Source organism: Carica papaya, chromosome 1 (genome assembly GCF_054855325.1).
Source record: "Carica papaya isolate Zhongbai chromosome 1, ASM5485532v1, whole genome shotgun sequence".
In the NCBI taxonomy this organism is placed as follows: Eukaryota; Viridiplantae; Streptophyta; class Magnoliopsida; order Brassicales; family Caricaceae; genus Carica; species Carica papaya.
The window spans coordinates 21,414,504-21,518,954 of record NC_142309.1 but is presented as its reverse complement, the minus strand read 5'-3'; the positions used below and the strand labels follow the sequence as shown (position 1 = coordinate 21,518,954).

The 104,451-nt window shown below is 36.9% G+C and overlaps 8 protein-coding genes, 1 long non-coding RNA gene and 1 pseudogene across 15 annotated transcripts; 7 read left to right on the top strand and 3 right to left on the bottom strand.

Moving 5' to 3' along the window:
• Nucleotides 1–19,277: 19,277 nt before the first annotated feature.
• On the top strand, nt 19,278–33,549 carry UGT80B1 (UDP-Glycosyltransferase superfamily protein). Of its 3 annotated transcripts, none has more exons than XM_088221461.1 (15): nt 19,278–19,632; nt 20,364–20,561; nt 21,978–22,126; nt 22,553–22,798; nt 23,622–23,733; nt 24,073–24,243; nt 25,286–25,349; nt 25,681–25,738; nt 25,868–26,045; nt 28,489–28,619; nt 29,852–29,954; nt 30,832–30,908; nt 31,153–31,200; nt 31,999–32,148; nt 33,107–33,549. In XM_088221461.1, the coding sequence occupies exons 2-15, from the start codon at nt 20,372–20,374 to the stop codon at nt 33,308–33,310; spliced, it is 1,881 nt and encodes a 626-aa protein (XP_088077587.1). In that variant the 5' UTR covers nt 19,278–19,632; nt 20,364–20,371; the 3' UTR covers nt 33,311–33,549. The 3 variants fall into 3 exon arrangements, with proteins under 3 accessions (XP_088077587.1, XP_088077586.1, XP_088077588.1); XM_088221460.1 differs by having other exon boundaries at nt 20,327–20,561; XM_088221462.1 differs by lacking the exon at nt 20,364–20,561 and having other exon boundaries at nt 19,279–19,632.
• Nucleotides 33,550–36,546: 2,997 nt separating this feature from the next.
• LOC110818847 (Sphingomyelin synthetase family protein) lies at nt 36,547–41,978 on the top strand. Of its 2 annotated transcripts, none has more exons than XM_022047844.2 (5): nt 36,547–36,945; nt 39,163–39,557; nt 39,771–39,964; nt 40,100–40,535; nt 40,993–41,978. In XM_022047844.2, exons 1-4 carry the CDS (start codon nt 36,650–36,652, stop codon nt 40,496–40,498), a joined length of 1,284 nt encoding a protein of 427 aa, XP_021903536.1. In that variant the 5' UTR covers nt 36,547–36,649; the 3' UTR covers nt 40,499–40,535; nt 40,993–41,978. The 2 variants fall into 2 exon arrangements, with proteins under 2 accessions (XP_021903536.1, XP_021903535.1); XM_022047843.2 differs by having other exon boundaries at nt 36,548–36,945; nt 41,029–41,978.
• On the bottom strand, nt 41,091–41,502 carry LOC148270440 (cytochrome P450 CYP736A12 pseudogene; annotated as a pseudogene).
• Nucleotides 41,979–41,983: 5 nt separating the features above from the next.
• LOC110818841 (cytochrome P450 CYP736A12-like) lies at nt 41,984–44,799 on the bottom strand. The gene is made up of 2 exons (XM_022047834.2): nt 44,056–44,799; nt 41,984–42,992 (listed from the first exon to the last, which is right to left on the bottom strand). The coding sequence occupies exons 1-2, from the start codon at nt 44,749–44,751 to the stop codon at nt 42,165–42,167; spliced, it is 1,524 nt and encodes a 507-aa protein (XP_021903526.2). The 5' UTR covers nt 44,752–44,799; the 3' UTR covers nt 41,984–42,164.
• A 596-nt stretch (nt 44,800–45,395) lies between these two features.
• On the top strand, nt 45,396–47,587 carry LOC110818881 (uncharacterized). Of its 2 annotated transcripts, XR_002540545.2 has the most exons (4): nt 45,396–45,891; nt 45,962–46,251; nt 46,347–46,386; nt 47,393–47,587. It is a non-coding gene; the product is annotated as an uncharacterized LOC110818881 (long non-coding RNA). The 2 variants fall into 2 exon arrangements; XR_002540543.2 differs by having other exon boundaries at nt 45,396–46,251.
• Nucleotides 47,588–50,386: 2,799 nt separating this feature from the next.
• On the bottom strand, nt 50,387–52,491 carry LOC110818806 (cytochrome P450 CYP736A12-like). Its single transcript, XM_022047798.2, has 2 exons — nt 51,710–52,491; nt 50,387–51,328 (listed from the first exon to the last, which is right to left on the bottom strand). Exons 1-2 carry the CDS (start codon nt 52,376–52,378, stop codon nt 50,486–50,488), a joined length of 1,512 nt encoding a protein of 503 aa, XP_021903490.1. The 5' UTR covers nt 52,379–52,491; the 3' UTR covers nt 50,387–50,485.
• Nucleotides 52,492–66,213: 13,722 nt separating this feature from the next.
• On the top strand, nt 66,214–72,613 carry LOC148270439 (uncharacterized). The gene is made up of 2 exons (XM_088221458.1): nt 66,214–67,073; nt 72,450–72,613. The coding sequence occupies exons 1-2, from the start codon at nt 66,389–66,391 to the stop codon at nt 72,503–72,505; spliced, it is 741 nt and encodes a 246-aa protein (XP_088077584.1). The 5' UTR covers nt 66,214–66,388; the 3' UTR covers nt 72,506–72,613.
• A 12,047-nt stretch (nt 72,614–84,660) lies between these two features.
• TY2 (thioredoxin Y2) lies at nt 84,661–86,900 on the top strand. 2 transcript variants are annotated; one of them, XM_022041395.2, is made up of 5 exons: nt 84,661–84,794; nt 84,881–85,094; nt 85,641–85,729; nt 86,124–86,301; nt 86,580–86,900. In XM_022041395.2, exons 2-5 carry the CDS (start codon nt 84,909–84,911, stop codon nt 86,643–86,645), a joined length of 519 nt encoding a protein of 172 aa, XP_021897087.1. In that variant the 5' UTR covers nt 84,661–84,794; nt 84,881–84,908; the 3' UTR covers nt 86,646–86,900. The 2 variants fall into 2 exon arrangements, with proteins under 2 accessions (XP_021897087.1, XP_021897097.1); XM_022041405.2 differs by having other exon boundaries at nt 84,740–85,094.
• Nucleotides 86,901–87,848: 948 nt separating this feature from the next.
• Nucleotides 87,849–92,796, top strand: LOC110814063 (SET domain-containing protein). 2 transcript variants are annotated; one of them, XM_022041382.2, is made up of 6 exons: nt 87,854–88,719; nt 88,808–88,847; nt 88,933–89,036; nt 90,504–90,602; nt 91,364–92,273; nt 92,574–92,793. In XM_022041382.2, the coding sequence occupies exons 1-6, from the start codon at nt 87,964–87,966 to the stop codon at nt 92,678–92,680; spliced, it is 2,016 nt and encodes a 671-aa protein (XP_021897074.1). In that variant the 5' UTR covers nt 87,854–87,963; the 3' UTR covers nt 92,681–92,793. The 2 variants fall into 2 exon arrangements, with proteins under 2 accessions (XP_088077583.1, XP_021897074.1); XM_088221457.1 differs by lacking the exon at nt 90,504–90,602 and having other exon boundaries at nt 87,849–88,719; nt 92,574–92,796.
• Nucleotides 92,797–93,699: 903 nt separating this feature from the next.
• Nucleotides 93,700–95,363, top strand: LOC148270438 (ribosome biogenesis NEP1-like protein). Its single transcript, XM_088222259.1, has 4 exons — nt 93,700–93,801; nt 93,887–93,972; nt 94,061–94,342; nt 94,878–95,363. Exons 1-4 carry the CDS (start codon nt 93,784–93,786, stop codon nt 94,930–94,932), a joined length of 441 nt encoding a protein of 146 aa, XP_088078385.1. The 5' UTR covers nt 93,700–93,783; the 3' UTR covers nt 94,933–95,363.
• Nucleotides 95,364–104,451: the final 9,088 nt, after the last annotated feature.

The window sequence follows — 104,451 nt, the reverse complement described above, 5'->3', positions numbered from 1 at the left end:
GCAACCCTGCCTAGACACATTGATGTGTGGAAACAATTTTGAAAAAAATGGGTAAAAATTTGGGTTCTGATGGTATTTTTAAAAGAAAAATCAGAAATCAGGGGTCAAAGTACAATTTGGAGAAGTTCTGCCACGTGGGAAGCCATGCGGGTGATCCGCGTGCCCGCGATCAAACAGTACAGGTCTGTTCCCGCGTGCACGGACTGCCTGGATGCATTTTATTTTGGAAATTAAGAGTGAATCGCAAGGTATGAGACGATCCAGAAAGCACGAAATCATGATCAACTTTGTATTCTTGAAGTATTTCCCATATAATCAGCTCTTTTTCCTGAATTTTACTCTTAGCAACTCCCATGTTCGAAGCAAGATGTTGTCTAATTAGACCACGAATTACAAATGTCTGGAAAAGCTCTATTGTTATTTCGCGAGGCAATCCACAATGATGTAATGAAAGTGAAGGCCCAACAACAATGACGGAACGCCCCGAATAATCGACCCGTTTGCCAAGCATAGTCTTACAAAATCTTGTATTTCTTAACCGATAAGGAGAAAAAAAAAATTAGGTCAAAAGAAAATGCCATTTTGGAGTTTTATCAACAATTTTATTGTGTAGGCGGAGATCCAATATTTTCTGAATCCTTATATAAGGAATTACAAAAAAAAATTCTTTCACCAAAGATGTGAATTAGGAAGGATTGGTTGACGAAATATGAACCAGAGACTGAATCTTAATATACCTCAGAACAATACATTTTTGTTACCACGAGATATATTGGCAGCTGCAGATCATTTGATTGGAATAAAATTTGGTCCAATCACCTATATTTTGGAGAAAAAAATGCCCCATTGGTAATAAACGGTTATCCATTAAGCGGGGGAAATCCTATTTTTTTTTTTTAATAAACAGAAAGATTATGCTTTTACTCTTGCAAGAACAGACTAACAGGGTCAGCTACCCAACTAATCTTCATAATTAAATACCGTTACTGTATAAAGATAAAGCCTTTGAAGCCTAGTTCCCATTTCCTTCGTGTAAGTGAAATTAGAAGAGTCGCCCAATCAACTCCTTTAAAGGAATTAGAAGTATAAAACTAGACTCACTCTCCACAATTGGATGAATAAAAAACAGGCTACACTTAGATCGATTTTTCCAAAAGAAAAGAGCCCTATTACCAGTCTTCTTTCTCTATTAGGTGCAACAAAGGAAGATCTAGGTGAGGTTGAGTGCTCGCTTTCTTCCATCGATCTCTGCTCTTTGGATTGATCACTTATCAAGGACAGCCCAAAATTTCCGCTGACTGTCCAGCAACAGAGCCATTAGATCTCGAGGCTCGGTGAAATAGACATGTCTGTGAAGATGCAGATTACCCACACCTAGACAGAAAGACCATATGAAGCTTCACTATTCCCTGGGATTGGCTTTGGGCTTTTCCTGTGCAGCTTAGGTGGAAGGCGAAGAAGGCCTCCTTCTGGGGGGGCTCGAGCCATCAGTGAGATACCACTATGGAAGAGCTAGAATTCTAACCTTGTGTCAGGACCAACGGGTCAAGGGACAGTCTCAGGTAGATAGTTTCTATGGGGCGTAGGCCTCCCAAACCACCAGTGAGATATACACGAAATACTTGCAGGATCATCATTAGGACCATCATACTTGCCGACCATCGATGAACTGATTGGATTAACCAACCAAAGTTAGCTTTAGTCATTATGTATTGAACAGAAGCAAAGGCCTCAGTAACGGTCGGACGATAGTAAAAAGTCATAGCAAATCCCGTAGCTACTTGTACTAAAAAACAAGTAAGCGTAATTCCTCCTAGACAATAAAATATGTTGACATGAGGAGGAACGTATTTACTAGTTATATCATCTGCAATCGCCTGAATCTCAAGACGTTCTTCGAACCAATCATAGACTTTATTGAGATAGGTAAACCAAGAGAACTCCCCCTCCAAGAACCGTATATGAGAATTTCATCTCGTACAGCTCAAACAAAAACACCCCAATACTGGTTGAAACGGATATGTAATAGAAAGTTCTAAACTTCTTAATTCTCTCATTCAATATTAGCTAAAGAATAAAAATCTGAAAGTTCTTTTTTTTTTGTGGTTAAATGCCAAAAAATCAAGTCGGCTCATTCATCTTTATCTTGTGTTGATCGTTACAGGCCTCTTGAATCTTTTATATTACCTATTTGAGTTCTTTTTTTGATTTGGTATTTGTATGTAATGTGGCTTTATTCTTGTTTTCTTTATTATTGATAGGAATTCTCTTGTTAAGATCCTACAAATCAATTGGAACTTCAGATTCATACTAGAACCACGATGATTTAATAAAACCTTCAATTCAAAGTATGCATTATATGAACAGAAAGTAAACGACCGGGATCATTCAATACGACGGTATGAACACGATACCAAGGCAAACCCATAGAAATTCCCCTTTATCAATGAAAAAGAGACAAGTGAATATTTGCGACAAGAAATGAATCCTAATTTTAGGGTGACTGACCCCTTCAATCCAGTCCATATAATGTCTTTTTTAGGAGCTCGAGGAAATGCATCTCAAGTGCACCAATTAGTAGGTATGAGAGGATTAATGTCGGATCCCCAAGGACAAATGATTGATTTATCCATTCAAAGCAATTTACGCGAAGGAGTCTCCTTAACAGAATATATCATTTCTTGCTACGGAGCCAGCAAAGGGGTTGTGGATACCGTTGTACGAACATCAGATGCTGGATATCTTATGCGTAGACTTGTTGAAGTAATTCAACATATTGTTGTACGTAGAACAGATTCTCCAAAATGCAATCGGACGGTTCAGATTAGATCGCGATGGACAATCTAGATTTGATCGCGACGAATGGTCCAGATTCACTCCCTATTTAATCACGATCGAACGGTTTAGATCAAACACGATGGACGGCCATATTAAAAGCGGATGGATATAAATAACTCTCATTAGCACCAAACCTTAACCCTAGCCGCCAGACCCCCTCGCCGGAGAAGACGACCTATCCGCCGGGGAGCAAACCGCCGCCATCCGCGGCTGCATTGGAACCCTTTTTGACCGCCAAAAAAGGTAAAAAAAATTTTTTTGCACGAAATTCAATTTTAAGCTCACCAATGAACAAATCGGAGCAAAAAGACCAGCCAATTGGCTGAAAAATACCGGTGAAGCCCGACAGCGCCACCGTAGGGAATTTCACAAAATGTCTCCAATGAGGCTATTTCCGATTCCCGTTCTATGTAATTTTTCTACCATTGTGATCACTCGTATCCTTCTCTACAGGTTAACCGGAGTAAAACACCCAACTGCAATATGAGCAGGAGGAGCCACCTAACTGGAGAGCTCCTCCGCTGGTGAGTTTCGGTTTTTTGTATTTTTTTTGCCAACTGAGCCCCTTTAACGTATTTTTTTGCAGAGTTCGATGCAAAATTAGCCGAAAACAGCCAACCCGCGGCGGTGCCGTTGCTAGAGCACGGCAGAGCTACCGTGCCGAAATTTTAAAATTGGTCGAGTAGGCCCTGTGACTGATTTTGGGTTTGTTTGAAATATTTGTAGGTACTATTAGTGCATTTCGATTCCCGAAAAAAAATTCAGGGAACCTAGGGACCGCCCGTAGGCGCAGTAAACAACTTAGTTTTTCGAGCGTCAATCGAGTAAGGATCCCTCATCCTATTTTCTATCATAGAATTGAAGTCTAAATCAATAATAATATGGTATTTGTGCAAATTAAATAAATGTGCATAATTAATTACAGATTGCTAGTGGAGCCCAGAACTAAAAATTATTCTCTGTTGATTTTTCTTAATTTATTTTACAGTCTAAAAGTATAATAGTATCTGGTTTATCAATTTTATGGTTTGAATGCATAAATTGCTGCCTTACGTGACTACTGTTTGATTGAGAAATTGAGATATGATTGCATTTCCTGATGCATGTTTGTTTTCTTATGTGATCATGGTTGATTTGAAAAATGGAGACTAAAGAAAAACAAAAAATTTGTGTAATTAAATAAACAGATGGAACGACAGCCTTACTAGATATCCTGAGAGATAGTGGACGGACTGGGTACATAGGGAACTCTATCATGAACGTTGTCTCATACCGGATGGGTATGAGACGACCCGCTTCACCCTCATACCGGACAGGGTATGGGGATGACCCGTAATTGAGATTGTTAAAAGAAAGTGGTCACGTGTAACGGGGACATCCCTATGAACCCCCATGGATACTAGTAGGCTGGTGAAAGGTGATAGTTATTGTTTGGTTATTTGACGATGTGTATAGATTTATGATATGTGCTATGTTGCTGATCTTATATGAAATTATGATCCGTATGATTGTCTGTACATGTTGTTTTCATAAATTCCAATGTGGTAAGTGAATGGTAAATGATTTTATGATTGATAAATAGATTTGCTAAATTTAGTGCTCCATTAGTTATTTTTGTTTTTATATCCACCTTTATTTCTGTGTTGGTGATATAATGTGATATCCTTACTGGGCTAGTGTAGCTCATTTCTTATTTAATAATTTCAGATCAAGAGAACCAGGTTTCAGAGCCTGATCCGCAAGAAGATCGCAAGTAGATGCTATATATTTTCTCTTTTCCGTGTATTTCCTTATTTATTGTGTTTCTTTCAAAAGGGTGAATTCTGTAATGTTGTTTAGTACTTTTAAGTTATTGTGTAACGAATGTAAATCTTAACCTTTTTATTTCGCTTCCGCACTTAAGTTATTATCTATTTCCTTTGGATTTCCGGGATCGTTACAGTTAGTATCAAAGCCACGTTCCTCGGACCAATTCCTTACACAATAATCCTTAGGGAACACCAAAATAATGAATTATCACTCAACCCTTCCTTGTGAAATACAAATACAGAGAGATGAGGAGAGAAAGACCTCTACTAAACCAAGCAGCCAGGATGGTTCGCTTAGGGAAGATGTTGACCGGATATTTGGGATATTGGAGAGAGTCATTGCTGCCCAGTAAGGTCGAGAGGAAAAGAGAGAGCTACCTGACCTTTCCTCGCTGCCATAGGTTGAGCCACCCCTGCAACGAAAGGATCCCGAGCCACCTCGGTATGACCTTGTTCCTCCACAGTATTACCCGGCACCACCCCAGTATGATCTGGTGCCCCAACCACAGTACCACTCGGTACTACCATAATACAATCCGGTGCCCCCGCCGTATCAGTAAGTACCACCGCAGAGCCATCTAGTCCATCCTCAGCATGGCCAAGTCCCTCTTCCGCGGGACCCAACTCCTCTCATGATGGACCCAGGTTACATAGAGAGGTATAAAATATTAAACTCGTCTATTTTTATAGGTGGATCCTCTTTTAAAGATGTCGATTACTAGTTAGTAGAGATAGAGAAGGCCTTCAAGACCATTGGGGTGACTCCCGAACAGAAAGTCACCCTTGCTACCTATATTCTAGTGGGAGAAGCAGACCGCTGGTGAGAACTCAAACAGACCACCCTGTCTGTTCCAATTACTTGAAAACAGTTCCTGACGACTTTTCGTGCAGAATACCTTCTAGAGCATCTCCGATATCTGAAGGAGATGGAGTTTGTACAGTTGGTCCAGAAGAACATGACTGTGTCGGAATATGCTCGCAAGTTTCTAAAGTTGGGCCGACATGCCCCTGAGATATTATTGGATGAAAGCAGGAAAGCTAGAAGGTTCGAGTGGGGTCTCCGTTCAGAGATCAGACAACATCCGTTTGTGTTGGAGCTCAGGACTTATTCGGCCGTTCTGGCCAAGGCACAGCTAGTGGAGAGAAGCTTTCGCACCTTCTCTCAGGCAGCAGAGAACCTCAAATCCTTAGCTCCACCCCGCAGACCAGCAACTACTGTGCTTGTTCAACAGAACAAGAGGTTTAGACCAGTGATCCAAGCTCCCCCTCAAGCTCCAGTGACAGAACGCGGTAAGATCTGTTAGTATTGTGGCAGGGATCATGGGGACCGACCCTACTATCGCCTTAACAACACCTGTCACATATGTGGTAGTGCCCAACATTATGCGAGGGAATGCCCAAAGAACCAGAATCAGGGCAGACCTCCTATCCAAGGCAGAGCTTACAATCTCACCCAGCAGGATGTAGAAGCTAACCCGGACGTGGTACACTATCTTTAACTATCTTACTCATGTTTTGATTGATACTGGTGCATCATATTTATTTATTTCACCTATTTTTGTATCAAAATTTAATGTATTACCTGATAAACTTGATTCTGTGTTGTTTGTGTCTACTGCTGGGAGTATGACACTATTGGAAGAAGCAGTATACAGAGCCTGTGTCATAGATATAACAGATAAGAAATTGAGTGTGGACTTAATAGAATTAGACACAAGGGACTTTGATGTAATTTTAGGAATGAACTGGCTAGTAGTGTATCATGCCACCATAGATTGTTTTAGCAAGAATGTTGTATTCAATCCTCCTAATGAGGAGCCATTTACAAATTAATAAAATCGTTTAGCATTTTTTCCCCTCATGGCAAATTTTCTTATTATCAAGTATTTTAACCCTGTTGTTTTCTCTAACTAGGTAAATCCAAGAAAGAGATTTGTATTCAAGGAATTCTGGTAGTCCAAGACTTTTCAGATGTGTTTACAGATGAATTACTCAGAATGCCAGTAGACAGAGAAGTCGAATTCACCATAGACCTTCAGTCAGGCACCCAGTCCATTTCAGTCGCTCCTTACCGTATGAGCTGTGTTGAGATGGAGAAACTGAGGAAACAAATCACTAAATTATAGGACAGTGAGTTTATCCGACATAGTGTGTCCCCTTGGGGCACTGTAATCACCTTTGCCAGAAAGAGAGATGGAACGTTGAGGTTATGTATTGATTACAGAGATCTGAATAGAGTCACAATCAAGAACAAGTATCCCCTCCCCAAATTGATGACCTTTTCGATCAGTTATAGGGGGCCCAAGTCTTCTCCAAAATATATCTGCGTTCAGGTTACCATTAGGTAAAAATAAAGATAGAAGACATCCCCAAAACAGCCTTTCGAACTAGGTACGGACATTATGAGTTCCTGATCATGCCATTTGGACTAACCAATGCTCCAGCCATCTTTATGGACTTGATGAACAGGGTTTTCAGACAATTCCTATATCAGTTTGTTATCGACGATATTTTAGTTCATTCAAAAAGTAGAGAGGAACACGCTTTGACTCAAGTTTTGCAGGTTCTCACAGAGAAGAAACTGTATGCAAAGCTGAGTGTGGATTATGGCTTGAGTAGACCACCTTCGTGGGACACATCATATCAAAGGATGGAGTGTCAGTAAATCCTGAAAAGGTTGAACCAGTGCTCGGATAGGAAAAATTGACATCAGTTAAGGAGATCCGTAGCTTTCTAGGGATGATGGGTTATTACTGCAGGTTTGTGGAAGGGTTTTCTAGTCTAGCTGCTCTCCTGACTCAGCTCACAAAGAAGAATGTTAAGTTTGAGTGGAACGAGAAATGTGAAAGAAGTTTTTCAGAGCTAAATAAGCGGCTGACTACTGCACCTGTGTTGACCTTACCAAGTGGACTGGGGGGATATACGGTTTATAGTGATGCCTCCTACCTAGGCCTGAGTTGTGTTTTTATACGGCATGAGAAGGTAATAGCCTATGGGTTCAGATAGTTGAAGAGTCATGAAAAAAACTATCCCACCCATGACTTAGAGCTTGCCACAATCATACACGCCTTAAAGACTTGGCACCATTATTTGTATGGAGAGACCTTTTAGATCTATACCAATCACAAGAGTTTGAAATATATATTCACTCAAAAGGATCTCAACATGCATCAGAGAAGGTGAATAGAATTTCTTAAGGACTATGATTGCGACATCTTGTATCACTCGGGTAAGGGAACCGTGGTAGCCGATGCACTCAGCAGAAAAAGTGCAAGTACATTAGCCCTTTTGATGGTTTCAGAATGTAGGCAAATTGGGACACACAACAAGTATGGCTTCAGGACTTGAAGAGAGTCACATGTTTGGGTCACCGACCGTTCAGCCTGAGTTAATCCAGAGAATAAGGGAAGCTCAGTCCACTGATTCCACCCTAGTAGCCCTCAAGAGAGATGCAGAACAGGGAGTTAGCTCAGAATTTCGAGTCTCCACCGATGGGTTGCTCAGATTCTACGACAGAGTGTGTGTTCCAGATGACAGTAAGTTAAAGAGGGACATTATGACAGAGGCCCATAGCTCAAAATTTTCTATGCATCCCGAAAGCACTAAAATGTACCAAAATATGCGATCCTGATTTTGGTGGAACGAGATGAAAAGAGATATAGCTGACTTTATTTCTAAGTGTTTGGTATGTCAGCATGTCAAGATAAAGCATAAACGCCCAAGTGGGCTACTTCAACCATTACCGATCCCAGAATAGAAGTGGGAACATATCACCATGGAGTTCGTGACAGGATTACCTAAGACACACTCAGGATATGATGCCATTTGGGTAATTGTTGGCCAGCTTATCAAGTCTTTCCACTTCTTGGCCATCAGGATGATCGATCCCTTGGACAAGTTAGTAAGAATTACTGAAACTCACTCAACGTATGCAATACCGAAACTATAACCATCTAAAATTAAACCTCTCCCTTCATGCTTTACTCCACTTTTTCTCTTTTTCTTTATTTCTTTTATCTTTCCAAATAACAATATCGAGTTCATATTAATTTTTGTTACATGCAAAACACACAAGCATGCAAGATGGATAAAGTCATAATTATCATAATTTAATAATTTTTCTAAAAATACTCCTTAATACATCGAAACAAATACTAAATTTCTTACCAAAATCTTGATATTTCCTCCTTCACCATTCTTCTTTTCTTTCCCTCCTTCTCTCTCTAAATCACTCACTCTATCTTTCTCTCTCTCTCTAAGTCTTGAAAAATGGAAGAATGGAAGTGTGGGAAAGAGTGGGAAGGGAAGACCTATTTATAAAAATTTAGAATCGTTGTATTCATTCCAAGTGGTGAAATCTAGTGAAGAGAGAAGAAAAAGATGCTCGACATGAAAAATGAGGAAAAAAGGCTTCCTCCACCGGTAACAGTGGCGCACTGCTAGAGGTGATGATAACGTATTGCTTGAGGTGGAAGTGGCCCGCCCAATTCGCTGCAAGCTAAGCTGCAGGTGCACAGGCCACATGCGTAAGGCATGGGAACGAAGCTGTGCCTTAGTATTACATTCCACCATCAGACCGATAGACAGTCAGAAAGGACAATCCGTACACTTGAGGATATGCTCCGAGCTTGTGTCATTGACTTCGAGAGCCATTAGGATGACCATCTACCTCTGATAGAGTTCGCTTACAACAGCAGCTATCAAAGGAGTATTGACATGGCTCCGTACGAGGTGTTATGTGGGCGTCCATGCAGATCATCGATTTGTTGGAAGGAAGTGGGTGATAAAAAATTGTTCGGTGCAGATCTGATAGAGGAGACTACATCCAAAATAGTTAAGATCAAGAAGAATATCCAGACGGCTCAGAGAAGATAGAAGAGTTATGCGAACACTCGGATGAGGAATTTGGAATTTAAAAAAGGTGATGTGGTATTCCTTAAGGTCACTCCTTTCAAGAAAATCAGCAAGTTCGGCAAGATGGGGAAACTGAACCCCCAATTATTGGGTCATTTGAAATCTTATACAGAATTGACACTGTCGCCTACAGATTAGCACCGTCTCCAGAACTTTTCAAGGTTCATAATGTGTTTCATGTGTCCATGCTATACAAGTACAACCTGGACCCCTCTTATGTCTTGGCCCACGAGCCTCTTCCACTCCAGGAGGATCTGTTCTACGAAAAAGTATCGGCCGACATTATGGATCAAAAGAGCAGATTACTTCGCAACCGAGAAATTCCCTTTATAAAGGTCATATAGCAGAACCACACACTGAGGGAGGCTACATGAGAGATAGAATAAGACTTTATAGTCCAATCTCCTAGCTGTTTGATTGAGAGTGAGAGACAAATTTGAGAGACCAAATTTTTTTTAGGGGAGAGAGTTGTAACACCCACAAAAAAATAAAAAATGAAAATTTGTGTGCAATTAAATAATTAATAAATATATTTTTTATTATTTTATTTTATTTTGTTGTATTTTATTTTATTTTATTTAGAGTAAAAATGAAGTAAAAATTGAATGAGGAAGAAATTGGAAACAATTTTGGGTAAAAGAGGTAAAAATTTGGGTTCTAGGGGTATTTTTGAAAGAAAAATCAGAAACCAGGGGTATAAGTACAATTTGGAGAAGTTCTGCCACGTGGGACGCCCGGTCAGCAGCCCCGACGAACTAGGACGTGCCATGTGGCAACGAGCGCTGACGCGGTGCCACGTGGGAAGCCACGCGGGTGATCTGTGTGCCCGCGATCGAATGACCCAGGTCCGTTCCCGCGCGCACGGAAGGCCTAGATCCACTGCCTCCCAAACATGATCGAACGGTCCAGATTAGATCGCCATGGACGGTTCAGATTGGATCGCGATGAATGGTCCAGATTTACTACCTATTTAATCGCGATCGGACGGTCCAGATCAAATACGATGGACAGCCCAGATTAAAAGCGGACAGACATAAATAACTCCTATTCGCACCAAACCCTAACCCTAGCCGCCAGACCCTCTCGCCGAAGAAGAATACCCAGCCGCTGGGGAGCAGATCGCTGCCACCCGCCGCCGCATCATAATCTTTTTCGACCGCCAAAAAAGGTAAAAGCTTCTCCTTTTGCACGAAATTTAATTTTAAGCTTACTTATGGCCAAATCAGAGTAAAAAGACCGACCAATTGGTTAAAAAATACCGGCAAAGCCCGATGGTGCTGCCGCTGAGAATTTCACAAAACGCCTCCGATGAGGCCCTTTTCGATTCCCATTTTGTGTAATTTTTCTATCATTGTAATCACCGTGTCCTTCTCTACAGGTTGACTGGAGCAAAACACCCAACTGCAACGTGAGATGGTGGAGCCGCCGCACCAGAGAGCCCCACCGTCGGTGAGTTTCAGTTTTTTTATATTTTTTGGGTCAACAGAGGCCCTTTAATGTATTTTCTTGCAGGGATCGATGCAAAATTGGCCAAAAAAAGCTGAAAACAGCCGACCCGAGGCAGACCACCGGAGCACGGTGGAGCCGCCGCCGCCGGAGCACAGCGGAGTCGCAGTGCCAGAATTCTGAAATTGGCCGAGTGGGCCATGCGACTAATTTTGGGTTTGTTTGGAACATTTGTAGGTACTATTAACGCGTTTCAATTCCTGAAAAAAAAAATTTAGGGAACCCAGGGACCGCCCACAGACGCAATAAATAGCTTAGTTTTTCGAGCATCAATCGAGTAATGATCTATAACCCTATTTCCTATCATAGAATTAAAGTCTAAATCAATAATAATATGGTATTTGTGTAAATTAAATAAATGTACATAATTAATTACGGATTGCTAATGGAGTTCGAACTAAAAATTATTCTCTGTTGATTTCTGTTGATTTATTTTACAGTCTAAAAGCATGATAGTATCTAGTTTATCAATTTTATGGTTTGAATGCATGAATTGCTGCCTTACGTGACTACTGTTTGATTGAGAAATTGAGATATGATTGCATTTCCTGATGCATGTTTATTTACTTATGTGATCATGGTTGATTTGAAAAATGGAGACTAAAGAAAAACAAAAAAGTTTTGTGATTAAATAAATAGATAGAACGGCAACCTTACTAGATATCCTTGGAGATGGTAGACGGACTTGATACATAGGAAACCCTACCGTGGACATTGTCTCATACCAGACGGGATATGAAGACTTGATAATTTGACACTCATACCAGACGGGGTATGGGGACGTCCCGCTTCACCCTCATACTGGACGGAAAAGTTGGAGAGGGAAGAAATGAGAAGACCGAGCGGGAGAAGGAAGAACGCGACAATGCAAGCTACGAAAGTGCAAAAAAATAGAGACCGGAGGTATGGTGACTTAAATATTGAATATAGGATGATGAAATATGAATTTGTTTATGTAAATACTGAAGGAAGATATAAACAGTTAAGGAAATAGAAATTTGGAAGTAGTGATTAATGAAATTAGAAAGCAGAGGGAGATCGCGGGTAGTGGAACAGTCAGTTGATGTTGTGAGTGAAGGGAGATGGAGGAAGTCGAAGGGGAGGAGACCGATAAGTACGGGGAGGTGTCGTCGGGACAGAGTAATAAACTAGAACAGGAAGTAGAGGAAATAAGAAATGGGAGAGTAAAGGCAAGGTTTCGGTTACAGTGAGATAAAGGAGAGAAAAGGAATCAGAGGAAGTGAGAAATGAGAGAGGGAAGATAAGGTGTCAGTTATGGTTAGAGGATTGGGGATGGTGTGTGAATAGGTGTAAGAGAATCTGTGGGAGGAGAGGTGGTGTGTTATGAGAGGTTGATGATGATAGAGAGAAGGGTGCAGGGAGCCGAGGGACACAAAGAGAAGAGCCAAGAGGGATAAAGAGTGGAACGGTTGGAAGGAGTGACAATAATAGGTGAAATACAGGGTGAGGTGAGTGGAGGGAAAAAGGGGATTGGGATGAAAGTTAGGGAGCAGTGAGTGTGTGCATGTAGGGGTTGCGTGTGTGAGTATTTGGTGTGGATATGTGTTTGTGTAGGTGCATTTGGTGTATATGTGTGTTTGTGTAGGTGTGTTTTTTGCGTATGTGTGTTTGTGTAGGTGTGTTTTGTGTGTACGTGTGTTTGTGTGGGTGTGTATTGGGGTCTATTATTTAAATATGCTTATAGATTAGAGAACTGCATGGTAAGGTTGATTGTTTGGTAATAACTGAGGTTGGAATGATAGGCATGTGGGTTAAATATGCGTGTGTGTGGGGCATATGGATTATGGACACAGTGTAGTGACAGTTGCGTTGGTTAGGGGAGAGGAACGCCAATACTAATTGTCGTCACTTATAAATGGTAAGTCGATCGCCGATAGTGGTGATGCTTGCGAGTTGTCAGATTGGTGTCGAGTGGAGTCGCCGATGTTGGTGACGAAAGAAAACAGTAATGTTGTGTGTGTGGGTGGCTAGTTAGGGGTAGAGTGGTGGAAAAATAAAGAGTGATCGCCGATACTAGTGACGTATGGGGGTTACAGTGTGGGTGAATGGTCAAATCAGGGCCGAGGGGAGGGTATCAGGGGGTGACCACACCTAAACGTGGTAGTACAATAGAGTTAGATGAGTAGTATTGGGGTTGGGGGTAAGAAGGAAGCATGACTAAGGTAATGGGAAAGGAAACATAGAAGAATAGGTTTGTGATTGGGTTTTCATACTATATTTGAAATTTAAATTTACTATACTAAGTTATATGTACTCATTCTCTATTACTTACAGATGAAGTAGAATTGGAGACGGGATCGGAGTTGCAGGTTTCCGAACTTAGCATATAGAAGAGATGGAGTAGGGTTTACTATTGGTAGGATGGGATCGTTATGTGTTTGTTAGGAGTGTAAACCATATGTAAAAATAAGGATTTAGGTAATTCGTAAGCTACTATGTTGATGTGCTTATAATTGAGAGTTTCTATAAGAACGGAGTAATTGGTTGCAATACTTTCTTTTAGGTATGTAATTGATTTAAAATGAGATAGGAGTGTTATGCATACTAATCTATTTGAGACAACACCGCCGAAAAAGAAAAAAAATGGGGCGTTACAGTTGGTATCAGAGCAATTTGATCCTTAAAACTCGAACCTGAAATAGAAGCATTTAAATGTTTGTATTAAAAAAAATGTGGGTAAGTTCAATCTACTCCTCATAACTTAGATTATAAATTAGATACTAAAGGGTTGGCATGGTATGTTAGGAAACAAGGTCGGGGAGAGGGCGTGCGTGTAGGGCGTGTTTGGTGGTGACATTCGGGTTGAGTGGCATAGTTGGTGTATATGGTTGTTGTGCCTGTGTGTGGCCAGAAGTAGGCCGGTGCATGTGTGTATGGCAGTGTATTGCCGATGTTGGTATGGCCAAGGGAAGGTCGGTGTGTGTGGCTAAGGGAAGGTCGTTGTGTGTCTGTGGCAGCATATTGTCGATGTTGGTGTGGCCAAAGGAAGGTCAGTATGTGCATTGCTGTGTATTACCAGTGTGTGTGGCTAAGAGAAGGTCGCTGTATGTGTATGCCAGCATATTGCCGATGTTGGTGTGGCCAAAGGAAGGTCGGTGTGTGTGCGTGGCAGTGTATTACCGGTGTTGGTGACCAACGGAAGGTCGTTGTGTGTGTATGGCAGTGTATTGTCATTGTTGGTGTGGCCAATGGAGGGTCAGTGTATGTGCATGGCTGTGTACTGTTGGTGAGTGCACGTGGTTGTGTATTGCTGATGTGTGTGGCTAAGGGAAGACCGGTGTGTGTGTGTGGTGGTGTACTGCCAGTATGGTATGGCCAAGTGAAGGCTGGTGTGTGCGTGGCTGTGTATAGATGGTGTGTGTGTGTGTGGGTAAGTGAAGGTCGGTAGGGGTGTGACAGGGTGTTACTGGAGGGTGTGTGGCTATATACTATCAGTCTGTGGGAGCGTACGCAGTTGAGTGAACCGATGGTAGGGTGACGGGAATTAAGGTCGTTGGGAGGGTGTGTGTGGTTGAACTAGTGTCGGATGAGTGTTTGATAGTTGGTGGCAGTGTAGTTATTAGAGATATGTGTGTGGGGGTAGTCTTGGGGATGAGTTAGATCTAGGGTAGGTGTATGGGTGGCCAAACAAAGGCAGTTATGTGTGCAAGAAAGGTATTAGGGTTTTAGGTTAGTCATACTATTATAGGAATGTCCCTTGTGGTATGAGAGTCTAGATGAAATGAGGTAGTAAGGGTTCTGTTAGTGTGTGGAAGAATGAAGAAGTCGACGTATGGAGTCAATAAGTGCAATAGGGGTCTAGTAAGTGTATGGAGGAGTGGGTGGGCAAGTGGGAATTTTGACAAGGGCATGGGTGAGTTGTAGATTTAATCAATGAGTAGTAGGGTGGGGTTACAGATAAGGGAAAGGGGCGAGAGGGATATTAGGATATAGGTGTGGATTTAACACCAGACTAGAGGTTCAAATGTATTGTCATACTTTATTTGAGTTTTAGAATTTATTTTACTGGGCTAGGGAGTGCTCGTTGTATATCAGTTATAAATGTAGTAAGACAGAAGGCGAAACCAAAATCCCAACCAGTGGGAACATGCCTAGGGGACGCGAATCAATAGTAAGATGGAGGTATGGTGGAATATACTGAATGTTTATTCATTTTATGTCTCTGTAGCAAATAGAAAATTTTCTAGTTCTTTGTCATTTGCTACCTCGACATGATCGAATTGTAAAACGAATTGTGAAAATTCTGTTGGATAAACTTAGTGATTGTAAATGCACAAAGAATGTTGGCTTTGGACGTAGTCATGAGTAGGGAGTTTAAGTATGACGTGTGGGTTAGGAAACACCTAGAGATGTTAGCCTTAGAAAAATTTGCATATAATAATAGTTACCATGCTAGTGTTGGCATAACCCCTTCCGAGGCTCTTTATGGTAGGCCATGTAAGTCATCGGATTACTGGGGTTTGGGGAAGTACGGTTGATCGAGCCAAAGTTAATGAAAAGAACTACCACAAAGGTGTCAGTGATATTGAAAAGTTTACAGACAACACAAAGTAAAGAATCGCGGGAGAGATTTGAATTTTGAAGTAGGGGATCGTGTGTTCCTCAAAGTGTCTCCTATGGGGCGTTCGTTAAGGATTGAGAAGAAGGGGAAGCTGAGTCCCTGTTTCATGGGGCCTTTTGAGATTCTTGAGGAGGTGGGTATGGTTGCGTATAAGACAACACTTTCTCCGCAGTAGGGTACGGTTCACGATGTAGTTTATATCTCTACCTACAAAAATATCAATCTGATCTGAAGCACGTTTTATTGTATGAGTCGTTGCCGCTAGAAAAAGATTTGCCTATGAAGAAGAACAGATTCGTGTCCTGGAACGACAAAAAAGGGAATTGAGAAATAGAATAATACTTATCGTGAAGGTACAGTGGCGACATCACATAAGTGAAAAAGCAACCTGAGAGTGAAGGGATGAGTTTAGGAACAACTAACCACAACTCTTTGAGGTAATATAGCGAAATTTGAGGAACCAAATTTCTTCTAAAAGGGGAGAATAATGTAATAAATGAGAAAGAGAGAGGTATGTGTGTGTGTGTGTGTGTGTATATATACATATATATAAAGAAACAAATAAATGAATAAAATAAAGGAGAGAGGGAATAGTGAAATAGAAAGTGTAGATTAGATTAGTGGAAAGGAAATGGACAGCTAGGATCCGTGCAGATGGGGAGAGGGGATAGATGGCCAGGATGCGTGGTAGATGGAGTATAAAAAAGGAAGGAAAAGAAGAAAAAAAGAAGGGAAAGGAAAATGAAAAAAAAGGAAAAAGGAAAGAAAAACAGAGGAAAAAAAGGGAGAACGGGAAAGGGAAGAAAGAAATTGGTAATAAAAGATTCGAGAGAGAGGGAAGTCGGAGAGGGAAGAAACAAGAAGAGCGAGCGGGAGAAGGAGAAAAACAACGGTGCAAGCTATGGAAGTGCGAAAAAATGGAGATCGGAGGTATGGTGACTTAAATATTAAATATAGGATGATGAAATATGAATTTGTTTATGTAAATACTGAAGGAAGATATAAACAGTAAAGAAAATGAAATTTAGAAGTAGTGATTGATGAAATCAGAAAACGGAGAGAGATCGTGGGTGGTGGAACAGTCGGTTGATGTTGTGAGTGAAGGGAGATGAAGGAAGCCGCATGGGAAGACCGATAGGTACAGAGAGGTGTCGTCGGGACAGAGTAATTAACTAGAATAGGAAGTAGAGGAAATGAGAAATGGGAGAGTGAAGGCAAGGTTTTGGTTACAATGAGAGGAATGAGAGAAAAGGAAGCAGAGGAAGTGAGAAATGAGAGAGGGAAGATAAGGTGTCGGTTATGGTTAGAGGATTGGGGACGGTGTGTGAATAGGTGTAAGAGAATCCGTCGAATGAGAGGCGGTGTGCTGTGAGAGGTTGATGATGATAGAGAGAAGGGTGCAGGGAGTCGAGGGACACAAAGAGATGAGTTGAGAGGGACATAGAGTGGAACGGTTGGAAGGAGTGACAGTGATAGGTGAAATGCAGGGTGAGGTGAATGGAAGAAAAAAAGGGATTGGGATGGAAGTTAGGGAGCAGTGAGCGTGTGCATGTAGGGATTGCGTGTGTGAGCATTTAGTGCGGATATGTGTTTGTGTAGGTGTGTTTGATGTGTATGTGTGTTTGTGTAGGTGTGTTTTGTGTGTATGTATAGGTGTGTTTTGTGTGTATGTGTGGGTGTGTATTGGGGTCTATTATTTAAATATGCTTATAGATTGGAGAACTGCATAGTAAGGTTGATTGTTTGGTAATAACTGACGTTGGAATGATAGGTGTGTGGGTTAAGTATGCGTGTATGTGGGGTATATGGATTATGGACGGGGTGTAGTGACAGTTGTGTTGGTTAAGGAGGAGGAACGCCGATACTAGTTATTGTCACTTAGAAATGGTAAGTCGATCGCCGATAGTGGTGATGCCTGCAAGTTGTTAGATTGGTGTCGAGTGGAGTCGCCGATGTTGGTGACGAAAGAAAACAATAATGTTGTGTGTGTGGGTGGCTAGTTAGGGGTAGAGCGGTGGAAAAGTAAAGAGTGGTCGCCGATACTAGTGACGGATGGGGGTTACAGTGTGGGTGAGTGGTCAAGTCAGGGCCGAGGGGAGGGTATCAGGGGGTGACCACACCTAGACGTGGTAGTACAATAGAGGTAGATGAGTAGTATTGGGGTCGGGGGTAGGAAAGACGCATGACTAAGGTAGCGGGAAAGGAAACATAGAAGAATAGGTTTGTGATTGGATATTTAAATTTACTATACTAAGTTATATGTACTCATTCTTTATTACTCATAGATGAAGTAGAACTGGATACGGGATCAGAGTTGCAGGTTTCCGAACCTAGCATATAGAGGAGATGAAACAAAGTTTACTACTTGTAGGACATGATCGTTATGTGTTTGTTAGGAGTGTAAACCATATATAAAAATAAGGTTTTAGGTAATTCGTAAACTATTATGTTGATGTGCTTGCAGTTGAGAGTTTTTATAAAAACGGAGTAATTAGTTGCAATACTTTCTTTTAGGTGTGTAATTGATTTAAAATGAGATACGAGTGTTCTGTATACTAATATATTTGAAACAACGCCGCCGAAAAAGAAAAAAAACGGAGCGTTACATATTTTATATTATGTTATTGTTACATTATTAATTATTAAACTAAGCCAGTTAATCATAAAATAAATGTAGTTATTTATTCAATTTTAAAAATTTTTTGGACTAACTTAAATCAAATAATACAAAAGTAAAATTTGATTATTTTTGAATATTGTGTATTTCTATCTTTTTGGTATTCAACAAAATGACACTGAAAATGGTTTTTAACAAATATATTTAGTACTAATATATTTGACATGGTAGTAACATGTTATGGTTGGTTTGCATATACGCTATCAATAAATATGTTTCTTAGAAAATTATTGTACTTACGTGAATATTAAGTAATTATCTTAAAATATTATAAATATGTCATGGGAAGTAATGGGATATATTATATTATATTATTTCCAACTAATATTATTATTTTAAAACAATCATATGGTTACTTTCAATAACCAAATATCATTATAATTATTTCTTTACTTTATGGAAAAGCTTTAAAGATGCATTTATTTATTAATAAAAAAAACAATAGAAATAAACCAATACAATCACATGCTTTGAGGAAGTAATCAAAACGTACACATTTTCCGTAGGAAATAGAAAAGGAAAATTAATATATTTTTGGTAATTACTATATATATATAAATTTTAAACTCATATCAAACATAGTTAAATGTATCTATGCAAATTATTATTTTTCTTAAAATTAAGTTAATTATATTATATTAATATAATTATAAATTAGAAGTTACAATTTAGTAAAAATATTAATTTAATTTATCAATGTATTATTAGTATTATAATGATTAAATTGAAATTTGTTATATAAAAACATGAATTAAAAATTTTTTATAATGAATAAAATTTTTAATTAAAATAATTATAATAGATTAAAAAAATAATATAACATTTTGATTATTAAAATGAAATTGAGATAAATCTTATTTTAAAAAATAAAAACAATGTTATATTTTTGGTAAGATATATTTATTTATTGATCAATTTAGAAAAGAACCTTTTTCCCCATTGCCATAATTTCAATTTATTAGCTCTCTCTCTCTCTCTCTCACAGTCAAAATAAGAACACACATTTCCATTTCATAGCATTGTCCTTCGCCTTTCCAGTTCCTATCTCGAGACTTCTTGCCAGAAACATATTTTGCAAACCCCAAGACGATGAAGTTTCTTACGCTCATTCACTGCTTCAACTCTCTTCCTCAAGTAGCAAGAACCCTCATGATCCAACCAGCTTCCACACAGTACTTATAATAACCTAGAACAGACCCATAAGCCATTTCTTCATCGAAATTAATTTTCAGTATTTGTTTGCACTAGTGGTATTTGATCGATGAAGTGGGGATAGTCGGATACACGTATTCTTGCTTAACTACGAGGTGAAAGGCGTTACATACAAATATATAAATATGAAATATCTTCGGTTCAATTGAATTCTTTACCTCTCGTGATAAACGTGAACCGTTTTCTATGTCTACTGCAATTTTTTAGTTTGAAGTTTGAATTAAACCCCCCCTTTTCTTGTTCACCTAATATTCTATCCTTAATGATTGACCGGTGGGTCTGTGTGTTTGGTTGGTGAATCATTACTTTAACATTTAAAGCTTTAATGTCTGTAATATCAAACCGTTTGGACGTTAACGTGTACCCCTCTTCATCTTTCTATGTTTCACTTCCGATTCCACTTGGATGTTGTGTGGTGAACTGAACAGTTCTGTAATTTTTTTTGAATTTTTGAATTTTGGGTGTCGTTTGCCTTTTCAGTTCTTAGCATTTGGGTAGAGCTTAATTTTTCTGAGACTTTGGGTGTCCACTAGTTTGATTGCGAGTCTAGATTTTTAGAGGCAGTTTTAAGAATTTGGAAAAAGCGGGTACTGGTTTGAGTCTTTGACCAAGAGTTTTGATACTTTCCAGGTCTTAGTTTTACTTACCGATTAAGTATTGAGTTATTTTTAGTAGTCAAGAGTTCCAATGTTGTGAAAGAAGGGTGCTTCGCTACTTCACTTTTTGGGGTCTGATTTGGCTGCATTGAAGAATTTGGATTTTGTCATTGAATATTTTTGAGATTTTTAGATTATGGGGAGTCATTGGATTGATCATCCATTGAAAGGGTCGGAAATGAATGGTGTTAGTAGCAGTCAGGAAGCACGCAGGAGCTTTGGGCGAGATCCTGGTATCTATCAGTCGAGGATAGTATCACGCTATTTTGGAGAGGCAGAGAATCAGACAGGAAGTTCCGTAGAGAAGTTATCTCTTTTGGGGATTTCTCGGTCCGAAGAGCTGGATGTTGGTTCTTCTGCTCCGAGAGGTTTGTTCTCCTAAACCTCACTGTGTTCTTTCTCTTGTTGCTAGTTGGTTGATGATTATGACATTGAGGTTTAGAAGGCCTTTGGATAGTAATTTTATGCGTAGATGTTGGCAATTTTCGTCATTGTTTAATTGAAGCTTCATAATAATTTATTTAATAAGCTATGGAGATCAAATTGGTAGTAATTAGGTAGCTGCTACACTTGATTGAAAAACTAGACATGAGCCTCGATAGGGTAAATATAATATTAACATTGGAAATAGAGGGAAATTGGGTTGAAGTGGCTTAACAGCAGATTTGTCAGATTGTTGCAGTAAGCATGATCATCCTTGGTGATTTGAATTTAGTTTTGTTCTGTATATCCTGGTACACTTTGCTTTTGTCTAATCTTGGATGCGTGGGGACAAAACCATACCTCCCCCTTGAGATTTTGCTTTGAGTAAAACCTTTGAGATATTAAGCTAGCCGACCATTATGGTTTCTTGCCTCTGGAGATGCATTAAAGATTAAAAGTTCGATTATGGAACAACAAAAAAAAATTGAGATTCAGATGCAGACCATGTTTGGCTCTGTTTCTTGGCTAGAAATGGCAGTGGATATAATGCGATTTTACTTTATCAATTTTCCATGTCCTCTCTGGAAATTTTAAATTTGTGAAACTGTAACAGCTACAGTGTGACATAAAATTCCATGTTGAATTAATCAATTGGAGATTTTTCTTTTGAGAAGTCATTCATATTTAAAAAATACAAATGATATGAGCCATCTTTGGTTCTGCTTTTACTTACTCTTGCCATTCATTGAAGAGGTCACTGTAGTTCAGAGTGCAAAGTTATCTGTTGAAGGAGAAAACCCTTAAGTATCTTGCCCCTATTTTTCTTTTATCACATAATTGATTCTTAAAATGAATTTTGTGAGTTGGTAATCAGATGAAAGGATGTTAATTTTTATTCTTCTTTCTATGTTCATACTTATTAATCTTCTTTTATCCCCTGTGCTAAGGACAAAAAAAAACCAAATAAAAGTCTTAAGCTAAAAAAAGTTACAAAATCATTTTCTGGTTGTATAACAATATAATTCTACTCTTTTAAAAAAAAAATATAATTTTACATTTCATTTATGTCTGAATGATGGTATGGGAACTGATTTTGGGTTGTCCATTGTGCTTATATTCTCCAATTAATAAAGAATGTGCTTCTGTTCACATCTCTTTTTGGATCACTACCGCGTGCAGATATTGTCCATCTGTCTGTCCATCTCTCTTTTATAAGTTCTCATGGAGAGAATCGAACTTGTTTTGTCTGATTTTTTTTCCTCTGGAGGTTGGGTAATGGATGAATGTTCTATTTATTGATCTATTTTTGGTTTTTGATTTTATCTGATATGTTTACTGGTGCCAAATTTTCTTCCTGGAAGGGTTGGATCACTGCAGCACCGCACCAATTGATGCTCACAGAAATCTGCTAATTGATGAGGAAGAGATTTCATTCCGTAGGTCTATGACGGACAGGAGAAAAGTACCGAGGCATGACCTAAAACTGGATAGATTGTCGGAGCGCGAGAAGGTAGTTGATAGAATCACATGCATGTGCTTCCAAGTTTTCGAATTCTTATCTTTTCCAGCAAATTTGGTGGCATTGGAAATACAAACATAAGTTAAAGCTTTTAGCAATCCACATGCCATATTCTTGTGCTGCAACTTCTGTATCTTAAATATTTTTTCCAATTTATTTTTGGTTCGAGCATAACATTGTTCTTCTATTATGCCACTCCAGTCCCTGGTTTTATACAAAAAGATGAAGAACGGTATACAAAGTTACTGATATCAACTTCACTTTTTAACAACTTCTGTAAATGTTGTTGATAAATTTCCTTTTTCTTATTAATTAACTTAAACATTAAAGCATGCTTTATGTTGCTCTGATTATATTTGTGGTTTGTGATTATTTCTTCATTTTATTTTTCATGACTCCTTTTATGTTGGTCTTCAGAAAAAACTGATTGTGGAGCTAGTCAAAATCCAAAATGATGGGACAGTGGAAGTTGATATTGCTAGAAGTTCACCTGTAGCTTCAGAGTTGTTAGAGCTTCATTCTTTTGAAGGGCCACCCATTGATATTGATGAGGCTATCTTTTCTGAATCCAAGAAATCAGTTCCAAGGTTGAAGATTGCAATGCTTATTGTAGGAACACGGGGAGATGTACAACCTTTCTTAGCTATTGCAAAGAGACTCCAGGCAAGTTTACTAGTGCTAGTATCATAAAGAGACTGACAAAAGAGGTTCCTTAAATTTAATATAAATGGCAGGTTGATCCTCTTTTATAAAAAGAAACAAAAACCAACAACATTTTTGCTGTTAGAACTTTAACACGAACAAAAAGCAATGTAGGTCTGAGCAACATGACAAACAATGTATTTTCCCTAAACTATCTTTATAGTTTACTTAATATTAATTAACTTCAGCATTAATCATTACCTTTGTCCCTTGGAAAGTAAAAAAGGAGTATATATTTAAATGAGGGGGCAAACTCTGTGGCTGCTAGATGCTACATTATATGATAGAAAATTATTTATTGTTAAAATACTTTAGCATCAAATTAATAGAGTTAAGTCTATGTTAGTAATTTATATAAAATACTTTAATGCTCCGTTTGAACATGGGACTAGAAAATCACTTTTATTAATTAAAGTACTTTTTTGTTAATCTCCCAATTATTGTGTCATGTTTATTTATTTAGTAGAAGAGTGAGCTTTGGTAATATTTGGATATATACATCACATACTTTAGTTCATACCATGCTTATGGAGAAATTGATTCACACTTGCATGTGTCTAGTTAGGGCGGTTTGCAAGGTCATAATGAATACATTTTTATAGGAATAGCAGAACCTGGGTAAATCCAATGTGTATGTCTCTATGTAGAGGGGTTTGGAGGATACCTCTCTGTTGGTTTATCATAACAAATACATTCTTATAGGAATGCCGAACCTGGTAAAAATTTCACTTTTGCAATTTTATCTTTTTACTTGATTTGCTGCAAAAATTGTTCTTGTTTGCAGGAATTTGGTCATCGTGTTAGGTTGGCAACTCATGCAAACTTCAAGTCTTTTGTGCGCTCGGCTGGTGTGGAGTTTTACCCTTTGGGTGGTGATCCCCGTGTTTTGGCAGGATGTAAGAGTTTCCTTATGCAACTCTATAGATTAGATAAACTTCAATGCACTTTAGTTGCCTATTTCTCATCACATATCTTTTTATATTATTGGTTAATGGTGGAGTTAGATTTACAATGGACTGCACACTTGTTAAAAAAAATCCAATTGTTAGTGTAATTAGAAAAAATTTAGAACCCAGATATTGTGACCCTTATAACTATGACTATGCAGTACTTAATCTTTTAATGGGACCCTTATAACTGTGAAAGCAGTGAAAGTGGTTGTTCTTAATCTTCTTTTTTCTCCTTTCAATATCAAATGTTTATACATCTTTTCTACATGAATGGTTTTAAATTAGATATGGCTAGAAATAAAGGTCTCATCCCATCAGGACCTGGAGAAATATCAACACAGAGGAAGCAACTGAGGGCAATTATTGAATCTCTTCTTCCAGCATGTACGGAGCCTGATATTGAAACCAATGCACCTTTTAGAGCTCAGGCAATCATTGCAAATCCTCCCGCTTATGGTAAGTCATACAGTTTAAATGTGTTTGGTTATTTTTGTTGATTTGTGGTTCATATTAAGAGAATTTATCATTCACAATTAGTTCCCATTAAAAAGATTCATTTGTCAGGCAACCCCCCATGCTGAATTATGTTTTTTCTGGCGTAATAGTTGATTACAGGTTTGCTGGGTTGAAGCCCTACAGTACTGCACCTAGGGCCTAAGTCAGTTTTTAATATAGGGACATTCTTTTAAAATTGGAAAAACCCTAGTAGTAAGACTTGGTTCTTCATATAGTTAAAAAATTTATTTCATAGGTGGCTTTGTTGAGTAGGCACATTGCTGAACCACGTTTATTTTTTTTCCTTTCTTTCTCTATCTCGTTACTTTAATCTCTATGTGCATGGGTGCTTTCACAATATCTCATGGTATCAAAAGTTTTTATTTTAATGTATTATGTAGCCTTTTCTCTGTCTTTTAGAATTAACTGTCATATTAATGTATGTCACTGCCCAGAGTGGCCTTTTTTGCTTGGGAGGGAGGCTGCTGGAGAGTGTATCTTAATCTTGAATAAGCTGATTAGGAGGGGAAGAATATTGGTAAATGGCTGCTACCCATGCAAGAGAGATGCGGAGTCATGTAACCATATCTTGTTGTGGTGGCCTTTTGCTTACCATGTGTGGACTGTAGCCTATGGTCTGTTGAGTATCAAGTGGGTGATGGCTGGTTCTGTGAGAGATGATTAGGGCATGGAATGGGAACTATTCAAGATAAGAGGTCTTCCAGTCTTATTCATTTGGCCACTTTTGGGTTATCTGAGAAAAAGGAAATGGGAGAGCTTATGAGGGGAGTAAGAGACTGAATCTAATTTTGATAACTCCAAAGACATTTGGTTCCAGACCTAGGCTTTTTGATTAAGGGTCATCCTCTTTATTCTTGGGGGCCTGATAGATATTTTCTTGACATGTAAATTTTCATAAGGGTTGCATGCTCTTGGTTCTTGTGAATAAATGATATTTTTCTTTAAAAAAAAAAATGCCATATTGATGTGTTTTAATGTGCAGGTCATGCACATGTTGCTGAAGCTCTTGGAGTGCCACTTCACATCTTTTTCACCATGCCCTGGACGTGAGTTGATTAGTCTTTTTTGGGGTTTTCATATTATTTTATTTATTTAAAAATTTTGAGGATTGAAACTGGTAGTTGAGATAAAATGATGTTGCTTTTAGAAGAATATGATATTATGTGGATATAATTTGTGCTAGCTTAATGAAACTTATGATATTGTCATGATTTCATTGAAAGTGTACGTTGCATATGAACTATTACATTTTCAAATAGACAAGAAATGCAATGCCATGACCTTTTGTCAAGCAGATGCAGATCCTGTTTTCTGCATTGGTGAATGTTGAGTAGAGTTTTATTAGAGCCCCTCCTTACTTCTATTTTCTATAGCCAGGCCCACATCTGAATTTCCTCATCCTTTGGCACGTGTTCCTCAAAGTGCTGGTTATTGGGTACGTGCTTCGTTTGTGTATCTTTGTCCCTATATATAAATATATATATTTATATATTTACTGTCTCTTGGAATTGCAATCGGAATGAATCTTTTGACTAATTTCAGTAAATATCCTTTTCTGATCCAGCTGTCGTATATAGTTGTGGATTTGCTGATATGGTGGGGCATAAGGGGGTATATCAATGACTTCAGGAAGAGGAAATTGAAACTTGCTCCTATTGCTTACTTTAGTACATACCATGGATCAATTTCTCATTTTCCAAATGGTTATATGTGGAGTCCCCATGTTGTGCCAAAACCAAAAGGTATGCACATTCCTTTAAAATTATTAATACATTACTATTATTGTTTCTCATATTAAGATATCTGCTTTGTTCAGAAAAGAGGTAGGACCAGGTTGTCATTATTTGTCGTTGCAGGGCATGTGAGATGATTTTTCTATTTTCTATTAATTTAAAAAATTTTAAATAACATTTTTAAAATTAATGTTTTTAGAATTTTTCTGTTTATTAATTAATTGTTTTTAAGAACATAATTTTTAAAAATTAGTTTAGTAAATTTTTTTGTTAATATTTTAAAATGTAGTGGTTCAGAGGTATTAAGGTCATTTACTTGCATATATTGTACTGTTTAAATCACAACTCAAGCTTACTGTTCTGAGTAACTTAATCTGCTTTTCCTTGTCCACTCAATTGTATCTTAGCCAATGAAACATAGGCTAGATGTTTCCTTTTCCTTTGGTTATTTCTGTCTTCGAATGTCTGTACTTGTAGGTGTGTTGAGAACATATTGTCTGCTGAATTGGTTCCATTGGCTTGCTCTAATTGGTTGATCAAGTAATTGTATCTTTCTATGTGAAATTACCCCTTATTACCTTTCTGGGTCTTAGGTTTGAAACCTTAACCTGCCAAAAATTGAAAAACATGATTGCTTGTGATGCTCAAGGTTCAGTCCTTGTACCTGTTTGTCTATGCTTGGAATGGTCCTTACGTGCATCAAAATTAGTAAGGATTCATATCTAAGAACTAAAACAGAAGCATGATGTCTTAGTAAGTCATTACCATGTGTTAAAAGTAGTCAAAACTGGTACTAGTGGAGTGATGTATGAAGAATACTGTTTCATCAGGTATCCAGCCAATGCAAAAATTTTACTGCAATGATAGACTTAAACTACAGAAGAACAGCGTCTAATCTGATGGTGGAAAATGGTAAATGTAAAAAAAGAGGCAAGAGAAAGGAAAAATGGTTTCTTTTTAAGAAGGGGATGCACAGCATGGAACTTAAGATATGGTTTGGGGACTTGGGGAACCATAATAACCATTTACAAGTGCTTGTGGATCTCTTATATGTATATATTACATGTTCACTGCAAGAAATTGATTTTTCTTGGCAATTAAATTTTCAAACTGAAATAAATTTTGTTTCAGAATTTGCCATGATTTTTATTTTCGATATATTTTGATTTTCACTAAATTGTGTGTATGATTGATTTTTTGCCAAAAAATATCTTTTTAAAAGAAACCATAAAAGTCATTGTAAAAATTATATATTTTGGAATAAATCACAAAATTCATCATAAGAAATATATTTTTCATAAAGAATCACAAAGTTCATTGTAAACAAATGTAAATCACAAAATTCCTTGTGAAAATATGAATTTTTCAGAACAGCTAGAAAAGTCATTGTAGAAGGCTTATACTTTTGCAAAGATATTAAATTTTGCTATAAAATATCATTTTTAAACTAATTAAATCGTTGCAACAGCTATTTTGCATCAAACAAATTGCAAGGTTACAAAAAAGTATATTTTCTATTTTTGCAACAAATTTAAATCATCATTATAACATTTAAGTAACAATAGACTTATTTTTTACAGTAAAAATTGGTGTTTTTTTACGAAAAATTAAGTTAGTGTAAAGAAAAATATAGTGACCACTGATTTTACTTTTTAATATTGTAACTTTTTTTAATATATTTGGCAATAGTTTTTAAATAAGAATAGATTCTAAATTTCTTATCAACTTAACATAAAGTAGAATTTGTCGCTCAACCTATAATTTTACATCTTACACTCAAATATAGAGCTCAAGCCTTGTCCTAATGTATATAGCACAAGATGAATATAAGTTAATGTTTAAACGAAAATTTGTTTATTGTTTCATTAATTTTGACATTATTGTTGTAAAATAGAATTAGTAATTATTTAAATTTTCTGAAAAATGCGTTATGTAATAAAAGATAACAATAAGATTATCATTGTAAAATAAAGTTGGCAACAATATAATTTTAGTGCGCTAAATGCATAGATGAAAAAAGTGTCATTGTCAAAAACAAAATTTTGCAATAAATGAAAAATCGTTGTATTGAATTTGTTGCAAGGATATGGACAGCAATGACAATTAGTGTTAAGAAACACATTTTTGCAACGAATTTTAGAGCTGTAAAATGCCAATTCTGTACTTGTAATTATTGTTGTTGTTGCTTTTATTATAGCAATTTTGCTTTCTGAGCAGAGTCATGGTTCACTGGCTAAACACTGGCAAAAAAATGTCAAAGACAGGTAAATGCAGTTTCTAGACTGGTTCTACTGTTGCTTCTTCGTTTGTCCTTGCCATAGTCTATTGAGAGACGTGTTGAAACTTTTTGCCTTCACCATTTATTTAATCTTTATTTTTTAAATATTTACGTAGCACCAGTCACAACTTTTACTTTTCTTCTTTATACTGACTGCAGTTCAATATTTTGCAGATTGGGGCCCGTTAGTTGACGTTGTTGGTTATTGTTTCTTAAATCTTGGGTCAAAGTATCAACCTCAAGAAGAGTTTATTCAGTGGATTAAGAAAGGACCACAACCTATATATATTGGTTTTGGAAGCATGGTATGCTGACCTAACTCAAACTGCATTGAATTAATTCACATGGTCAAATCAGACTCTCAGGTTAAGCATGCTGGCTGAAGTAAAGCTACATATGAACATTATAAAATTTTCTGTCAAATCATACCCTTTCATGTTATTATAGCTTTTGCTTCCTTGTATGCTTTATGAAAACCTTTAAGTCTCTGGATTTTTTTTCTCCTAAAAGAATTTATGAGTAAATTGAGTTAGATATATTATTAAGGTCAAATTAGTTTATCCTTTTGTCATTTGTGAAATTTTGCTCTGGTTGGGACTTGATTGATTAAATTTACCTATGATTCCTGTAACATTTTCGGCCAAGTGTAAGCACTCATTCATAGGATGAACTATGAGTCAATTATATAGTGTTCAAAAAGCTTCTTCTATACATGCAGAGACACACAGTGATACTAGACTTTTGATGACAGTTACCCGTGCATAATAATTTCTTGACATGTGACACCAACTATCAACTCAATTAATTTCTTTTAAGTATATAAACATTTCCTATCTACTTTAAGTTTTTGCAATAATTGATCACTAAACTTAATTAATTATTTTGTTTGGATATATTTGTTTTTAAAAAATTATTTTCTAGGAATATTTCAGATTTAATGAGCTCAAATTTTGACAGTTTCATTTATATTTAAACAACATTTAGCATGAGATAAGGACTTCATGAATATTTCGGATTTATGATTGTCTATGCTTAAGCCTGAAGAGCTTCTGATATGGACTTCATGTTTAAGCATATAAAATGCAAAGTTTAGAATAGATTTTGACATTTAGCCATGTTACTCCATATGTTTGATAGACATTTCAAAACTGTCCATGTTTGATGGAAAGCCTTTGTTCTGAAAAGTTAAGGAAAATGGACAATAAGGGTTGAATAACGGTCAGTTATAGTAGTATGGATACTATGATCTAGAGAGGGTACATATAAGATGAATTAATGATCTCAACTTTTCTGCACTGGTTACTTTATATATTTTCATCTGAAAATCTTCTTTCCTTTTTGCATGGGTTAACGCTTAAAGCTTTCTTCCATGAACAATGATAATTTGCTGTTCATAGCTCTCATATCCATGTTTAATGACACATTTTCTTTAGTTATGTTTTACATGTTTGATGATGAATCCTATTGTTAGCTAAGATTCTTCTTCCTGAATCTTTGGATAGCTTATAATTGTGAAGTACTATTTATTGTATTTTAGCCTCTTGATGATCCGAAGAAAACAACGGGTATTATATTGGAAGCATTGAAAGATACTGGGCAAAGGGGAATTGTTGGTCGAGGTTGGGGAGATCTAGGGAACCGTAAGTAAACTCATTTGCTTTACTGTTTCGGCTTTTTTCTTTTGATAGTAATTCTCTTGGCTTTCATGTCCTGTGATGTCTTCCAGATATCTTTAATTTTCAGTTTGATGCTCATTTTCTTATGCATTCATCCTTTTGTCAACTAAGGGCTGGTTGGACAGATTACTATTAACCATGGCTCTTATTCATTCACATGGCCTTTTTAAGAAGATTGTCATCTATATAGATGTGAATGGACCAGAACTTTTTGAATTATTGGAAGAAGATTTATCTTGTCATGTTTAGACTTTTATGTATAAGATGCGATTTAGACAAACATATCTGCAAAACCATCATCTGAAGAAGTGGTGACCACGTACAAATGAAATATGATCAAATTATTGGAAGAAAGTGAATTTGACAACATACCAACATGAAATCAGATGAGAGAATTGGACTTAAAAAACTTATTAACTTTCCTCAGTAAGATTATGGCTAGTTGCAGTGCCAGGATTAGAATCCCAAGTTTTGCAATCTAAAATACCATATAAACTCATATCATGACATGCCTCTACCTGGCTCTCCTGTCTCCCTCCTCAAAAAGTAGGAATAGAAAGGTCTAAAACCAATTCTTTGTGGTATACAATCTTTTTGAAGCTCCCTTTGGTACATTTTCATGATTTGCTTTCCCTAGAGTCTCTCTCTTCTCTCTCTTTCTTATCGTTTTTGTTGTTACATATATTTATCTTTATTTCACAGTTAAAATGCCTAGATGATTTGACAATTTAACATGTTTGCTTCATTTTGTGTTTCATTTTTAGAAAATTGCAGAACTACTGTTACAAATTAGTAAGAGATTTGTCTTGTTTTTCTTATAGTTGTGTTTCTTGTCTTACAGCAACTGAAGTTCCCGAGTATGCTTTCCTTTTGGAGGACTGCCCTCATGATTGGTTGTTTCCTCATTGTTCAGCTGTGGTGCGTTTGATTATATTCTTTCTAGCATCATCGTGGATGTAGTTAAACTAATGCTAGTATCTTTAGAATGTAAAATAATTGCTGGGACTGTTATACAATTTCCTAAATCTATTGTAAGAGTGAGATGAACGTAGAACATACAGATCTCTGTATGCCTGCAACCAGTATATTTGTTTCAGATACTGTTTGGTTATGTCCTCTAAAATATAATTTAAGTGGAAGTTATATTGCTGCAAACATGCAGGTTCATCATGGTGGCGCTGGAACGACAGCTGCTGGACTAAAAGCTGGGGTAATATTCTCTTTAGCTTCCATTTTTAATTCTGTGGATTACATGTTATAATATTATATGTGGCATTTCATTATGCTTGGGAAATGTCTTTTTCATTTAAAAGTTGTTGAAGCTTTTATAGAATTTCTTTTCGAAATAAAAAGAATGAATTACATTAACAGACACCAAGGGATGCTGATTTGTACCAAGATGTTAACAAAATCCCCAAAATCCTCCATAGAATAGAGAAAATGATCCAAAATAAAAAAGTTAAGGGTTTGGAACTATATGTTCCTAATTCTATCAAAATCCTCCGAATCATCAACCCCCTCAAAAGTTCTTTTATTTCTCTCGTCCCTTAGTACCCAGAAAATGGTGAGTGGAATAAAGTCCACAAATTTTCTATGTTGACTGATACTCTTCCACACGAAATTTCATCTCTGACCAAACCCGCCATTATCCAACCGATACCCAATAAACCATAGACCATCGGCCATAGCTTTTATGCTACTGGACACCATAAAAGAACATGACTACAAGTTTCTGTATCACCTTTACACAAGTAGCAATCATTCACCGTAGTCGTTCCCCTTCTCATCAATTTGTCAAAAGTCAAAATGCATTTCCTTCCGGCGTCCGACGCAAAGAAAGCCACTTTAGAAGGAGCTTTAACCTTCCAAATCTGTGAAAGTGGAAACTTTGTTAACTCTGAAATAGCATTATCTAGACTTCTAGTGGTTGTTAAAAATTCAATTGTTTCTTATAATCCTGTTCACCATTGACTGGTAGATTTGATTAACTTGAATTTATGAATGACAGTGTCCAACAACAATTGTGCCATTTTTTGGGGATCAGTTCTTCTGGGGCGATAGGATACATCAGAAAGGTCTGGGACCTGCACCTATTTCAATATCTCAGCTCAGCGTTGAGAACCTTTCAAATGCCATAAAATTTATGCTTCAACCAGAGGTAATTGTGACAAATAATGCAACCTTCATCTGTCATCTTTGTGGTAATTAAAGCATAATCATGCCCTAATCAGAGTGTTACTTGTTTCTGTGTGTATTGTTTTTTTTTAACACAAAAAGCATACTATTCAGCTTAACACATAGTACTAGTGATGTCCGACTTTTATAGAATTGTACTTGTACTAATCCAAGAATACATTGTATCTGAGAAAATTGCTTTTTGGGAGAAGAGTGTTTAATGTATTCTTCCATAAGGGTGTAACTATGATTCCATTTAGTTGCATTTTGGAGATGCACCCATATTTAGAATCAGGGAAAATTGGGGGGAGGAATGTTGGGTATGGAGAAGATGTCTGGTTGACTTTTGCTGAGGGGTGCAACCATGTGTCCTTGAAGTTGCATTCTGAGTATGTTTTAGAAACTTAAGTCCAGAAAATGAAGGGATGCGAAGGATGATTTAGGCTGGGGGAAAATTGTGTTCCCCAAGTTTTTTTGTCTTTAGTACGAAAAACTGTGATTTGAAGTATAATTGGAATTAAGTTTTAAGCTTTCACAGGTTAGAAGCTGAGTATGCAAAACCAGTTTTACTTAATAGGACATAAGAGAGTGCATACAATAACCTACTATATGGTTTTGGGTTTATGTTATTATTAAGCTAAGTACGAATCTTGGAGCACAAGGGCAAGCAGCATGTGGTATTGGGGATGGGTCTAAGTAGAGCATTCATCAGCATATTCAGTGCTCCTTAGTTTATGAGTGTCCAAAATGGTGAACCTGGAAAAGTAGATGATTTATCAGAGAAAGCATATTGTTTTGATGTTCTTTTCGTACTTGTTTGCCATTTATGGTAATTTTATACTTCTGCTTCCCACCTCCGTTAATCACGTGCTTTGCTTTATGTTCTGCAATAAAATAGTTAGCTAGGTTTTCCATCCTTGATGGAACTTTGGTCCTTGCAGGTTAAGTCTCGAGCTATGGAAATAGCAAAGTTGATAGAGAATGAAGATGGTGTTGCAGCTGCAGTTGATGCATTTCATAGGCATTTACCACCAGAGATACCAATCCCGGTGGCATCTTCTGATGAAGATGACCATATAAACCCCTTGCAGTGGTTTTTTCTTCAAATTGGAAAGCGATGCTGCCTTCCTTGTGGTGGTGTGTAAAGTTTTCGTTCATAAAAACTCTCTTTTTTTAAGTATCCTTTTATTCGAGATCTTTATATCAACCAATTCTTTCATTTCATTGATCTTTGTCTCTTTGAGTTTACAAATATGCATGCTAGCTAGAAATAGAGATCTCTTCCACAGAATGTATTACATGAGGACATGTTTTGTTTTTTGTGTGTTTAGTAAAGCAATAAATATTGAGCAGAAAACGCTAATGAGCTAAGTTTTGTCCTTAAGATCTGTAGATGTGCTTTTTTTTCACCTTATTTAAAGCTTTTACACTTCCCTTCAACTTAGCTTTTGGACTTGTGAAATATGTTACTGCATGGAAGAGAACACTAGTCTGTTCAGCATTTCTATAGATAAATAGCTTTTAGTTTGTTCAACATTTCTTAAGATTTTTATGGTACTAAAATTTTGAGGATCTTATTAGATGAATGCTAGGCTATGTTTGGAACAAATAGATTTTTGTTTGTGGAATTTGTTTACAACTGTATTTTTCTTTTTTGAACTAGTGGAAGTTGGAGGTTTCTAGAAAACAATGACAGAAATTTAAGTTTATAGACAATTTCAAGTAAAATTAAGATACTATATTTGAAATGAATTTAAAAGATAAGTCTCATTTGATTTTAATATTTCATAGTGAGAAGCTTTCTGACCTGCGAAACCTATTTAAATTCCCTGCTTTGAAGAAAACAAAAGATGATTAACCTGGTTTTCTGCCCCTGAATCTGCTCTTCAATATTTCACAGTTTAGCTGTCACTCAGGGGTATTGTCTTTTGCTTGAATCTGTATATGAGTTTAGGGGAATCACACTCTTAACTAGCTATTAATGTGAGAGAGTGCAAACTCATATAGATCTCACACCAAAGTCACGAGCCTTGGATGTGAGATCCAAGTTATTTTACCACATAACAGTGATATCAGAGCCAACTACCACTTTTCTGAGTTACAATCATGAGGTGCAGATGGCTATGTTATAATTGCAGTGTTCGCCGGAGATTAGTTGAGGAAAGCTAGTGCGAAGCCAGCTTCTGTGGGCGCTGGATGAATTATTATATGGTAAAATAACTTGGATCCTATATAGAAAGTGCACGATTTTGATATGAGGTTTACATGAGTTTGGACTCTTTGATCTTAATAAGTTGCTTTGAGGGTGTGGGTTATAGTACTTTTATTCTTTGTAATTGACATGAATTTTCATGGACTCTGTTGTTGGCAAGATCAAGCCTGTCATAGTCAAAATGTCAAAGATAAGCATGATTTCTATTGAGGTCTGAGTAGTTGAGTCGTCATTACAACTTGGTTTTTTTTAGTGATAGGCATATCTTCTAGTTAGCTTTCGGGTGGCGAGATATATTTATTTTTTAAAATGATCTAAGACAGGTGCCTTGTATCAACTGAATCTAGAAAAAAGTTTTCTTCATGTTATCTGAAAGAAATAAATTTAGGGGATTTTTGGATCAATCTTTTGGACTAAAAGAGTAAGATGAGAAGTATTTTTGATAATAATTGAAATTATAATTTAATTTTGATTGATTGAAAGTAAAACATTATAGTGTAATGTTTAGAAAATAATTTAAACTTTTATTAAGAATTTATATTTAAAAATTTAGAAGTTAGTTTCACTAAATACGCAATTTTTATTTTTTTAAATTATGAATACTTTATATGTTATTTTTATGAATTTAAAAAATTAATTAAAAATATCTTTAATAAATAATTATTTTATTCTCAATTGAATTTGTTTTTATTGAGAATATTTGTAAGTACATAACAATTAGAGAATATCTTATTGGCGATGGAAATAACATTTTTACTTTTAAAGTAAATAAAATCCCTAATTTATAATTTGTTTTTAGGAACTTGTTAGATCTTTAAATTCAATGTAAACGTGGTAGTTGAGTTTATAAAATTATTAAATCATTATTTCTTGAAAACCAACTCACTTGGTTTTTTAATTATCCCCCCCAATATAACAAATGTTTATGTAATTTACTACTTTTTAAATTTAAAAATATTTTATTCATAATAGACTGAATTGAAATTCGAATTACGAAAAAAAATTAAAAATAAATTTTATTGATCAACTAAAGATTTGGATTATGAATCAAAAATGTATTTTTTTTAATTGAGAATCAAATTGAATATAAGCCATCTAATAGAATATATCATTATTACATATATGTTTTAATTTTTTCAAAGAAATATATAATTATAGATAATCAAATAGGTATTTATTTTTAGAGCAAGTTTTATACATATTATATTTTATAAGTAAATAAAGATATATTCATTAAAATATTTGATTGAAATTAATTGAGTGAATCATGAAAGTTATCCTGAATTTGAAGACACGCTTATGATTTATCATAGACCGAAATTAACCAATACAATTTGAATTTATAAATTGTAAAATTTAATTACTCATGTCAAAATTTATCGACAATTATTTATAAAATTGGTATTAAAAATATTGTATAAAGGCATGTGATAAATGAAAAAGATGGTTTTCGATACATAATCGGGTTTTACTCTTGCTATTGGATTACAAACTCTTAACATATTTGATTGTTGCTTTGTACTAAAGCAAGATAACAATATAACTCTCTAAATAATATTTTAGAAAATTTTTATCTTAATTAAAATTATGTAAGAGAATTTGTTACATTATGTCACATAAGCTATAAACAATCACTCAACATGTATGACTTAGTATAAATACAAATACGATATAGTATAAGACAAATTTTTTTTATAGATAAAGTACGATTTAGAATTAAAATAATGCAAGAACAACTTAATTTTAAGATATTATTTTAGTTTAAAAAAAAATACGTATAATTAATTAAAACTTTCATTCAATTAATTTTTTTATAATTTATTTATTTTTAATTTCTTAATTAAATTAAAATTTAAAAAATCAAAATTATTATTATATATTGGGTTCACATATAAAACACAATAAAAAAGATTGTTTTTATAATATTATGGTGAAATTCATACATCTAATTAACGATTTATAATTGAACAAACACAATAAAAAAATCTTTACTAAAAAAAATTAGAAATTAGCAAAAAAATTTATGCAAATGGAAGATAAGTTTAAATTAATAAATGAAACAAAAAAAAAAAAAAGAAAAAAAGAAAAAAGAAAAAATAAATTTCTGGTCTTCCACAGTTTGACGTAAATAAACCCTTGGATTTACTCGTGTACAAGTAATAACTCACTTTCTTAATAACCTTCCATTTATATCCTAACAAACCAACAACAGGGAGCCAGTCACCTTCCTCTCCTCTCTTTTCTTTCTGCCACGACCACCGCCGCCGTCACCATGATGTGGTCACCGGCGGTGAGAAGAGGTGGCTTGGGGATGGCGGCGATTTCCTATGTGGCAATAGACTATCTCCGTTACCTGTCTCCCGCCTGGCACGCGCCTCTGCAGCCGGCTCTCTGGTTCCTCCTCGCTCTTCTGGCGATCACACGTGTTCCTTTCTACAAACATTGGAACTCTGAGATACGCGCGGCTATTCCCTTTGTTTTGTCCATGGTTTTCATGCTCTCTGCTCTTCTCTTTGAAGCTCTCTCAGTTCGCTTCGTCACGGCAGTTCTTGGCCTGGACTGGCACCGGTATCTTCTTCTTCTTCTTCTCTCTCTCTCTCTCATCAATATTGCATTTTCTTCTTCTTGTTTGAAATGGTTAGTTTTCTGTTAGGTTTTATGCATTGCTTTTCCCGATATTTTTATCCCTTAATATTATCTGAGTTTGACTTTTTTATTTTTATTTTTAAATATACTGAATGGATCAAGTTTGATTGAGTTCATTGAACTTGTACCTGTATTTTTGCTATTGTTACTGCTTTTGAGGCGAGATTGAGTGATAGAGATGGTGAATCAGGCGAAATGTGAAACAAGTTTGGTTGACGAGTTCTTTTTTAGCTTAGTATTTATGGATTGTAAAAAATGGACTCAGATCTGATGTTCATGTCCAGCTTTGTACTGAAGATTGGCAAGGTTGTTTGGCTAAGTTTTAATTTGATAATATATACTTGGTAAATGGTTAGGAGGAGAAAAAGTTTCCAGGCTTTGATAGTTTTTAATTGATTGTTTGAATGTTGTCAATGAAGGTCCAGATTAGAAGGAAAAAAAAATCTAAGATGCATACAGTTGCTAGTGATAGTAGTAGTAAGTTCTTAGGTGTACAGGAGTACAAATCATTATTTTAATAAAATTGTGGCCTTGTTCAGATACTATTGTTGACGGTTTTTAATGTTTTTCATCCAGCATACTATTTTTAGAATACTTTGCTAAATTTTTTTTATGAATTCTCATGTTCAATAATTATTTATAAATGGCTTTATTTTCTAAATTACTTAATGTTGCCTCATATATTCCTGGCTACTTTGTAGTAATACAACATGTACTTGGCTAATTTATAAAAGGGAAGAATTTTGTTTTCAAGTGGTAGAAAAACATTGGAGTAGGTTAATCAGATGCTAAGCCTACAGTAAATATTGATTGGAAATTCTGCTGTAAAAGACAAGTAAACTGCCTGCTTAGGGCAGGAAGACCCTTTTTATTTTCATGCTTTAGATATTGTCAGCCTGTAAAGTGTCTAAGCCTAATGCTCCTACCTTTTATCTCAATAGAACATCTCGGCTGAGATTAGGAAGACAAGGTAAAAGGAGGTGCATTATCGAGAGAGCAAGGCAAGAAGTGAATTATGAGAAGTGAAAACTTGCATTCTTTCTGTTCTTTCTGTAATGCTCCTATGAAACAGTGTCAAGCCTGTAAGAGCTTCAAGGGAAAACCATAGATGACCTCATCATAAGTGGTGGTTGAATTGCTTTGTTTTGTCTCTCAAAGGAGCTGAAACAGAAGAACTCCACAGAAAGTGCAGCATTTTAGGAGTTCCCAATTGCCAATAGCCATGCACTTGTATTGTAATTCTGAACCATATACTTGTAGTACACAAGTTATTATTATTATTATATTGATCATTTAGATGGCTAAGTTAAAAATTTTACTTTCCTTAAAAAGGGATATGGCTGAAAATAATTGGTCGTCGTGACATTGTAATTGCTTTCAGTACCTCCTCTCAGCCACCATGTATTGATATTTGACAGCTACTGGGTTCTGCAACCTGTGCATGGCTGACATGTGTCATGTGGCTGTAATTCATCACTGGTGGAGAGTTCTAGGCCCTGGGCATAGTTACATATAGGCAGGGCAATTGTGCTCAATTGAATATATGAACAAGCTTTAGTAGCTTCATTTTTGTTACTAATATATGCAATTGGCTTGAGAAAGCTCCATTTTTGTTTACTAATATGTTCATTTGGCTTGAAAAAATTTTCTTCTTTGTTTAGTAATATGTGCAATTGGCTTGACAATTCTTTGTATATCTTCTTAGTGCACATATATAATGGGGTCTTATAGATAACAGTTCAGTCTACTAATCGATTAGTGTTGATGTTGCATCAGATTTATGGGTGTTTCTCAGTGATCAGTTGCATGATCCTGACACATACCATGGTAACGATGCAGTATGCTTGCAGGAATGTTGGCCACAAATTTTTTTTCCCCATTTTGAATGTCATTTATCATTTCTTTTTAGGCTTTATAATGGAGCATCATCATTGAGCATCACTATCCTTATTAAAATATTTGTTGATTTTGTTTATAGAAATCTTTGAAGACTTACAATAACACTATGATGTGTCAACCAAGAATCTACATATTCTTAACATAGGTGTTTGATCAAGATCTTCTCCCAAATGATTTCATCTTTTGAATATATCTGCACATTAGAAAGATCATTGATTTTGTTGTTAATATCTTTGACAGTGATACGAAGCCTCTTCCTGACACTGGCCAGTGGTTGCTCCTGGCATTAAATGAGCGACTTCCCGAAGCAGTAGTCGAGATATTAAGAGCTCATATTATTGGACTGCACCATTTCCTTATGTTGTTTATGATGCTTGCTTTCTCTGTATTGTTTGACTCTGTAAAAGCTCCTGGCCTTGGGCTGGGGGCACGGTACATGTTCACCATGGCAATTGGCCGTCTTCTTCGTGCTATGACTTTTGTATCTACAATTTTACCATCAGCCCGACCATGGTGTGCATCAGTTCGATTTAGAGTTCCTGGATATCCTCACCGTTGGGCACAGAAATATTATGTTCCTTATGCCTCTGAGGCTGATGCTATCCGTCAATTAATAAACCGGGATATTGCATATGGTATGTTCTGCACATGTGCATGTTGGCTACCCTTAGACAACTGCTATGATGGATTCCTTGTATAGAGATTCAAGATGTTTTGTCATCTTTCTTGCAAGATATTGTTATGAATTACCTAAACCTTTTGAAAAAACTTTTCTCTGTTTATGGATGTTATGTGTGTCCTCATTGTTGCTGAAAATTGCACCCATGTTTGTGCTTTCTCTTTTCCAGTTGATACCGGAAATTATGTTGGTGATTACCGTCCAGACTGGGGTGTAATGAGCTTCCTCATTGATTTTCTGAGACCCAATCATGGAGAAGGATCTACATGGTACAGTGTCCTAAAAAAAGCTGGCGGTGGCTGCAATGACCTCCTTTATAGTGGTCACATGCTTGTTGCTGTACTAACAGCTATGGCCTGGACGGTACTTCTATTACGTATTTGTAATTTGTAATCCAATTTTATAAGAGAAAAGTTGTTAAAGTGACATTTTCTGGTGATTGTGAGGATGAGTTGTTGAATCATGTCAATCTTTCTTTCCATGGTAAAATTGATGCAGGAGGCATATGGAGGTTTTAGCTCAGCTATTATTTGGCTGCTTGTGATGCACAGTGCTCAGAGAGAAATACGAGAACGCCACCACTATACTGTAGACTGTGTCGTGGCCATTTACGTGGGCATCCTCCTTTGGAAGATGACAGGTTTTATTTGGTCAAACATTGATGCAAGAAGTGGAAGACGGCTTTCAAAACTTGAGAAGATCCAAAATAGATTGATTCAAGCTGCAAAAGATTCTGACATGGATGAGGTTAGGGAGCTACTCAAAGACATTGATATGAGCAGCGAAGAGAGCCAGAAGAAAGGTTCAAACCGTGCAGTATGGTTTTTTGCTTGTGTGACAATGTTCTCAGCCCTTACCATGGTTCTTCTGGCCTTCACCTTGACCAGTGATGGATAGCTATTTCTTGCATTGACTTCCTGCCATGGTTTTGAAGGTGAGATGTTGTATTTTAATGTAATGTCATGTTTTTAGCATAGATTTCTTCGATTTTGTGTTTATTCTTAGGAAGTTTGTGTGAAGGTCCAAGCACAAAATCTATAGGTTTTGACATATATATACAAGAAGGGCCAGATGAATTAATACTGTTTGGTTATTGGTTATGGTCTCACAGTTCATGTCTGCTGAAAATCACTCCAACGTGACCATTTCCCTGAACTTGTATTGCTAGCTTTAGAACTGATATATTTTTTTTATCAAAACTTTCACAAGAATCAGAGATGATGTGTTGTAGTTTAATATGATCTTGAACTTTCTTCTGTTCTTTTTAGTCTATGAAAATTCTCTTAACCTACATTTGATAACCTGTCAATTGGTATGATTCTTTAGCAAACCACAATATATATATATATACAGATATATCAACTGAAGCTAATATATTATGCATATTTCAGTAGTAAACAGAGATGCTGACATGTTTAACAAAATAGGCAGTAGCTTGGCTTGGCAAACAAGTGCTTAACTCCTGGCATTATGAGGCCTAACTGCTCACTCAGACATTAGGCATTTTCTCATCAGGCAACCCCCAGTTAAAGCAGTGAACCAACCATGCTATAGCGAGTTGAACGCTAACCAGACCCAACTGCATTCCTAGGCATCCTCTCCGACCTGCTCCAAATGGAATAAGTCTAAAATCATGTCCTCGGATATCCACATTGACATTGTTGCTTCCAGAAGATCTCTCTGGTATAAATTTTCAAAATTTTCCGAGCATACTTGTGGATCTTGACCCATTGCCAGAGATTTACCATCACCATTGATTTCTTCAGTATAAAATGTGCATGGATAGTTATATCTTCCATGGATTCATGTACCAAGAAAGGTCCAACAGAGTGTAGCCAAAAAGTTTTCTTTATAACCATGTCCAAATAAGTTAGCTTGTCCAGATCTGTCTCTTTCACCATGATGGATGAGATGCAGCCTAGCCTTATGTACATGATGAGGCCGTAGGTTTTGGCTAAATGGGTGAGAGTTCGGTGTGGGAGTTTGTCTGTCAGCATGTGGAGGTGACGGATGATGGGTAAGGCTGGAGAAGCTGGCTGAAGCTTTTCACCATCTCTGTTTCGACTTGGGTGGCGGAGAATGAGATCCAATTAGAAGAAGAATCCCAGGAGGATGAAGAATATGGCGATGGTGATAGATGAATGACATATTTGGGTTGCAGAGACTCTGAAAACAGAGAAGCCACATGTAGAAGCTTACCATATATCCACGTTTTATATATATGGTTGTTAGTATCGGCTGACTTATGGTTATTGTCTAACACACACTATGTAGTATATATCTATATTGATAATATTGATCAATACAGGATAAACATATGCCAGCTTACTGCTCTTAATGTATGGCTAATATATCAAATTTTTCTTTGTATATGAAAGTATCTTTTACTTATACCTACACACACACACACACACACACACACACACACACACACACACACACACGCACACACACACACACACACACACACACATATTTAAGTGCATTATATAGTGAAGTTCTGCAATTGTAGATCTTTCAATTACAACACAAATACTGATGTAGGTAGAAACATATATATGTTTTAACAAAGCAAGCGATAGGTTGGCTTGGCGAACAAGTGATTAGCTCTGTGCAGCACCAGGTTCATTTGCTCAGTCATGTCCAAATCCTTGGGCAACATGCCATCAGGTAGTTCCCAATTAAAGCAATGAACCAATTGTGCTATAATCAATTGAACATTTGTTAAACCTAATTGCATCCCAGGACACCCTCTCCGTCCGGATCCAAATGGAAGAAGTCTAAAATCATGTCCTCGGAGGTCAACTCCTTCACTCCTGGCAAATCTCTCCGGGATAAATTCCTCCGCATTGTCTGACCACACCATCGGATCTCGACCAATAGCCCAAACATTGATCATAACTCTTGACTTCTTCGGTATATAATATCCATTGATGATTATATCTTCCATGGATTCATGCAAAAGTAAAGCTCCAACTGGGTGCAATCTAAAGCTTTCTTTTATAACCATGTCTAAATAAGTCAACTTGTTTAAATCTGTTTCTTCTACCATTCTTTGCTTTCCAACTATGTTGTCTAGCTCTTTTTGAAGACGCGACATTGTTTTTGGATGCCTTAAAAGTTCCGATAAACACCACTCGATGATCGTTTTAGAAGTGTCGAATGCTCCCGCAATCATGTCGAGTAATATTGCTTTCATGTTTGCTTTATACATTTTATATGACTGCTGCTGCTCATCATCATTTTGATTATCCAATAATGAAAGCATTACATCAATAAAATCCATCTTCTCTTTTCGTTTTATACTTTTGTTTTCTTCATGCTCCCCTATAATTTTATCTAGAGCTTCCTCAATACGTTTACTTATTGCCTTCGATCGTCCTCTCAATCCCTGTTTTTAAATAAAAATACGTAGAAAATAAAATCATGTATATCTATATCGATATATACATAAAATATAAATATTTAAAGAATTATATATTATTATAGTATATAAATATTTAAAGGACTATATATTGTTATAGTTTTTGACGTTGACGAAAGAAAAACAACAATGCAAATTAATATTAAAAACTTCCCGGACAGGCTATATCTACATATAAATATATATAACATCATCAATGTATTTCTTAAAACTTTGTAGTATAATATATATATATATTCGATGTTATCTAATGACATTTAAATGTATCATAATATGTTATTTATTCATGTCAATTCGTGGGGTTTTGACAATAGCTCTCAACTCCAAACACATGAATATTGTACAGGCCAATTGGTGACAACAATATAATACATATGTTATTTATGTATAACATCATCGATATATTTCCTAAATCTTTCTAGCTATCATATATATATATATATAGATATTCGATATTATCTAATGGCATTTAAATGTATCATAATATGTTATTTAATCATGTCAATCCATGGGGTTTTGACAAGAGCTCTCAAGTTAACTCCAAGCACATGAAGATTCTACAAGACAATTGGTGGCAACAATAATATATATATGTTAAATTTTCATTTTAATGTTATTAGCTTGAATCGTCTACTATTATTTACATATAATTTACATTATTAAATTATTTAACATAAAATTTGATGAATACATGATAAAACTTTTGACGCACTAGCTATCCAAAAAGAGTTTTACAGCTTTTGTATATATATATATATATATATATAAATGTGTATATATCAAACTATTAATTAATATTATAATAATAAAGAATGTGAATAATAGAAAGCTTTTTCTTAGAGGAGGCCATTTGTGTGTTTAGAGCAAATCTTGATGGTGTAAATTGATTGTTTCAGAAGTACTTATTATATGTGCTTATAGAATCAAACACGATTTCAGAAACAAATTAGACATGCTAATGGTAAAGAGATATATAGAAAAACATATACATATATATAAACACATATACAAATACCAACATGTTACATACCTGAAGATCAAACGGAGCAAGAACTGGGAGAAAATCTGCAATATTAAGAGCTCCAGCCAAGGCCATAATTTCATGAATAATTCCCTTTAAATCAAATCTATCATCTTTATCTCTCCCTAAAACCATTCTGAACGTCATCTTCTCCCCAACTTCACCAACTTTCTCGCTAACATCCACCACCTTCTTCTCCGCCGCCGCCTCCTTCACCAACTCCACCATCTTCCTCACCTCCACCCTCCTCATTCCACCAAACATCTCCACTTTCGACGCACTCAACAATTGCAGAGTGCACAGCTTCCTCGCGTTTCGCCAGTACGCGCCGTACTCCGCAAAGGTCACGCCTTTTCCATCGGAGATTATCTCCGTTGTCCGGACTCTCGGCCGGCTGGCGAAAACGGTGTCGTGGGTCTTGAGAACGAGCTCAGCGGTTTCGGGAGATGAAACGACGACGCATGGGACAAGGCCGAGCCGGATTGACATGAGGGGGCCGTACGCTTTGGCTAAGTTAGCGAGAGTGCGGTGGGGGAGCTTCTTGCCGGCGGCGAGAGTGTGGAGGTTTCCGATTATGGGTAAGGGCCGAGGACCTGGTGGGAGGTTTTGATCTTGTTTGATGTGTTTTGGGTGGCGGAGAAGTGAGCAAAGAGATGCTAGGAGAATCAGAAAAATGGCGACTGCTGCTAGCGTTGAAGGACACATTTTGTTCCAGTGCCTGCTTGATCAGACTGAGATGGCAACAAATTGAATTCGTATACATACATACATACATACATACATATATATATAAATATGGGCATATATACACGTTGTTTAAAATATGTATAATGACCTTTAATTTTATTTATTACCATTATTAATTAAACTTAGCTCTTTGGTAAATTATTTCCTTTACAAAAGATTAAGGGTGTGTGTTCACGGGTATTTTCATTTAATTTTTATTTTATTATGATTATTATATATGTATCACTTAATTAATAGACATAAAAATTTAATACAAAATTAGTTATGATATGATAAATTAAATGTAATATCCGGACCCTAAATTAAAAGGATATGTAAATAAATAAATTAAATTAGGATTTGGGATCTAAATAAAAGAAATTTTAGTAATTAAGAGGTTTTTATTAATTTTAAGGATCTAAATGAAAATAAGTAAGAAAAAGAGAGTAAAAACATAATTAAATAGAAATAGAGGGGACAAAAAGAAATCAGAAGATGGACGGTCCTGATCGAACCGTCTGAAGGATTTGACGAGTGGAATTTTATTCGGTTTAAACGGTCCCAAATTGAACCTTACAAGATCCAACAGCCAAGGAAACGAGTATTTAAGGAAACAATTAGGGTTTCCTTCTTCATTCTGAAAAGAGAAGCCGAAATGAGAGAGAGGAGGAGAGGAGCCGATTGGACGAGAGAGGAGGCCGAGATTGAGGAAGATTCGGGCCGAGAAGGAGAAGGGAATACCGCGCGAGGGAGAGACGAGCAAGGAAACTCGAAGGAGAGAAAGAAATGCAACCGAAGAAGAGAGGAGGAGGTATCGGAGGCGGAAAGTCAAAGGCAAGGGAAGGAAAGGGAATCATGGCTGAGAAACATTGTGTCGAAGGCGAAATCTGAAGCTGAGCTGCACGCAACATCGGTGTCTAAAAAATTTATAAGTTTCGTCCTTTCCATCTCTAATTTTCGAGAATCCCTTTTCCTATTTCACACTAACCGACATGTTGGTGTAAAGTCCATTATCCAAACTTTAAAGCAAGCGAGGAGTGTTAGCTAGGAACCAAGAAGACCATCCTCGAAGTTGAACCCGAGGCTGTTTGGGTTTTTGGAGCACCGCACCCGAGTCAAGTGCGTTCCTTTTCCTCTTTCAGTGTGTGTTTTTAAAGAAATGGGTATTCATGTGTGTGTGTGTGTGCAGGTTAGTGAGCTAGAGCACTCGCCTCACCATGGTGAGTGTGAGGGTCTTCTCGAAAAAATTGGAACGCATCTCCAGTAGTGTAGATCAGGAAAAGTGAGGCTGTTTGGCCTTCATAACACCAAACTGAAGCAGATGACCATTCGTTTCCTTTTTCATTGTAGAATTTTAGGTGATGTCGGATGCTAATACATATGTATGTCTATACGTATAGGTTTTGGAGTAAATCGCCCACACCTACACAGGAAGCTGAAGTGGTGGTTTGCCAAATATTGAAGAATGAACTTGTTGTGGTAATTACCTGAAACGACCACTACTAGTAGTTTTTTAAGAGTTTAATACATTTTCGTCAATTAAATCTGATTATACTTATGTATGGTGATTCTAGGCCGTTGATTAGGTGGAATACAATCCGTTGAAGGACTTTGGTAAGTATTTCCTTATTTCAGACCTGGATTGAGATTTTAAAGGCATATGCATAGATATTCTTAAATTTGTGTATGTTTTAATATAGAACAGATACTGACTTGATTTCTTGATGAATAATAAAACATGGATCTATGACAAGTGAACCCTAATTTGTTTGGAAATTATGAGGAGACGGAAAACCATAAAAAAATCAAGGACTGATGAATGTTTGAAATTGTAATAAGAAATAAATTATAATTGAAAAAGAAACCACCCACAAAGTGAAAGGTTGAGGAAAGGAAAAGAAAAGAACGCAAGAAACCAAATAAAAGTAGAAATGAATTAATTATGGGTACGAAATAAATTTACTTAAATAATACTTAAAAGAAAAATAGAATAAAAGGGAAGTAAATAAGAAATTAAAAAAGAGGTGATGAGTGAATTATGGACTCTAAAGACTTTCTCATTTAGTTTGAATCTAGAAGAGGAGTGTGTGTGTGTGATTGAAGTTCAATGGGCATGATGAACCTGCATATGGATGGAGTTTGAAACTTAATCCTGAATAGGTGTTTGTGAGTGTAGGTCACATAACAAACATAATTGCCTTGACAAATGTGAGATTTTGTGTGTGTGCTATTCACTCGATGGGAATATTTATTTTGCCTCTCCTCAACAATAACATAAACGGTATTGCACAATGAAACTCTAAAAATGACTTTCTGAGTGTATATATGTTCTTGTAAGTGTCTGTAATGATTTTTCGAGACTATAAATGATATTTGAGTGAAATTAAAAAATTCGATCAGAAACATGAAATTAGAATGTCCAAAACAAATGTATTTAATAACTAAATTCTGATTTACAAAATTGTGAAAGTTATAAATAAATTTTGCATTGAAAACATTACAACTTCATCTGTTCCATATTGTGTATTTTTACTTGAGGTTTTATATGAGTTTGTAAGAATGAAAATACTTATAATGAGTTGGTGAAACGTATTAAATTTTAACATGATATTTTTTGTAGGAGAAAGAAGAGTCAGAATCGTTACCGGATGAGTAGAACTTTTGAAAGTGTTCTGGTTCATCTATATTTTATTCATATTCTAAAAATTTTCATTTTATTTTGTTTTATTCTAAATTTTGACCTTATATTCTATATATATAATTGTTGTATATATCACATTGGATAATATGTTTTATGTTAAATTTTTGAGCTATACATATGCATATTTTGTAGCTATACATATACATATGAAAATAAAATGAGTAGGAATCTCACCTCATTATCAAGTTCTGGGGTGTGACAATAAATATAAAAGATAGTTTATCAAAAAAATAATATTAGAGATTGAATCTTATTAATTATGTAAAACTTAATATTTTGTAAAAATATTATAAGCAGGAGGAAGATTACTTATAATACTTGATTCAATAGAATTTAAAACTTAATTTGTTAGTATTTTATTTTGAATAAATTATGATTTGTCATGACAAACCATCATTTTTATGGACGAAAAATTATTTTTGATGATTAAATATTTTTAATTAAAATACTTTCACTAATAAAAAAAAATTTAATTTTAACTTTTGTCTGTTACTTAAAAAATATTACTGAATGGAATAACTATTAAACAACAGAAACATGTTGATTTTATATTAATAATGTAACAACTCACTTTTTTTGTTGAGAAATGAGTGCTATTTTACATATATAAATTGATAAATTTACGCAGTAATAAATGAAAATTTAAGATTCAATCATCCATATACGGAACTATAAGATACGAGACTTACAAGATTCTTTATCTTACATTGCTATAATATAATTAAATTGACTCTACAAGATGAATTCTTACTGTCATTAAAGATTTTTTAAAGTTTTCATTCGACCTTGAACTTATTCTTGATCTGAATTAATCTGCATTGGGGAGTGTGAATTGGAGTGAACTTTACGGATTCAGTAAGGAAAAGTGACAGTGCCCACAATAAAGATATACACACTCAATCACTAAATTTTCTAAATCAGTTTATTCAGTAAACATTCATAATTCTTTATTTCAGTATTATAACTCAGAGTATAAACAGTTCCATAAATACCATCATTCAGTATTCAGTATCACAATTTAAACAGTAGACAGTTTAGTAGATATTAATTCAGTATTTCAATATTGTAAACTTCACTAATGACTTTATATTCCTTCCTATAAGTTTATGTTTTATTAAAAATATTTTTGCTGCACGATGTTGTTTCTGCCGGCGTTAACAAGGGCAGTAAAAATTTTCTCTACCCCGTGAATACCTTACAGTTCAGTTCACAGTTTATAATACACAATACACAGTTCATAGTTCTTATCGTTTCGCCATATCTGGCTCAAGCTGTGTCCACGGGTAGGATTTACCACAGTCAAACACCAAAAGGCAGCACACGCACACACCCCTTAGTGATATCGATTAGATAGATTTTCTCATCTTTTAAGGATTCTTATGTTATTATTTTACTAATCAGGTTCACCACTAGATAACCTACTCAGGTATGCACCTATTTATGTATCATATATACATTATACATCAACAAGCCTACACAACAAGCACAATACATACACTTTATACGTACGGTCATCGACTCAAATAAGTGTGTATATAAACATGCAATACATACAACATAAATGTACTTGTATATTCACACAAGACAAATATTGCAAAAGCAGACACATACAAATTGTTCACTCCTACACACACATGTTGCATAACCCACAATTATATATTTATATATGTATATATATGCATCACACACACCTAAAATTCAATTACTAGCATGCATGAAATCTGCATATATATATATATATAAGTAATAATATAAATACATAATTATACATTATACACAACATCATGTAGGTTTCCGATCATATGCAATTGTACACATGCAAATATGATGAGTTCACAGAACTCGTGGTGGAAAATATGAACAGTTTGTAAAGTTTATAAATAAGTCATTTCAACAAAAAAACAAGGTTCCATTTAAAAAATATGGGGGTATCTGAATGAGACTAACTCAATCCTTTACCTACAGTCGAATAAAAAAGTATTAGAATCTTTATTGGTTCGAATCTACAGTTTTCTCTAAATTTTGATTACTGTTTAGATAATTTCATTGTTTACAAACAAAAACACGTTGGTTAAATGACGAATACTTGTGGAAATAATTAAAATACAAAAGTGGATTGAGATTTACCCTAGACACGTGATCCTGGTCACCGAAATCACCACACCCTACCACATGCGTGTCCCTAGTTCACAACGTGCCACTGCTGAAGTGCTGCTGGACCACCGCTAGACCACCACGCACCGCTGCAGACCACTGTGAATCAATCATAATTCACCGCGAAATGTTTCACGCACACGTATTCGACATATACATGGAGAAATCGCTCCAGAAAGAGTTAGGAATATGCAAAATCGTGCAGCCAACAGTCGCGGATCACCTTCTTCTTCGGACACACATTGTCGCACGATTCTCTCTCTAGTTTTTAATCGAGCAGATCGTCAGTTGCTTACTCCTCGGCTCATTGTGAAAGCTGTACACCGTCATAGACCGCCTCGTGTAGGTCGGTGGTAGCCGTGACTCCTATTTCTTCTCTCTCTCTACAGAGATCTTTTTCTCTCTCTTCGCATCACTCTCCCTCTCCATGGCTCGCTTTCTCTCTATTTTTATAGTCGGAGAGAGGAGAGCCCATATCGGCCTTCCTCCTCTTCTTCAGTGGAGGGAAGAGGCGTACATGCCTCTGGTTGCCCTATTTTGTTTTTCTTTTTCCATTCTCAAGACAATATTATTTCATTTGCATATATTTTTTCTTCCTATATATTAAAACGACGTCGTTTTGGTTTTTTCTGTTTCTAAAAAGCAGATGGGTTGGGTTGTTTCTCTCAGGCTGGGTTGTTACAAATAAAATATGGAGAGAACACTACTTAATTAATTTAATTTTAAAGCTAATGTCTTGTCGTTTTAAAAATTAAAAAATCCAAAAAAATCAAGCCTTAATATTTAATTAATCCATGCATAAATAATTTTGACCAAATAATCCCATATATATACATAATCAAGAATAATATTTCAAGGTCAACAAAGCAAGCGATAAGTTGGGTTGGCAATTAAATGCTTAGCTCTTGGCAAAGTCAGGCCAAATTGTTCATTCATATCTAATTCATTTGGCCCCATGCCAAAAGGTAGCTCCCAATTAAAACAATGAACCAACCTTGCAACAATAAGTCGAACACTGGTTAACCCTAATTGAATTCCTGGACATCCTCTTCTTCCAGCTCCAAATGGAATAAGTTTAAAATTATGTCCTCTTATGTCTACATCGTCTTCTCCCACGAATCTCTCTGGTTTAAATTCTTCAACGTCTGACCATACTTCTGGGTCCCGACCCATTGCCCAAAGATTCACGAGAATCCTTGCTTTTCTCGGAATGTAATATCCTTGAATAGTTATCTCCTCCATTGATTCATGTAAAATTAGGGATGCAACAGGATGTAACCTAAAACTTTCTTTTATAACCATGTCTAAGTAATTTAACTTGCTCAGATCTGTCTCTTCTACCATTCTTTCTTTTCCAACTACATTGTCTAACTCTTCTTGGACATGCATCATTATCTTAGGATGTCTTAATAGTTCCGATAATGTCCATTCGATTGTCGTTGTTGAAGTGTCAAATGCTCCTGCAATCATGTCGAGTAATAAAGCTTTAATGTTGGTTCTGTCGATTTTATATGCATGCTCGGTTTGAAGATTCATATTCGTCGTCTTCGCTTGTTCTTCTGCTAAAGAAAGCATCATGTCCACGAAATCCATGTCTTGTTTTTTCATATCTTTGCTTCTGTTTTGTTCATGCTCATCGATGATCTTGTTGAAAACTTCATCTACAATCTTGTTAATTGCCTTCACCTTCCTCGATAGTCCCTGCATGATCGGCAATATAAGACTCTTTAGTAAGTAATAAAACAAATAAAAAAAATTAGAGTAAGTTTATAAAACAATAGTATGAGAATAAAACACTGAAAAATATTTATTGCTGTTCTTAAAAAATAGAAAAAATACAGCATATGTAAACTAAATATATAGATAAAAAATTAATTAAAGTTAAATATTTAAAAATCTGCTACCATTATAAAAATTTCAAACTAAATCTATAACTAACACTGCATTATCGAACTTTATTCCTACAGAAAGAACGTAAAACAAAAAACAAAAAGGAAGTAAGATGAAATAAGTTTTAACAAGTAATTTAGAGATAAAACGTTCATATATATATATATATGTAGGCATATAGTATATAATTACTTGAAGGTCAAATGGGGCAAGAGCTGGCATGAAATCTGCAATATTGACAGTTCCAATCAAGATCATGATTTCATGAACAAGTCCCTTTAAATCAAATCTATCATCTTTATCTCTTCCCAAAACCATCTTGTATGTCATATTTTCCATAAGCTCGCCAACTTTCCGGCTAATATTTACCACCTTCTTCTCTTCCGCAGCCTCTTTCAACGACTCCACCATTAAACCCACTTCCCTCCTCCTCATCGGACCGAACGATTCAACTTTCAACGCACTCAGCAACTGTAAAGTACACAGCTTCCTGGCGTTTCTCCAATACGGTCCGTACTCCGTAAAGGCTATGCCTTTTCCGTCGGTCATGAGCGCCGCTACTTGCGTTTTTGGCCGGCTGGCGAAAACGGTGTCGTGGGTCTTGAGAAAGAGCTCGGCTGCTTTAGGAGATGAAACGACGATGGATGGCACGTTGCCGAGATTTAATGACATAATGGGGCCGTAGGTTTTGGCTAAGTCGGTAAGAGTCCGATGTGGGAGTTTGCCCATCATGTGCAGGTTTCCGATGATGGGTAACCCTCGGGGACCTGGTGGGAGTTTCCGGCCATTTCTCCAGCGGTGAAAGGAGTATATGAGAGTTAGGAAGATACACAGAATGGCCGCTAAGGTTGAAGGAGACATTGTTGGTTGCCGGTTTAATTATACTGATGTTATGTATAATTAATACATATTTATAGATCTAGAGAAGTTCGCTGCAAGTTTCCATTATTGCTATATATACACACACACACTCGTGTATATAACTATATACATATATATACTGTTGAAAAATTTAACAAAGTCGTATTAGAATGGCTTTGAGGAATCGGCGGTCCACGATATACGGGTCTAACCAATAGTAGCCAATATGATCGTTGCCGTTGAAGACCACCGTGTCTCTGGATGGATAATCTCGTTATTGTTAATCAAAGGTTTTAGTTTCGAAATCCAATTATTAGACCTTGAAATAAGTTCAAGATGATTAACAATATTACAGATAAGATTGAATTTATAATATTAAATATAGATTTTTAATGGTTCAATTTTAATTTTTTAGGTTTAGTAATTTGTAGATATTAAAGTTTAATGGTTAAAAATTAGAGTTAAATGATTCCGAAAATATTTAAAAGAAATAAATGATAATTAAAGTACGAAAATAAAATAAATGTTCAAGATTTACATTCATTACACAATAATTTAAAGTACTAATTAGTGTTTCGAAATTTACTATTTTGAAAGAAATACAAAGAAATAAGGAAATGAACGGAAAATAAAGAAAACTAGCATTCTACTCGCAACTCTCTTGCAGATCGGGTTTTGGATCTTGATCCCCTTGATCTTAAATGGTTAAATAAGGGATGAGTTACACTACTTCAGTAAAAATATCACACTATATCACCGACAAAGAAATGAAAGTTGGTAAAAAAATAAAAAAAATAACTAATGGAGCACTAAATTAAACAAATTTATTTATCAATAATAAAATCATTTACCGTACACTTACCGTAGTGAGATTTATAAAAAATAATTTATAGAAAATAATAACATTTTATATATCCTGATTCTGTATATAATTGACAACATAGCACATATCATACTTTTGTATTCAAATCATCAAACAACAATTATCCATTTTTCCACCAGCCAGCTGGTATCCATGGTGGTTCATAGGGATGTCCCCGCTACGCGTGAACCTTTTACTTTAACATTTTCAATTACAAGCCATCCCCATACCCCGTCCGGTATGAGTGCTAAATTACCAAACCTCAATATTTCATCCGGTATGAGGGTGAAGTGAGCCGTCCCCATACCCCGTCCGGTATGAGTGCCAAGTTACCAAGTCTCCATACCCTGCCTGGTATGAGACACGTTCATGGTAGGATCCCCTGTGTACCCAGTCCGCCCACCATTTCCCATGATGTCCAATAAGGTTGTTATTTCATCCAATCACTTAATCACACAAGTTTTCCGCTTACCTTTAACCTCTATTTTTCCAATTCAACCATAAACACGTAAAACAATAATACATGTATTTAAAGTTATAAAATAAAGCAATAAGGCACTATCATGCATTTAAATTATAATAACAATCAATAAAAATCAATAGAGAATAGTTTTCGGTTATAGCTCCATGAGCAATCCATAATTAATCATGAACATTTTCTAAATTGTACAAAATACCGTATTTATTATTAATTTGACTTCAATTCTATAATAGAGAATAGAGTGAGCGATTCTTACTCAATTTGATGACCGAAAGGCTAAACTGTTACTACGCCCACTGACGGTCCCCAGCTTCTCTGAATTTTTTTTCGGGAATCAAAACGTGCTATAAGTACCTACAAATATCTCAAACAAATCCTAAATCAGTCTCATGGCCCATTTTGGCCAATTTTGGAATTCCAGCACGGCTCCGTCGCCGCAAGTAAGTTATTTTCAACTGAATTCGACCGATTTCGCATCAATCCCTGCGAGAAAACATGTTAAGGGGTCTTGGTCGGCAAAAAAATACAAAAAACTGAAACTCATCGGCAGCTGGGCTCTCAAGTGCGGCGGCTCCTCCAGCTTACATTGTGGTTGGGTATTTTGCTCCGGTCAACCTGTAGAGAAGGAAATGGTAATCATAACAGTGGAAAAATTACGTAGAAAATTCTCTGCGGCGTCGCCGTCACCGAGCTTTGCCCATGTTTTCCAGCCAATCGGTCAGTTCTTTTGCTCCAATTTGGCTATGAGTGTGTTTAAAATTGAATTCTGAGCAAAGGAGAAATTTTTTACCTCTTTTGGCGGTCGAAAAGGGCTCCGGCGCAGCGGTGGGTGGCGACAGTCTCCTTTCCGGCGGCTAAGTCTTCTTCTCCGGCGAGGGGGTCTAGCAGCTAGGGTTAGAGTTTGGTGTGGATGGGGGTTATTTATATCCGTCCGCTTTTGATCTGGACCGTCTATCGCGTTTAATCTGCACCGTTTGACGCGATTAAATAGAGAGTGTGGATTATTCATCACGATCCAATCTATACCGTTCATCGCGATCCAATCTGGATCGTTCATCGTGGTCTAATCTGGACCGTCCGATCGCGTTTAAATTTGATTGTCTGATCGCGTTTGGAGAGGGAACGCATCTGGGTCGTTCGTGCGCACGGGAACGAATCTGAGTCGCTCGATTGCAGGTACGCAGATCGCCTGTGTGGCCTCCCATGTGGATCGCGTCAGTGTTTGCTGCCACGCAGTGCGTCCTGATTCGTCGGGACTGCTGATCGGATATCCTACGTGGCAAAACTTCTCTAAATTGCATTTTGACATTCGGTTTCTGATTTTTCTTTCAAAAATACCCTATGAACCCAAATTCACCAATTTTTCCCAAAATTATTTTTAATTTAATCCTCCATCAATTTTACTTCATTTTTACTCTAAATTAAAATTAAAAAATTGAAAAATTAAGAAATTATATTTATAAATAAATTTTAAACTACATTAAAAATTAATTTAGGGTATTATAACTCTCTCCCCTTAAAAGAAATTTAGTTCTTCAAAATTCTCTCTCACTCTCAATCAAACAACTGGGGATATTTGGCTCTGAAGTATGATTCTAGCTTCCATGTGACCTCTCTCGGTGTGTGATTCTGTCACAAGACCTTAACAAAGAGAATTTTCAATTGCAGAGTAAGCTGCTATTTTGGTCCACAATGTCAACCGCTACTTTTTCGTAGGACAGCTTCTCCTAGAGTGAAAAAAGCTCGTGGGCCAAGATCTGAGAGGGGTCCGGGTTGTACTTGCATAGCATGGACATATGAAACAGGTTATGGATCCTGAAAAGTTCTAGAGGCAGTGGCAGTCTACAAGCGGCGGTACCAATTCTGTTTAAGATTTCAAATGGTCCAATAAATCGAGGATTTGGTTTCTCTCTCTTGTCGAACCTACTGATTCCCTTGAAAAGAGTGACTTTAAGGAACTCTCGATCGCTTTTCTCAAATTTCAAGTCCCTCCTCCGGGTGTCCACATAACTTTTCTGTCTGCTATGAGCAGTATGAATGTTCTTCCTGATCTTAGCTATTTTGGTTGTAGTCTCCTCTACGAGATGTGAGTCGAACAGTTTTCTATCACCCACTTCTTCCTAACATATCGGCGATCTGCATGGGCGGCCATACAACGCCTCATACGAAGCCATGCCAATACTTGCTTGGTAGCTATTGTTGTAGGTGAATTCTATCAGGGGTAGATGGTCATCCCAATGGCCCTCGAAGTCAAGGACACAAGCTCAAAGCATATCCTCAAGTGTGCGGATTGTTATTTTTGACTGCCCATCGGTCTGAGGGTGGAATGCAGTACTAAGAGACAGTTTCGTCTCCATGGCTTGCTGAAGGCTAGACCAAAATCGAGAAATGAATCTGGGGTCCCTGTCGGACACTACTGTCACTGATACTCCATGTAATCTGACTATTTTCTGGATATATATTATTGTCAACTTGTTCAAGAGATCGGTCATCCTGATAGCCAAGAAGTGGGAGGACTTGGTAAGCCAGTCAACAATTACCCAGATGACATCATGTCCTGAGTGTGCCTTAGGTAATCCTGTCACGAAGTCCATGGTGATATATTCCCACTTCCACTCTGGAATTGGTAATGACTGAAGTAGCCCACCTGGGCATTGGTCTCTGCCTTAACCTGCTGACATAGCAAATACTTAGAAATAAAGTCACATATATCTCTTTTCATTCCGTTCCACCAAAATCGAGGTCGCATACTTTGGTACATTTTAATGCTTTCAGGATGCATGACAAACTTTGAGCTATGGGTCTCTGTCATAATGTCCTTTTTAACTCACTGTCACCCAGAACACACACACTATCATGGAATCTAAGCAACCTATCGGTAGAGACTCAGAATTCTGAGTTAACTCTCTATTCTGCATCTTTCTTGAGGGCTGCTAGGGTGGGATCGGCGGGCTGAGCTTCCCTTATTCTCTGGATTAACTCAGGCTGAAGACTCAAGTGGTCCAAACATGTAACTCTCTTCAGGTCCTGAAGTCGTACCTTTTGTGCGGCCCCTATATGCCTGCATTCTGAAACTATCAAATGGGCTAATGTACCTGCACTTTTCCTGCTGAGTGCGTCGACTACCATGTTGCCCTTACTTGGGTGATACAAGATGTAGCAATCATAGTCTTTGAGAAGTTCTATCCACATTTTCTTACGCATGTTGAGATCTTTTTGAGTGAATATGTGTTTCAAATTTTTGTGATCGATATAGATCTGAAAGGTCTTCCCATACAAATAATAGCGTCAAGTCTTCAAGGCGTGGATGATTGTGGCAAACTCTAAGTCATGGGTGTGATAGTTTTTCTCATGACTTTTCAACTATCTGGACCCATAGGCTATGACCTTTCTATGCTGTATCAAAATACAACTCAAACCTAAGTAGGAGGCATCACTGTAAACTGTATATCCACCCGATCTGCTCGGCAAGAACAATATAGTTGCAGTAGTCAGCCGCTTCTTTAGTTCTAAAAAACTTGACATTCTTCTTTATGAGCTAAGTCAGATGAGCAGTTAGACTAGAAAACTCTTCCACAAACCTACAGTAATACCCTGCCATTTCTAGAAAGTTACGGATCTCCTTAACCGAGGTCAAGTTTTCCCATCCGAGCATTGTTTTAACTTTTTCGGGGTTCACTAACACTCCATTATTTGATATGATGTGCATATGAAGGTAGTCTGCTCAAGCTAGAACCCATACTTACTCAACTTTGCATACAATTTCTTCTTCCCAAGAACCTGCAAAACCTGAGTCAGATGGTGAATGTGTTTCTCTTTGCTCTTTGAATATATCAAGATATTATCGATGAACACAATGACAAACTGATCCAGAAATTTTCTAAAAACTCTGTTCATCAAGTCCATAAAGATGACTGGGGCGTTGGTTAATGCAAATGGCATGACCAGGAACTCATAATGTCCGTAACTGGTTCGAAATGTTGTTTTGGGAATGTCTTCTGCCCTAATTTTTACCTGATGGTAACTTGAACGCAGGTCTATCTTGGAGAAGACTTGGGCACTCTGCAACTGATCAAAGAGGTCATTGATCTTGGGGAGGGGATACTTGTTCTTGATCATGACCCTGTTCAGACTTCTGTAATCAATACATAACTTCAACGTCCTATCTCCTTTTCTTATAAATATGACTCTAGTACTCCAGGGGGTCATGCTATGTTGGATGAATCTACTGTCCTGTAATTTTGTGATCTGTTTCATCAGTTCCTCCATCCCAACGCGTTTCATGCAGTAAGGAGCCACCGAAATAGGCTAGGTACCTGGCTGAAGGTTTATGGTGAATTCGACTTCCCTGTCCACTGGCAGTCTGGGTAGTTCATCCAAAAACATATCTGAGAAGTCTCGAACTACCAGAATCTCTTGAATACAAATTTCTTTCTTGGGTTTGCCTATTTAGAGAAAACAACTAAGTTAAAGTACTTGATAATAAGGAAATTTGCCATAAGAAAAATAAATATTAAACGATTTTATTAATTTGTAAATGACTCATCATTAGGAGGGTTGAATTCAACTTTCTTGCTAAAACAATCTACAGTGACGTGATACACCTCTAGCCAGTTTATTTCTAAAATTACATCAAAGTCTCCCGTATCAATTTCTATTAGGTCTACGCTTAATTTCCTATCTGCTATATCTATGACACAAGCCCTGTATACAACCTCTCCAGTAGTGTCCTACTCTCATGAGTAGACACAAACAGTACAGAATCAAGTTTTTCAGGTGATACATATAATTTTGATGCAAAAGCATGTGAAACAAATGAATACGATGCATCAATATCAATCAAGACATGAGCAAGATGGTTACATATAGTGTACATACCCTATACTACGTATGGGTTGGCTTCTGCATCCTGCTCGGTGAGATTGTAAGCCCTGCACTGGATAGGAGGTCTGGCTTAGTTCTAGTTCCTCGGGCACTCCCTTGCATAATGTTGGGCGCTATCACATAATGAAGGCCTGAGGTTCCCTGCTGCTTGAGGGAATGTGCGAAGGCTCCTCTCCACTAACTGTGCATTGGTCAGAACAACCAAATAAGTACTGAGTTCGAGCATAAACAACTGTTGTCTAATCTCAGGATGGAGACCCCACTTGAACCTTTTAGCCTTCCTGCCTTCGTCCATCATGCTCTCAAGAGAATATTGACCCAACTCTAGGTACTAGCAAGCATATTTTGATACAATCATGTTCCCCTAGACCAAGTGTGTAAACTCCATCTCCTTCAGATGTCGAGAATGCTCTGGAGGGTACTCTGCATGAAAGGCCATCAGGAACTGTTTTCAAGTGACTGGAAAGGGCAGGGTAGCCTGCTTGAGTTGCCACCAGCGGTCTGCTTCTCCCACTAGCATGTAAGTAGCAAGGATGAACTTCTGTTCGGAGACCACCTCGAGGGTCTTGAAGGCATTTTCTATCTCAGATAACCATAACTCTACCTCTTCAAAGGAGGATCTCCCTACAAAAGTAGAAGGATTTAGTCTTTTATACCTTTCTATGTAGCCTGGGTCCATCATGAGAGGAGTTGGGTCCCGTGGATAAGGGACAGGCTGGGCTGAGGATGGACTGGATGGCCCTACAGTGGTACTTGATGATACGGTGAAGGAACTAGATTATACTGTGGTGGTGTCGGGTGACGCGGTGGCTGGGGCACCGAATCATACTGTGGTGGTACCGGGTGGTACTGTAGAGGAGTAAAGTCATATCGAGGTGGCTCGGGATCTTACTACTACAGGGATGGCTCAACTCGTGGCAACGGGGGAGGGTCATGTAGCTCCCTTCTTTCCTCTCGGGCTTGCTGGGTAGCAATAAGTCTTTCCACCATCTCAAATAAGTGGTCAACATTCTCTCTAAGCAAACCCTCCCGGGCTGCTCAGTTTAGTAGGGGTCTTCCTCTCCTCATATATCTGTACCTGCATTTCACAAAGAAATGTTGAGTGACAATTCATTGTTTTCAGTGTTTCCTAAGGGTTTTGTGTAAGGAATGAGTCTGAGAAACGCGACTCTAATACTAACTGAAACGACCCCAGAAATATTTAAAGGAAATAAATGATAATTAAAGTGAGGAAGCGAAACAAATGTTTAAGGTTTACATTCCTTATACAATAACTTACAGTACCAATTAATGTTCCAGAATTCACTATTTTGAAAGAAATACAAAGAAATAAGGAAATGAACGGAAAATAAAAAAAACTAGCATTTTACTCATAACTCTCTTGCGGATCAGGTTCTGGATCCTAATCCTCTTGATCTAAAATAGTTAAATAAGGGATGGGGTATACTACCCCAGTAAGAATATCACACTATATCACCGACACAGAAATAAAAGTTGGTAGAAAAAATAAAAAAAATAACTAATGGAGCACTAAATTAAGCAAATTCATTTATCAATAATAAAACTATTTACCGTACACTTACCGTAGTGAGATTTATAGAAAACAACCTATAGAAAATAATAACATTGTATATATCATGATTCCGTATATAATTAACAACATAGCACATATCATACTTTCGTATTTAAATCATCAAACAACAATTGTCCCTTTTTCCACTAGCCAGCTGGTATCCATGGGGTTCATAGGGATGTCCCCGCTATGCGTGAACCTTTTCCTTTAACATTCTTAATTACGAGCCGTCTCCATACCCCGTCCGATATGAGTGCTAAATTACCAAACTTCAATACCTCGTCCAGTATGAGGGTGAAGCAGACTGTCTCCATACCCCGTTTGTTATGAGACACATTCACAGTAGGATTCCCTGTCTACCCGGTCTGTCCACCATCTCCTAAGATGTCCAGTAAGGCTGCCGTTTCATCCAGTCACTTAATCACACAAGTTTTCCGGTTACCTTTATCCTCCATTTTTTTAATTCAACCATAAATACGTAAAATAACAATACATGCATTCAAACCTATAAAATAAATCAATAAGGCACTATCATGCATTTAAACTGCAAAAACATTCAATAGAAATCAATAGAGAATAGTTTCCGGTTCTGGCTCCATGAGCAATTCGTAATTAATCATGAATATTTTCTAAATTGTACAAAATATCGTATTTATTGTTAATTAGACTTCAATTCTATAAAAGAGAATAGGGTGAGAAATTCTTATTCAATTTGATGCCCGAAAGGCTAAACTGTTAACTGCGTCCACTGACAACCCCCAAGTTCCCTGAATTTTTCTTCGGGAATCAAAACGTGCTATAAGTACCTACAAATATCCCAAACAAACCCTTAATCAATCTCAAAGCCCATTTTGACCAATTTTAGAATTCCGACACGGGTAGCGGTCCTCCTCGGATCTGCTATTTTCGGTTAAATTCAGCCGATTTCGCATCAATCCCTGTGAGAAAACATGTTAAGGGGCCTTGATTGGCCGAAAAAATTTAAAACTCTGAAACTCACCGACAGTCGGGCGCTCCGGTGCGGCAGCTCCTCCGGCTCACGTTGCGGTTGAGTTTTTTACTCCGGTCAACCTGTAGAGGATGAAACAGTGATCACAACGGTAGAAAAATTACGCAGAACGAGAATCGGAAAGAGCCTCATCGAAGATGTTTTGTGGAATTTCTCGCGGTGCCGCCGCCGGGCTTTTACCCACATTTTCTGGCCAATTAACCGGTTGTTTTTCTTTAATTTGGTCATGGGTGTGTTTAAAATTTAATTCTAAGCGAAATGGAAATATTTTACCTCTTTTGGTGGTCGGAAAGGGCTCTGGCGCAGCGGCGAGTGGCAGTGATCTCTTTCCAGGCGACAGGGTTTTCTTCTCCGGCGAGGGGGTTTGGCGGCTAGGGTTAGGGTTTGGTGTGGATGGAAGTTATATATATCTGTCCGCTTTTGATCTGGACCGTCCATCGTATTTAATCTGCACCGTTTGACGCGATTAAATAGAGAGTGAATCTGCGCCGTTCATCGCAATCTAATCTAGGTCATTCATCACGATCTAATATGGACCGTCCGATCGCGTCCAAATTTGACCGTCCGTTCACATTTGGGAAAGGAACGCATCTGGGCCGTTCGTGCGCGCGGGAACGGATCTGAGCCGTTCTATTACGGGCATGCGGATCGCCCGCGTGGCCTCCCACGTGGCACCGCATCAGCGTTCGCTGTCACGCGGCGCGTCCTGATTCGTCGGAGCTACTGACCGGGCATCCTACATGGTAAAACTTCTCTAAATTATATTTTAATCCCCGATTTCTGATTTTTCTTTTAAAAATATCCTTAAGACCTAAATTTTCACCCATTTTTTCAAAAATTGTTTACAATTTAATTCTCCATCAATTTTACTTCATTTTTTTTCTAAATTAAAATTAAAAAATTAAAAAATTAAGAAATTATGTTTGTAAATAAATCTTAAACTACATTAAAAATTAATTTAGGGTATTGCAGTTCATAATTAATATTATAAATTTAATTCAAATATTCAGCATATTGTACATTTCAGAAATACATAAATATTAAACAAAAATTTTATAAGAATGAAAGAATTTCTAATAAAATTATGTAAAAGAACTATTATATTTTATTTTTGGATAAAATTTACAAGATAATTAAAGGATGAGAAATTGTTGGAGAGTTGTATTGGAATTAATTAGCAATAAAGAAGGGAAGGTGCGGCAACAACATGAAGAGAGAACCGCAATAATAAATGTGGGAAATACATAATGGCAACAATAAATAAGAGGAACGCTAGGTGGCAACTTTGCTGCTTTATATAAATATAAATATAGACATAAGAGAAAATAAAAATAAATATAAAGAAAAAAAATAATTAGAGATGTGAAATGAAAAAAATTAAATAAAATTTATTAATTTTAAAACTTAATGCATAACGAGTTTAAAGTATAAAAATTTATTTTATAAGTGTTATAAAATTTATATTCTTAAAATTTTGAGTATTTATTTAATTATCAAATTTACTCTTTTAATAATTATAATAAAATTAAATTACTTACAGAAACAAACATATGGTTAAAAGTTTATGTTGTATTATTTTAGAGTTTTTAATTAATTAAATATTTAAATTTAAATAAATAATTATTTATATATTTATAATAAATTAAACATTGTCATGGTTGAAGTTAATTCTATTGATTGCACGTAATAGTAAATATTAAATAATATGTTAACAGCAATCAAATTTTTTCTTTAAAGATAACTTTATTGAAATTTAATAAAAATATTTAGAATAAATTTGAGCTTCTAATATCAATTATCACCGTCATTAATTTCTTATCTAATTAAATATTTTGTATTAATGTAAAGTCAAATTTAGTTTTCAAATTAAATTTCGATTTACAAACTAATTATGTGCATGTATATACATATATATATATATATTAATATGATTAAATATCATTCAACGACCCCACCCAAATACATGCCAGTTCCTAACGTGACTTATTCGTTTTTCCACAATTAATATCTCAATATATTGTCAAAGTACAACAATATATATATATACATTCTAAACAAGGAAAGAAAAATGTACAACTATATAGACCAGCACAAGGGCCCAAAATTAAAGCTCGTCAATTAATATTCGTCCATCAAAATTGACTACGATATATTGTTCTATATAAATAATATAATTGACCGAATACCTCAAACAAACAGTTCGAACAAATAAAATTTAAAATTATGATTGGAATTAATTTAAAATTTATGTAGTATTCATTTGTAAATTTATATTTAGTTTTGGTCACAAAATAACAAAATTTTTACATAAATTAATAAATACTATGTAAGGAGTAGAAAGTAGAAAGAATAGAAAAAAAAAATAATAATAATAAAAACGACGTCGTTTTAGAGAGGGAAAAAACGACGTCGTTTTGAAAGAAAGGAAAACGGCGTCGTTTTGGGATGTAGGAAAACGATGTCGTTTTGGGGTAGGCTGGCAGAGTATAAAAGGAGGTCGGGAAAGGGAGAAGGAAAAAGGAAAAAAAAAAAAAAAAAAAAAAGAAAGAAAAGGAAAAAGAGAAAGAGAGAAAAGGAGGGAAGGAGGACAGCGGAGACGAAGAAGAAGAGGAAAGTTCCAGAAGGAGAGAGGAGAGAGTCGGGGCGGAGGGGAGTGAGAAGGGAGAGGGAAGGAGGCCGTGGACAGACGACGCGACCGACAGGAAGAAGGAAGATGGAAACGGGAGGTACGGTGAAAATTTGAGCTGTTTGGTGTGGTGTGTGTGTGTAGAGAATTTTGTTGCAGGTTGCGGCGTCGACAATGGCGCGACGGAGTGGAGCAGTGAAGGTAGGCCGTAAGCGTGGGGTTGTCCCGCGCGCTCACGGAGGTGATCGGGGAAGGAATGGAAGGTATGGCGGTGTTGGAGGCGTGTGGGGAGCCGTGGGGAAGGATGGGGGTGGTGCGGGTAGAACAGAGTGAGGAATATGTGAGAGAACAATCTAGGGGGCGCGGGTGGGATAAAAACTCGAGAGGACAGAAGAGGTGTGTGCGTGGTGTGTGCGTGGGTGGGGATGTGGAGGGAGTCGCTAATAGGCGGTGATGTGTTTCCCCGAAATGCACGGTGGTGAGGGCGTGTATGTGGCGTGAAACGGTGCAAGCGGAGAGGTTAATCGCCCTAGGTAGGCAAAAGTGTATAGGAACCGGGAGGAGGCAGGAGGATGGGGGAGGTAGCGGGTAGGGGGCAGTGGGAGAGGGAAGGGAGCTGGAAGGTACGACAGTGGGGACTAGGAAACAGGATTTGAGGGGGATTGGATGGGAGAAGGGGAGTAATGTGGTCAGTAGGAGTTAGCAAGTTAGAACGCTTGGGACTAGCATGGTATAAGGGGAGATGGGAGCATGCGGTTTGGGAGGGGAGATTTGGAGGCCGTTGGTAGGGGCGGGTTGAGTTGCCGATGTTGGTGGAGCAGGGAGGGGATATGTATGTGAGTGTGGCCTAGCAAGGCCGAGAGGGGTAGAAGGGTGCATGAGTCACGGATGGTGGTGACGGGAGGTGGAAATGTTTGTGTGTGTGCGTGGCCCAACGAGGTCGAGAGATGGAGGAGTGAGTATGAGTCGCTGATGTTGGTGACGCGAGACGATGGTATTTGTGTGTGTGTGGCCTCTTTAGGTCGAGAGGTGGAGGATTGAGTATGAGTCGCCGATGTTGGTGACGCGAGACGATGGTATTTGTGTGTGTGTGTGGCCTCTTTAGGTCGAGAGGTGGAGGATTGAGTATGAGTCGCCGATGTTGGTGACGCGAGACGATGGTATTTGTGTGTGTGTGTGGCCTCTTTAGGTCGAGAGGTGGAGGAGTGAGTATGAGTCGCCGATGTTGGTGACGCGAGACGATGGTATTTGTGTGTGTGTGTGGCCTCTTTAGGTCGAGAGGTGGAGGAGTGAGTGTGAGTCGCCGATGTTGGTGACGCGGAATAATGGTGTGTGGGTGTGTGCGTGGCCTATTAGGTCGAGAGGTGGAGATATGGGTATGAGTCGCTGATATTGGTGACGTGGAATGAAGGTGGTTGGGTGTGTGTGTGTGTGGTCTCGTGAGGTCGGGAGATGGGGGAAGAGTGTATGAGTCGCCGATGTTGGTGACGGGAGTTAATGGATGATTGTTGGGTGGGTGGGGTTGTTTGGCCGTGCTATTTCCTTGGAATAGGACCTTGATAATTAGTGTAGGGAGAGGGTTATGAGTTGTTTGGGGTTGGGTAGGATAAATGCATATAGACATTTCTGGAAATTCTTGTCACTGCATATTACACTTACAACTTGATTTTTATCGTATTGAGTTATGTGAACTCACTTCTCATCATTCACAGGTGGAGTAAGGACGGAATTGGGATCCGAGCGGCTGGTAACAGAGCCCCGTCGGTAGTGCTATAGGGCACAAGTTTTGTTTGTGATTTAAAGTAGTTTGAAAGGATGGTTTAGTCTGGATATTGAATATCTAGGAATGTTTGATATTGTATTACTATGTGTTGTAGAGGTGGAGATGTATGTACAATTGATTTGGAACATGGAAGGTGGACAAATTTCTCTTGTGCATGGTTGGAATAATATGGATTCGGTATTGTGTTGTATGAGTGCTTTATCGTACACCGTTAAGAAAAAAAAAACGGGGTGTTACAGTTGGTATCAGAGCAAAACTAAGTATACCTACTAACTGGTATAACTATCCTGCATGTGTATCAAGGGAGGTGACGAAGAAAGAACGGGGCCGACCCCGTCGCGGAGCTGTCCCGGGGCTGCGGGACTCACCGGGGATTCCACAACGACCACCTGGGTGTCCCCAGGTACCACTCCCAGCATTTACGGGCCACCCCCGTATCAAGCGGTGCCCCCTCCCACACAACCGAGGCCCGCGCCTGGCCCAGCGGTAAACCAGACGGGACTGCCTGGGGTACAACAGGAAGACTTCAACCGACTGTGTAGAGTGGTGGAGAGTCTGGCCACAGTGATCAGAGATAGAGAACTACGGGCTGAGACAGCCTCGGTCCCATAACCGGGGATTCACCAGGGTGTGGTGGACACCAGCAATATTGAGAAATATCGAAGGTTAAACCCTCCTGCTTTCAATGGGAGTACTGATCCCTTGGTGGCGGAAGACTGGATAAAGGAGACCAAAAAATTATTCGAAGTGATCACAGTGACCACTGAACAGAAGGTGCAACTGGCCACATTTATGTTTAGAGGATCCGCTGAGCGTTGGTGGAAACTAAAAAGAAGAACTCTAGCTCCCCCAGTCACTTGGGAAGTATTCCTGGAAGCCTTCAATGCAGAGTATTTTCCGGATTTCTTGAGACAACGGAAGGAAATAGAGTTTGCCGAACTGAGACAAGGAAGATTGTCAGTGGTAGAATATGCTGAGAGGTACATAGAATTGGGGCGGTTCGCGCCCGAGGTGATGATGAATGAGACTAAGAAGGCTCGCAGATTCGAAAAAGGGTTACGGTCTGAACTGTATCGTCAAGTGGCTGTGTTTGCATTACCCTCATATCAGATGGTGTTAGAAAAGGCACAGTTGGTGGAAGCACTGTATAAAGAACAAGTTGAGAACAGTAAAGGGGAGTCCGGTTACAGATGTCCACCACCCCCCTCCGGCCAAACAGAGAAAAGGCAGAGGATATCACCGGATTTTGCCCCGAGTCATCAGGTATCCCGGAGTAAACCAAATTGCACCCAATGTGGTAGAAATCATGGGGATCGACCATGTATGAGCGGCGGGCGGGGCTGTTATCGGTGCGGAAACACTCAACATTTTGTGCGTGATTGCCCGTTGCCGAAGGAGCCGGGTAGACCGTGGGTTCAAGGACGGGTGTTCGCCATCACAGCGCCAGAGGCGGCCGCCACTTCCGAAATAATACAAGGTATACTTTACATTTCAAATATTCCTGCTAAAGTACTAATTGACCCTGGTGCCACACATTCATTTGTATCGCCTATGTTTGCATCTAGGATAGGTATAGAACCTCGAGTGTTAGATCGAGTGTTAGTCATATCTACGCCAACTAATGGCCCTTTATGTACGGATGTGATGTTTAATTCTTGTGAGGTAGATGTAGAGGGGAGGAAGTTAAAAGTGGATCTAATTTTGTTAGACATTAAGGATTTTGATGTAATACTGGGGATGGATTGGCTTGCGGCCCAACGTGCCCATGTAGACTGTTTCCGTAAGAGGGTAGTGTTTAAGATGCCTAACGAAGAACCTTTTTCTGTATGGAAAGAAAAATCTCAATGAATGAATGAGTGTTATATTAAAATGTGCTAGCGAGAATATGTATATGGATTATAATTTTGTCTACGTTTGATAGGTAACGAGGATAAGAGACTTACACTCCGAGAGATACTAGTGGTAAGAGATTTTTCAGACGTTTTCCCAGACGACCTTCCGGGATTACCACCCAATAGAGAGGTCGAATTCACCATCGAACTCCAGCCCGACACCCAACCAATCTCTAAGACCCCATACAGGATGGCGAGATCAGAACTAATGGAGTTAAGTAGACAGTTACAAGAGTTACTGGATAAGAAATTTATAAGGCCGAGCGTATCACCGTGGGGAGCCCCAGTACTGTTTGTTAAGAAGAAGGATGGATCCATGCGAATGTGTATTGATTATAGAGACCTGAATCAAGTGACAATAAAGAATAGGTATCCGTTACCTAGGATCGACGATTTATTTGATCAATTGCAAGGGGCACAAGTGTTTTCAAAAATAGATTTGCGTTCGGGGTATCATCAGCTACGGGTAAGAGCCGAAGATATTGCCAAGACAGCATTCCGCACCAGGTATGGTCACTATGAATTTTTAGTGATGCCTTTTGGACTAACGAATGCGCCTGCAGTGTTTATGGATTTGATGAATCGGGTGTTCCGACCCCTGTTGGATCGCTATGTCATTGTCTTCATAGATGACATATTAATTTACTCAAGAGATTTGGGAGAACATGCAGAACATCTGACTACGGTGCTGGGGATGCTTCGAAAAGCTAAACTGTATGCGAAACTTAGTAAGTGCGAGTTCTGGTTGGATCAAATTACCTTCTTGGGACATATTGTGTCGAGAGATGGGGTATCAGTAGACCCAATGAAAATAGAAGCGGTGGTAAAGTGGGAAAGACCAAAGACTGTCACAGAGATCAGGAGTTTTCTGGGCTTAGCAGGATATTACCGTCGGTTTGTGCGGGGGTTTTCTAGTATTGCAGCACCTCTTACCAAGCTGACAAAGAAGAATGTGAAGTTCGAATGGGATGAAAGGTGTGAGAGTAGCTTTCAGGAATTGAAACATAGACTGACTACTACGCCAATATTGGCCATCCCATCGGGGGAGGGTAATTTTGCAGTATATAGCGATGCATCTCATGTTGGGTTAGGCTATGTATTAATGCAACAAGGGAAGGTTATAGCGTACGGGTCGCGACAATTGAGGACACATGAAAAGAACTATCCGACACATGATTTGGAACTAGCTGCAGTGGTCTATGCTTTAAAACTGTGGCGACATTACTTATACGGGGAAACATTTGAAATTTACACAGATCATAAAAGTTTACAGTATTTGTTCACGCAGTGGGAATTGAATATGCGACAGAGGAGATGGATGGATCTGTTGAAAGATTTTGACTGCAGAATTAAGTACTACCCGGGACGGGGAAACGTCGTGGCAGATGCACTCAGCCGTAAGAGTACTGGGGTGTTATCTCATTTGATGGTGTCGGAGTGGGGTATAGGGAAGCCATGCAACGATTGGATATTCAAGAGGGGAACGATGGCAGATATGTGGCTAGTTTGAGGGCACAACCTACTTTGGTTCAGAAAATAAGAGAGGGACAATTGAGGGACACTGAGATACAGAGGATCCGGGAGGGAGTGGAACAGGGTACAGTGGGAGATTTTGGGTTGGGGAACGATGGGATACTCAGATTTCAAACCAGAATGTGCGTTCCCAGTGATTGTACACTCAGAGAAGAGATACTCAGTGAGGCTCATGACACCAAACTTGCTATACACCCGGGAAGTACTAAGATGTACAAAAATTTGCAGAAGAGCTTCTGGTGGAGGGGCATGAAGAGGGATGTGGCCGAGTATGTGTTAAAGTGTTTGGTATGCCAACAAGTCAAGGCGGAACACCAGCGGCCTGGGGGGTTGTTACAACCCCTACCTATACCCGAGTGGAAGTGGGAACATGTCTCTATGAACTTTGTGACCGGGTTGCCAGGTAATCGTAAGAAACATGATAGTATTTGGGTGGTGGTTGATCGTCTAACTAAATCTTCCCACTTCTTGGCAATGAAAGTGACCGATCCAGTAGAACGGTTAGCGAGACTGTATATCAGAGAGGTAGTGAGATTACACGGCATTCCTGTGACAATTGTCTCCGACCGGGATCCCCGATTTACTTCCAGATTTTGGAGAGGGTTGCAACAGGCTTTGGGTACTAAATTGAGCTTCAGCACAGCTTTTCACCCACAAATGGATGGACAAACGGAGAGGACGATACAAGTGTTGGAGGATATGTTGAGAGCCTGTGTCATCGACACGGGAGGAGATTGGGAAGACATACTACCCTTAATAGAATTTGCATACAATAATAGTTATCACACCAGTATCGGCATGACTCCTTATGAAGCTCTGTATGGTCGACCCTGTAGGTCGCCGGTGTGTTGGAGCGAGGTGGGGGAAAGACAGTTGTTGGGGCCGGAGATGGTAGAGGAAACCACAACTAAGGTGCAGATGATACGACATAATTTACAAGCTGCCCAGAGTAGACAGAAGGGGTACGCAGACAATCGTAGGAGAGAGTTAAGCTTTGAAGTAGGGGATCATGTGTTCCTGAAAGTTTCTCCCATGAAAGGGTTATTGAGGTTTGAAAAGAAAGGGAAATTAAGTCCCCGGTTCATAGGGCCGTTTGAGATTTTGGAAAAAGTGGGGGTGGTTGCGTATAGGGTAGCGCTTCCTCCTCGGTACAGTGGGGTTCACAACGTATTTCACGTATCACTACTACGAAAATACCGTCCGGATCCCAACCACATTCTAAGGTATGAATCGTTGCCATTGGAGAAGGACTTGTCTTATGAGGATGAGCCAATCCAAGTTCTCGAACGACAAGAAAGGAAGTTGAGGAGCAGGGTGATACCTATGGTGAAGATACAGTGGAGACATCATGCCAGGGAAGAGGCAACCTGGGAACGGGAAGACGAAATGAGACGGAATTATCCAGAATTGTTTGGAGGTAAGGTAACAAAATTTGAGGGACCAAATTTTTTTTTTATGGGGGAAGTGTTGTAAGGACTAGAAAGTAGAAAGAATAGAAAAAAAAATAATAATAATAAAAACGACGTCGTTTTGGGATGTAGGAAAACGACGTCGTTTTGGGGTAGGCTGGCAGAGTATAAAAGGAGGTCGGGAAAGGGAGAAGGAAAAAGGAGAAAAGAAAAAAAAAGAAAGAAAAGGAAAAAGAGAAAGAGAGAAAAGGAGGGAAGGAGGACAGCGGAGACGAAGAAGAAGAGGAAAGTTCCAGAAGGAGAGAGGAGAGAGTCGGGGCGGAGGGGAGTGAGAAGGGAGAGGGAAGGAGGCCGTGGACGGACGACGCGACCGGCAGGAAGAAGGAAGATGGAAACGGGAGGTACGGTGAAAATTTGAGCTGTTTGGTGTGGTGTGTGTGTGTAGAGAATTTTGTTGCAGGTTGCGGCGTCGGCAATGGCGTGACGGAGTGGAGCAGTGAAGGTAGGCCGTAAGCGTGGGGTTGTCCCGCGCGCTCACGGAGGTGATCGGGGAAGGAATGGAAGGTATGGCGGTGTTGGAGGCGTGTGGGGAGCCGTGGGGAAGGATGGGGGTGGTGCGGGTAGAACAGAGTGAGGAGGATGTGAGAGAACAATCTAGGGGGCGCGGGTGGGATAAAAAATCGAGAGGACAGAAGAGGTGTGTGCGTGGTGTGTGCGTGGGTGGGGATGTGGAGGGAGCCGCTAATAGGCGGTGATGTGTTTCCCCGAAATGCACGGTGGTGAGGGCGTGTATGTGGCGTGAAACGGTGCAAGCGGAGAGGTTAATCGCCCTAGGTAGGCAAAAGTGTATAGGAACCGGGAGGAGGCAGGAGGATGGGGGAGGTAGCGGGTAGGGGGCAGTGGGAGAGGGAAGGGAGCTGGAAGGTACGACAGTGGGGACTAGGAAACAGGATTTGAGGGGGATTGGATGGGAGAAGGGGAGTAATGTGGTCAGTAGGAGTTAGCAAGTTAGAACGCTTGGGACTAGCATGGTATAAGGGGAGATGGGAGCATGCGGTTTGGGAGGGGAGATTTGGAGGCCGTTGGTAGGGGCGGGTTGAGTTGCCGATGTTGGTGGAGCAGGGAGGGGATATGTATGTGAGTGTGGCCTCGCAAGGCCGAGAGGGGTAGAAGGGTGCATGAGTCACGGATGGTGGTGACGGGAGGTGGAAATGTTTGTGTGTGTGCGTGGCCCAACGAGGTCGAGAGATGGAGGAGTGAGTATGAGTCGCTGATGTTGGTGACGCGAGACGATGGTATTTGTGTGTGTGTGTGTGGCCTCTTTAGGTCGAGAGGTGGAGGATTGAGTATGAGTCGCCGATGTTGGTGACGCGAGACGATGGTATTTGTGTGTGTGTGTGGCCTCTTTAGGTCGAGAGGTGGAGGATTGAGTATGAGTCGCCGATGTTGATGACGCGAGACGATGGTATTTGTGTGTGTGTGTGGCCTCTTTAGATCGAGAGGTGGAGGAGTGAGTATGAGTCGCCGATGTTGGTGACGCGAGACGATGGTATTTGTGTGTGTGTGTGTGGCCTCTTTAGGTCGAGAGGTGGAGGAGTGAGTGTGAGTCGCCGATGTTGGTGACGCGGAATAATGGTGTGTGGGTGTGTGCGTGGCCTATTAGGTCGAGAGGTGGAGATATGGGTATGAGTCGCCGATATTGGTGACGTGGAATGAAGGTGGTTGGGTGTGTGTGTGTGTGGTCTCGTGAGGTCGGGAGATGGGGGAAGAGTGTATGAGTCGCCGATATTGGTGACGGGAGTTAATGGATGATTGTTGGGTGGGTGGGGTTGTTTGGCCGTGCTATTTCCTTGGAATAGGACCTTGATAATTAGTGTAGGGAGAGGGTTATGAGTTGTTTGGGGTTGGGTAGGATAAATGCATATAGACATTTCTGGAAATTCTTGTCACTGCATATTACACTTACAACTTGATTTTTATCGTATTGAGTTATGTGAACTCACTTCTCATCATTCACAGGTGGAGTAAGGACGGAATTGGGATCCGAGCGGCTGGTAACGGAGCCCCGTCGGTAGTGCCATAGGGCACAAGTTTTGTTTGTGATTTAAAGTAGTTTGAAAGGATGGTTTAGTCTGGATATTGAATATATAGGAATGTTTGATATTGTATTACTCTGTGTTGTAGAGTTGGAGATGTATGTACAATTGATTTGGAACATGGAAGGTGGACAAATTTCTCTTGTGCATGGTTGGAATAATATGGATTCGGTATTGTGTTGTATGAGTGCTTTATCGTACACCGTTAAGAAAAAAAAAACGGGGTGTTACATACTATGACTCTTGAAAAATTCAATAAAAAATTAGAATATGATATTGAAACTCTATGTAATTTATATAACATCAAGCATAGAAATATAGAGAAACATTAAAAAGCTTATTCGACCTTTTTGAATTGTGTTTTGATGTTTTTAATGTAAAGGACTAAAACCTCAAAGAAAAATAAATTTATAATTTAAATACAGAAACGAATAATAATATTAGGGTTTATATTATTTATACAATAAATTGAATTGTCCAGTATGGATACGAGAATGTTCCTTCTATATGATTCATAAAAAACAAACGATAATTAAAGAAAAATGAATAAATAAGTATCATATAACAACCTTCACTAGTACTTGAATGAAGTTCGGGAGGTGGACTACTCAAAATCCTATTATTGATCAGGATCTGGGTCTTGGTCATCTTGATATGAAATAGTTAATGAAATTGTGAACTACACTAGCACAGTAAGAATATCACACTAATCACTGATACGAAAAATCGAAGGTTAGTAAAAATAAGAAAACAACTAATGAAGCCCTTACTTTAAGTAAATGCATTTAACTTTAAAACTTTTTATTAAATACTTACCATTACAGTTTTTTCCCAAAATAAACCTATGAACCCAGTATCATGATTTAACAATTAACTCGACCGTCCTCATATCCCGTCCGGTATTGGAGGCCAAAAACACCATCACTTCATACCCTGTTCGGTATGAGGGTGAATTATATCTCCCAAAATCCATCCGGTATGGAACATCTCCGTCCCGTCCGACTGAGGTAACGTCCACGGTAGGTTTTCTTATGTATCAGGTCCATCTACCCTTTCCCAATATGCCTTGTAAGATTTTATTTATTTATATTCTCATCATCTAACAACCACTAAAGCATGCCAACATCTACTTTCATATTCACAGATTAATTCAAAGAATACTTAAACAAGTGATACTGTTTAGCATAGCCAAATAATCAAATAATCAGAATACCGAATAAACAATGCAGGGGCTCATCAGAGGGGTTTTAAGGTTTCAGCCGCAGCAGCTTCGTCGGGCTTTACCCATAATTTTCGGCTCATCCGCCATCCCTTTTGCTCCGATATGGCCATAACGAGACTCGGAATCGAATTTTGATGGGGTATGAGAGAATTTTACCTATTTAGTGGTCGGCAGTGGCTCTGGTGCGGCGGTGACTGGGGGTTGGTCTCTTTCTTCAGCGGCTGGTCCTTCTCCAGCGAGGGCAGGTGCAACTAGGATTAGGGTTCCTCTGCGACGTCATGTTTTTATACTTATCCCACGTTGATCTAGGTCATCCATTCATGTCGACGTGGAGGAAGGAGAGTCGTCTGATCGTTGCCTGTTTAGGCCAATTGCATGGCAAATTTGAACCATTCATTGTGATTGATCTTATTCGTCCGATCGCGCTTAAAGAGAGAATGCGTCTGAGCCGTTCACGTGCATGAGATTGAATCCGGATCATCAGATCGTTGGGCACGTAGATCGCCCGCATGGCACTAATGTCAGTGTGTTTGCCATGCAGCCTGCTCTGGTTTGCCATGGCTGTTGATTGGGCTGTCATACGTGACTGAATTTTCTCTTTTTGCTTTTTGATTCTCTAAAATTGCTTTCAATTACATTTCTAACCTATTTTTCTCAAATAATTTAATAAAATTTAATTAAAATAATATTTTTAATTATTTTTATAAACACAAAAATTAATCTTGTGCCAAATTATGGGTTCGGGTATTACAACTATCCCTCTTAAAGAAAAAATTTAGTCCCTCAAATAAGTCACCCTCTCATTTAGTCAAACAGTTGGAGATATTAGCTCTGAAGTCCGATTTTAGCTTTCATGTGACCTCTTTATGTGTGTGAATCTACTATAGGACCTTGACGAAGGAAATTTCTCTGTTGCGGAGTACTCTACTTTTTCGGTCTACAATGCCCAACGGTACTTCCTCATAAGATAGATGCTCATGCAGTGAAAGAGGCTCATAGGAAAGGATGTGTGAGGGGTTCAGTTTATACTTGCGTAGCATAGATTCATGAAATACATTATAAATCCTGAATAGCTCTAGAGGTAGTGCTAGTCTGTAGGCAGTTGTACTAATCATGTCTAAGATCTCAAATAGCCTAATGAATCGAGAATTTAATTTTCTCCTCTTGCCAAACCTACTGATTTCCTTTAAAGAGGTAACCTTAAGAAACTCTCAATTATCTTTCTCAAATTCTAACCTCCTCTATGTGTTCGTATAACTCTTCTGCCTGCTCTGAGATATCTGAATGTTTTTCCTGATCTTAACTATCTTGTCTGTAGTCTCTTCTATAAGATTTGAGCTGAATAATTTTCTATTATCCACCTTTTCCTAACAGATCAGTAACCAGCAGGGGCAGCCATACAATGCCTCATAAGGGGCCATACCGATACTTGTCTAATAGCTGTTATTATAGACAAACTCTATCAAATGTAGGTGATCATCCCAATGGCCACCAGAGCTTATCCTCCATTGTGTGGATTGTCCTCTTTGATTGTCCATTAGTTTGAGGGTGGAATGCGGTACTAACGGACAGTTTCGTTCCGATGACTTGCTAAAAACTAGACAAAAATCGAAAAGTGAACCTGGGGTCTCTGTCGGATATCACTATTGCTAGAACTCAATGTAACCGACTATCTCCCAAATATATATTCTTGCTAACTTATTCAAGGGGTTGATCATCTTGATAGCTAAGAAGTGAGAAGACTTGGTGAACCGGTCGATAATTACTCAGATAGCATTATGTCCTGAGCATGCCTTAGACAATCTTGTCACAAAATTCATTGTAATATGTTTCCACTTTCACTCCAAGATCGATAATGGCTAAAGTAGCCCGTTTAGGCGTTGATACTCTACCTTAACCTGTTAACATACAAGGCACTTGAAGACAAAGTCGACTATCTTTTTTTTCATCTCTATCCAACATCTCTAACGCATGTTGAGATTCTTCTGAGTGAATATGTGGTTTAAACTATTATGATCAGTATATATCTCAAAAGTTTTTCCGTACAAGGAGTGGTGTCAGGTCCTCAAGGCGTGGATAATGGTAACAAGTTCTAAGTTGTGGGTGGGGTAATTTTTCTCATGACTCTTTAACTGTTTGGACCCATAGGCTATGACATTCCCATGCTGCGTCAAAACACAACTCAATCCCAGGTAGGTGACATCCCTATACATTTTATATCTACATTTCCCACTTAGAAAGGCTAACACGAGTGCAGTAGTCAACTACTTCTTGAGTTTCATAAAACTCTTTTCGCAATCCTTGTTCCATTCAAACTTAATGTTCTTCTTTGTGAGCCGGGTCAAAGGAGTAGTTAGACTAGAAAATCTTTCCACAAATCTGCAATAATAACTTGCAATTCCTAGAAAGCTACGAATCTCCTAAACTGAGGTCAACTTCTCCCAACTAAGTACTACCTCAATTTTTTCAGGGTTCACTGATACTTTATCCCCTGATATGATGTGCCATAGAAAGGTAGTCTATTTGAGCTAAAATCTACATTTGCTCAAATTTGCTTATAGTTTTTTCTCCCTAAAAACCTGCATAACTTAAGTTAGGTGGTGAGCGTCTTCCTCTCTATTTTTTGAATAGATTAGAATATCATCGATAAACACAATGACGAACTGATCCAGGAATTTTCTGAAAACCTTATTCAACAAGTCCAAAAAAATGGTTGGTGTGTTGGTTAGTGCAAATGGCATGACCAAGAACTCATAGTGTCCGTACCTAATTTTGAAAGTTGTCCTGAGAATGTCCTCTGTCCTGATCTTTATCTGATGGTAATCCGAATGCAAGTATATTTTAGAGAGGACCTGGGCACCTTATAACTTGTCAAAAAGGTCATCAATATTGGGGAATGGGTACTTGTTCTTGATAGTGACTCTGTTCAATCCTATGTAGTCAATACACAATCTTAACATCCTATCTCATTTCCTTGTAAATGTGACTCCAGCACCCAAATGAGACACACTATATTGGATGAACCCACTATCATGTAATTCATTGATCTATTTCTTCAGTTCTTCCATCTCAACACGACTTTTATGGTAAGGGGCAATTGAGATAGAGTGAGTGTCAGGCTGAAGATCTATGATGAACTCAACTTCTTTGTCTATTGGCAATCCAGATAGTTCATTAAGAAATATATCTAGAAAGTCTCGGACTACCGGGATCTCTTGAATGTAAACTTGTTTCTTAGGTCTGCCTAATGTATAGAAAACAATCGAGTTAAATCACTGTAATAAGAAAATTGTCATGAGGGAATAATATTTAATTTTTTTTATTAACTTCTAAATGACTATTCGTTAGTAAGGTTAAATACAAGTTTATTATGAAAATAATCTACAGTGGTGTGATATGCCGCTAACCAATTCATTCCTAAAATTACATCAAAGTTTTCCGTATCAATCTCTATTAGGTCCACATTCAATTTTTTATCTGCTATGTCTATGATACAAGATTTGTATATGATCTCCGCTAATAGTGCTCTACTTCCAGGAGTAGATACAAATAACATAGAATCAAAATTTTCATTTAATACATTCAAGTTTGGTGTAAAATCATGTGAGACAAATGAATGTGAAGTACTAATATCAATCAAAACATGTGCAAGGTGATTATAGATAGTATACGTATCATGTATCACGTCCGGGTTAGCTTCAGCATCCTACTGAGTGAGGTTGTAAGTTTTACCCTGGATAGAAGATCTTGATAGGTTCTGATTTCGCAGGCACTTTCTCGTGTAGTGTTGGGCACTCTCATATATGCGGTAAATATTATTGAGACGATAGTATGATCGGTCCCCATGATCTTTGCCACAGTGTTAGCAAGTCCTACCGCACCCTATTGTTGAAGCCTGAGGAAGAGCTTGAGTCACTGGCGTAGGCCTCTCGTTCTATTAAACTGGTGCAATGGGTGCTGATTTGTGATGTGAAATCGGGGGTATGGGATTCTCCACTACTGGAGGAAAGATGCGAAGGTTCCTCTCCACAAGTTATGCTTTGGCTAGAACGACTAGATAGGTCCTGAGCTCAAATACATACAGCTATTGTCTGATCTCAAGATGGAGGCTTACTTGAACTTCCTTACCTTTTTGCCTTCATCCGTCATGCTTTCGGAGAAATATCGATCTAACTTTAGGAATTATCGGGTATACTCTGACACAATCATATCACCATGAATTAGGTATACAAACTCTATTTTCTTCAACTGCCGGAGATGCTCTGGGAGGTACTCTGTATTGAAGGCCATCAAGAACTATTCCTAAGTGACTAGAACCGGCAGGGTGGCCTACTCGAGTTGCCACCAACGACCTGCCTCTCCCATGAGTATGTAGGCGAAAGGTACGACCTTCTGTTTAGGAACCACCCCAAGAGTCGCGAAGCCCTTCTCTATCTCAGCTAACCAATACTCGGCCTCTTTGAAAGAAGATGCCCTACAAAAGCATATGAGTGTAGTCTTGTGTATCTTTCAATGTAGTTTGGGTCTATCATGGGTGGAATTGGGTCCTGTGGAACAGGGACTGGATTGTGCTATTGAGGGACTGGGTGGCCCCATAGTGGTGCTGGAGGATATGGTGGAGGCACCAGATTGTATTGTGACAATGCCAGATGATACAGTGGAGGAGCAGAGTTGTACCGGGGTGGTTTTAGATCTTTCAGCTGTAAAGGTGGCTTAAATTGTGGCAGCGGGGGAGGGTCAGACAACTCCCTCCTTTCCTCCTAGGCCTACTGGACAGAGATGAGTCTCTCTAGTATCTCAAAGAGTCAGTCAATATCTTTTTGAAGTAAACCATCCCGACTGCTTTATTTCCTAGGGGCTTTCCTCTGCTCATATCCTTGTACCTGCATTTCACAAAAAAAGGTTGAATGATAGTTGTATTTAGTGTTTTTAAGTCTTTGAGTAAGGAATGGTTCCGAAAAATACGACTCTGATATCAATTGTAAAGGTTCAGAACCTTAAAGGGAAATGAATTTATAATTTAAATGCGGAAGCGAATAATAATATTATGATTTATATTCCTTATACAATAAATTGAATTACTCAATAGGAATACGAGAATGTCCCTTCTAGGTGGTTCATAAAAAACGAATGATAATTAAAGAAAAACGAATAAATAAGTATCATAGGGCAACCTTCACTAGCACTTGAAAGGAATCCGAGAGGTGGATTACTCACAACTCTCTTACTGATCGGGATCTGGGTCTTAGTCATCTTGATATAAAATAGTTAATGAAAGGGTAAACTACACTAACCCAGTAAGAATATCACACTAATCATTGATACGAAAAATTGAAGGTTGTTAAAAATCAGAAAATAACTAATAGAGCCCTTACTTTAGGTAAATACATTTAACTTTAAAACTTTTTATTCGATATTTATCGTTACAATTTTTTCTCAAAATAAACCTATGAAGACAATTAACCAAATGACATTTCAATTTCATGCATAGGATGAGTAATCCTTTCTTTTTACCCTACTTACTGAGATCTTTGAGGGTCCATAGGGATATCTCTCTACTCGTGAACCCAGTATCATGATTTGACAATTAACCCGACCGTCTCCATACCTCGTCCGGTAATGGATGCTAAAAAAATATCACATCGATACCCCGTCCGGTGTGAGGGTTAACCATATCTCTTAAAACTCATCCAGTATAAGACTTTTCAACCCAGTTCGACTGATGTAATGTCCATGGTAGGGTTTCTTATGTACCGGGTCCGTCCACCCTTTCTCATGATGCCCAGTAAGCTTTCATTTATTTAGATTCTCATCATCCAACAACCACTAAAGCATGCCAACATCTCCTTACATATTCAGAGATTAATTCGAATGACACTTAACCAAGTAATATAGTTTAGCATAGTCAAATAATTAAATAATCAGAATATCGAATAAATAATACAAGAGGAACTAAATAACCAAATAATTGTGGAGATCATAAAAACCATCAATTCAATTATGCACAGTATAATAGTAAGTAAATATAGACAGTACAGAAAAATAAACAGGGAATCGGAATACACGTGAACGAAGCAGTTCCGGCTCCATTAGTGATTTGTATTATTTTTAAGATTTTTTTAATTTTTTACAAAACACATAATTATCAATCATTAAATCTCAATTTACCGTAACCGAGAATAGGGTGAGGGATCCTTACCTAGATCGGTGTTTTGAGATGTCGCACTATCTACTACACCTCATAATGAGTTCCGAGATTCCTAAATTTTCCTGCGAGAATCCAAAATACTCGTCACGCTACTAAAAATCTCCCCAAAACCCCTAAATCAGTGTTGAGAACCTCTTTTCGATCAATTTTAGGGTTTCAACACAGCGACACCACCATGCTCCGGAATCGACTCCATTGCCCACGGCAGTGGTTCACCTCGGTTTGGCTGATTTTAATTGGTTTTGGCCAATTTTACATGTATCCCTGTGAAAAAACATGTTAGGAGGCCTCGGTTGGCCAAAAAATCATAAAAAACTAAACCTACCGGCGGGGGAATCTCCAATTGCGGCGGCTCTGCCAGTTCTCATTCGTGGTTGGGGTTTCTTCTTCGACTAACTTGTACAAAAAAGGATGGTGAACACAATAGTCAGAAAATCACGTGAAATAGGAAGTTGGAAGGGGCTCATCAAAGGGATTTGAAGGTTTCTGTAGCTGTGGCTTCGTCGGGCTTTGCCCGCAGGTTTCGACTCACTCATCGTCACTTTTGCTCTGATATGGCCACGAAGAGACTTGAAATTGAATTCTGAGCGGGTATGGGAGAATTTTACCTTTTTTGGCAGTCGGCGGTGGCTCCGGTGTATCGACGGCTGGGGGTCAGTCTCATTCTCCAGCGAGGGCACCTGCTAGGGTTAGGATTTTCCTGCGACGTGATGTTTTTATACTCATCTTGCATCGATCTGGACCATCCATTTGCATCGACGTGGAGCGATGTGAGCCGTCCGAATGTTGCCTATTTAAGCCGATTGCATGAGCGAATCTGGACGGTTTATCGCGATTGATCTCGTCCGTCCGATCGTGTTTAAGAAGGGAATGCATCTGAGCCGTTTATGTGCGCGGAATTGAATCTAGGCTGTTGGATTGTTGGGCACACGGCTCGCCTGCGTGGCGGCCGATGTCAGCGTGTTTTACCATCTGGCGTGCTTTGGTTCGCTGTGGCTACTGATTAGGTTGTCCTATGTGGCTAAATTTTTTTTTTTTTTGCATTTTGACCCCCCTATTTTTAATTTTTCTTTCAAAAATACCCCCCGAACTCAATTTTTTACCCCTCTTCCCCAAAATTTCTTTTAATTACGTCCCTAACCTATTTTCTCAAATAATTTAATAAAATAAAATTAAAATAATATTTTTAATTATTTTTATAAACACAAAAATTGATTCCATATCAAATTTCGAAACCGTATATTATATTTAATGTCAATAATTTACTAATCTAAACACATTTTTGTCCATATTTTGTGGGTAAACTATAACATTCGGTCTCGAAAATTAGGCCTAGGATAATTAAATTATAATCATAAGATAATTTTAAAAAAATTTATTTTTAATTTTTAATTGAAATTTTGAAGAAAATTGTATTTTGGATGTATTTGAAAACATTTTCAAAAAATCAGGACCAAAGTAGAAATAAGGAAAGACTTATTTGAAAAGAAATCTGAAAATTTTGGGTAAAAATAAAAATAACAAAAATGTGGCCCCGTGGACTGTCACATTAACAGTGCGGCCGGTTGCTATGCGCCTCGTGGCAGACACGTAAACACACTCCACATGGGAAACAACACGCTGATGATCCGTATGCCAACAAATGCAACAGCTCAGATCTCCTCTCGTGTGCACGGACGACCCATATCTATTTTCTCTTCAGGCACGATCGAACAGTCAGATTTAATCTAATCGTGCGGTACAGGTTAATTCTCCAAATAAGAGCGATTTAACGGCTAGGAGTAGACCATGTGTCTCTGCACGGACGGTGCAGATCGACACGGAGATGGTATTTAAACGTCGCTTTTCAAATAATCTTAACCCTAGTTGCACCTGACCTCGTCGGAGAAGAAGAAGAAGAAGAAGAAGAAGGGCAGCTAGAAAGAAAGTCGACCATCGTCGCCACCAAACCGGATCCCCCGCCACACTGGAGCCGTTGCCGACACCAAGGAGGTAAGTTATTTCCCCCTTTCACTTTAGAATTTGATTGTAAGCCTCCCCACACCCATATTGACGCCAAAAAGCCAAAAGGGAAGCCGAAAACTAAGAGCGAAGCTCAGCTGAGCCGCGACCCAAAAACTACTCTGATGAGCCTAATCCTGCTTCCCGTTCCCTTTAATCTTTCTACCCTTGAATTCTTAACACATTTATAGTACAGGAACGACATAAGAAAATCCCTGGCCGCAGGAGAGAAATGACGGAGTCGCTGCACCGAAAAATTCTCCATTGCCAGTAAACTTCGATTTTCCCATTTTTCGGCCAACAGAGGCTCCCTTATCTTAAAATTTGCAGGTTTTTGCACAAAACTGGCCAAAAACAGTTGAAATTGGCCAAACAGAGAGGAGACATTGTTTTGGGCAGCGGAACCAGTGCCGGAGCATGGCAGCGTTGTCGTGCCGGAACCCTAAACCGATCAATAAATTAAAAAAACCCTTATTTTTGGCTTTTTGAGGTGTTTTGGAATATGTGACGTGTATTTTTAATTTTTGCAAAAAAAATTCAAGAAATCCGAGAATCGCGAGGAAGTGCGGTAGAAAATGTGGTGTTTTATTGATCCGGTGTAAGAATCCCTCACCCTTTTCTCCCATTATGGTTAATTGAAGTTTAATAAATAACAATAGTATAAATTGTGAATATTAGCCTAGTTAATTAAATACAAGTAACTAGTGGAATCGGTAACTAGTTAGTATGAAATTGCTTATTTTACCTATATTGTTTATCTATTGGTAGACTGTATTTGTTTGCTTACTACATGCATTTTAATTCACTGGTTTACTTACATTTTCAATTCATTGATTTACTTAACCGTTTAACCCTATTTGTTGATTGATTTGAAATAAATATCATGATCACGTTTTTCTTAATTGTCAAAGTATCAATTTATACTGTCTGTTTAAATATCGTTCTATTGATCCGTTAATATGTAATGAGATAGTTGGGTGTAATTAGTGGCTGATGGATGATGTAAACATGTGTATAAAAGACTTACTGGGTATCATGAAAAATGATGTATGAACCCGATACATAGGGCAAACCCTATCGTGGACATTACCTCAGTCGAACGAGACTAAGAAGTCTCATACCGAATAGGGTTGGAAAGTAATTGTTCACCCTTATATTGGACAGAGTATTGAGACGGTAGTACGTTTGGCGCCCATTATTGGATGGGGTATGAGGACGACCAGTTAATTGATAAATTGGATATTGGGTCCACATGTAGAAAAAACCTCTATTGACCCCTAGAGTTATCGGTAAGTAGGTGAAAAATGTAAAATTTTATTATTATTGTCCTTAGAATGTATCACAAATTACTATCTTGATTTCTGCCTTCACAAGTCAAATTTGGAAATTTAAAAAGTGGGTATGAAACTTACGTTTTTACATTAAATGAATTTGTTTAAAAAGAAAAATGGTTTCATTAGTTATTTTATGATTTTTACCAACCTTTAGTTTTTCGTATCGGTGCTAAGTGTTGACATTCTTACTGTGATAGTGTAGCTCATCCTCCTTATTTAACTATTTCATATCAAGAAGATCAAAATTTGGATTCTGAACAACATGAAAGTTAGCGACTAAAGATTACCTCCCGCATCCTATCAGAGTTGCCTAGCGGAAGTTGACCTTATAGGAGTTGAGTTACATTTTCATTTCTGTTATTTTAATTTTGTTAAAAAGACAATATCGTAACTCTATTAGACTATCTAATTTAATGTGTAATAAATGTAAACTGTAAATTCTCGATTGCTTCCGTTACTATTTTATTAATTCAACATTTTCATTTCAATTAAACTTTGGACCTTTACATAAACAATTAGAGAAATGAGGTGATATTTGTTAGCTTATTACACAAGTAATTGAACAAGTAAAAACATAGGTTTTAAAAATCTATGTATTAATTGAATTAAAGATGATAAAATTATGATAAATTTTAACAAATTTATTATATTTATAGATAAAAAATATTTTATAATAACTAACTAAAGAATATAACATATTAAAATCCCCACATATTTTTTTTTTAACAAAAAAATCATGGTTGCCATCTATGGATATGTTATTTATTTTACATGACCAACCTTAAACATTTTCAATATTTTTTTAATTAAAAAAGTAAATTATAAAATCTCTTTAAATTTTTATCAGATATAAAAAATCTGTCTGAATAAAAATTATAAATTATTATATAATTTACTTGCTAAATCTAGACTGAATTTCCTATAATGTCTTACTATTTAATAATAGATTATCATAAAATCTTTGAGTTTTAATTTAAATTACAAAACTATGTCAATATTAAATTATTTAAATTAATAGAGTAATTAATTAATAATTAAGATTAATCACTAACTTTATTACTAAATTTTGTAAAACTATATATAGAAATTTCTATAATTTACTCTAAGAAATCAATATTGTTAAAATTAAAAGAACGACGGCAGCTCGCGAGCGACAATCCCCTCATTTTCTTACCAACCGCAATCGGATCCAATTACGAGGACACAGACAGGACAAAACACGAGTTCAGGGAGCCAGGCCTGGTCCCATTCGCCATCAAATCTTCCGCCGTCTGGCTAGTCAACAAACTGTTGTCAGTTAATCGAACGGATCTAACCCACCCACCACTCAGATCTCATCCTTCTCCAAAGTCAACTATTCTTTTCCTCCAATCGAACGGCTTAAAACGCTCCGTGGCAAAATGTTTTCTTGATCCCGCCCACACCATGTCACCGTCTAATCCATTTTTGCTGCTCGTCGATTTTTCTCTTCCCTTCCCTTTCCTATTTTTCTCTACCAAACAGGTATTTCTCCCCCTCCTTTTCTTGATTATAGACAGTACAGGAGATATCTAGAGATTTGATATCGATTCTCGATTATTCTCTCTCAGTGAAAAAGGATAGCTCTTCTACTCTTCAATGGCAATTTCTCTGTCAGCATCTACGATGCCTTCAGTGAATACGCGAGACTTGAGTAAACTATCTGCTTTTTCATCGAAATCATCTTCTTTCTCTTCTGTTAAATTTCCTGTACAGGTTGGCAGACTTAAAATCGGTAACAAGAGAATTTCATCTCCTTCAAGACCTCCATATCTTCCTCTTGCGGTAATTTCTCCTTCACATTTTCTCTCTGTGAAAATCATGTCTTACATTTATTTACTACTTTTACTCCAGTTTTTATACAATTGAGCAGTAGATATCATGCCGAATTAAATCGAATGACTGGTTTCTATATTGTATTTATTACACTGAGACTCGAAATTAATCGATTTAGCTGATTGTATAACCGTTCCTGGATTATTGGGTAATGTTAGACAAAGGAAATTTTGGTATTACACTATTAAGTTCTTAAATTTAGGTCAGCTCTTAAAAATTGAACTTGTAACTTCTGCTAATTTTTATTTTCACGCTGTCCGGTTGCCAATTGGTGTAAATATTTCTCTTAATGGTAGCATCTTGAGTAAAGAAAAGTTGCGAGCAGCTTTCTTTTAATATCATTTTTATTAAAAAATTTACACTATTTATGTTGCGTTCTCATTCTTGGAAATTTGAATAAATCTCAACCAGAATGCATCTTGAGTTGTTTGACCTTCAGCTACTTAATGAATAAGTAGTTGACAGGGTATTGCTTTGGCCAAATGTCTTGTTTAGGTTGAGGCAAAGAAACAAACATTTTCTAACTTCGACGAGTTGCTGGAAAATTCAGACAAACCAGTCTTAGTTGATTTCTATGCAACCTGGTGAGTATTTTCTTGACTTTTTCTTATCTTCCTTTCCGTGTACGAATGCTAAGTAATGATAGTAATTGTCCAATTGCATTTTGTTGGCAAGTCTATCCATTGCTGCTAACCATCACTTGAGAAATTAATAGGGAAAATAATATTGCATTATTCTTCTGGGCAACTTTTGCAAAGGCATTATTCTTCTGGGCAATTTTTGCAAAGGCATTATTCTTTATGTTTCACACCTTGAATTACCAGGCAAGCTCATTAGTCAGTTGACAACTAAGGTATACCTGTCAGTTTGGTATCTTCTGCAATGCACAGGAGTTACCAGGCCTAAAGCTGCTTCTGGAAACGTGAAAATAATTTTAAATTTAGCTTGATAACTAGTAAAGTGGGCTGTGGTTTGCAGGTGTGGACCTTGTCAATTCATGGTTCCAATCCTCAGTGAAGTCAGTGCTACTTTGAAAGATAAGATCCAGGTGGTGAAGATTGACACTGAGAAGTACACTGCCATTGCTGATAAGTACCAAATAGAAGCACTTCCTTCTTTCATATTATTTAAGGATGGGAAGCCCATAGATCGCTTTGTAAGTATCTTTCGGCTCTTTAAGAGCATTCAATTTTTGCTTATTTATTCTTATTAGAAGATTAGATTGAATCTCCACGAGAGGGTTCAAATTTTGCTTTTTCATTCTTATTAGAACAAAAGATTGCATCTCCATGTAATCATCATTTACACTTCTAAAAATCATCAATGGTCTATACAATAGTAATCAGTCAGAAAAACCCTCTTGTTCAATTTCTTTCAAGGATAATTTTTTATTTGAAGTTCTTTGACAATCTCAGTTTTCTCACTTACTCTCAGGAGGGTGCTTTGACAGCCAATCAGCTAATAGAACGCATTGAGAATTCTTTGAAGGTGAAGCACTAGTTGTGGGTGAGCCCTAGAGGCATGTGTCCTACATCTCCCCTTTCTCTGGTAACAAATCTAGATGGCGGTAGGCCCTTCTAGTTCTGGTGATTTTAGCTGACAGAATTTCATAATCTGATGTAACCAAGCAATTCAAGAACAAAACTTGTGGAAAAAAAGCACAGCAAGATTGTCTCTTTCTTAGTTTACATATTATTGACATTGTATTGAAAGAAACATACAAATCATTACACAGGATCTAGAGTTTTTTTTCAATGGTTGCCTATTCTGTCAAGTGAAGTGAGACTGAAACTTTATTGGCAAGTGCTACACCTTGTATTTGCACAATGTTTGGATTTGTAGCGAGTTTTGACAAGAGAATGTTGCATTCCTTTTTAATCTTTGGATGAACAAACAAGACCCAGCAAACACCAGAGTGGCAAATTTTCAAGGGGTGAGATCTTGCACCACTTCTGTTTCTAACTGGTTTTCATCATCATCAAGTACAGGAACCATTTTGAGGGAGAGTTAATTTCAATTTGGGGGATTGAGTGGAGGATTGGCATTGCTGTGGCAAAACAAACAGTATCCATATACCTACAAGAAGCAGGATGCTTTTTCAGTTTTTCTCACTTGATTGATTGGCATCTTTTTCTCTCACAGCTTTTCTTGACGTACTAAATTGCAATTACATAAATTCGTTTTAAATTAGTATTATGTCGTCTAGAACAAATAGAGTTACAAGAAAATGTAGATTCCATTTGTAAATTAAATTTTATGCTACAAATTATTTAAAATTTAAACTTCTTAGTTGAATAAAATGTATTTTAAATTTAATTGGATTTGATAAATTTACAAATATTATATGATTTTGTTTGTCTTTTTCCTTCCTATTAATTATAAGTTAGACGAGGATTTGCTTGACTGTATATATTAGGAATGATAAAGATTTTTCTTAAAAATATATATTTTTTATTTTTTATGTTTTTAAAAATGTGTTTTTCCAAAATAAAATATAATTTTTTGTTTATTCTAAATTAATATTTTTGTAGTTATTAGTTTGAATGGCTTGCTTCTATGAACATATATAATAAGCATGTTAATTATTAAAATCAGTCAATTTAATGAAAATTAATCTGTTAATTTATTTGTTAAAATAATGAGTTTTGTACATCTAAATTTTTTCTTCATATTTTATTATTTTATATAAATTTTGGAACCATTTTTTTGTGTGAATATAAATAATTAAATTGGAAAGGAAGCTATGGCTGTCATCCGCACTGCCAGTGGCTTGGGCGCCATTGGAAGTGACCTCAAAGAAGCTTGACACTTCACAGGGATGGAGATGGAAATGCGAGCGAGGGAGAAGATACAGATAGGTCAAAACATAACTCCACCTCTCCCTCCCCTCGCTTTCTCCCTCGTCGATCCCTTCCTCTCATCTCACTGTTCCTCATGCTTCTCTCCTATCCCTTCCCATGGTCATCACCCTCCTTTCCTTCCTCCCTCCCTCTCCCACAACGACCATCTCCCATCTCTCCTCTACTGCTCTCGTTCTTGCTCTCTCTCTGACTCCCCCCTCCACCTCTCTTCCGGCGAATTCCACTTCCTCCAATCCCTCCCCGGTACCTCCTCTTCCCTGCCCTCTTCCGACATTCGCACCGCCCTCCGTCTCCTCCACTCCGTCTCTGTCCCCTCCGCCAATCCCCACCGCATTTCCGGCCTATTGATCAACCGCTATCGACTGATTTCCGACGATTCTTGGGTTTCATCCAGCATTCGCCAGGGGGCCAGGGCGATGGCCGCCGCCAGGAGGAGAGCGCGAGGGGAGGAAGGAGTCCTGGATGAACATGACCTCGTTTTGGAGGAGTCGGTTCTCTGCTTGATCATCACAAACGCTGTGGAGGTGCAGGATGATTCTGGGCGCACCCTCGGGACTTCTGTCTATGACTGGGCTTTCTCTTGGATCAATCACAGTTGCTCTCCCAATGCCTCTTACAGTTTTGAGATCTCCCCACCCAACGCCACTTCCTCAAATGAGAACTCGAGGAAGCTGCTGATCGTCCCGCACGTCATTGGCAATGACAATGCTGAAGTAAAGTATTCAGGCATCTAAACATGTGTATATGTTTATGGTTGTTGGAATTGAGAGTTTTGAAGGTATTGGTTGGTGGTGATTGCAGGGAGAGAATGTTGGTTCTTGCTATACTGAATTTCAACAAGGTTCGTATAGTTATTATTACTTTCAGATTAGGCTTGTTTCTGGGACTTACATATCATTTCTCTCTTGTTTCTTTCTTTTGTGCAGGGAGAAATCAAGGGTTTGGTCCAAGATTGATAGTTAGAAGTATCAAGACGATTGAGAAAGGCGAGGATGTGACTATATCCTACACCAACTTGTTGCAACCTAAGGTATTTTCTGTTTTCCAATTTATTACATGGTAATCAATGAAACTATAAGCAGCTTTCTGATACTGTTTTTCAAGTTCATATCTTTTTCCATTGACTTTACTGAGGATTATTTCAAGCTGGTAACCTTTCTCAGTTGGTAATTGGCTTCGTTTATGTAGGTATTTGGCCTAGCTACAGTTTTTATTAGTGACTTTTGTCCTATTTTGTGCTTTCGTTAAAAACTAAGAGCTCTTTATTTATTTATTTTTAAATTCCCTTGACCATTCTGATAAATTTCAACTGGTAGAGTTTAGTTTAAATTTCAATTCCATAAAATAATAACAGGAATACAATATAAATATTCAACTGGCAGAGTTCAGTTTAAATTTTAATTCCATGAGATAGTTATAGGAATACAATATAAATAGGACAGAATAATAGAAATTTGATTCAAAATGTCTTTGATCAAAAGTTAATTAGATGTCTAATTCAACTTATGTATTTTTGTAATTCCTACATTGTCAAGGTGAAAATACAAATCATTATTGTGGAATCAAAGATATGAGTAGAGTCGATTCAATCATGCGTCAAATATGTAAGTTATAACTTTTATATATCAAATAATTTAAGATCTAGGACTTGAACATGAATAGAGTAGGTTTGAACCAAAGGCAACGTATGGGTGTTGCACCCAATCCATATGTGTCCATCTTCCTAACCCGAATTGCCTGCAGTATAACCTATCCATTTAACTAAATTCTGCTATTGTCATAGAGTATGAATCCTATGTTATTATGATGGTGTGGCCGTGGGATTATATAAGAGAGAGAAAGGATTCAGAAGGAAGGAGTTTGTTCTGTCCTTGATAAATTTAGCATTATTGACGTGTAGTCCATCGTGCTTGTGATCATTATTTGAGATAGAACGTGAGCGCCATTGGTATATGAATATATTTTTTAGTTTTCAATTTTTTATTTATATGCTTTTATATATTTGTTATTCATAAAAATATGTAAAAAATGTGTTTTTTGTGTAATTTTAAACACAAGCAAAAGAGTTTTAAGAAAACACTAAAGGCAACATTTTATAATTTTTAAACTCCATAATCATTTTTGCTATTATTTACATCATTATTAACCATCTTAGATATTTTTTTAATATAAAAATACATATGAAATTAGAAAACAGGAACTAGGAAAGGTTTTTTCTTATGAGGGTGGAAACTACCTTAGTAAGATTAGAAACTCAATAAGAGTATTGGGAAGCATGACCACTAGGCTACCATGCCTGGGTCAAAAATTAGGAAAGCTTTTCATGTACCAAATGGAATCATATATCTGTTCACGCTTTTTTCATCTCATACTTCAAGTTGTTAGTAGCTCTCAGCATCTATAGTTTTTTCCCTAGTTCTTAGGTTTGAATTTTGTTAACAATTTTTTCCCTGTTTCCCAAGTACTGTTTTATTTTATTCAATTAATTCCTTTTCAGGCAATGAGACAATCAGAGTTATGTGCAAAATATCACTTTATCTGTTGCTGTAGGAGATGTAGAGCCTCACCCCCAGCTTATGTAGATCACGTGTTAGAGGTAAAGTTTGCAAGAACAAGATGTATATTTTGTTTAGTTGACGTTATATTTTCATCAGGTTAACCTTGTAGCCAGCTGCAAGTAAAATTCCTAATCATTTTTTCCATTTTGTACAACTGTAGGCTTATATCTTAACTCCCCCTGGATCTTTCTGTTGAGAGTCCACTGTTGTTGAGTCTTGACTCCAATAGGACAAGCACTTACTAACTGAACTAGAGCTGGAATCTGCCATGGACTTTCATTTTAAGAATTTCAGATCTAAACCTATACTTGAAACTCTGGTGCATTGCATATTTGGCAAGAAATTTGCAGTGGAGTTATGGAAAACCCCTGCCTTTCTGGGTTGTATTTCTCCTAGAAAATTACGAGTATCTCACTCTTGTTTTCTGAATTGTTTAGAAAAATCTGCTTGTCATTCCTTAGTTGAATGTTGTTAAGCTCTGTGCAGGATATATCCTGGCGATTTGCTGATTGATCTGTCTTAACGGAGTTAATTTCTATTAATTCTTATCTACATCCTTGGATTTAGAACTTTTTTATTGGAATTTTTTTTTCTGATCTGAACAGTGAGGAACCATTATCACCGTACTGGCTTCAATCTTCTCCTTTCTGAGTGTCATTTTATGATGAGACAAGGTCCAAAGGGAGATAGAGAAAGGGAACTTGTTTCATCTCTTATCTGAAAATTTTGAAGATGGTCGAGTTTTCTAAACAGCTACCCTGAAGAAGTACTAATGCTGAGTTTTTGTTGTCCTGTCTAGGGAATTTATACTTTCAAGAGAGAGTTTACAAGAAACTGTTCTGATAACAACTTCTACACAGATGAAGGGGATGAATCAGCTAGAAAAATCACCGACTATGTTGAGGAAGCCATAAGTGAGTATCTTGATGTTGGTGATCCAGAGTCTTGCTGCGTGAAACTTGAACACATGCTTTCTCAGGGTTTGGTGGATGAGTACTTAGAAACAAATGACAGAAAATCACAGCTTATCTACAGGTTACATCCCCTGCACTATCTTGCTCTCAATGCATACACCACACTGGCTTCAGCATATAAAATACGCTCTGATGACTTAATGGCTCTTCATTCTGAAGCTGATGTCAAACAGTTGGAAGCTTTTGAGATGAGCAGAGCCAGTGCGGCATACTCACTGTTGCTCGCATCTGCAACTTACCATCTCTTTTTGTCAGAATCTTCTCTGATTCTATCTGCTGCAAATTTCTGGACAAATGCTGGACAATCCTTAATATCCCTTGCTACTAGTTCAGTTTGGGGTCTGTTTATAAAAAGGCAGTTGCTTATTCCGTATCTTCCTTCTCTTGCAAAACATGAATGCACCAAGTGCTCAATGACAGAGATATGTGAACCTAATTTATCTTTTAGTCAAGTTCCATATTCTGATTTGGAGGAGATATCCAGCAAGTTCACAAACTGTGTTACTAATATGGTTCGAGAGGTTTGGAGTTTTCTGGTTCATGGTTGCCATTATTTGGAAATATTCAAAGACCCCATTGATTTCAGCTGGGTTGGTCAGTCTTCTAATATTTTGGATTTTGAGGGTTGTTTGGGCAGCTCTAGCAAGCATTCTAGACATGATAGACAGCATGAAGGGTGGTATGCTAACAAGAGGGAAACTATATTTCATCTTGGTATTCACTGTTCACAATTAGGTATGCTCTTAGAAAAAGGTATTATACTTAAGAGTTCCCATTAACTTGTCATATTGAGACATGCTTTCCTATGCATATTAATTCATGAAATAAGATTTGAAGAAAATTACAAAAAATATTGCTGCCTATGTAATAGATAATTTGTTTTTCCGTAGAATATTATTTACTATAAATGACTACTACCTTATTAAATAACATCTACATATACATACATACATATATATATATATATATAACGCGAGCGTGCCGGCACGTTAAATGGTAAGATATTTGATTGAACAGTTTCTTGTATGTTGCTAGCTTCTGACTGTAGGCAGCAGGAGAAAAGATCAACAATACTTGAGTTGAGGGTCCAAGGGCAACCGCCAGGTTATTTGGTGCAGATAGTTCTCGTGTCTCTAATCTGACGGGCCTTGTGCTTGACTGTGTGACCCCATGGCCACCAGAATGAACTATCAAAACAAAATCGGACTATACATATATATACACACACACACACACACATATATATAAAGAAAGGAATGTATTGTATAACCATTAATATAATCAAGTTCAAATATAGTATTGGTGAATAAATCTGGTTTAATATTTGGACCTCGTCAAATTAGTAAAGGATAGATTGATATAAACTCTGATTAAATAAACAGTTTCTGCTATAATGTTAAATAAAAATATTTTGATTAGTTTTTCACTAAAATGCATCTATGAAGATCAATAGTAATAGTATTAATAATAGTAACAGTAATAATTATAGTTATAGTGGGTAGAAAAGAATCATGGAGAAAGGTGAGTTATTTTTCACTAATGTCTCTGTACAATATTTTTCTTGTAGTAGAGGAAGGATTCGAAGTGGAGCAGTAAGAGTAAATTTGAAATTTTTTGTCCATTTTATCTTGAGTTTGCAATGTTAATCGAACAATGCACCTTTGAGGGTTTGTCCCACGTAATTATATATATATATATATATATATATATAAATCTTATTTTAAGCAAGAATCGGGATTTATATCTTTTTTTTAAACGAAGATTCAGATAATGTAAGCTCAAAATCTGTTTATGTATATACATATATATATTTACTCTTGTGAGTTAATGAATTTTTTATTTGCTGTTTATTCATATAAATTCGATCCCAATGTTATTACTTAACATATGTATAACACGTGTCAAACTAGAGTGTGGTAAAAATAAAAAAATCTATATCTTAATTTCACTTGAAATAGAGAACGTGGTAAAGATAAAAATGGTAAAAATAGGTGATAGGGTAAAAAAAAATTAGTGAGGTAAAAAATTACCTTATCCTACAAACACTGCATGCGTGCAATCTGGCATCGTGCATATAATTACACGAGTCATTTTGCTCCGTAAGGTCCTATTGACCACCTTTAACCATCTCCCTCCTCCGCTATATAAACCGGGTTTCCTATCAACAATTTAAACTAATCACAGCTTTGAATCTTGATTATTTAAAAATTAAAAACTAATTATTCTTCCAGAAATTCGTGGAGAAATGGCATTTAGGTTAATGGTGCGTTCTTCCATTTCTTCATCATTCATGGAGGATATATTGTCAATCTAATTATACTAACAAATGTTTCAAGTAATTTTTTCAGAATCGTCTGCGAACCGTGGTCTCTCAATCAGGATACAACCGATCCTTTGCCTCTTCATCGGCCACTTCATCTGTTCAGTCATCAAAGTAAGAACTAATAATTATAATGCGTTTGGTTCGATTTTCTCAACTGTTGGAAAAACAAAAACAGCATTGATAAGTAGTGAAAATGCAGGATGGCGATGACGGCGGATATGGCGCCAATCTACATGATCGGCGGATTTGTGGCGATAGCGTTAGGTTTGGCGGGACACACAATGAAGCAGCACCTGGTACATTCGCCGGACGTGAGCTTGAGCAAGAAGCGAAGAGAATCGCTGGCGGAGATGGAGGATCCCGACGCCGCCCTCATCTCCGCCGATAAGTTCTTGAATAAATCTTTCCTGAGGAAAGTTGGTCACATCCAGAAACACCCCCACGACACTACTACTCTGCCGCTTCATGATGTTTTTACCCGGTACTTTATTTATTTATTTATTTTTTAAAAAATATATATATATATATTTTTTACTATTTTTATTATTTTATTTTTCGAGTTGGTTATATTGAACTTTGGAGTATGTTTAATTCAATTTATTATTATTTTCATTATGCTTACAAAAGTAATCCGAAGTTCAAGACATTAAATATTTAAAGAAGAAATGTTTTTTTTTTTTCAAAAAAAAATTAAGAAAAATGTTAATTATGTTGTTAACATTTGCGTTTTTAAAAAATTAATAATTTTATGTAAAATAATAAAAAAAAAATTAATCACCATAAAATTGAATCTTTTCATTACGAAATTTACTTGAAATTGGATTTTTGTTACAAAATAAAAAATCATGTTAGATGAAATTATATATTTTACTCTAATTATATAGTTCAAGAAAAATGTTCGTGAAAAAAAAATCTAAAAACTAATTTATAGTTTAAGAAAAGTAATATAATATGTTATGAAAAAATTAAATAATTTTACGAGGACTAAATATGTTTATAAATGTTGTAAATTGCAGGCCGCGAAATGTAGAGTCTCTAAAAAGTGTTGGTGTCAATCCCAAAGCTCCATAGACTTGATGAGAACCTTCATCATCTCCATTGCTGAATGCTATATATATACACACACATACATACATATATAATATTCTCGCTTTGATGAATCTTATTCATACGTACACTTATGTTGACTTTTAATTGTTATTTATTATTGTGTAAATTATATAATGAGTTAGATAAATATTTTGATCCCATACGCACAACTAGTTTCAGACTTCTCATCAATTTCTTCTCTCTTAATATGATGATTATCTTTTACCATAATAATAATAATATTTTTAGTTCAACTTACTACATAATCTTCTCTATGACACAAAAAAAAATTTACATGCTATTTTTTTTTTTACTCTCTGTAAAGTAGTGACAACTCAACTGGAGCGAGTTACTAGAATGTGGTACCAACTTTTCCTATCTATTTGCTGAAGAAGTTAATGAAAGTAAAAAAGTTTGTAATTTATCATTAAGTTGTATATTTATTTTGGGTATTATATATATCTTTTTTATAATATCTGAATTTTAACTTTATTATTAATATATAAATATTATATTAAACTCATTATCTAATATTTTTATTACAAACTTTCGAAGTAATTTTCTCGATCATATCAAATTTTCATCAGGTTTATTTTTTATTTTTTCTTGAATCAACATAGTCAAATAAATTTTTATGGTATAAATAATCATTTATTATCGATTAAGTAAGTAGGATCATATTGCAAGAAATAAAAAAATATGAGATTACATATAAAACACCATCCATTATAGAGAAGGAAAAATATCAAACTCTAAATCAAGAAAATAGTCTTAATGTCTTTGCCAACAGTGGGCCCAAACCACCCTCCCACGTCCACCCCGATTTGCCTCAATTTTTTAACAAATGAGATAGATATGTCTTTCAATGTCTTATGTAACACGTGGCAATTTATCTACACACATGTGATTTAATATAATTAATTTAATTGATAATTAATTTTAAGGTATTAAATTATTATATTTAATGTGCAAGATTAAATTATTATTTTTAATTTGATGAGAGGACAAATTATAAATAATAAAAATATGTATCTTTTCATATGAATTTTTAGGGAGCTGTAGTCCCTAATTTAAAATTATCTAGAAGTTTTTTTTTTTTTTCTTTAATAAAAAAATTTACAGACTTTAAATTTATTTTAAATTAGAAGAATCAAACCCTAACCATTAAGAACAATCAATTCTACAATAGATCAATATATGTTTATGTTAATTTCTTTTCATTTGTTCTCATTAAATTGTTATAACGGGTAGTTTTGTACTCTAAAAATTTATTTAAATCTAACATGTAAATGCCCAAAACCTTAAGGAAAATTATATTTATTAAAATAGCAGAAGTAAAATAATAATTAGAATTTATATTTCTTACACTATAAATTAAAATTGTAACGGCCCCGAAATTTTGAAATGAAATATGTGTATTAAAAAGGTCAAATGCGGAAGCAGAATAAAAATTTGATTAACATCCCTTACACTAAAACTAAAAACGTGCTCAAAGTATGAAAAAATAAACTAACTAAAAGAGAAACTCGAAAATAAAAGCTATAAATATAACTACGGAGTCTTCAGGCGTCCTCTTCGCCGTCTTCCTGCGGAACGGGCTCGGGAACAATGTCTTCCTGATCTGAAATGATTAAATAAGGAATGAGCTACACCAGTCCAGTAAAGACATCACACTATCTCACCGTCACGGAAGTAAAGATGGGTAGAAAACACAAAAAGACCAATGGAGCATAATTTACAATAAACTCGTTTATTAACATAAAAACCTTTACTATCCACTTACCTTGGTGAAATTCATAAAACAATATACGAAAGCAGTAACATTATCATTATCATGAAATCATATGAGCTGTATAACATAATACTTATCACACCTTTGCAATTCAATCATTACACAACATATTTTTCCTCATTTACCAGCCTACTAGTATCCATGGGGATCCATAGGGGTCCCGCTACCCGTGAACCCTTAACACTTGTAATCAGATTCCAGGGCCGTCCCCATACCCCGTCCGGTATGGGCGCCAAAACTATAAACCTCAATACCCCGTCCGGTATGAGGGTGAAACGGGCCGTCCCCATACCCCGTCCGGTATGGGCGCCAAAACACATAAGGTCTCCATACCCCGTCCGGTATGAGAGACCACAATCCCGGTAGGGTTCCCTACGGACCCGGTCCGTCCACCAGCTCCTAGGATATCTAGTCAGGCTGACCACATTATACAATTATCAATTTACATAACCTTTCATTCCCCTTTTCCTCAGTCAGCATCATCAATTCACACACAAACAAGCAAACCAGTAATTTATGCCAAACAAGACAACATACAATATCGGGTTCTCAGTCATTCAACCCATAACTAATAAAACAGTAATATGTGCACACGAAACTATGAAATGAAAACATAAGACCTCATACTGCATTTTAAACCGTAAAATAGGCCAAACAACAGCTAACAGACAAACACACCAGACTCGGGCTCCATTAGCGACCTTAAACAATTTCACACATCTGTTGATTCATAAAATACCGTTTTATCATTTATTGGACTTTAATACCGTGATAGGAAATATGGTGAGGGGTCCTTACTTGTTTTGGGGTCCGAATACGGCTCTACAGTGCGCCTGCAGGCTGTCCCTAATTTTCCTGAATTTTTTCCAGGGAACTGAAACGCACTATCGGTACCTGCACGTGTCCCAAAAAATTCCAAATTAGACCTAGTGCCTCTTTCGGCCAATATCGCAATTCTGGCACGGCAGCGATTCAGCCACACTTGCATTGGTCCTTATGATAAAACAACCCTAGGGCCCTCGGGGGGCCAAAAAATTACGAAAAACCGAAGCTTACCGGCGGCGGTGCTCTCGGGTGCGGCGGCTCTCCAGCGAGGTTCGTGTTTTGGTGATTTGGCTTCGATCAACCTGTAGAGAAAAGAATGGTGATCACGGTGATATAAAAATTGTATCAAACGGAGGCCGGGAAGGGCCTCATCGGAGGCAAAAACCGAGGAGGGGCGCGGCGGCGCCGCTGGGTTTCGGCCGTATTTTTCGGCCGTTTGGCCGGGATTTTGGCTCCGATTTGGCCACAGGAAACTCAGCATTGAAAAACGAGCTGGGGGTATGAAATTTACCTCGATCGGCGGTCGGAAAACTCCCCGGTGCAGCGGCGGGTGGCGACGGCCGGCTCCTCCGGCGAGGGCAGGCGGCTAGGGTTTTTGTGGTCAGGTGTGAGGGTTCTATTTATACCATTTTTCCTTTTGATCACAGCCGTCCATTTTAATTAAATCTGGGCCGTCCGTGCGCACGCTTAATCTGGGCCGTCCGATCGCGCGCACGCGGATCGCTCACGTGGCCCGTTCCCGGGTCGACGTGGTCTTGCCACGCGATAGGTCCTGGTTGGCCAGGGCTGCTGACTGGGCTGCTGACGTGGCGCTGACGGGGCACTATTTTTCTAAATTGCGTTTTGACCCCCGGTTTTCGATTTTCTTTTCAAAAATACCCCCAGAATCCTAATTTTTACCCATTTTTTCCCAAAATCAATTTCAATTAAATCCAAATAATATTTTTACCCAATTTAATCATTATTATTATTTTTATTCTTATTAAATTAAATTAAATTAAATAACTCAATTAAAATTCAAAAATTATAAAATAAACACAATAAAATAAATTCAAAAATTAATTAAAAATAATAATAATAAATGGCAAAATTAATGGGTGTTACATAAATGCCCAATAGGATTACGAGAATATCCATTTTACAGCGGTTCGTAAAAAGAAATGAAATAAATAACTGAAAATAATAAGTAAATGTCTAGGGGGTTAACCTCCACTATGACTTAATGGGGTTCGGGAGATAACTTACTCACAACCCTCCTCTTGACCAAGATTTGGATTTTAGTCTTCTTGATCTAAAATAGTTAATAGGAGAATGAGCTATACTATCCCAATAAAAATATCATACTAATCACTGATACAGAAATCAAATATTGGTAAAAAAAAATATAAAATTACTAATTGAACCATTAATTTAAAGTAAATTGATTTAACATAAAAAAAAATTGTTTATTCCATAGTTACCGTTACACGTTTTTCAAAATCAACATATAAAAACAAATACTCAGATAACATTATGATTTCATTTATAAATGAACAAGAACAATAATTTTTCTTTTTACCTGCTTACTGGAACCCCTGAGAGGATATTCTCCTACTCGTGAACTCAATATTTAGATTTGTCAATTAAATCGACCGTTTCCATACTCCGTCCGGTAATGAGCGCTAAACACACTATCGCCTCGATATCCCGTCCAGTATGAGAGTGAACCAGATTTTTCGAACCCTTCTGTTGTTGGATTTCTTAGCTTCGTTCGACTGAGACAATGTCAATAGTAGGGTTCCCTATATATCGGATCCATCTATCATTTTTCAGGGTACTCGGTAAGCCTTTCTTACATAGATTCAAGGTATAAACTGATTACCAATTACATACCAATTATTTATATTTACATATCAATAGTAGGTCATGCAAATAGGCGATACGTACATAAGAAAACATAAATGAAACATTGATTGCAAAATGAACCAACAAATAGGGGGTATGCAGTGAGATAAACCAAATAACCGAGAGAGCAATTAAGTCTATCAATTTAATTCACATAATATAATAGTAAGCATTTTAAGCAGCACAGGTAAAATAAACAGTAAACCAGGATAAATATGAACTGACATGTTCCGGCTTTATTAGTGACCTGCAATTATTTTTAGGTTTTTTTAATTTTTACAAAACACAGTATTATCGATTATTAAGTTTCAATTTACATAATGAATAGTCCAAATTCGCCTGTCGCTTCTTTTGCTCTGATATGGCCATAGGGAGGCTTGGGATTAAATTTCGAGCGGGAATGAAATTTTTTTTATCTTTTTTAGCAGTCAGTGGTAGCTCCGGTGCGGCGGCAACGGTGTCCCTCTAACAGATGGTCTTCCCTTAGGCCGCCTTCTTCTTCTTCTTCTCTGGCTGGGTGTCGGCTAGGGTTTGGGGCCGACTGAAGAGAGGTTTAAATACCTCTTTTTCCTCTTATCTTGCTCGTCCATTCGCGTCCACGTAGAGCGAGGAGAGTCGTCCGATCGTTGCCTATTTAGGCATATTGCTTGGGTGAATTTGGACTATTCATCGCGATTAATCTCGTACGTCCGATCACGTCTAAAGAGAAAATGCATCTTGGCGTTCGTCTACGCGGGATGCTATCTAAACCGTTGGGTTGCCCAGGCATGCGGATCGCTTGCGTGGTCTCCCACATCAGCGTCTTCGCGATGCAACGTTTTCTAGTTTGTCGTAGCTACTGTCGTGATCGTTCTACGTGGCCCTTTTTTTTTGCAATTTTGCCAGTTATTTTTAAATTTTATTTTAAAAACATCATTTTTTATTCACAATTTCATCCATTTTTAAAAAATTATTTTTAATTTTATTCATATTTTATTTTTTCTTAATAATTTAAATATAATTAAATTAAAATAAAAATTTTAATTATTTATATATATTTTATAAATATAAAAATTATCCCAGACCCGAAAATTGTTATATAACAAAATTATATTATATTTATATGACTCTTTTATAAATGTAGTATATCATAAATGTTTAATTTTCTAATCAATTCAAAGATTATTTTGATTGCATTAGCAATAATGGTTTGAAAAGCCACTCATTGATTAAAGAGTGATTCAACAATTAAAAATTGAGTATATGAAATATACACACTAAACATATATAATCTTCTACTAAATATAAGTGATTCAACAACTTTTTTTATAAAAGAAAAAAATATATATATCAACTATCCATCTAATAATTTTCATTAATTAATTTGTGTTTTTATAAATCAACTCTCAACGTGCCCAACTTCTCCACACATATATATACATACACACACACACATCAATCACTATACACTGGTATCTACAAACAAATTATCTCATCCTTGATAAAACTAGATTAATAATTATGCGAACCACAAGAAATCCCCACTTATATAAATAGCCCTTCCAGGTTACCACATCATTTATATATACAACTCTCTGTGTTTTAGTTTCATATTTATAATGCCTCCTTTTAAATTCGATATAATCATTACTGCAATGGCGGATGACTGCTCTTGCTGCCGGAGCTTGTGCTCTGCTATGTGTTTTTCTTCTAATTTTTTCTTAATCCTCAAGTCAATTATATATATATATATATATATATATTCTTGCATAACATTAATTGATAATTTAATATATATCACGTGCAAATTAAATATTGTCAAATAAATTAAAATAAAAAACATGAAAATCAAGGTTGTTCCAAAAAAAAAATACAAACAAAATTTTAGTCTATGTAGTAAAAAGCAGCAACACAAGTGCAGAAAAACTAAAAAAATACAGTAATAATTTATTATAAAAATAATTAAAATTAAATTTAGTTTAAGGGAAAACTAAAAAAAAAAAAAAGCTAATTTACTTAATAATTATACTAACATGAAGTAGCCTGATTTTATTTTTGGATAGCAAGAAAAACAGGAGGCTAAGAAGGACCCTGAACATGCTCACAGGCATAATAAGATTGAAGAGAACATTGCAGAGACGGCGGCAGCCGGAGCTGGTGGATTTGTACTCCATGAGCATCATGAGAAGAAATAAGCTGAGGAAGAAGAGAAGGATCATCATGAAAAGCATCACTTCTTCGGCTAATCTATATGCATTAATTATTTATTTATTACCCATATATATGTATATTTCAAGCTTCCGCATCTGTGTCGTCTGTCACAAGAAACCAATTACCCTAAATAAACTCTGTCTATTCGCGTGTGATCATGGTGAGTGACATATTTTGAATTTCTGTTTGCTGTAAAAAAATTTTTTGATTTAATTCTATTATGTAAATAGTAATTATTACAATAAGTAAGTTGTTGTATACACATCCAAAAAGAATTTTTTTGTTCTTTCTTCCCCGAGTGGTGCACCCATTTTCTTCCTTTTTTCTTACGTTTTTTGTTTGTCTTCATTCATTAACTACAAATTTTCTTTTCGAAATTTCTAATCTTATCTAAATATATATATCGAATCATAAAAGAAAAAAATTAATTTATATATACATATTTTTTTGTTTTTAATGTGAATTTGATTAACCTAACACGTTAAACTTTTAAAATCTATAAAAATAATTTGAAACAAAAATATTTTAATTTTCAAGCAACAACCCTAGCTTAGCAACTTAAACCCACTAGGAAAATAACTTCCAAACACAATTTGGAATAGTCTTCCATAATTATTTCCTTGATATCATTTGATATAGCTCATAAAGGAATATCAACATATTTGTAACTTTTATTAAGTATGGAATTAAAATTTTACGGATATTGATAAAAACTATATACTTAATATACTATACTTAATATGTTTATTCACTTATAAAAAAAGTATAATCGATTCATATGAAATGATAGATACTAAAATCTGGGAATGTACTCTTGCCGACAGTGGGCCCCAACTACCATCTCGTGTACACCCCCGGTCCCACCCCCAATTGGCCTCGGCCACACACTCAATCAAAATTCAATAAATGAGAGGAGTTGAAATTCCCTTTATGTCCTTCAGTGTGAATTATATTATATTGACACGTGGCGATTTATAATTGAGATGGGCCACGTTGGCCCAGTTTTAATTTATGTAACACGTGGCAATTCATCATTGAGATGGGCCCTGTTGGCCCATTTCCGTATTTGGACAAACCTAATCCAGAAAGGATATTCTCCTTGACGATGCTGTTGGACGTTCATCTGATACAAATGTTTGACCATGATTTTGACTCTTTGTTTTCTTATAATATAAGATAAATACTTTCAATAAGTTACGTTATATTCACATGGCTCTCTCATAAATACATTATATCATATGAAATTATCACTCTTTTACAAATGTAATATATCACATAAAATATGATATTCTGATCAATTTAAAAATTATTTTGATTTTCTTAATAACGAAAATTTAAAATATCATAGGTTGACAAAAATAAAAAAAAATTCAACAATTTAAAGAAAGATCGGTTCTTGAAATTTTTTTTTTATTTTTTGATGGCAAAACGAACCGATACATTATTAAACTAATTTTTTAAATGTCTTTTCAAATATTCCTTAATGCTCTAACTATTTATGAAGTATGAGAAGTGGATGAATAATTACCGTGCTTTTAAAAGAAATCAACGAATCTTATCTTTACGTAACCATAGGATTGCTTCCTTTTAATTTTTTTTTTCCATAATAAGATTAAAGATTAGATTAAGTTAAAATTAGATATAGTAAAATTATCTAAAAATTACTTTATTTAGGAAATAATATGATTTTTAACAATTAATTTACTTTAAATAATGTAAAAATTAAGTTGAGTTCAGGTTAAAGTTTTTGTTTAGGATTTTATTTTTAAAAATTATATCAATTTGCAAACGAGAGTAGCCTTATACAATTATATATAAATAAATTATCTCCATACTTATTAATTAAGGTAGAGGCTTTTTGTACACTAACAATGTAAGTTTAATTAGTAAGGATGTGCGCTCAAAATATTTTATAATCAAAATTTTAATTATTTTTTTATAGATTATGATCTTAAAACTGTCTCGTGAGAAGACTTAGTTCTTGAATTATTTGTATTATCTGAAATTAAAAAATATATTAATAACTTGATAGTATGATATTAGATAATAATTCATAATATCACATCGTTGACTAATTATTATCAAAATATTATATTATATATTATAAAATTATTACAAAATATTTTGAAGAATATATAGATATGATATCTTCCGTGAGATGGAATTTCCCTCGTCAAAGATATATTTGTTATTTGGGGTCCATTTATCATTTGTTCTCGTTGTAATTTTTATATTTTAAAAGTATTTTTATAATCAAATGAAGAAAATATAAAATAATTTTCAAAACTTGTTTTTAAATACGTTTTAAATTAATAATTTTAAAAATAAATTTTACCAAACACAATATTATATTTTATAGTTAATTTTATTAAATATTAAATACTTTTTTTATTAAAAAATGACTTTAATTAATAATTATTTTAACTGCACTTTTAAAACTCAGGAGGTGAATTCCAACTTACCACGAGATTAATAATTGAAGTTGAATTTTCTTAATTGTTTCAGTTTGATTATGACCAAATATAATAATTGATCACAAGTCTCTTACCAGCTACGCCAACCGACAGGTTAGTAAAAAAGTTAACCAAACTTGATTTCAATCAGAAAATATATATATGTATACACAAACTTAACTATTTCTACAAGACAAGCACTATTTTTAAGAACTTAAAAGGACAATAAATACAAACTCAACTGTCAATTAGATTATACAGAAAATACATAGTTAGATAATTTAAAATATGTATGTTTAAAAGCTTAATTTCTCTAAAATTAATTCGTCGAAAAATTTAAATTAGCACATAAAATCT

What these genes read in the sequence shown, in the direction of transcription:
- TY2 (XM_022041395.2), top strand. Translation starts at nt 84,909, where the DNA reads ATGGCAATTTCTCTGTCAGCATCTACGATGCCTTCAGTGAATACGCGA. An exon ending in CTCCATATCTTCCTCTTGCG is followed by an intron (nt 85,095 to 85,640) that starts GTAATTTCTCCT and finishes TGTCTTGTTTAG; the next exon opens with GTTGAGGCAAAGAAACAAAC. An exon ending in GGAAGCCCATAGATCGCTTT is followed by an intron (nt 86,302 to 86,579) that starts GTAAGTATCTTT and finishes ACTTACTCTCAG; the next exon opens with GAGGGTGCTTTGACAGCCAA.
- UGT80B1 (XM_088221460.1), top strand. Translation starts at nt 20,330, where the DNA reads ATGGGGAGTCATTGGATTGATCATCCATTGAAAGGGTCGGAAATGAAT. An exon ending in TGGTTCTTCTGCTCCGAGAG is followed by an intron (nt 20,562 to 21,977) that starts GTTTGTTCTCCT and finishes TCTTCCTGGAAG; the next exon opens with GGTTGGATCACTGCAGCACC. An exon ending in CTGCTGGACTAAAAGCTGGG is followed by an intron (nt 31,201 to 31,998) that starts GTAATATTCTCT and finishes TATGAATGACAG; the next exon opens with TGTCCAACAACAATTGTGCC.
- LOC148270438 (XM_088222259.1), top strand. An exon ending in TCATCTGTTCAGTCATCAAA is followed by an intron (nt 93,973 to 94,060) that starts GTAAGAACTAAT and finishes GTGAAAATGCAG; the next exon opens with GATGGCGATGACGGCGGATA. An exon ending in CTTCATGATGTTTTTACCCG is followed by an intron (nt 94,343 to 94,877) that starts GTACTTTATTTA and finishes TGTAAATTGCAG; the next exon opens with GCCGCGAAATGTAGAGTCTC.
- LOC110818841 (XM_022047834.2), bottom strand. Translation starts at nt 44,751, where the DNA reads ATGTGTCCTTCAACGCTAGCAGCAGTCGCCATTTTTCTGATTCTCCTA. An exon ending in TTGCTCCGTTTGATCTTCAG is followed by an intron (nt 42,993 to 44,055) that starts GTATGTAACATG and finishes ATTTAAAAACAG; the next exon opens with GGATTGAGAGGACGATCGAA.
- LOC148270439 (XM_088221458.1), top strand. Translation starts at nt 66,389, where the DNA reads ATGTTTAGAGGATCCGCTGAGCGTTGGTGGAAACTAAAAAGAAGAACT. An exon ending in CACTTCCGAAATAATACAAG is followed by an intron (nt 67,074 to 72,449) that starts GTATACTTTACA and finishes CATCATTCACAG; the next exon opens with GTGGAGTAAGGACGGAATTG.
- LOC110814063 (XM_022041382.2), top strand. Translation starts at nt 87,964, where the DNA reads ATGGAGATGGAAATGCGAGCGAGGGAGAAGATACAGATAGGTCAAAAC. An exon ending in CCAACTTGTTGCAACCTAAG is followed by an intron (nt 89,037 to 90,503) that starts GTATTTTCTGTT and finishes ATTCCTTTTCAG; the next exon opens with GCAATGAGACAATCAGAGTT. An exon ending in TATTCACTGTTCACAATTAG is followed by an intron (nt 92,274 to 92,573) that starts GTATGCTCTTAG and finishes GTATGTTGCTAG; the next exon opens with CTTCTGACTGTAGGCAGCAG.
- LOC110818806 (XM_022047798.2), bottom strand. Translation starts at nt 52,378, where the DNA reads ATGTCTCCTTCAACCTTAGCGGCCATTCTGTGTATCTTCCTAACTCTC. An exon ending in TTGCCCCATTTGACCTTCAA is followed by an intron (nt 51,329 to 51,709) that starts GTAATTATATAC and finishes CCGATCATGCAG; the next exon opens with GGACTATCGAGGAAGGTGAA.
- LOC110818847 (XM_022047844.2), top strand. Translation starts at nt 36,650, where the DNA reads ATGATGTGGTCACCGGCGGTGAGAAGAGGTGGCTTGGGGATGGCGGCG. An exon ending in AAACCGGGATATTGCATATG is followed by an intron (nt 39,558 to 39,770) that starts GTATGTTCTGCA and finishes TCTCTTTTCCAG; the next exon opens with TTGATACCGGAAATTATGTT. An exon ending in TAACAGCTATGGCCTGGACG is followed by an intron (nt 39,965 to 40,099) that starts GTACTTCTATTA and finishes AAATTGATGCAG; the next exon opens with GAGGCATATGGAGGTTTTAG.